This window comes from Cololabis saira, chromosome 11 (assembly GCF_033807715.1).
Source record: "Cololabis saira isolate AMF1-May2022 chromosome 11, fColSai1.1, whole genome shotgun sequence".
In the NCBI taxonomy this organism is placed as follows: Eukaryota; Metazoa; Chordata; class Actinopteri; order Beloniformes; family Belonidae; genus Cololabis; species Cololabis saira.
In genome coordinates this window covers 15,871,718-16,015,896 of record NC_084597.1, presented here as the reverse complement: position 1 = coordinate 16,015,896, position 144,179 = coordinate 15,871,718, and the positions used below count along the sequence as shown (strand labels likewise).

Below are 144,179 nucleotides of genomic sequence, written 5' to 3'. Positions count from 1 at the left end.
CATGGTGGAATCCAAAATGCTCGCTTCCAGGTTTGTTGGTCCATTCCCCATCACTAAAGGCATCAACCCTGTTCCATGTCAGCCACGTCAAGCCTGTCAGAACCAGTCGGTAAGTCCCTCCAGCTAAACACCCACCACCCGCCCGGTTCGTGGATGGCGGGCCGGTATTTAGTAGTAGTACTACTAAATATTCATGGTACGGAAGCTCCTGGCTGCTCGTCGACGGGGTCGGGGGATTCAGTACCTAGTCGACTGGGAAGGTTATGGGCCTGAAGGGCGCAAATGGATCCCAGCAAGATTTATCTCTCTGCCAGTTCGTTGTTATTCACAGTTCACTTACCAGGATTCTCATAGTCTCATAGTCATAGCCTTTTGGAGTTTTGGAATTTCGATTCTTGCTTGTTTTTATCTTGCCTCTTGCCTCATATTTTTGGATACTTTTGCTATTTTGCATGCTTACCCATGTACCGACCCTTGCCTGATTAAACCTTGTTTTATGGTTACAACTGAGTCACGTCGTGCATTTGAGTCCTACCGTCTTGTGCTATGTTCATGACACATTCAGTTGTTAAAATATGATCAAGTTTTGAAACTAAGCTTAAAAGTAAAACTGCAGATTTGGAACTTTATTCAAATGCACCTGAGAACGGGTGAGTCTTCAACCTAGAGTCAGCTGATCTGAGGCTTGAGAGTTTGTTCCAGACGTGTGGAACATAGAAGCTGAATGCCTCACGTGATCTTTATCGGTTCTCTGGTTGCCCGTGTTCTTACATACAGCAGCTTTAACAACAGTTAACGAGTTCACGCTTCGTTTCTCGCTGTGATTTATTACAAAGTCAGAGAGTTATATTAATTCCTAACGTTTTTTATTATCATTGCACAGCACTACCAAGCCAGAAAAAAAGTTACTGTACTTGTACGACAAAAAACAAAACAGAAACACCTCCCATAACCAACCCACCCCCCAATTTATTTTTACAAGGAGCACCACCTGCCCCATAACTTGGCAGGCCAGCGGGGCATGGACTCTCTCAGAACTCCCAAATCATTAGTGCAACAACAAATAACAACAAACTTGCATATAATAAAAGTAAAGATTCAGTCTAGGTTTCAGGATAACCCCTTCCGACCCTCAGGGAGATCACTTATTTTCCAGCATCCCCCCCACCCTGCAGCTGGCATGTGCTGCATCTCTTTAACTTCACTTCTCACCAGAAATCTCTGATTAGCATATCCTGCCGGGTCTTAATTATTACAGCCTGTCTGTCATGTTTAATTTATGACATCAGCTATCCAAAGAGCCCCAAAAACTAAATAAATAAATGAATAAAATAACAGAATGGGACTGAGAAAAGCAAGACACACATGAGCCAAGATCAGGGGCTGCATGCCACATGTGAAATCACGGTTGTGCATCTGAATGAATGCCTGCCTGCAAAGTTGAGCGTACAGTCAGCCCACGGGCAAGGAGTGATGCAAGGTGTTTCTCAGCTGTTGAAAGAGTCAATGGGGTCATTCAGTAACATGAAAAAAGTACCTCCAAGGCACGGTTATAACTACAGGTGGTGGCAGGACAGGTGATGTTAATTCTATTAATTTGATCGACTTTAGTAATGGGAGCATGTCCTTTTAATTTGCTTTTATTCATTACAGTGCAGTTTAAATAAGAGTCCACCCCATGTTGATTACACGTGTAGCATTGATCAAACACAGAATGTCATATAACGAAGGTAATTGGACTTCTTCCTTCCACAAAACTCAATGAAGAAAAGCTTAACTTGAAGGCACTTGTTGCTTTTTTATTTTTTATTCCAGCACTAGCTTCTCCACTGTGGGGTAACTCTTTCTGGCATTGATGGGTGAGTTCAAAGATGCTGTGGGTTTTTTTTTTCAGATCAGCAGCGTGTCTGTTTTCAACATTACTTGGGAATGCAACCTGGGAACCGTTACGTTCTTTGGATTTTCTGCTCCCACTCCTGAGGTGTTGGTCCTGGCAGCTGATATTGGCTTTTTCTCAGCTCTGACAAAAAACTGTGGAGTGACTTGCAACAGTTAACGCCGCTATGGGCAGACCAAAAAAGAGTTCATCAACTTACCCAGCAATCTTATAGTAGCAGCTGGAGATGTGCTCTGATAGGATTGTAAATAGGATGAATTACATACTACTGAGCAGTCAGGAGGGCAAATCAGACAGATAACTCTCTGATCTTGCCAGTAATTAGTCAACACTTGCAAGGGCTTCTTGGACAGTGAATCCCTTCTCATCCTTATCAGCCATCAGAAATGTTCTGTCTCTCCCCTGCTTCCTGTTATTGTGATGTGAGCCAGGCTACCTTATGTCAAAACCTTGGAACCAATAGCACTTTCCAGCCTGGGAGACATTTGGGTTAAAGGACTCATGCTTTTGTACTTGTTTGATAATATGGAGATGTTACGTCATGTCTTTAAAACCCTTTAAAACCCAGTCATAAATGTGATCTTTGACTGTGCCTTAGCTCGTCAAATGAGAGGCCAAGGACTTAATGAAACACACGTCTGGCCAGTCCGACAATCTGGAGCTTCTCAGCGATGAGGAGGGCATGGGGCTTATTTGGGAAATCATCAGCAGATATAAATATTGTGACTTGCGACCAAAAGAACGTGTACACATGAGCCACCTACCCGCCCATGAACCTGAAGATCAGGGGTTCGACCTCTAGTTCCTCCTGTGTCCACCAAAGTGTCCTTGGCAAGACACTGAATCTCCAGTTGCTCCCGGTTGTCAGGCATTGTATGGCAGCTCCGCCGACAACCGATGTGTGAATGTGTGTGAGGGTGAATGTCTACAGCTTAAAGCGCTTTGAGGCTGTAGGAGTAGGCTACATACCATTTACATACCTTTAGGGTTGATGCACAGAATCATGTATTTAGTAATGCGGTAACATTTTTTCCATCCTACAGAATTGTTTAAAAGTTTTACGTACTGCAGATCTTACCACAAAGGACTACGCTCACACTCGGGGGAGAGGTATATCTCGGGACGCTGCCAGCTGGTGAGTTCACAACAACGTGTCAGGTTTGTATGTGTGTGTTTGTGATTTTAAAGAATTTGTGAGACGGAAGTTATGCGCGCATTCATGCTTTTATGGTGTAATCTGTTGTATTGCTTTCTTGTGGGCTGAACACCCGCACATGTGCACAAGTATTAAGAGTCTTATGCACTCACGATTATATTCACATGAGCTCAGTTACAACTACACCCCATGAAAACTTTCTGTTGTAAATTCATCCCACTGTGATCAGAATAAACACTAAAAGAAAACAGTGTAACAGGTGTTTATTTTTGTTTTTTGTGCCTTTAAGCAACCTTGAAGACATTATGTGTAAAAACAACAAAATTAATATATTTTGTAAATACATTTACCCTCTTAAAGTTTTAAAATAGTAAATAATATTGTACGATGTACTAGCATCAGGCAGAATCAATTAAAAAAGGAATAAATATGTGGAAAAAGTCCCAGATCTGTTTCAATATTAACTGGCTTGTGAATGATGAGAGGCATTTCCTCGGATAACCACAAACGCAGTGAACACAAAGGGCCAAATGCATGTCGGTTAGCACGTGGTCTGCTTAGCTGTGCTTTTACACGACACAAACAAAAGTGCAACATTTTGAACATTTCTAACTTTTTTAGCAGCTGCCAAATTGGGGCCCTTGGCAAAATTTTATTTGGAGTTTGACTGTATGAGTCAAATAAAATAAAAAAAACTTCAACCTGAAATAAATAAATATTAAATACAAAACCTCAAACTGAAAGAAATTAAAAAAACTCAAACTGAAGAAAAAATAAATAAACAAATCTGAGTCACAAAACCAGTGAACAGAATCAAATGTTAATACAAGCTTTATTATATCATGCACATTATTTTCTGGCCGGAGGTGCACTTTTTTCAAACCACAGAGGTAGGAGAGAAAATGCACATGGATTGTTTCTTACTTTAATATTTTAACTCAGCAAATACCTAAGATCACTAAAACTTTGAGAAAAACAGGATCGAACGCATCTGTTTTAAAACATCTGTTTCTCTTCATTGTCTTCACTTAAAGACGAACTCAGCTAAACAGTCTAGTCCTACAAACCAGGATGTCATCCTGCGTTGAGAGTGAAACCACCAGTGTAGAATCTTATAGAAAACCCCCTCATACCTTTGACAATTTCATAAAATCCTAACAAAGTGAAGCACGAGTTTCATGTGTTTTGCCTTTTTTTTCTTGCACGCTCCTGATTCATGAAGTCTTTTGGACGACATGTTGAAATTTCACCTTATGTAGCTCTGCAAGAGATAGTTTTCACAGGTGATGTTCTGGTTGCTGGTGCACCATGAGTGAGATGAGTGGAGCAGCTAAAGATAACCCTCTGTGTTGTTGTTTTTTCATTTGTTAATAAAGTTTGACTTGTAGAATTTAAATAAAGTTTTGAGTTGAAGCAGTCAGCAACTGTTTCAACTCAGTCTCAGCTTTAAACAAGGACAGAAGAGTTTACAGTTTCATGAATATTACATAGAAAGAAAATATGTATTATATGTTGTTCATAGGCCAGGATATTCAGACTAAGCGTGATGTGACATGCTTTGTGAAATGGCCTTGTTATATCTGCCTGCAAAGGCAACACTCCATCCTCACTACTTGTGTGACAGTGGTGACTAGTTATTAAAGTTCAAAGCAGTAGGTTTGTATTATCCACCCCCCCAAAAAATGCCTTTTTTTTGGATCTATCAGGGTTGGACAGATTCAGCTCCTGTCCCAGAGCCCCTCCTCAGAAAATCGAAGGGTGATGTCACAGAGGGCTTGTGTTATTATTTCCATACCATGTATGAGTGTGCCTCTTTTGAAACTGCTGTAGATTTGTGCCACCCACTGCAGAGGTAGAGCAAATGCAGCATGAGGTGAAACTACGTGGAGATAAAGATGGGGAAGCTGGCTAAGTCTATTCTGATCTCATGTCTGATGTCACAGAAACTCACAGATCCCAATGAGAAATTTCATGACCAGTGAAAGAGTGCTGGGAATTAGTCACGACTTCAGAATACACAATAAATAGCCTTAACAGATTCTTTTATTTGTAACAATGTGTTTTATTGAAAAAAATATGTTTTTAGCTTTTATTGAGTGACTGTTTCACTATAAAGTGTCCGTCAAAAATACATTACACAAAAATGTCCTTTAAATCAGTCAGGGTTGTGCAACTTGAAGAAGGTTACAGTATTGTGGTCCAATACGATGTCGTAAGTCAACATGTAGACAGCAAGTACATTTGTTTTCAGATATTACGGCTGCACTGAGCTCTGACACAAGGCTGCGGTGAGTCACACATAGCGTCTCATTTTGGGTGGAAAAAAGGTCTGAATAAAAGAAATAAAAACTACTCCGCATTTTTCCAAATCTCTTGGGTCAGCTCTGGGCTCCTCGAGCAGAGCTATGCTTATTTCCACTTTAAATGTGACCACACAGTTTCAGTTTTCCCACAGAGCTTTTCTGCAGATCGTAAAGAATGTGAGTAAAGAGGATTTGTTCCACCAGGTAAATAATCTTTCTCCATCATTTTTAAAATTAAAGTTTTGAAAATTTTCAACATTTCTAACTTTTTTAGCAGCTGCTCTCAAAGTTGAGTATAAGTGAGCACTGGTTCAGTTAATCTGTAGTTAAAGCAACACTGTATAAATTTTCACCAATCGACTGTGAAAATGTACCTCCTCCTTGAATAGAACCGGACAAGCTATAACTCTGAAAGCAAAGCATAGTATAGAATAGAATAGAATAGACTTTATTGATCTCCCAGAGGAGAAATTCAATTGTGCAGCAGCAAAACACACACACGCTCAACGGTTTATACAGTTTTGTTTTGTACAGTTACCATATAATCCACCTGGATGATAGCATGGAGTCATAACTGTCAGCGCAGTGTCACTCCTCACTGGGGACGATCCGCCCTAAGCCGTTAGAGAGCAACATAACAAATAGGTCATGTTAAAAGAAGCTAGTATATGGCCTTCCATAATCAAAGTCACCACTACAAACAGCCGGCAGGGCGGAGCTGGGCTTGTGGGGGCGGGAAAGGAGACATGCTTCGTTTATTTTTTTTATAAAAACAGGCGACAACCTCTGTAGTTTTATTTTCCCTGCTTTGTTTGGGAGATTTTATATAAAAGTCAGGTTTTAGTCTCCATAGTACAATGAATCCAAATAATCTGAGCAGACGTTGTCTTGCAGTTATTTTTTAAAGAGATGCAGCAGCCCATAAGACTAAAACAGCTTCACCTCCATAATTTAAAGCTATTAGGTGAAATGACCCTTTTTACATTGTTTTAACGTGAATAATTTAGTCAGTGAAGAGACTATACACACCATAGTGTAACCTTCACGTCGATTGACAGCTTCAAGTAATACATGTAAATCAAACCAATTACAAAGTGACCAAGAGCTGGTAACACACCTCAGGGAGGAAAAAAAAAACACAAAAAACCCCATTAATATTTGACAGCTTCAATCATACAATCATGGTCCTAATGTACACAATTAGGACTTAATACCTCGTGTTGCTGAAGAGTTTCAATTTTACTTTCAATGCTAAAAAAAACAGCGTGTCCTGGGTCTTCCCCGGGGGTTTCCTCTGGGTGGGACATGTCTGGAACACCTCTCTAGGGAGGCGTCCAGGAGGCATACGATACAGATGCCCAAGCTACCTCAGCTGACTCCTCTTAATGTGAAGGAGCAGCGGCTCGACTCCGAGCTCCTCCCGAGAACTAAGGGAGCATCCAGCCACCCCGTGGAGGAAAATCATCTCGGCCGCTTGTATCCGCGATCTTGTCCTTTCGGTCATTACCCAAATTTTATGACCATAGGTGAGGGTGGGCGCGTAGATTGACTGGTAAAGCGAGAGCTTCGCCTTTTGACTCGAGCACCCTGCAGAGGGTATAGAGCTGGTCCAGTGTTCCACGACCGGGACAAAAACCGCATTGTTCCTCCTGAATCCGAGGTTCAACTATCGGCTGTATTCTCCTCTCCAGTACCCTGGCGTAGACTTTCCCGGGGAGGCTGAGAAGTGTGATCCCCCTTGTGGCAGGGTGGAGGAGCTGCAGCCACTCAGGTTGATTGGGGCACAGGTGGCCCCAATCAACCTCTCTACCCTGCCAGCCTTGATAAGGCATGACTGCACAGCAGAAAGGGTCTCGTCTCGCTGGGTCTGCTGTGAAGGAGCTGAAGCACGTTTGTCTTGGGTGAAGGGAGAAAATAAAAGGTTCCTGCACTAAACCTGTGTCCTCTGTCCTGTCGGTCGGCCCCCGTAGCACTAGCCCTGCTACACTTACTGAAATACACAGAGAGTGATTAGACACACCTGTGTACCGTCAGCTGTTCCAGCCGCGTCACCTGTGCGCCACTCCCCCGCACTCCCTCTCTCCCCTGCAGACCACGCCCCAATCCTGCACCCTGCCACACCCCTATAGTTGGAACACACTCTCAGGTCCCCCTTTTTGAAAAGAAGGACCACCACCCCGGTTTGCCACTCCAGCAGTACTGTCCCCTTCCTCCTTTCAATGTTGCAGAGGCGTGTCAACCAAGACAGCTCTATGACATCCAGAGACTTGAGGTACTCAGGGCAAATCTCATCCACCCCTGGTCCCCTGCCACTGAGGAGCTTATGAACCACCTCAGTGACCTCGGCTTGGGTGATGGACCAGCACATCCCAGAGTCCCCACCCTCTGCTTCCTCAATGGATGGCATGTCAGTCGGATTGAGGAGATCCTCGAAGTATTCCTTCCACCGTCTGATGTTGTCCCCAGTCGAGGTCAACAGCTCCCCACCTGTACTGTAAACGGTGTTGGCAAAGTACTGCTCCCCCTTTCTGAGGCGCCAAACGGTTTGCCAGAATTTCCTCGGGCCGACCAAAAGTCTTCTCCCATGGCCTCACCGAACTCCTCCCAGACCCGAGTTTTTGCCTCCAGGACTGCCCAAGCTGCAGCTTGCTTGGCCTGCCGGTACCTATCTACTGCGTCAGGAGTCCCACAGGCTAACATAGCCCGGTAGGACTCCTTCTTCAGTCTGACGCCATCCCTTACTTCTGGTGTCCACCACCGGGTTCTGGGGTTGCCGCCATGACAGGCACCAGAGACTTTGCGTCCACAACTTTGAGCCGCTGACTCACACACACGCAGACACACACACACAACAGATCAGTTTTGACACTGTTGGTTCTCCAGGAGCCACTTCTTAACACTACTTTTGAATGAGTAGTAGGATGGGGACTCTCTAATTGATTGTGGCACTGAATTCCACTGACGGGATGCTTTGACTGCCTGGCTAAATGCACTGATTCTAAATGAGCATGTGCAGTCACCCCTAGCTACACCTCTAGTAACCCTGGTTGAGGTAGATTTGAGTTCGATAAAGCCAGATAGAGGAGGAGGAGCTAACCCGTGCATGATTTTAAAAACCAAGCAGAGATTTTTGTATTTAATAAGATTTCCCCAGCTAAACAGATTATACTTTTTTTTAAATATGGCAGTGATGATAAGTGAATGGCTTCTTATATAGGGTTTTGAGTGCTTGTTTATATAGTGACTCCAGGGGTTTTAAATCAGTAAGTGTGTGCATTTGACCAACTTATCAGGCAGTGAGTAATGTGGGAAAGAACCATTGAATGAAGGTAAAGCTTTGCTGCTTCAGTTGAAAGAAGGTCTCGGGTAAAGCTGAAATTTGATAAACTAAGCTTTACCTTATTGCAGACTTTTTTGATGTGGGTTTTGAATTTGAGATTAGCATCAATGTGTACTCCTAAATACTTGTACTCTGAGACAACCTGCAGTCTCTCTCCAAAGATGAGAACATTCTGTTCTACAACATGACTATGAACCTTGGAGACAAACTGTCTTAGAAACATTCAGTTGTAAACAACAGTTGTTAAGCCAAGATGTAACATTTACCATCACATCGGTTAGTTTAGTTGCAACCTCTTCTGCAGTTTTGCCATGTGTAAAAACAACTGTATCATTGGCATACATTAATACATCACATTGTCCACACACAGAGGGCAGATCATTAATGTACATGCTGAACAGGATTGGACCCAATACAGAGCCCTGTGGAACACCCGTGGAATGACAGAGAGCAGTAGATTTGCAACTTTCTATTCTGACAAGTTGGGAATGGAGTGAGAGGTAGGATTTGAAGAGGTGTAAGAACTCTGAAGATAAATTAAAGTTGAGCAACTTTTGCAGTAAGATGTTATGATTAACGGTGTCAACAGCTTTCCGTAAATCAAGGAACACAGCTCCCACAACCCCACCCTTATCCATCGATGCCTTGACTTTCTCTATGAAGAAGCATGTCGCCATTTCTGTCGAATGATTAGCCCTGAATCCAAATTGCATTTGATGTAGTGGGAGGAGCTATTGTTGAGATGGTCGATGATTTGCTTAGCAATCAGTGTAGCAGGGCGAGTGCTACGGGGGCCCGACCGACAGGATGGAGAGGACACGGATTTTAGTGCAGAACCCTTTTATTAGCAATCGCTTCCCAAACACCGCCACACGTGCACAAGCACAGCTCCAGCAGCTTCAGTCTGAACCACCCGTCTCAGCAGCAGCTTCTCCTCTTATAAGGCTGGCAGGGTGGAGAGGCTGACGGGCCACACCTGTGTCCCGTCAGCCTGAGTGGCTGCAGCCCCTCCACTCTGCCACACACCCCCAACGCCAAACTCGCGCCGGGGTCCGTCCGGCCGAGCCTACTCCCCCCCCCGCCCCCTCAGAGCGGGAGAGGAACCACAGAACCGCCGTCTGCGCCCCCGGGCCTTCCTGGTTCAGACGGCCGCCGAGCCCCGTCGGGAGGTCGCCCTCGGCGTCGGGCCGACCAGCGGGAACGGTCGGGCGGCCGTCCTCGGCAACGGGCCGACGGCCGAGAACGCCGCTCTCGGTACCGGGCCCATGGTGGCCTCGGGTCAGACGGTGCGTGCAGGACCACCCCCTCCTCCGTGACGCGGACCCGCGTCGGCCGCTTGTCCGCCTCCAGGACCGCCTCCTCCACGGCGCAGGCCTGGTCTGGAGCTGGTGTGTCCAGGACCGCCTCCTCCGTCACGCCGCCCTGCTGGTCCGCCTCCACCTCTGCAGCCGACTCCGCCTCCGTCATCGCAGCCGACTCCGCCGCCGACTCCGCCTCCGACTCCGACTCCGACTCCGCCTCCGACTCCGACTCCGCCTCCATCCCAGGAGCCATCGCCTGGTGGCCTGCAGCGACTGCCTCACGGCCGGTCTCGTTGGCCGGCACGCTTGTTGCTAGGCAACAGGTTATTGTAAAGACATCGTACAAATATTTCCTGACTCGACCCGCTGTGGACTTCCACATATTCAAATTTCATGAAGCTGTGATTTAAAGAAATTTTAAGTCAAAATCCAGGCCAAATGGCCCGATTCATTCAGATGGGGATTTTTACCATGGTGAAAAAAAACCTATCCGTTAATGTAGCCTGAATCGGAACGTGCACCCACACATAGCATACATCGTTAGATGCGTTTCCATCGTGCCTCGATGGGCATTACTTTTCTCAGTCAAAAGTGTTACCGTGGCAATGCTAGATGCCAAAAAGCAAAAAAAAATGGCGAAAATTGTGGCGCTTATAGCTCGGCCGAACTTTATCGTAGAGACATCGTTCAAGTTTTCAAACACTCAGCCCGATTGGCACTAAAGGACTGTTCAATCTCATTATGTCAATTATTACAGTTTTTGCGATATTAAACTTTCAATTTAAAAAAAAATTCCATTTGACTTTGGACGCTTGTTGCTAGGCAACAGGTTATCGTAGGGACATGATTCAAATGTTTCAAAACTCGCCTCGCCGCGCACTACAACATATTCAAATTTCATGAAGCTGTGATTTACGTAAATCTTAAGTCAAAATGCCTGCCTAATGGCCCCATCCCCAAAGGTTTATTAAGTACCTGTAATGGTTTATTAACAACCCTTAACTACTTCTTGGCCATTAATAATCACCGTAAATCACACAACCCCAAAGCAGGGGGTGTGCTCCCCCTGCGGGGAGCACAGGAATGAATGCAATTCAACCATAAACACCTCAAACTGACATAGAACCACCCCGAACACAACCACTACAGCCCCAAACCAAAGCAGCAAGAGGGGACGAATGGGCAGTAGGGCATGCCCATATCAAAATTTCCTGAACTTTTCTAGTTGTAGATTGTAATTTTTCCATAAAGTTTTGACTAATTTCTAAACCATTTTCAAGTAGTAGATCATCCCAGTTTAAGTTTTATATGGCTGATCTGAAGTCATCTTGCTTATTTCTTGGAATGCCAAAGACTTCTCTATTCCCAGCATAATAGTGAACCGCCTGCCAGTTAGTATCTTGATACGAGCCTTTTATTATGGTCTGATAGCCCTGTTATCATATTGTATGATTTTGTAATCCTTTCAGGTCTATTAGTGAATATTACGTCAATCTGGGTACTGGTGCTTTTTGTCACTCGAGTTGGGCCTTTAACTATTTGAGTCAGATTAAAACTATTAGTAATTTGTTTGAGCTTCTTCCTGGATGACTTGTCTTCCCAATTTAAGTTGAAGTCACCCATTACAAGGATCTCCTTCTTGAAATCACATTAGCCTAGGACCTTCTTAAATTTATCATAAAAGCTGATGTTTGAAGAAGGTGGTCGATAAATGACTATCAGTGTAAAAGACATCTGGGGTGACAGGATCATGTTCAGGCCCACACATTCTAAATCATTTGGGTCTTTCCAATGTATCTCATTGCAACAGATGGTGTCTCTTGCAAAAATTAAAACGCCACCCCCTTTAGTATCAGTTCGATTCCTTCTGTATATATTATACCCTTGAATTTGAACAGCAGCAAATGGAGAATTACCATTAAGCCAAGTTTCTGATAAACAGAGAAAATTACACTCTATTAACATATGATTTATCTGATCACTTTTTGATTTTAAGCTTCATATATATTTAGGTGTCCACCTAATATACCCTTTGGTTTTGCTTTTGGATACCAAACAATTTTCGAGTTGTTTACAGTTTGGAAAACTTTCCACTTACGGTTCTTTAGAATTGCTTTGTTTACCTCATACTCGTTTTTGTTGACCACTGTAGCAATCTCGTGCTACCGGGCTCGACCGACAGGACAGAGGACACAGGGTTTAGTGGAGAAATTGTGGTTTTATTATCACAGACGAGTACCAGCACTCAGTAGCTCCATGTCTTCCCTCAAGCAGAGCCCTTTGCTGGTGTGCAGCCGCTGTTTAAATAGCCAAGCAGGGTGGAGAGATTGAAGAGCTGAACCAGGCGCCACCTGTGTGCTGCTCCCCGCAGACCATGCCCAATAGTCCACCCTGCCACAAACACATGTGTACATGAAGTTTTAGAGTCATTGTCATTGTGTGGAATTACACACAAATTCTGCAGTGATGATATGTCCGCGGATATTGACTCCATTGGTGACATCTTGTGCCCGAACGTGGGTTCATCTAGTAGCACATCAACCCTTCTGGACTGCCTCGTAGAGGAAGTAGAGTTACATGTGAAACTGTCGGTGAGGATGGTTTCATTTGTTGCTGCATTTGGACCAGGACACTGGTGAATATCCCCAGACAGAAGCAGACAGATGGCTATGATCACAGCCTCATTGCTGCGTTGTCTGCATGATGTTTTTGCCGTATTCTTCTGCATGATGTTTTTGCCGTATTCTTCCTTGGGTTGTACCCGTGTGGCATTAAGAAGGTAACAGCCAGGGTGTACTCCCCGTACCTAAACACATGGATCATGCTTGTTCGTTTGTACTGATAAGTCCCATAAACCACTGGATTATTACCGTTATCAATCACATTCAAGCAATTATTGCAAGATTGTTGAAGTTAACATTTACTGGTTGTGCAATTTTCAAAAGCAGTGTGTAAAGAAAGAGCAATTACTACACCTGACTGACCTGCTGACATTGTTCCCCAGCTGGATTAACGCAGCTAGTAGCCTGACTTGATACTTCTGGTAGCCTGGCTTGATGCAGCTGGTAGCCTAGGCTGGTGCTAGCATAGGCTATCGCTGGTGGTAAATGGCAGCCTGACCTGCTTCCGGGCCTAGTGGTGGATGGCTACCTCCTGCCGGGCCCAGGGAGTATTGTTCAGGCCTGGTGACCCAGGAGAATGTAGAAGGCTCCAGGAGGATGTAGCAGGCTCAGGCCAGTTGGCTCCAGGTGGATGTAGAAGGCTCCAGGTGGATGTTGTAGGCTCCAGGTGGATGTAGCAGGCTCCAGGTGTATGATTAGCTTGTGAACCGCTCTTAGTCTGGCCCGTCACCCAGGACCTGTTTGTCATGGGTGACCCTACCAGGGGCATAATGCTCCAGACAACATAGCTCCTAGGATCATTCGGGCAACACAAACCCCTCCACCACAATAAGGTGGAGGTTTAAGGAGGGGGTAGATGCACCTATTGATCCTATATAAAGTGGACATAAATTGCATGTTTTCTGAAATCTTAATTTTAATATCTGGTATCTGTAAAAGCTACAGCCAGCCTTTGTCCAAAAGTGGGTAATTATTTCACAACAACATAGAGAAGCAACAGAGTGCTCTTCCTGAATGCAAGCAGCAGTTTTGGTTCAAATGTTTTCTGATTGGTCTAATTCCTGGAGGCTAGCTAGTCGGCAAAAACTATGGTTCGCGAATGCTGACAACTTGTGTTTCTGGTCAAAAATAAACATTTTCAGCAAATGAATACATTATCAACACTATGGTTTCAGCATTTCCTGTAAATGGCCTCAATATCTCAAGTCCTTCCAAACTTATTCGAGTCACAGACAGAGTGAGAATATGGAAGTGGCGCGCACAACAAACTACAACATTTAAGATATCTGTTTAGCAAATTGAATGGCTTTTCAGATTTATTTCTGCCAAAAATAGATGTTTGAATTAACTCGCATGGGACAAAATGCAGAATGGGTCGGAAAACATCTGCAGCCAAGAAGATGCAAAAGAAATTGATTCTGGTGCCAAAATAGTTTCGTCTCCATAGCTACCAACAATTCAGGCAAATCATTTGCCCCTTTCACATTGGCGGATACCCTGAATTTAAAGCACGGATCTAGCATGTTGCCTGTCTTTTTTGCATTGACCAACGCGTGGTGGTGTCTCGAGCTGCCCAGTGAATCACTCGCCTCCGAAGCAAGTCTTAACCGTGGGTCAGGTATAATGTAAACAGAACTAACACAGGGTGGCGGGTCAAGGGAGGGATTTGTTGATTCCGTAACCTGAGTACAGCCCACCATGGGAGTTTTTATTTCATTTCTTTTATTTATTACTATTTTATAAAATAAGGAAACAACTGACGAGAGTAACAAAAGCAGCATGAGGTCACAGGTAGGATCTGTATTTGCAAGATGAATAATTGGGGAGACAAGGAGATCCGCAAGCTACTCAGGCGGAGACAAGGACGCCCTAAACCGGCGTATGTCCAGAACCACGAAAAATGTTCCATGGTTTGAACAAGTGGCCACATAAATGACAAACTAGGCTTTTCAAAAATCAAAACCCAGCCAGAAAACACTCATCCTGATCATCCAGCCTCATCTTGAAAATTACACCTGTCTGAAAGCATATAAATCTCCCCTCAATAACACATCTTGTGTTTATATTACCCAACGCGCATTAAACATGCATTTAACGGGACATGGTGGTGTAGCTGGTAGTGCAGCCGTGGGGGTGACGACATCCACTGCCAATCCAGGAAGCAGGAACACACGGAGACACACGTCAAGCACTGGAAATCTGCAACAAAAAACCACAAACAAAACACAAAACCGACAAAACCGACATGGAGCCGACCAAAACACGAACAGCAATCGCCTGAAAAAATTTTTTTTTTAAAACCTCTAACAGACCATGAATGTAACGCTCCACAAACATGTCCACTGTACTCACATTGTTTGCAATACAGTCACACAAACACCAAGTGTGATAACACAACACAGTTTTATCAGTTAAAAGCAGCACTGCATTTCAGCTTTAGTCCTAAAAAATCCAGTTACCTACCAGACTTTGTTCACCCAACTGTTCTATGTGAAGGTTTTAAATGGACAATCCATTCCCTTCTTTGTTGGTTGAGAAAAATTATCTAGATTCACCAGGCCATCATCAGCCAATTTTCCCTAACAACAAAAAAAACACATTTCTTTCTTCTCATTGGGAAGAAGAGAAAAATACTTAATAAAAAGCAGTAGCAGATCTACCAGGATGGAGAAGATACTAATTTCTTCCTGCACAGTTTTAACCTTATCCTTTATGTAACGGGGATGCTTTTAGGACCCTGGGGAGCCTGGAAAGGGAGAGCAGAAGCAGCGCTCTCTCTCTCTCTTACCTGAACAAGACGCGGAAGTGCAGAAGCGCAGCAGAAGGGACGCCAAACATTTGTCGTGGTAGGTCGTGTTTTTAAGGAAAAGAATACTTTATTCACGATCTACTGCATTACTTTATATAGGATAACATTACTTTTAGATTACATTACTTTATATAGGATATACATTAATTCAGAAAAGCAGCGGCAGCAGTTGGGGCAGATTCAGCGCCGTAAAGGCAATAGACGTTGTGTAACCTCCAGTCATCTGCATGCTGAGCAGGAGAGTGTGGACATTGAGTGAGGTTGACAATTGTAAGTCATGCACTTTATTTAACTGTGAATGTATTGTCAATAGACCAGATGCGCAAAGACCGATCCCCCAGATTTGATGGGATCCCACCTGAATTTTATGCTACATTTTGGAATGAATTAGGACCAATATTATCTGATATGTTTCAATATGCCATTAAAAAGGGAGCCTTTTCCAGAGATGTTAATTTAGCTATTATCTCCTTATTATTGAAAAAGAATAAAGATCCTACAGAGTGTTCAAATTACAGACCGCTTTCCCTGCTTAATTCTGACCTTAAAATTAACTTAAAATATTTGCCAAGGTACTTGCACGCCGTTTACAAGGTCATATGATTAAGTTAGTACAATGTGACCAAACAGGTTTCATTGGGACAAGATTGGCCTCTGATAATGTCAGGAGATTACTGCACATTATTGACAAGGCCTCCACCATAGGCTCACCTGCCGCTGTGTTGTCACTGGATGCAATGAAGGCATTTGATCGCCTTGAATGGCCTTATTTATGGTCAGTGCTGGAAAAGATGGGGTTTGGTACCACATTCATTAATTATGTGTTATAATTAAGTGTTATACTCTAATCCAACAGCAATGGTGTTGACGGGAAAGAGTTGTTCATCACCATTTAAGGTTTGTAGGTCTTCCCGACAAGGCTGCCCTCTGAGCCCACTATTGTTTGCGCTCTCACTTGAACCATTGGCTGAGATGGTCCGTCAATCTTCCAACATAACTCCAATCTCGATTAATGGTACTAATCACCATATTTCATTGTATGCTGATGATATTTTGTTGTTCATAAATCAGGCACCCCAATCAATCTCTCATATCTTACATATTTTCAATCAATTTGGTGACATTTGAGGTTATAAAATAAATGATACAGCAAGATCTGCCACTCTTCCACCCATAATCTCAGTGGTCAGCCAATTTAAATACCTAGGTATTGATATATTTTCATCAATTCAGACTATTGTGAAGAACAATTATGGTGATACATTGAACAACATTTCTCTTGATTTAGATAGATGGTCGTCATTGCCTAACTCTTTACAAGCTAGAATATCAATTATAAAGATGAATATTCTACCTCGTGTTAATTTTATTAGCTCCATGCTCCCGTTAGCAGCACCACCACAGCTCTGGACAAAACTTAATTCGGCAGTATCCAAATTTCTATGGCACGGGAAACGCCCCCGAATCAAATTTTCATTATTACAACGAGCTAGGGCTGATGGTGGCCTATCGTTACCTAATTTTAAATTGTATTATCGGGCTTTCACCCTTCGCCCTCTTTTGAAATGGTTTGACCCGACCCTTATGGTGTCATAAGAGCGAGAGCTTGAAGAGAGTTTGGTTCACCCCTTTGAGCTGAGAGATCTTTTATTTTCTAACATCACTATTAGTCAATGTAAAGCACAGTTTGGGCCAATTGTTGGTTGGTATGGAGATCTATAGAAAAGATGTGTAAGATTGATGGAAAATGGAATATGTTTTCCCCGATATTTAATAATCTCGGTCTTCTAATAGATGGATGTCCCATCAGTGGAAGATAAGAGGTGTTCATGCATTGGGGGATGTGTTTGACGAAAACGGACTGTGCTCGTTTCAGAAACTTTGTGAAATTTTTAAGTTACCTGGTACTTGTTTTTTTTTCTATTTACAACTGAGATCATCTATGAAAGCCTACGGGGTTCCGTGGCAGTCTGCCCTTACAATACACCCTATACATAAGCGCATCTGCAAAGCAAGTAGATTTAAATGTCTGGTTTCTTTGTTATATGAATTTGTTTTAAAATCCGGCTATATGCCCCTAACTGTGGACGCTCGGTGGAGGAACGATATTCCAGACTTGGATTTAGATTTTAATTGGAATAACATCTGGTCAAATATCTTACTCACCTCTAGGAACCCAAACCATCAATTAATTCATTTCAATTGTGTACATATAACTTATCTAACTTCTCAAAGGTTATGTGCGATGAAATTGTTAAATACTCCATACTGTACTCTGTGTACCTCCAATGAAATTGGTAATTTTTTTCATATGATTTGGGAATGCCAAGGAGTTTTTGAGTTTTGGAGGATGGTTGCTTCTAAACTCTCATTACTTTTTACTATTAACATTACACCATCTCCAACCATATTTTTATTGAATGATATATACCAGTTGCATTTGAAATATACACAAGAACCCATCTTTCTTGCGGGATTAACAGCAGCAAAGAAAATTGTGGCTATGAAATGGAAAACTCCTCATACTTTAACATTCCAACAACGGGCTTTCACTTTTTTAGATATTGTGTATATGGAACTCTCGACGGCCCGGCTACATGGTGCGAGAGAGAATAACATTAATACATGGTCTCAATTCGCAGAGGTGCTCCAAAACATGTTTTAAAATTGTACTTGACCTTGGTGTTCTTCTTCAGCTTGGTGTATTGATGTGTTTTTATATGTGGTATATTTGCGTAAATATATAGGTACTTTGTCTGCGTATATATTGACACAAGGCAAATGTGATACAAAATAATTATGCATTACGTAATTTGGTTGGTCCGAGGGGAGGAGGGAGGGAGGGAGGGTGGGGGTGATGATTGATTTGTATTTTATTTTGTTTTTCTGTGTCATACAAAAATATTATGTATGGAAAAAGAATATTATGGTTATCGGTTTTCAACTATTAAATGTCACATACATAAATAAAATAATTAATAACAAAAAAAACTGTGAATGTATTGAATTTTGTGGTGTTGAAACGTGTTTTGTGTTTTTTTTAGTATCTGTCTGACAAAAAAGTAACTGCTGGGCTAAATGCAAATTTCTCCCAGTCGCCAGACAGCGCCTTAGTGGCCACCGGTTTGGGGGAAGCTATCGCACTAACATTTAGTGACCCCTTTTGTTTTGTGTGCTTATATTTTGGTTGTAGTGCAAACCCAACATTGAGACCGTGCGAGTGATTCCATAGAGTGCAGTGGCGTTATTACTCTACTGGTTTGGGTTCCCTTTTGAGTGTAATGGGTCCTGAATGCGTGAGCTGATTCTATTTATCCCCTTAACGTCACTTGGATGATGTGTGCTTTTGCCTAATGTATGTTACACCTGCATAATAGCTACTGTGTAGTGAAAAGTCCAAGTATAGCCCTTTTTATATGTTATTTTTGTAATAAACTATTTTCGTGATTTATCTGCCTCCTGTCCTGGTTATTCTGGACATTACCTGGCTGCATAGTGAACTAAATTGGGACGTCTTAAGTACCTTAGTTGTGGAAGCTAGTTCTATCACTACATTTAGAACAACCACTCAAGCCCTCATATGCACACATTTGAGAATGTGACCATATAAGCGAATTCCACCCTCTATGACGTCAGAGAGCTGGTGTTGGAAAAAAACTCTAAAGAGGAAAGCATTATCAGCTCCCTGAGACTGCTGACTTCTGTGCATAGGAATAGTACGGCCAATATTTACCTCATTTTTGACCTGCCAGTAATGTCTAAGGTAAGGTAAGTCATCATAATAACACTTTAGGGAAATCAGAAAACATGGAAAAAACTAAAGAGTAAAGGCTGAGTTCCTGCGTCAAAACGACGCCGTGCCTACGCCGTGTGGTACGCATCGACGGCTCGACGCGTACCACACGCCGTCACTGATGCCGTCACTGATGCGTACCTCCCAAAAATTTTAACTATGCCTCGAGGTTCGACACAGACGAAACGCAGACGGAGAGGGCTGTGATTGGTTCGCTTGGAAGCAACACATTTCCAGTTTCCGGTTTGAAGCAGTCGTGAACTTTCAGCGCTCTTTTTTTCGTGTATGTGTGATTTTTTTGTTTTTGTTTTTTTGCACAATAGTTTGCACAATAGTGTTTATCTCTTTGATTCACTGTGACCGTAAAAAGTCGGATAAACCATTCAGAATAGAATGTCTTTATTGTCATTTGTACAGGTACAACGAAATTAGATGCTATCTTCTTTAAGGTGCACGGTTTAAAAAATAGATATATTAAAACAACAACAACTATAAAAATAAATAATCTCTAAAAGGACACAAACAGGAAGACAACATACAGTATTCACATTTGGCAGGTATTGCACGGTTCGGTCAGTATTGCACATGGAAAAAGTCAGTTTGAGTATTTAGCAGTATTGAGTGTAGTTATGGCTCTGGCATAGAAACTGTTCTTGAGTCTGTTTGTTCGTGATTTCAGTGTCCTGAAACGTCTGCCTGATGGCAACAGTTCAAAGAGTGGGTGTCCGGGGTGAGATGGGTCCTTGATGATTTTCCTGGCTTTCCTGAGACACCAGGTGTTGTACAGCTCCTCCAGGGAGAGGAGAATAGAGCCGATTATTTTTTGGGCCGTTGTGACGATTGTGGAGGACTTCAGGCAGGGTGGGACGGCTGCTCGAGACAGGGAATGGTTGAAGATCTTGGTGAAGACACCGACCAGCTGATCTGCACAGTCTCTCAGCACCTCTCCCGAGACGCCGTCGGGTCCCGCAGCTTTCCTCGGGTTCACAGCCCTCAGCGTGCGCCGTACCTCGTACTTCTCCACAGCGAGGGTGACGCTGCTGTGGGCTGGTGGGTGTGGTGTAGCTGCCTCTGGTGACTTAAACTCAAAATGGGCAAAGAAATGATTCAGCTGCTCCGCCAGCGGAGCATCACCGTCGACAGCAGTGAGTTTGCTGGATCTGTAGTTAGTGATGTGCCGTACTCCCAGCCACACCTGTCTGGAGTCGCTGCTCTGAAAGCAGTCCTCAATCCTCCCTCTGTAGGCAGCTTTGCCATCCCTGATGCCTCTCTTTAGCTCGCCTCTGGCAGCACTGTACATTCAGGAAAAGATCGCGAATTAGCAGTCACGGGGGGTACTGCACCGCGGCGAAATGGAGTGACGGAGAAGTCCGAAGGGTTCACGACGGCGTCACGTTTTGACGCAAAACCATAACTCAAGCTTAAGAGTGAATATTCAAATAATTTTTTGGCCTCCAATGTTCATCTAAAAGGTGAAGGATAACAGATAATTTTTCTGCAATTTGTCTGTTTTGAATAGCTAAATAAATGTTCATGTTTTGTATAATACTTAAAAGCACACAAGAAAAAAAAATAAAGATCAAAGGCTCTCCAACAGCTGAGCCCTGCAGCATCTTGCCAAAATATTTAGCTAGAGCCACAGATTTTATGTGCTATTGAATGGTTTGTTCCGCTGATGTGTTTGAAGATGTTGGTAGATCAATGTAATGCAGCTACTGAAAATAAATGAACAAGACACCATACACAGTGAAATAAACATTGGGTGATAGCACAGATCACCAGACTTACACTTTTGAAGAGTTGAAGGAGATGATGTGGATTTCTTCAGCAACACATGTTGGATCAGCCTCTGCATTTCTAACACAGCCCTGCTGAACTCATAAATTGTGTAAATGACATGAGTTTGCCACATGGCAGATGAACTTAACAGTTGGTTCTCTCTGACAAAAATCATGTTTGTTCCATAGGAACCCATTTTGAGGATCAGGGCAGAAGTTCAGCCCTGATTGCATCCGTTTCTGCATCTACCTGCTTTACACTTACTGGCACGTTTATGCAAGTCATATAAGGCCGTGCATCCATCAGCGTCTTGTTATGTTTAATTTAGTTTAAGCCCTCTGATTGATTTATTCTTGGCATCAACGGTTTTGGCTGCCCTCTTTTACAAGAGGAAATATGTGCTAGCACATTTTTTCCAATACAGTGCATCGAAGGAGATTAGCAGCAGCTGGAAGCAGATAGGTGAGAGTGACTCATTAAACACCAGCATTTTTCCCCTCTGCAGGCAGACATCGTTTTGTCACATCACCAAGTGTTTATGTAAGCTGTTTCTCTCTGCTTGACTTACAACAGATTTCCCCACCGTGGTAAGGTTTGCCATGATAAAATCTGGCAGAAGAAGGAGTCACACATTGGACAATGGAAAATGCGGGTCCTGCCACGGCGCATCATGCCAAATGAGCTTTAACAATGCAGAACAACAACTGTATAGCAGACTTTAAAGAACCTGGTCTCATTATTTTGAAGTTATTCACATGATGCTTCAAGTAAATGTAAACAAAGTCATATCAAAATGTTTTAAAGTAGTATGTTCTGTAAATACCATAACCATCGAGTAAATAACATAGATCTGCATGTTGAAATAATAAAAAAAAAATCTGCAGTTTAATCTCAACCAGTCCATTTGCGTTCCAGATGAAACCAAAAAAAAAAGAAAAAAAAAAAACAGTTTTTGTGCAAACTGTCTATTTTCTTCAAGTAACATCTCACATCGCAGACAAATCAAATATATGATCAAAGCTGTCAGGAAGTGCTCAGAAGCAGGATTTTAAAAGTATATATCACTGTTTGGAGTGCTGCATTCAATTAAAGAAACTGTGCTTCAAGTGAAACCACAGTTTCAACTCCGTTCTGTAATTCGTCTCCATCACAACGCCGGAGAGGCATGTTTTGACGTGGGGTCGGGCAAAAGATTATTGGTTATCTCTGAGATGACTGAAAAGAGCCAAAGTGCAGGTTTGAATATGTGTAATTCAGCTTGTACAAAGTTTACAAGTTCCTTAACAAATGAAATCTTGGTTTATAGAGCGTCTGAGGAGGAAGATCTGCAGGTGCAGGCTTGTTTTCCTTTTCTGCCATTTAGGTGTTTTGTGTGATGCAAACAATTTTTCCATGCAATTATCTAGTTACATAGATCGGAGGAGTCCTTTCACATTTGTATGTCCTTTTTTCCTGTCAGGCATAATCTGAAGAAATGTATGTCTTTACTTCAATCCCAAAAAATAAAGAAAAAAAATACAATTTACCCAACAAAATACTTTTCTTGGTAACCAGCTATTAAAAATTGTGCTCGAGCACCATTTCTGTCTGTATATGCATCCTTACCTTGTTACATTAGGACCGTTTTGTTTACTACAAGCACAGACTCAGAGGATCAGCACAACGGACGACAGTGCTGAAAACGTACTTTTTTTACTATTTTATTTTTAGATTTTCTGGCCCTTTTTACATTTTTGAATTGATTTCTCTAATTTCTGCATTACACCTCTGTGGTGTTAAACGATTTTCACCGGGAACTGTTGTATCATCGTGTTGTTAGGTGCACGCCCTTGTCCATGTACATGTGCAACCATGCCGCGCCCAAGCACACCTCTCCAACTGTGCCAAGGACCTACAAATCATGAACAGACCATGCACGCTCTCGGGATCGGTAATGTTTAGACATACTACAGATTTCTGATTGTCAAACTATATATTCAAATGTGATTAAAGTACTTTGAAATGGTATATGAATGGTTCTGAAGACTCTTTTAGCGGTATAAGTTAATGGGTTAAAGAAGCAAAATAGCCAGCCAAAAGAAAAAAAGTTAATAACCATCCTCTTGTTTATGTTGGCTTCACAATCAGCCTGCTCTTTCTTCAGATGCGTGAAATACTGCAATATAAATAAATCCCTAAAACAGTTGTAATCCTTCTTTGGTGGGAATAAAATCCTTTCAACTGCCACTTTTTTACTAAATCCTTTTTTTTTTACACATTGAAAATGGCATGGGAGGCTTCCCCACAATAATTTCAACACAAATGTTGACCCCTAAATCTATCTAAACATTACCAAACACATGACTATGTCAAATATCTATTAAAAACACACCCGACGGATACAGGAGTGTTTGCTGCGTGCATTTCATATTTTACATTGCTGGCCTGATGTACAGTATGAGTACATTATTCCCATGCAACTCAACACACTGATTTTCTTTCTCTTATTAATTATTTTTCTGGATGTACTTGTCTGTGCTCATGGCTCCGAATAAATAAAAATAAATATTTTAATCCAAAGATAGAAGAACATATCTTGCGTTGTGGTTAGTTTGATCATAGACAATTTAGCAGGGTTGAGTTCAGGCCAGGGAAAAGTAAATATGTCCATGGGAAAGCATACCCAGTCTCTTCTCCCGGGTGTTTAAGTCTTATTTCTGGAGTCAAATCAAGCCACCCTTTTTGAAGAAAATTAGATGCAATTTGAACCAATTAGGTGTTAAGTAAATGACTTTGCCATGACAGCTTGTATTGGTTTCCATGTCAAATTGTGATAAACAACTCATTGGCATGCTGAGAATAAACACTTTTGCACTAAATTATTTATTTTTTTAACCTCCTGATTTACATCATAGTGAGCAGAATTTACACCATCCATTTCCGACTGACTTTATGCTTCTAAAGAGTATAACATTGCTAATGTTAGCTTTTTAAGCTCTTTTCAAGGTAACTGTTTTTATGTATTGAACAATTTCTGCATTTAGTCAGCATTTAGTAACAGGTACCCTTCATTTGTGTCTGTTTGTGTGTCGCAGTAAAGGTTTATTGTTGTACATCTTATTATTGCATTATCTTTCAAATCATAACTGGGAATAACATCCCTGCTTACGTGTTCATGTTTCAGTTGCAAACTTAGAACTTTAAAGCCTAACCTTACCAAACGTTGGACTAGCAGTTGCTGCTGCTAGCTATTGTTAGCGGTGCAAACTCATAATTCAACGCTGTTCCAAGTGCCTAGCACATATGAACAGCGTTGCAGCAAGTCAATGTGTATGTCTGAGTTAACGTGAATAAAATAAGACAGAACTGTGATGAACAGTAAAATATGCTAAATGTTTATTTTCTTGATGCAAGTGGTATAAGGAGTTATTTTTTCCAAACGTTTAGCAGGAGCTTTGCAGTTATTTTGAGATCTACATTTATAAGGGATATTGGGTGGTAGCTGGATGGAAGCGTAAGGTTAATACCGAACACACCACTTGGGATCAAAGTTCCTAATTTCACTGGATTACCAAGTACAATGACAATTAAGGCTTCTTAATTTTTAATGTATGGGTCCTGTGACCTTCTTTAACAGTCATCTTGCAGTGTGTTCAGAATATGTTTCTGGCGAATAATATTGCCGTGATTGGTGTGTCAGAAGATGCCAGGGTCTTTTGAATTGTGGTATTTAACACTCTGGGAATAACGACACGATATACTGGAAGATAAGGATAAAACACAAACAAATCTTCGGCTTTCGTATTCAACACATGAGAAATGGAAACAGAAATACAACCGAGAAGAATCCACTTTTTCTTGTTTCGGAGAGTGACTTTTGTCTTTCTTTCGTGAAAGATGGGTCAAATGCAAATCAAGCATAATCATCACTATTGCAGCTGCAGATAAATCAACGTGTTTTTGGTTCAAGGAAAAATTCACAGAGCAGTTTGAAGGCCTGCAAGGGAGTAAATTGTGAGCTTTGAGAACGCGGTGTAGACATAAACTCATCCTAAATAAAGGGTTTGGGCCAAACCCCTTATTTAGGATGGGTAGTCTAGTCTAGTCTGTTAACATATTTTTTAATGTAATAATATTAATTATTGTGTTTTTGTACAATAAAATATCTTTGATAATGTATGAATCATCACTCACACATAAAAAAATAATTTTATTTATTTTTTAACTCTTGGTCTAGTGGTCACGGGGCCCTAAACAGCAGCTTAGTTTGCTTATGCCTTGGGCCGGCTCTGGGTTTGGCACATAAATTTAACCCTTAAATCTGACTCAAACTATTATATGTCTATGTTGTTTTTTGGTTGTTATTTTGTAAACATTATTCTCCCTTTGGAGCAGAAATCTACTCATTTAATACAGGTCAATTAAAATTGATCTTTGTTTCTAACTCTATGAATCAAAATATTCAAAGAAGTCTAATGATATCCTAATTTTGATTTCAGGTGTGCACTACATGTGTTTTTTTTTTGTATTAATACAAGACTTCACAGATAGCATAGAAAAATAAATATGTGTCCCAAATTTGACTTTAACTGACGGATTCGTCTCAAGGTGCACTTTCCTGCCTAAACTCAGCCACTTATCCACCAGGGATGATTCTTCATATACTGTGGCCCACATCCGGCTCATTCAACACATGCCAAAACCCACATTTGGCTCAGTTCATGGACTTTGGAACACATCTGGCCCACATAGTACTTGCCAGTGCTGTAACTGAGTGATTGGCGCCAAAAGTAGTCCAGATGTGTTTTCTACCTGTATTTCCCAGTCTTCATATTTGTTTTCAAAATTGGTTGGTTGGTTTAAGTCTTCTTGACTTCTGAAACAGTGAACATTAACGTCTTTCAAATAATTTTGACCAACCTTACAATAAATGATGGTTCTTTAAGTGATGTCATATGTCACCACTGGGTCATTGCTGTTTGTTTAATATGTTTAAACTAACCTTTTTGGGCTGTTAATGACACATGACAGTCTATCCCCCTTGGTGGGGGGGCGACAGGAATAGGACATCTTATATAAAGACAGTTGTCAACATTTAGTACTTCTCAGGACAATAGCTGCAGGAGTCTTCAATGTTTCAGTTGGTAGGTTTGTCCATTGAACACGGACCAGAAAAAGCATAGAAGAGCGTTGTGTGAGGAGATCGTAAAGAAAGTTATAGACAAACATGCTCAAGGTAAAGTTACAAGAACACAGATTCAGTCACTTCCCAAGTCAAGGTACATCAGTGTCAGATTGGGTCAAATGTCACTTTTTGGTCAAAAGTGGACTCAATGGAAGACAGCCAAGGAGGACTCCACCGTTGAAAGCAAATCGTAAAAAAAGCCAGACTGGAATTTAGGCAAATCACATCAGTTCTGTGTGAAACGTGGAGGAGGCTCAGATATGTTCTGGAGCTGCATCAGGTACAGGATGTCTTGAATCTGTGCAGGAAACCATGAAATCTCTGAATGAATTCTGGAGGGAAATGTGCTGCCCCAGTGGTCTCACTTGCAGGTCATGGGTTCTCCAACGGGATAATGACCAAAAACACACAACTACAAACAGCCAAGAATGAAACATGTAGCCTGGAGATGAAACCCTTCAAACCTGAGACAGCTGAGGCAGTTTAAAAGCACCTGTGCACAGGTGCAGAAGTCTCACTGACAGTCACATAAATTACTTAACTGCAGAGTTCACCTCAAAACATTGTACAACAAACTATATGAAGTTCAGGATACCGTCATTTTTATTCAGGCCGGTTTCTTCAGTTTCTTTCTTTTTTTAAATGATTTTTTTGGAACCACAATTCAACGGCATTGTCTGATTTTCTTTTTTTATCTATTAGAAAAAAAAATGTATCTATTAAAAATGTATTATCTATTATTTCTTTTGTCCTTTCCAACTTATGTCAGTGACGATTGTGGGTTTTCCTTTCTTTAACACAAGGGTACCGACAGAGGTGGACAGAGTACTCGACCCCAGTACTTGAGTAAGAGTACAAATACTACTGGTCAAAATTTACTCCGTTACAAGTAAAAGTAGCTCAGTCAAAATATTACTCGAATAAGAGTAGAAAAGTACTTGCTTTTAAAGGTACTTAAGTATCCAAAAGTAAATGCTTTTAAATTTACTTTAAGTAAAAGTAAGAGTAAGAGTAAGAGTAAATTTCTTATTTTCCACATCAGTAAATTACTATATTTTTTCTAAATTAATTTAAGTGATAAAGTTTAAGTTGTAAATGTCTGTGGTTTGTCTGTGCCCTCGTTTTTTACTCGGTCGAACTCAAACATTGAGTTAAGATACGGCCAAGGATTTTGTGAAAGTCCCTGCTCCGAGTCCGGCTCATTATCAGACTCTCTTCTCCTTTCGCAGGCGTAGCCATTGTTGCGGCTCTGTCTTGACTCTGTCTTGACAAACGCAGGCTACTTTGGCGGTATCGTTTTGAGGAGGCTTGACGTATTTCCGCTTTACGTACATCCCAGTGGAGAGCGTGCACTGTGATAGGTCTCCTCCTTTGACAAAAACAGCTTGTGTCCAATAGGATTTTAGGGAAGAAGAAAAAAGAGCAGACCTGAAAGTAACGAGTACTTTTCAGCCTTCCTAGAAATTTACTCGAGTAAAAGTAAAAATATTTGTCTTGGAAATGTATTCAAGTAAGAGTAATAAGTACCAAAGACATCTAATACTCAAGTAAAGTACAAATCCTCTGGATATGTACTTAAGTACAGTACTCAAGTAAATTTACTCCGTTACTGTCCACTACTGGGTACCGACATATTTGTACACGTGTGTATATCTCCCAATTTACATGCAGTATTCAGGGAAAATCAGAAGTCCATTTTGGACCCTACCAGTTTCAGATGTTGGACCCTACCAGTTTCAGATGTTGGACCCTACCAGTTTCAGATGTTCTACCATCCTTGATCATCACACCCTGCTGTGAGAATCACAGACATCAAGTATAATAAATACCACACATTTCTAAACAATTTATCTCAAATTTATCTTCCTATGTGTTTATTTTTTCCGCTCTTTTGCCCCTCTCCTCTGGAGGAAAAAAAACATAAAAGAAAAGGGAAAAAAAAGAGAGACTCCATGTAAAGGAATTCACGTCCCAAGAATTGTAGGCGTGAAACTTTCCCCTCAACTTTTCCTCCCTCCCCCGGCCGGTGACGGGGCTGGCTCTACTGTGCGGACTCCGCTGATTTGCCGGAGACTCATGTCCGCCGAGTAACTGACAGCCTCGGGGAAGACTTTTTTCCTGCGTGTTGGCCCCTGTTGACTTGGCTGGGCTCTGCGTGACGACTGAGAGGAGTGAGGGGGGGACATTTGAGCTCGGAGGCGCAGCGGTGCGGGATAGTTGAGAAGAGCAGAGAGCAGGGGAGAGAGGTGCGGGAGAGACGGAGCGCACCCGTCAACCAGCTGGAGGAACCCACACCAACCAACCCTTATGGCTGTTTAAGAAATAATACACCCCCTCCCCCGTTTTCTCTTTCCCTGGGACTTCTGACTTTTTTTTTTTTTTAGTTTTCTCCTCAGCAGAAGTTGTTGCAATCCTAATTAATTGCTCTTACCAAAAATAGAGAAGTGAATCCACTTGCCGTGGACGGCACAGGCGGTCATGGATACCCATATAAGATGGAAAGTTAAAAGGAGGATAAGGGACGCCCAACTCACTATAGCGGTGATTCTGCTTTTTGTCACGTCGCGTGCAAGTTCAGGTAAGATGCAGCAGCTGTGTGATGCATGAATTCACTAGACAAGTTCGCCCGAAAGTTATTTTCTTCTTCTTTTCCCCCCCCTGGTTGCAGTGGGCCACGGATGCCTGCCCCTCCTCCTTTATTGGAGCCTAATGTATTCAGCCTTTTTTGCTCTAAACCATGGGACTTGTCCAGGCATCAAAAGTCTGCTTTTGTGAAGTCTTGAGTGTTTCTTTTGAGAAAGACACTCCCCTGTTATCTGTTCACGGGGAACGGCTCTGCAGTGAAATTGTGCCCAAATTTTCGCACAGCCATAAGTTGCTCATAATTAACTAGGTCTTGTATTTATAAACCTTATCAGGACATTTATTGTGTAACGGATGATTAAAAGTGCAAAGCGTCACTTGCTTTTAGAAGATAATTGCAGGCTTATTAATGTGTTGCAGGATAAATTACTTTCTTGAACTCTGAGTTCTTTTATAAGTTTTCTTTTTTCCCCCATCCGATGAGAAGGATGAGCAGGGTTTTCAGAAACAGGGAGGGGCTGTAGCTGTCTGAAGTGGTAGGGTGGAGCCGCCTCAAGGACTTTTGCATCAAGGGATACTGTGCCTGAGCCACAGCTCTATCAGACGTCTGAGCTGTTGCATTCGGAAAAGTCTGATCATGCATCTCAGAGACAGTTCTGTAATACAAAGTCTGAAAACAGGGATGCAAAAGTCCAGATCTTCCCTTGAATGTCAGTCAGGGATCAGGTCATTCGTAATTTTGATGAAAAAGTGAATGCAATCAACAATCTTGTGCCACAGAGGCATTCGGGGTCAGGCGTTGAGGCTTGGGTCTGGTTTATATGTATAATTAATGACTCAAGACCGCCTGGCATGGCTGGTGGTCTTTTTCTTTTCTCTTTTTTTTTTTTTTTAGCTGAGAGGCTCTGACAGAGACCTTTGAGGTGAACAGGTGGCTTCTTCTGTCTGCTCTGGATGGTTGTGAAAGCAGCCAGGATTGTGCTGATAGTGTGAATTTGCTGTAGTGATTTGCAGAGCCCAAAAAAGGTTAACCTCACTGCAGACAGCAGGACAACATTTTATCATCAAAGCAAATACAGTTTTATGGGTTGTTAACCAAACACCAGCCTAGGATAAAGCAGATAATGTTTGAATATGGGTCAATTTTGAGGGCAGAAGGGTTGGCGTTTAGCTTTGGCGGGATGTTCACCGCTTAAAAGTCTTTTTGATGCTGCAGGCTGGATTTAATCATCTCTTAAAACTGACAGAGAGGAACCAGACTCATGTAAGATATCCTCCAGGGTACTGGTTCACTTCCTGAAACCCGAAACCTGACGCAGGCCAAAAGGGAAATACTTGATGATTAAGTGCTTGCTACATGCCAAAAACATGCAGGATGTGTGTAAACTACTTATCTTGTTCATCAAATTGAATATTTTTACTCAGCTCTTTTGTTCATTGGCTTTCAGGTAGGCGTGGAATGCGATATTGGATCACAATCCAATACTGAACTGTAATCCAAAAAGTTTGAAAAAAGCCAAACTAATTTCTCTTCCCTGTTTTTTTTTTACAACACAATCACAGTAGATGAACAGCAATTACATGCAATTAGTCAGCTGTAAAAGACCCATCTTCATCTAAATGTGATGACTTCATAGCCTCAGGGGGGGAAGTTAGTGCAGACTTTCATTTCACAGATGGTTACCTGTGACATGTTAACTCCAGCAGGATCCTCACGTGAAGATTCAGCTCATGAAATAGAATAATAATATTTTCTATTAAAAAAAATCTGAGAGAGATGAAGGATTTGCAGTCATATGCACTAAATATTAAATATAGCCTATGATATATTACTTATATTATTTCATTAAATTGGTGAAACATTTTCTAAAATCATTAGGGAGATTTTTCTTAAATCCTTTAAAAATTATCTTGTCTTGTATATTTGAGATTGTTTTATTGACATGAAATGTAAAATAAGAATAAAACATTCATTTTTGTTTCATAAGTGCACCCTCTCAAGTTTATCGAACATCTTTAGCATTCATTTGAAGCTCGTGTGAAGTGACTCATGTAATTCATTTTTCACCAAACCTTTTTTCCGTTTTGAGACTTGTTCATATTTAAATAAGATTGACGTCATTATTCCACTGTAAATGGTGGACAGTCCACACCCCCACCTCGACAACACCATTTGGATAATTTTCAGTTAAATTTCATAAACAAGAAAAACGTCAAGATATAGTTGCCAGTAGCCTATGTGAGGCCTACAATATAAAATATTTTTTCTTCAAAAGGGCAGAACTGTCAGATCACCACACATTCGTTCATGAACGTGCGTCATCATAGTCCATTTTTTGGTTAATATAGTTTTTGTTAGACTTTAAATCTTGAGGAAGCTCTCATCTTGTCATTATTATTTTATTTTTTTATAGTTTTTGGTGTGAACAAACCTTTTATGCTACGGACATAGCTGCTTTGGTTCATGTTGGGCAGTTAGCATATCTGTCTTCCTGAGCTTCTGTTGTTGAGACAAAAGTGAAAAAAATGCATCTAATAAGTTGAAAGGTTCAGTGACACTTAAAATAACTTTCTGTTTCTTTAAATCAAATCAGTTTGTCTAAATGTGCTAAAATGCTCACTAGCTTGGCTTCCTGAAATTGAATGCAATCGCTAAGCTACTCTGGCTCACATTTAGCTTCAGTTCAAATAGATCACAGAAGAATTTCTTTGTTTGTACACAGATGCAAATTAGATTAGTTTTTAGATTATAATGGGTTTGTTGAGGTTTGTTGTAAACCTCAAAAGATAAGCAGTCTGAAGCAGCTTTAGAAGCTTGTTCACCTGTCATGATTATAGCTATTTAGCCATAAATTGCTATCATGGAATAATAGATTATGCAATATATAAATAAAAAGGTATTTACAGACCTATTTCAAATCATAAAAAGGAATAAATATGTCTGCAAGAGTGCAACATGTATTATTTAAGTATGTTTATTTAGAAATGATTAACATGCCGCACACATTTCAGGCTTTTTCTCCCAGAGGGTGTACAAAGTGAAAGGTAGTTGAGGTGATAATAAAGCTGAGATCATGTTGGGATGGAAAGATGGAAATTATGAGGAACATGGTAATAACAGGACATGTAGGGCATAAAAGTCAAGAATGAGAAGAAAAGTCAGGATTTTGAGTTTGTCCTGTCATATTTACAGTTTCGATATTGTCCTTAAAGGAGGCTTTTATTCTTTTACTGTATTTCTTTATTTTTTTTAACCTCTGCTCTCCGTTTACTGTATACAGTAAATGGTACTGTTTTGCAGAATTCAGAGTGAGACTGATTCCAGCAGTAGAGGTGTTTAGTTTATCCAGTTTGTAGTTAGCTTGCTGTAGAACTAATGTATTTCATGCTTGGGGATATTTTCTTTGCTTTTCTACTGTGTTGCTTTCTTACTTGGTGTTATCATTTAATGGTTTTTCTTCACAACTCTTGGGAAAATATATATTTTTACAGAAGCTTGTGAAGCCTTTTTTTGTGATATTCTTTGTTCTTAACAGGAATTTAAACAGGATCAGGACCCACTTTTAAAGAGGGTTCTTAGTCATCAGAAATACTGAAATAACATTCTTTGAATAGCTCACACAAATGAAAACAAGGAAGGATTTTTGCATTATTCGCTGTGGGCGGTATGGGACAGCACTAAAATGAACAATTGCCATGCCAAGACATCAGAACTGTATTCCTGATTAACAAATGATACTATGAGCTGATATTTGTTTAATCTTTGTGTAAGTTTTAAAGGGATAAAGAGACGAACGTTGCTGTTTTGCTGAAGGCCCTCCCATCTGGATTTGATAAGTTCCATTGTGCTGTCTGCTTAGCCCTCCAAAAAGCCAGAAAAATCTCTTCCAGATGTTTTCTTCCAATTCTTGGTGGAAAAGCACTGTGGAAAAAAAAGTACTGTTGCACTTCTTTTTTTTCAAGCAAAAACACACCATTTTCTGTTGGTTTAAAAAAAAAACTTCCACTCAAATAACATTTGCAGACATATAGAATCGTGTATAAGTACAATAGCAACAGGCTTTCTATTTCGACAGGGCTCACGCCACATTCAGGGTCATTAAAAGGTTTCTTTTTGTTCACTTAGGCCAAGAGTGCAGCTTTCCCACAGCTGCTTTTCATCTACAGTGTGAAATTTATATCTAGATCGCTCTTTTTCAAAACTAATTTTATGGATCAGTCTATTCTCATTTTTGTTGCTTTGTTTTGAAATGTTCACAGTCCAGTTAGAAAAGGTCATAAATTGGACAAATCCAGACCCTACGGACCACATTGTGTACCATTCTGTATATTTTATTTTAATTTTGTTGGTTTCCCTGTAGTGTTCATTATCGTCCGTTATGTGACAGATGTATTTCAGTTTCTTTAAGAAATCAATGTGACTTGTTGGATATTAGAAGCAGATTTGGACAGTCATTGATCATTTTATAATTATTTGTGATCATTTTTCAGCGTGACACACAAATGTCTTTTTATTTTCATCAGGGTATTTAAGGAGGTTGTTTCATATTCACCTTCAAGAAATATTCCCAGTGTCATTTCCAACTCAATCAGATAGGTCGCACTACGGAAAGAAGGTGGCTTCTTGTTTGTGGGTATTGCTGTGGGACGGAGAAAGGAATCTGGGCTGTGGAGAGAAGCAGTGACCCTGCAACTGCATGTGCCACTTCAGCCTGTAAATGCACGCTTTGTGGAAAGGACGCTGTAAATCAGCTCTAATGCCTGATAATAACGTAGCAGATAAAACAAAATATGCAGGACAAGCTTCTGACCTGGTGTCAGAGCTGAAGAGATGCTTTGTGCAGCACTCATAATGCATTATTTCACAATTCCTGGACACTGTATTCTTTATTCCTTTCCAGACTAAATTCAAGCCAAATAATAGTATTGAACTGCTCAATGGTGCTCTGTATTCAAGACATAAGGAGCTTGATCTGAAGCTTTTAGAAGTTTTACCTTAAGGTGTTTCGTGCACAAACCAGCTAAAACCATGATTTCAAATCAAGCCAAAGAGATGACACCTACTTTAGTCTCCAAGTAGAACTGAAAATTGAATGGACACAGTGGTGCTAAAAAATAAAAACAGTGATATAAAATATATAAATATAAAATTTGTTGCCCTCATTGTTTAAGATCCTTACTTCTGTATTTGGCTTTTGTCAGTATGCTTTGTTGAAGGATGTGGTGCATGGCAGAATGAGAAGTTAAGTCTGGTCCAGGCTTACGAGCCGAGCGTTCATTTAAGCTGGGAAACAGTGCTTTTCTCTGTAATGGGTTATTATAATCACTGAGCATGGAAAGCAATGTATGACTCATCCTTTCCAACCCCATTCTCCGGCCCGAGCTTCGCCACAGCCTTGGTTGCTGAAATTCTGAGTGTAAGCATTTTTTCCCCCCTTTGAGGGAAAACACAATGGTTTTTGGTCAGTCAAGAAATTTTGACTGTAGTCGTATGTATTCTATTTTTAATTTATTAGTTGATGAATTTAGTAAGAGTTGGAATGGACAGGCATAATTAAAGACACATCTTTGCCTACACAGCGGTTCGGAGTATTACGCCAGAGGCTTAATTAATATGGTTTTGTTGCAACAAGGGCCATAACTGGAGTTTTACCACAAGACACTTGTATGACACTGAACTGAGCATAAAAGATTTGTTAGGCAGAAGAAATTGCTCACTCAATTGGTGTAGCTGTGGTAGGGATCCATCCATCCATCCATCCATCCATCCATCCATCCATCCATCCATCCATCCATCCATCCATCCATCCATCCATCCATCCATCCATCCATCCATCCATCCATCCATCCATCCATCCATCCATCCATCCATCCAACCAACCATTGGGGCATATTGGCAATATATGAATATTATTGTCTTAGTATAGAAATGCTGTTGTGGATAATGTTGTAGTGTTTGGCCTTCTCTTTACAACAATGTCAAACTTAATTGAGGCCAGAGTGCCCATGTTTATAAGCAGCTGCCTTAAGTACCTGCCACAGCATTTCACTTCGTTTAGGTCCGGACTTCGACTGGGTCGCAAAATATGTATCTGCTAGTTTTTCCTTCTGCAGTGATTCCAAGGTTTGGCTGTCAGATAACAAAGGGCCTCACGTTTGACTTAAGAATAGTTGGGTACACAGATGGTTCGATGATTGACTCAATGACTGCAGTGTGTGCAGAGACGGGCCGAATCATCACTTCTCCACCATCGTGGTTTACAGTGGGTATGAAGTGTGGAAGTGGTGATATATTATGAAGCTTTAAAAAAATAAAAAAAATGGTACTGCGTATTACGGCCCCGTATCCCCACTTTGGTCTCACTGTCTAAGATGCCTTGTGCTTTGTCTTGATTCAATTCAATTCAATTCAATTCTATTCAATTCAATTCAATTCAATTGTATTTATATATCATATTTGATGAAATTTTGCATGGCAACGTTTATAAACAAGCCATGTTTCCAGTCATTTTATATCTCTGCTGTAACAAACTTTAAGAAACACGTTAACAGACCTGTAGATACTGTGATGTAACTCTTACAGGAGCTGTAGCCACAGGGCTCAGTATCTTCTCTGATCACTGGATGTTCGGACCCAGGGTTGAACTTGCTCAGATATCCACTGGGAAGACTGGCAGCTGTCTTGAATGTTTTTAACTTGTGGCTGATCTGGTGGTGGTAGGGTGTTGATGGCAATGTCTGTCTGTCTGCTCAGCACAATGGGTTGCCTTGTTCATCATTCATAGTCCGGCAACTGGAATCAGTTGTTCAGCTGAATGAGAGATCCAAAAATAGTGTAGCGACTTAACGAGTTCAGTAAGCATTTCACTGTTCACTTATTTATACTTATACTTGGCAGTATATGTGTGACACTAACTCATCATCTTAACATTTATGTAGGAAATTGCAGTGGACTCGAGTCTGTAGTGTAGTTTGATCCGATACTGAGTTGCTAAGTGATATCAATCCTGACATAAATTAGCATTTCTTGTGAAATGTTGGTAAATTTGCCAACATTAGTTGGGGGTTTAGCGATCTGGCCAAAATATCATCATATGTAAGTCCTTTTGTTAGTTTCTCAACAGACTTATCATGCTTTACAAAGCATCCACCACCACGTGAATACAAGGATAGTTGTGCATATGCGCATGGTTCCCTGGTTTTATAAAGGGACACCTCTTACATGTCTTCGGTGTGTTTGGCTTTGATTTTAGCCCTAATGTTGGGGGTGATTCAGCTCTTTGCTGACTTTTTTTTTCATAAAGTTTGCACACGTCCTGCTTCTTTATCTTTAATGCTGTTGCATGCTTCCAAAACAAGTTACATCCCCAAGACAAAACTTTTAAGTACATTGAGGGATTGATTTCCTGGATCTTATACAACCAATCTGACTTTTGCTAGGTTGTGCGGTGGGAATGTTTGGTGTGCTTCAGTATTTATGGGGGAAAAAAAACAACAAAGATCCTATTCAACTTGTCTAGAAGTTGATCGCTTAATTTGAGTAGCTCAGCTGATTTATAGTAGGTGATTGAGGCAAAGTAGCTGGCTCTCATTCTCATAGTTAATTTGAACATTAACTTCTGTTCTCCCCCGTTGTTGATGTTTCTCAAGTACGACACTCCTTAACATGCCAGTAGAAGATGGATTTATGGTTGATTTTGGCTTTCGCAATTTGGAAGCGAATGAAATGGGAAGCCTTTTCCCAGGATTCAATTGCTGTGTGTCATGATAACAACAGTCAGACGCATCATGAATATCGGCCCCTTTTTGTCACACCTCATTCATTTTCTTTTTCTTATCCTAATTTAGTTCCTTTCCGTTTCATTTCAACAGCATTCCAAGTATTGACTTATGCAAACATTTAGAAACCTGCAACCACAAAGATATGGTCTTGGAGGCAGCATATGTTGCTTCCATATCCCGCTGTACTTTTGTCTATTAATGCTGCCATTACAGAAGCGTAACTGACCTTTACCCCAGATGCCTCCGAGCTCAGAGATGTCAATGCCATCTCAAAAAAAATGTTCATACAAACTTCTCTTTTGCATTGTTTTTAGTGCCATTTGTGAGTTTAGTTCCCCTGTATTGTACTCCTTGACAAAGGTATCCCGATGGAGCAACGTTTGAGGGGGTCTGAGATGACAAATTTCCAGTTTATCTTTGCACCCTTGGCACCCTCAAATTACTCCAGATTATTTAAAGGATACACACTGTAAAGGTATAAATACACAAATCCTTTGCCCATATTTGCTCCTTAAAGACCTTTTTCACCAATTTCTTTGGACAATCACATGTTGGCATCACTTATTTCAAATTATATATTACTATCTTTCCTAAACTGTCACTGTTACAACTCACAACTATACTGAAATGTGCTTCAGGCCTGAATTGTTGCAAAGAATGTTCTGTAAATAGACTGATGAAATTGAAAAGGGAATTTTGTCATTTGTTTTTAGTTATGTGCTTGGTTACATGGTTACTTGGTTTCATATGCACTACTTTTTTTTTGTCTTTTCTGTTTTTTGTTGACAGATAAGAGCATGTTTTGGCGAATTATTATGGTTCATTAAGTTCCCTAATGATGATGAAACTGTTTTGTGAGAAAGCATTTCATATTTGGATCGATTCCCGTCATTAGCCAGGAAGTAGAGCACCTTAATGAAGTGCCGGGAAATGTGATGGGCCTTACTTACCTGCGCCGGATAGTCCTAAACAAAGAGAAAAGCCTCATTATTGTCCAAGATTTGGTACATACCAGACTCTTTTTCATTCTTTCGTGTCAGTGAGTTGGTGTTGGAATAATGTGGGAAGCTGGCTGACTGGGTAATGGGTCTGTAATGTCAGTGCTGCAGGGCCCCCTTCATGGTCCTTTTTTCAACACTTACCCATTAAAACCATATCAACTGCGGGAGAGGGACAGATTTCAAAGAAAATCTTAAAACAAAAAACAAAACAAAGGAAGAGGTAAGGTAAAATAAAATCGAGGGGAGAGCGAGAAATGGTGATGACAAAAAAGTAGAAGGACAACGCATATCATTTGTACGTGCCTCAGAATGACTATTCTGTACTTTCTTGTTGTAAAGTGAGCATTCAGAGGTGCACCATGGAATCTTGACTCAGTTTTTCCATCTTAGTCTGTGGTGGGCGGCAGACTGTGATTTATCTCCACTGCTGTGAACTGCAGCATAGAGACAGTGAAGTAAACCATCTGGTATTCCTACTGTTAAAGCAATAAGAGGCAGTTTAAAGCTCTGAGCCTCAGACTGCACAAGAGACGGTCTGGTCCACAAAAAACTCTGTCCTCTGGATCATTTTTTAAAAGGGAGCATATTCTCAAAAATAAAACTTATTTTTTCTGTGCTTGAGAACAGATACATGGGGGTTAAAAGTGGACTACCAACCAAAGCACTGACATAATAAAACCCTTTGAAAATATGCCCGATTCAGACATACAGGGACTGTGACATCACAAACCTTTATCAAGGCCTTTTTCACATTTGTCTTCAGTTAACTTCACATCCTGCTGCAGCATATGCCTCCTTTAAGACATGTGTGTGAATCTGTAGTTATAAGAGCGTGTGGCTCAATATTTAAAACAGTTGATTTTGCTTTTATTCTTTGGAGTTACGAACATTAACCCTTTGTTAAGTAAGGTTTGAAATGTTTTACAGTGTTATTGTCAAAAGCTGTTGAGTAAAACCAGCTAGATGAAGGCATTTGACGCACACGCATAAAGATCACGCTCGTCTAATTCCTTTCACTGCTTTTTGTGTTTGGGCCAAAGTTGCTGGGTCAGTGTCTCGAACTGTCTAGACTGAAGCTGGGCAATAAAACGAAACTAAACCGGTACTAGCATGTGAAGTAACTTACAGACTCACATTTGCTCTTGCCAGTGGAAACACTGCAGTCTCTTGCTTTTGAGAGCCGACACCTAAGAAAACACTTTGTCATGATCTGTTCATGTGCCTTTAGCCTCCCTGCATTTGTAATCTTTATTAAAAAGACAGCAGCTGGCAGTGTGGGGACTGCTGATTCTAAAAATACTACGCAATTAGACTGACTGGCAAAGACAAGAGTTTTTAACTTAATGAACAAGACTCAGTTATGTCCACAGAGCTCCAAACAGCAGCTGCTATTTGATTAGCATTAATCTAATTAAGGCTACTGTTCAAGGCAGCATCTCTAAAATGTAGAGTGGATGTCTTCTTTTTTTACGATTTTGGATGTATTTAGTTACGTATACATCTTTTGAAGACTGCATCTTCAGGCATTCCTGTATGCGTTGAGCTTTTATTGTCACTTTATCCTGTCAAACAAAAATATATTATTTCTTTAAGATGTTATGGTTGGTTTTTGGTCTCGTCCCAGAGTTGGTGGAATTTTCCAACTGTTTAATGTAATACAACATTCAAAGTTTTTCCAGGCCCAGACTTGGCTTTTTGCGGGTGATTATGACCATCAGTAAGCATGACAGGCAGCCTACAGTCGACAGCTGGGGTTTCCATCCAAATGTTTCATAAGCTATGTGTTACGACCGACTTGGGGAAAAGGGAAGTAACATAAATACTCAATGGTATTGGTAGTTAAAAGTTTTTTATTAAACAAAAGTAAAGTTATAACAATAAGGCAACTAAGAACCAAACAAGTACTGCTTAACCATAACAACAACAGCTACAGTACAATGTCCAGCAAGCACGGAGGAGGGCAGGTTTCTGAACGCTCCTCTGCCCCCTGAGTTCTGGTCTTCTGGCTCATATCAGCCAGAACTGCCTCCTCCTCATTGGTGGATTTGCCGATGACTCCTCCCAGCAGTAATCATCCATTATCCAGCTCAGGTCCAGCTGCAGGGCAACCTGCAAGCTGTCACCCACACATGCATACCATACACAGACACACTCAAGGGGGTGCCAAATCCACAGGACACGGCAACAGCCGTAACACTATGTCATATTTTATGAAACTCTAATGAGGGTCTACTATAAAATGCAGATGTATGCACATTTTCATGTACTTTTTAAAGACTGGTTCCTCAATAAAGGTGAGAGTTGCCGCTAATTCTCCAAACAGAACTTCTACATTAAGAAGAGGGGCTATAAGATTAAATTATTGAAAAAAATGAATTAATACAATTAAATCATTCATTTAATTCATTATAAGGAGAACAGAGAAAACCCTGACATTTACGAATAGTAACTTTAGCGTGTCATGGTCACATTGGGAACCCATTCTAGCTGTAATTTCATCTACTGTAATGCAGATTTTTGAAAAGATTAAGATTGTGATACACTTTCACAACTGAAAACTATAAGCAAGAGTTTTAAATTGATGTCAGTAAACGTGATAATCACTATTATTGAATAGTGATTATTATGACATTGTTTCCATGAGACTGAAGACTGAAGACTTGAGATAATATCAAACATGTTTGATTTTGTAATAAGGCAGCATGGTGGTTTGGTGGTTAGCATTGTTAAATCACATTGTTTTAACCCTGGTAGTGGCCTTTCTTTGTGGAGTTTGCGTATTCCCATCATACTTGCATGGGTTTTCTTCTCCCACAGCCCTAAAACATGTATTTCAGGTGAATTGGTATTTCTAAATAGCCCTTAGGAGTGTGATTGTTGTCTATGTGGACTGGTGACCTGTCCAGTGTGTACCTCTGCCTTTCACCTGCAGAGATGTGAGATCGGTTCCAGCACATCCCTCTGACCCCGAATAGATAATGGATGGATTTTGTCATAAGCCCAAAACTGTATTTAAGACTGGCTTGGACTTTTTCTAATTGCCACCTTACACTTACTAACTAAGATCATGTGGGTTTGCCCCAACTCAACCCATTGATTTTGTTCCAGGAGAGGACATATTCTGGAACCTGGATATTACCTGTAAAATCAAAGTCTGAACCTTTTAGAAAGCTCCTAAACCATGTGGTGGTGCTTCTGGTGGGACGTCTCTGTCACTGGAAAGGCTGCAAATCATAGCTACTGGGGTGGCACTGCCATTTCCCGGCACTTCTGCACTTTATGGAGCCGAGACTTAAGGTCATGATTAGTGACTACAATGCACTGGGAAATAGCAGATATTGGTGAGTTTCATGAAGACATTTGCTTTATCAAAGCAAATGTTAAGGGATACAGATGAAAGTTTACGTAAAGTCTAAGAGAAAAAGTGTCCAAAACCTTGCAATACTTACTAATATGGCTAACACTGGATGGCCTAAGCACCTAATTAGCTGGATAATGTTAGTGAATTAGCCATTGGGTCATCATAGAGCAGGATAATTAAAATACCTCTAAGTGCTTGAATTTTATTGGTTGAGATCCACTTCCAGAATGAACACCTCAAGTTTTTCTTTTAAAGGTTGCATAGTCTTGATATATTAGCAAGTAATTAAAGCAACGGCCATAATTGTAACCTGCTGTACTCAAAGCAAGGCTCCAGGTTCACAGCAGTGGGCTTCAGGTTTTATAACAGAAATCAGGTGAAATTAAAAGAAAGAAAAAAATACAACGCTTACACCCTTCCTGTCTGTGATGTGCTCTAGGTGGTGGAAGTCTTTCATTGGGCATTCTTGCATTCAGCTGTGCTGGTTTCCAAGAGAGGCTAGGTCCTCTTTATGACTGCTAATTACTCGTTGTCCTCAGTGCCAGGTCAAGCATGTGCCTGGAGAGTTAGGCCTCACTTCAGGAAGGGCTAGAGTAGGAGGACAGGGGTCAGGGAAAGAGGGAAGAATGTTAATCCCTCCTCCCCATGAAAAAGGTCCTAATTCACTAGTCCGGCACCCCTCCTCCTGTCAGAAGAAATGGTGCCGTCTGGAGTCACTGAGAGTTGTTGCAGAGACTGTGTGTATATGTGTGCATTTGTGAACGTAGAGACTGGATGAGTACTTAGAGGAATGGGATCCACCACAGTCTTGGCACTGAGCCCTTGTACGATTATGAATCTGGCAAGTTCACATACAGGGAGAAAAAAAAAAAAACATGGGAAGAAGTCAAGTAGGGAGGGAACGATATTTATAAATGCACATCATATCTCATCTCATATCTCATATCTATAAGCTTTTAAATGACTTCACATTACATAATATCTTTACTATGGTGTAAATTCCTCCAACCCAAGTTTAAAAGAGCATGAGGCAGGATTGAGGCAGGATTTATGAAAAAAATTCGTATACGTTTTAAGTTTTCTAGTAATAATGTCAGATGAAGCGTTCCAAACCAAAACAAATGAGCCCTCTAGTGTATCTCTCCATTGCCTTGAACAGGCTGTGTGCTGCAAAATGTGCTGCAATTCGGACTCCGAATTTCCCGCGCTGGGCAGCGGGTGTGACGTCACATGACGCTGCATGCACGTTCTCCCCGTTCTCCCGTGCCGGCTTCACTGTTGGCTGCAGTACCCCCGACGGCCGTCGTGGCGAAGGGTGGCGCTAGAGAGTCTCATTTCTTAAAAGGAGCCTCATGCTCCTTTAACATTCTAACAATCTGTCAAAAGGCTGAAGATAAGATCAATGCTCTTCTTTCATCTTTCATATTCAGTTACACTGAATATGTTTCGTTTCGAAGAGCCAGCTACAGGAATAGCAGGATAATTTTAAGTTAAAAGCGAAACTTTGAAATAAAACAGAACCAGTGTCATACCACCCATTATTCTTTTTTGAGATTTTGGTCTGGACCAATGCAAAACATGAAAGTCAGGTTGAGTAGTAGAAAGTCCTGGTTCCTTTGCTTTTTACATTGGCCTTGCAGCATTGGAAGGACCAAAAGACACAAGAGAAGAAATGCTGATAAAACCTTACAACCTGTTTGGAGAAATGGTTTGGTTCATTTGGAAGCGGACCAAGACGTACCAATTCAAAGGGTCTCATGTCTTGCTTGAGGAACTAAGGTTTGGGTGTTAGCATTCACACATGTTCAAATGAACCACAACAACAGGGAAGCCACTCCAGAGTTTGCTCTCATCGAACCAAACATGCCAAATGGCAACAGACCCTATACACTCTCTAAGAGCATGGGATTTCCTTGGTTGTACTGCCGTGCAACTGTGCAATAAGTGCACTGACTTGTGTAAAGCAGGCTGTTTGACACATCACATACTTCTGGAATACTACTGCAGGGTATTGATAGCAGAAATGCGTAGATAACGTGGGAGGAAAAGAAACTATTAATGCTCGTAAAGGTTTCCTTGCAGAGTTGAATCTTAAAGGTTGCCTTGTATTTGTGTCAAACTGCCTTAGATGGCACCTGGCAGAGAGCAAATGTACACAAGCCCGTGTCATGTAAACAGTTTTTGTGTATTTGTGGTGGACCAGCCTCTTGGATTTTAGGAGCTGTGGTCAAAAGTATTTTTAGCCTCCAGGGCCAGAGGTGTTGATTTCTCAAGGGACTTGCCGTGCTAAATGTAAATATCCTAGTTTAACAAGGTGGGATTGAAACCCACTCCGGTGGCTTAGGATGTGGTCAGGACAGCATCCGCGGTCAGGCCGACTGCTGGTGACAGAAGTTCATGAATGAAGATGTGTGAGAATATGGAAATGAGGATGGGAGGTTGAGGACTTTGTTTTAGCACTCAGGGAGATGCTTCTTGTCGTCATTTGCTGCTTCTCTGGTGTGTTCCACTGTCTAATTTCCATAGCACAGCTTTCTTTTATTTATATGCTTATGAAATCCTTGAAGTCATCAGAGGTTTTTAGATTCCTGTATATCTGATTGTGACCTGAAGTCTTGTGGGAAGGGCTTTTAAAATACACTATCAAAAAAGCTAAAATAAAACGTAAACTCCAAATAAACAGGTGGTTGTGAAGGTTATTCAACAAGTATGAAATAACTGCAATCCTCATGGAAGTTGGTTCCTCTCCAAAAAGCTCCTGATCTTTGCTGGGATTGGATTGTGTCAGTGTGGATTAGCAACAGCAACACACACATGCACACACCACAGCAGGGGTCATGACACAGTTAACGTCGACTGGATGCTCCCCCCTTTGTTCCTCCGCTGTGGTGCTGAGCTGGAGGTTATTAGGTTTCTTTTATTGCTGCTTTGACAGAGACATTGCTGTGTTGCATTTGTTGAATTGTTTGTCCGTATTTGTCAGTTTTTGTGGATTAGGCTATTCCTTTAAACAAATAAACCAATAATATGGGTGTTACATGCTTCCAATAGGGCTGCAATTGTTAATGCATTAATGCAAGCAATTCATTCATCCATCCCTTATCTATACCAGTTTATTCTTTTTCCGGGTCATGGGGATGTGCTCGCTCAGGGTTAAAAGGCAGGGGTTCACCCTGGACAGGTCATCAGTCCATCATAGGACTGCATGTTTTTAGGGTGAACATTTTTAACTCCCCATGCCCTCTCAACTTTTCATGCTCTCAATTTTCTAGTGTTTCTTATTTTGCTATTGCTCAGGGGATTTCATATTTCAGGTCAAATATTATATTCAGAATACTCTGAATAGTATTCTTAATTTTTCACCATTCTTTGAACTCGAGTGCTCATCTCTACTATCAGCAATTAGTGGATAAATCAACGTTCCAATCCTGTCCCGATTGTTTCTGGCGATGATTTGAGATTTGCTCCATGTCACAACAACAATTAAACCAGCTCATGGAGTTACAGTAAACACCGGGGCAGATGCAACGAAAAGACTGAATAAAGTGATAATGGAAGAAAGGATGATAGCGGCACAAGAACACTAAACACACGTTACAGCAGTGTAAAGTCCAGGACACACCAACCCAACGGCCAACCGTCGTCACATGGCAGTCGGGCTGAAAGTTGTCTCGTCTCCCCGAGTCGGCCAAAAAAATACTCCAGAATACACCGACCCGCTAGTCAAGGGCTAGCACTCCACCAATCAGATTGGTCATAATGGCCGACGGATAGTGGCCGATTCTACATGTTGAATCGGCCAAAATGAGTGCTGATGCCGACGGACAACAGCGCGGGACACACCAACCCGACTTGAGGCACCGCCCTTGCCCCGATGGCCTTCAATCTAATTGATGTTATCACTTAATGGGTCTGTAGGCCATTTAACATAATATTGAGCAAATAAGTAGATTTACCTTTCCGGAAGGTGTAACAGCACAGATCAACAACAGAAAACTTTCAAATTGTCATTTTGAAACTACTGTGATAACAGTCACATTTTTGTCGAGATTTTCTAAATTTTGAATGGCCAAAAAAAGACCACAAACTCTCCCTTCACCTTAATCATTGCTAGATTTGAATGATTAAGACATTAATACAACTAAACATCTAATTTAATCGATTGACACAGCTGATATGTTTAATGGTTTTATCAGAATGTACCAAAAAAAATGTAACAGCACAAGAGGAACATTTCCAGATAAAACATCATGACAGCTGATGTGAAACTGCATTGATTTGGATGAGTTGGGAGTGCAGCAACCTTGTTTACCTGTCATCTGCAGAGTCTCCAGCTGTGGGTCACTGCAAACTGCGTCCAAATAAGGAACTATAAACAACTGTGTTGGGAAGAAGAGATGGCACTGACGATGCATAAGGAGGAAGAGAAAGGGAGCCTGTAGCACTCAGACTGTAATGGAGCTCGGCATTAATCTGACCACGGTTAGGTCCTTTTATTTAGACACTGGTCACGGTGTTATCCGTTTAAATACTCGCTTCCATGCCTTATACGGGCAGGTTTTGTGCAACAGTTAGTGATCAATTGATCTATTTCCAAAGGGATTATTCCTTCCCGGACGCTGGCAGGTTAGAGCGAGTTACAGTCATGTCAAAGCAGGCTATGGTGACCTTTGAAGCTGGTCTTCAGTTAATACTGTCTTCTTTCATTTTTAGATTGATTGTTTTTGAGTTTGTGTGTAATTTTCTTTATCCCAGCTTAAAGCAGCACAATGTAACTTTCAGCTTTTGTTGAGTTTGGCGGGTCCTTTGGACAAAAGCGGTAGTGCTTTACCAGTAGTGTGGAAGGGTTCCTACCATGCACCTCGAAGTTACATAGTGCCAGTGAAAGCGATACAGACCCCCTCAGTCCATGACGGAGGTGTCATTAAACCTGTTGTAAATTGATGTACCATCACAATGACTCTGGAAATATTATATTAAGGTGGAAAAGTTACATTGTGCTGCTTTAAAGCAGCACAACATAACTTTCAGGTTTTGTTGAGTTTGGCGGCATCTTTTGGACAAAAGCGGTAGTGCTTTACCAGAAAGAACACTACGTTTCCCATGAGCACCAGCGCGTACTGCCGGAAAACTCCTGTCCCGTCGCTTGCAGTTGTGTTGATAGCGAATGAAGACGTGACGGACTTTCAAAACTACTTTTCTGTTTCACCAAGTGAACAGATGGAACGCAAAAAAGATGTTAAACTGCTGTAAAGGAACTGGAATTTACCGGGATACCTTAAACAAGGGAGCCAGGGAGCGGTATATGGAGAAAATAATGATTATTAACGGGTTGGGTCCATATGAAATCCCCTATCAAAGAGTGGAGCTCCGATGAGGATTTACTGCTGCAGTTCTGCACAACCGACATCTTAGGCTACCTTGTTTAGGAGTGTTTGGCAGCTGCTTTGGTAAATGTTTGTGTTTCAATAAATTAGTATAATAGTACAACATACAGTAGGCCTACATGTTTTGTATCACTCTTACTTCTCTTTTCTTTTTCTTTTTTTTTGACTGCTATATTATGCGGAACAGGCTCCGAGGCGTGAGCAATATTTTTGTTTTCCTCTTGAGATTATTTTTTTCCTCTGCAGCTAAAAATAAGAGTTAATATTTTTTCCTCAACAAACTAGTTTTATTTACAGATTGGGGTAAATCTCACTGACGAAGTGGTGAATAAAACCTGATCTGACCCCGGTCTGTGTGTTGTGTTTGTTTGTGGTTTAATAAACCCGTGTTTTGATCCGACCCGTCTGTGTGCGTATTTGTTTGTGATCATGTGTGGAAGGTTGTTTGGTCGTTACAGCCGTGATCCAACAGAGCCGACGACTCTTTCACTCTTTTACTCTGTTATCTCTGATACTCAGTCTCCGTGGTTCTGCCTCCGAGCAGGAAAGCGGTGAAAAGTTAAACCATTAGCGATCTTCTCCCCACGTCTGTTGTGTGGAGCTGCTGCAGCCACAACACAGCAACGGGTTACCAGCTTCTGCGGAGCTCTGCACTCCACGCCCCGCCCATTTTCGTCTCGACTACGAATCGGGAAGGAGGGGGAAGTGACGTATGCCGTAAAGCAGTCAAAAACGTAAAGATTTGTAGTTTTTTAGTGTGGCAGGGTTCCTACCATGCTCCTCAAAGTTACATAGTGCCAGTGAAGGCGATACAGACCCCTCAGACCATGACAGAGGTTCATTAAACCTGTTGTAAGTTGATGTACCCTCACAATGACTCTGGAAATATTACATTAAGGTGGAAAAGTTACATAGTGCTGGTTTAGCATTTTTCTGTGTTTGTAGATTTGGACATCTTATCTACTTAGATTAAACAGATTTTATAGCAAATGCAACAGTCATCAACTGACTGACCTGTCAACCTGCAATAAAGAGTCCAGAAAAAATACATTTTCATCAATCATTTTCATCATTTATTTATTTTTTTTTGGTTTTTGAGTGTCACATCTTTCTCCATAATCATTGTCCAGGAAGTCAGTGTCCTGGTTTCCTGCTCTTCTGAACTGTCAGTTATCGATCGATAAGTGAAACAGCTGTTAAGCATATTTCAGAGGTTGATTAATGGCAGATGAAATGAGAACGCCAGTGTGACGTGCTCTTGTATGACCCTTCAGCCTCATTAACCTAAGCCCTGTCCTGGTGGTGACTGATAGACTTGTTCTAGCTCGTGCGTTGTTTTTCTCCTTCTTCTGTCTCTTCATTGTGAGCTGATGACATATGAGTCTGTCTTTCACCTATTCAGCTATTCTGTCATCTTGTTGGATGTGGTGTGGCTGGTAGATATCTCCCTGGCATGCTCAAAGGTTGGAAGTTTTGCAGCGAACGGGGTGTTGTGATCGGCATGATAGATTTTTAGATGCGCTGCCAACTCAAAGTCTGTGTTTGGTGTGAACACATTGAAGCAGGAAACTGATTTGATGCAAAAATATACAGTTTTTTTCATGTTATTTCATTTTTTTAACTTTATTACGGTATTAAATACTCTCATCCCTCTATTCAAGTGTTTGTGATAAGGCAGGAAGCGTGCAATCAGACTTGAGGAGATGAAGAGGAAACTGTTTTCTATTTCTGCTTCACAGCTGTGGAGGAACACGTGCAGCCAAAGTGTTCTTAAAAGAAAAAAAACCTCTGTTTAAGAACTTTTTTTTTTAATTGATTAGTGGTACACGTGAGTCTTGCATAATGACTTCCAGCTGGGGGTCGTGGCAGGGCAATGGTACTTGCGGCTCATACACTGGCTTCAATGTGCTCCTTAATGTTTTTCACTCTTTAGCAAACCCTCTGCTCTTAATTGGATGACGCTATTAAAATGGTCTGCTTTAAGGTGTGTGGTCCTTTTCACCTGTGGTCGTCTGGAGTTGTCCTTGCAGGTTCATATTCATCTATACCATATTCTCGTTATATCATATTTGTTTTACTCAGATCTCGGTGTTGTGGAAGTCTCTGCAACTCGGTTCCCTCAGTCGAGGATTGCCCTCGAAGTGCCCCTCTCTTGTCCGCACCCTCGCTCGGGCAAGGCTTTGAACAAGCATCGTGCAGCTTGTTATGTGTGCGCTTGGCTGCACAAGCATCTGTTTGTCCTGGGTGGTTTTGACATGTGACGTTGCGGTCTGGGGTCAAGCTCCATGTCACATTGTTCAGACCCAATGCGCATCTGCGGTGGCCTGGTTACAGCCGAGACGACCGGCTCGAGAGTGTGCTAATTGCATGGTTGTGGTCTAGGAGAGGCAGTGGTGGACTCACCAATGCTGTGTGATGGCTGGACGGACGGGTTTTTGTGCAGCTGTAACCCATGATCATGGTGATCTATAAATGGGCACATCTTAAATGGACAACATAAATCTCCTCTGAACCCCAGCTGTGAGGAGTCTTGCTACGTAACAAGTACTGCTGAGTCAGCAGAGTACTTAAAATAGAGAAAGAATTTGCTATAATTATTTCTAAACTTGTCTTGCATAACGGACATTTCAAAACTGACTGTAAATTTCGTAACCTTCGTAAATCTAACATCCTTTTTCTCTTTGTGTCTCTTTCTGTCTTTGCAGCGGAACCAGCTGACCTCTTGAAGATTTTAGATTTTCACAGTTTACCTGATGGTGTTACAAAATCAACGGGATTCTGCTCACATAGGAGGTCAACACAAGGACCTGATGAAGCCTACAGAGTATCCAAAGACGCCCAGCTCAGTGCGCCCACCAAACAGCTGTACCCAGGTGAGTGTCCAACTCCTTCTGCCACATTTTCCTACATTTAAGAAACAATCTCCCGGCAACAAAACAAGATCAAAGCCTTTTGAATTAAAGCCAATTTCCCAACCACCACCCCGCCCCCACCCAAATTGGATTCAAACCTAGGTTTGATGCATCTCAATCTAAAAAGGGGTCTAACTGTCTTTTCTGGCGTCCGTCAAAAGCATCAGTAATATGCAGAGGTGGGTAGAGTAACCAAAAATTGTACTCAAGTAAAAGTACTGTTACTTCAGAATAATATGACTCAAGTAGAAGTAAAAAGTAGTCATCCAAATAATTACTTGAGTAAAAGTAAAAGAGTACTTGGTGAAAAAACTACTCAAGTACTGAGTAACTGTTGAGTAACATCTGATTTATTTTTTTAACACAACCATTCAAACAGACAAAAGTACAAAATAATCATCTTCAGGCAAATTAAATCAATAAAATAAATTAAAATGAATAAAAAATAAAAAAATAGCTTAAATTAAAATAATCTTAAAGTAAATTCAAGTACTTTAATAAATAATAAAATAAATAAAATAACAGAATAAAAAAATAAATTAAGCACAAGTAGCACAAAATTTCAAGCCTTTGTACTTATCTTTTTTAACCAGGCAGAACTTGAACAAACCCATGAACTCATAGAAACTCTGTGTGTGTGTTTGAGTCTGTGTAAATGTGACAAAACATGCAAAAACAAACATTTTTCCCAAAGAATCACTCAGTGATGTCATGAGATTGACGCTTACGCGGATAAAAGGATAAAAGAAAAGTAACAGCTCAACGTAGCCTAATGTAGCGGAGTAAGAGTCTTCACAAATCTACTCAAGTAAAAGTAAAAAGTATAGTGATTCAAAACTACTCCTAAAAGTTTCCCAAAACTTACTCAAGTAAATGTAACGGAGTAAATGTAACTCGTTACTACCCACCTCTGGTAATATGTCATATAAACAGTCATTCAGAAGCACTGTATTCTGATTGGATATGCTTGGAAATGGACTTGGGCTGGCAGCATCCAAGTAACCTCTTTCTAACTTAAGCTAACTCTACTGAGTTACTTTTGGTGCTTCGTCTCAGACGTTTGGATCTTGTAGAATTAAAAGTGAAGCCTGTCGCTCAAAGCACTCTTCAGTTATATGGGGTCTCGGTCTGTAATATTGCCGCTCCAGCACGTAAAAGCAGTGAAAACAGGGTGACGGATGAGAGGGAAGTTCGGGGTTCCACTTCAGCTGTGTCGTCTCGTGCTGACGTGGCTCTGAGCTGCTGCGCAGCAATATTACTTTCCTCTCTCTCCAGCAGTCTTTCCTCCCTTTTTCTTTTATCCCCCGAAGCATCATAATGTTTCTCCTCTATCATCTCTCCGAGGCGGGCTTTTGTTCCCTGATGTTTGATCGAGCTCCTGCCCAGTGAGACACACTGACCTTTCATCCTGAAAAAGGCTGTTGCTGTCTAGATATGGAAAAAAGAAACAACAAAAAAAACCAAAACAAAAACCCCGTCCTGTTATCCAAACTGCCACAAAGCTTAGATTGGATGACTTTCCCATCCACAGTCCTCTGAGATGCTTCGCTGGCCTTTGTGGACCTTTGATCCGTGGCATGGCACTTCCTCTGGGCTTAAAGTTGAGCCACAAGGCTTTTGTGGCCTGCATGCCCTTACATGCTCGCCAATCAAACAAATGCTGCTCACTTTGATGCTCTATGACACAGTCCAATGTGGGTCTTTGTTTAGACTCATATGCTATAATTACACACAAGCCACTCTGGATCTTCCAAAATAACAGTCTACATAAAACAAAGCAACTGCAGGGGTTCATAAACGGCACCAGATAGTCTTAAGGTGCTAGCAGCCTAACTAGCCGTCTGTGGCATGAAGGCTTTAAAAGCCAGTCTAGTGTTTGTGATGTGGCCTTTCTCTGTTTTCTGTTACGAGAATGTGCATCTAATATATTCCAGAAGGCAGCTGCACTCGTGAGATCATTTTCTCCATCCCAGCTCCTCCCGCCCCCTTAAACTAAGTTTGCTACTGAGTTATGACTTTGGTTCGAAGCCACATCAACACAGAATCCTGATTAAAAAAAAAGTAAGAAATAAAGTTGCATAGAGGGTTCTGTAAAACGGATCAAAGGTATGCAAACATGCTACTTCTGTTATGATTGTAATGCTGCTGTTAAAAAAAAATGAAACAAAACACGGTGACTGTGATTGAGAACAAGCTGGCCCATGACCCCGCAACCACAGACGGTCTGTGATGATGTGTTGGAAAGGAGCAAGTTCAGACATGCAATCATTAGGCAAACACGTGGAAGGGATGATTCATTTAAAAACTGGGGAGGCATTGAAAACAGAGGAAACCTTTCTTACCCTGATTATGTGAATGAGAAGCGAGGATGAAGGAAAAACCATCTGTTCTCTTTCATTTTAATGTCACAAAAGAAAAACTGCCAGCGTTTTCCTCTGGACGCCCGATAAATCTATGACAAAAAAAAAAATTGATAATTCTTGCCCTCTCTGAATATATGAAACCCTAATGTGTCTAGAATACGCTGCTTGTACATGCATATACAAGCAAAGGTGGATCTGAAGCTGGCTGACACGCCTCTGTCTCTGAACAGGTCCCCCTACCCCGTGAATGAATGAGGTGACCCTCTGGAGCCAGATCAGGCAGACATCTCAAGTCGTGTTTGTGCTTCCTTTCAGCTCCCTGCCTGCTTAATTACAATCACTCCATTTAATTCATGGGTTGATACAAGAATCAAGAGATACTCATCTCTCAGATGCCTTCAGGCACTAACAAGTTGGCTAATATTTATCAAGTGATTACATTTTATGAGTCTTTCCTCATCAATCACATTGTTGAAGTTGCAGACCTTTAGTCGCAAGATGATTAAAGATACCTCATCTCATGAAATGATTCATCATCTATCAGTTTGTGGCTTTATAATAGATGATAAAAAGTTGCTGACCTTTAGTCGCAACTAGTGATGCACCGATTGTTCGGTAACCAAAATTGTTCGGCCGAAAATGGCAAAAAAACACTTTCGGTGTTCGGTGGAATAAGTGGGGAAAAAAAACGAACAATTAATAACGGCATTGTAAAATAAGGAAATAGACTGGCCGCTCCGTCCCGTATCGTTGCGCACTACATAAATCGTTGGCCAACCAAAAACTAACCCCGTAAGAATTTTACCTAATAGACTAGCCCCTCCCATAATAAATCGTTGGCCAACCAAAAACTAACCCCATCAAAATTGAACCAAACATTCACCAGGAGGTGGAACCAAAACAACATAATGCTTCATTTTTTTATGTTCAATAAATATTTTCTACCTTTATTGTTTATTATTATTTTCGGTTTCGGTTTCGGCCACAAATTTTCATTTCGGTGCATCACTAGTCGCAACGATATAAAAGGGGTTTCTTTTAGGTTGAAGCAGCGCTTCAGACGTCAAGGGTTATCATTGGATGCCTGCCTTCATACTAGACTGCTTTTGGGCCCTTTTGACAATGATTATCGGGAAGACACCATCAGCTCCATGGACTTCTGGCACCAGGGCTTTCCCATTACCTCCTTGTCAACACATAAAGACAAAGCTCAGCCCCACACCAAACGAACAGTGAGGTATCTATCATCTAGAGGCCTCCAGCAAAGAGCTTGGAGACACATTCCTGAGAAACTGGAGCTTCTCCAAACGACCCCCCCACCCCCGACCAAACTAATTGAATCTCTGAGGGTCCTGAGGACAAAGCTACCTCATTTAATCAACTGTTTTCAGTTGTTGTTTTTTTTTTACTTTCTTCTTTCCTTGTTCTCACCACTTAATTTTGATTGAGTTTATCTTCAGACATCAGATTCTTGGTGGGGCAGATGGGGCAGGCTGTGCTGGTTCGTCTAGAGTAGCTCTTCACCTGGGGAGGGTTCTGAGTTGTAAGACAACACCTAATGAGTGCGCAAGCCCAAACGAGTGTGGTTCACACGCATGATATTGAACAAGTAAGGTGTATACAACCAAGCGAGAGGGGTGTGTGACATCACACCCAAAGTGAGTGAAAAACAGATGTGGAAAGTAATCTATATGCCAGTGGAAAAAAGGTAATCTTTTCCAAGAATAAAGGCAATTAAAAAGTTAACCTATCAACGTGTCATCCCCCAGTTAAAGGTGTACCACAGAGAAGCTAATGTTGCTGATCAGTCTTTCGAACATCCCACGTTTGAACAATGCTGACTTTCAGCCTCAGTGTGCACCCTAGGGATGGGCGGTATGGACAAAAAAATGTATCACGATAATTTCTGGCATTTATCCCGATAACGATAAAAATTACGGTAAAAAAATACCAATTCAACTCCACCTTTTCAACTATAAATCTATCTCGCTCTCAGATCCGCCATGTTTGTTACACAAAAACATCATCAATGGGAATTTATCCTTCTTTCTTTCTTTCTTTTTCTTTGTTTCTTTGTTTCTTTGTTTCTTTGTTTGTTTGTTTGTTTGTTTGTTTGTTTGTTTGTTTGTTTGTTTGTTTGTTTGTTTGTTTGTTTGTTTGTTTCTTTCTTTCTTTCTTTCTTTCTTTCTTTCTTTCTTTCTTTCTTTCTTTCTTTCTTTCTTTCTTTCTTTCTTTCTGACTCCTTTCTTTCTTTCTGGCTCCTTTCTTTCTTTCTTTCTTTCTGGCTCATTCCTTCCTTCCTTCCTTCCTTCCTTCCTTCCTTCCTTCCTTCCTTCCTTCCTTCCTTCACGTACGTAACGCAGAACCATAAATTCGACTTTACACAAAAACGTCATCAACGGGAATTTATCCTTCTTTCTTTCTTTCTTTCTTTCTTTCTTTCTTTCTTTCTTTCTTTCTTTCTTTCTTTCTTTCTTTCTTTCTTTCTTTCTTTCTGGCTCATTTCTTTCTTTCTTTCTGGCTCCTTCCTTCCTTCCTTCCTTCCTTTCTTCCTTCCTTCCTTCCTTCCTTCCTTCCTTCCTTCCTTCCTTCCTTCCTTCCTTCCTTCCTTCCTTCCTTCCTTCCTTCCTTCCTTCCTTCCTTCCTTCCTTCCTTCCTTCACGTACGTAACGCAGAACCATAAATTCGACTTTACACAAAAACATCATCAACGGGAATTTATCGTTTTTACCGTGAGATGACAAATTCTTACCGTTTGACGGTTTATCGTGAACGGTAAAATATCGCCCATTCCTAGTGCACCCGCTACAATTTCATAAAGGACTGATGTAAGAAAATAATTTTCAACAAGGGAGCATTTTCAGCACCATGGAATTGAAGAATTCTGATCATTATAATACAGCTGTTCATTCTTACCCCATTTGTTTGAGCCACTCGTCATGTCTTAGATGATATGTCACAGTAATAACTTTAGCTTAGTCAGAAATATGACCTTTCACCCCTCGGCTGACCCTTCACCTCCGCTCAAACACCCCATACTGTGCCAAAAGATTCTCTGACAGATGTGGCTTATAGGCAGACAGAGCTTTTCTTCCCGTTTTTTATTGTAGCATTTCCATTTCATGTATCAAACCATCCATTTTTTTTAAGTCTGTCTTACCAAACCCGCTCCCATATGAGATTCTTAAAAGGTCCTTGTCCTCCTTCTGCTGATGTGCTGCCACTCTTGCCGTAGAGAAGCCTCTGTCAATTAAAGCAATGCTTCTCATATGATACCAAGCAGAATTCCTGAAGGAGCACCCTGCCAAAACATGTGCTGTCCGCATGATGTGATGTGATGCCTGGCATCAATGAAGGAATGGTAGACGAAGAGCCAGAGAGACAAGACACAAAGGCAAACAGACTTTGAGGATCTGACGCGATGATCGATAAGGAAAAGAATAAAGAGTAAAGCAAAAAGTGTCACATTAGCAAAATCACTCTTTTCTCCTCTCAGCTCATGATTGGCTATCATTTTCCACAGTTTTCCAACCCATTATATTGCAAATGAAGGGCGACTTGGGGTTTCATAGCTGTACAATACCACTTTAACCTCAAACCCTACCTCGCTTCTCCGTTCCTCTGGAAACTTCTCCTCTGCACACATTAAACAGCAACAGAAAGCTACTGAATTTCATGTGGTTTCTTTGCTAATGGTAACTATAATCCGAATTGATGGTTTCTCATCATGATAATGACCTTAACATATATTGATCGCCTGTTTCTTGAGAAACTGAAAGATCAGAGAACTCGAGTGAAGCTCGAACCCGACTTTGCAAGCATTCTTCTCCTCGGATAGTTGGAAAGCCGGCCTTTTTTTTTAATGGGGACCTGAATACATCCCTTGCAGGGAAGTCGTCCGACAGATGTGTTCCATACTCTGGCAAAATGAAGGAAATAGCTGCACAAAGAAACCATGCAGATGGAGACTAACACATATCTTTCATGTGCTAGCATAGCAATGTATTGTTGGTATTTCCATTTCCAAATAAATGTGGCTTTAATTATTTTTCCTGCAAAAAAAAAATCTTTTTTTTTTGTTCCTCTCCAACCCGCCATTGCAGCTTCTCGATGTCTGTTAGAGGCATCAGCTGTGGGAGAGGAGGGAAGAGGAGAGGGAAGTTTGACAAAGTCTCCCAGGATCACATGTTTTTGTCATTAATGCTTCTCATCCTGTGGTGTGCTGGAAATGAACCACTCTGTTCTTATTTGAGCTTTTTTTTCCTCGTCTCTCTGGCTTCCAGCCTGCTGGCGTCCCCCGTCAGAAGAATCCTATCCTGTTACATTTTGGGCCCCGCGCTCTTGATTCTTGGTTCTTTTTGGTGCTCAAACCCTGCCATACCAAGTCCTCAACCTTAATTGATTTCTGTCTTAACAATAAAATATTATGCTCCATCTTAACACTAAGAATCACAGTATGTCTCCAGAGATAATAAAAATAATACAATTACAACATTCTGAACAGAAACCAAGTATTTCCTTCATCTTATGATGATGAAAGTCGATCAGCTGATCCTCACGCTACAAGATGTCTCTCTCTCTCTCTGTCCAATCCAGGCGATGCCTTCCCTGAGGATTTTTCCATCATGGCCACGGTGAAGCCTAAGAAGGGCAGCCAGTCCTTCTTGCTTTCTGTGTACAACGAACAGGGCATCCAGCAGCTCGGACTGGAAGTGGGCCGCTCCCCCGTGTTCCTGTACGAGGACCACACAGGCAAACCCAGCCCCGAGGATTACCCCTTGTTCAGAGGAGTCAACCTAGCTGACGGAAAGTAAGTTCATGCTTATGGGTCAAAGACGTGACGCTTACTTTTTCTGTCCGATGGAACTTTTTACCTAATAATAAACATAAAAATGAATAAAAAATATAACATGTATGTCTGATACGTTCCTTCTACATGTGCCCACTCTTATTTTATTTAAACATGTTGGTTATTGGTCATTTTCTGCCATCTGAAGTGTGAAAACATCATGTGGGGTGACCACCTGTCATGTGGGGTAACCAACAAATGGCAATTCTGTATCAAATTCAAAATTTAATGTCTATCAGTTTTGGTTCAAATATAAATTATTGGTATAGCATGCATAAGTCATGCATAAGTGGATACACCTTGTACACATTTTAAATCAGTTTTATGAATTTTAGAGTAAGTAAGAGGGTGACACTGCCATTATGGATAGAATGTATTTAAAAATGGTTTTCAAAAAATGAAAGGAAAAATGTGTCTATCTTTCTTGAACAGTTAATTTAATTACTGATACTTATTAAAATATAAATTTTGTTATGGAAATCTATTAATTTGAGATAAATGGTCGCCCCAAATGACGGTTTAAAGGTTTAAAAACACTAAAATACCTTTGTTTGAAGTTTTCACGTGTACACTACATTTCAAATGTTTGGAAAATGGCCAAAAATATCTTTATTTTAAGTATTTTAAAAATGGGCTACTCAAAGGCCTTATACGTCTTTGACCCATGCCATTTCCCCCTCTAATCAGCCTCCAGGTGAACGAGCCAGGCTTTGATATTGGCTTGTATTTTTTGTTGTGATCTTGCAGCACCTGAGCCGGGTTACTTTGCCTCTGTGTTCAGCCCCAATCGGTGTCATTGCGCTTGTAACCCTCAGTGTCTTCTGTAATGTAGCTTGTGCCTGGAGTCGGTGTGGGTTTCCCACTCCTCATTAGCTAAAGCTTTTAGAAAACGGCGTTGCAAATATTTGAATTTGAACTGACGAACACAAAAAGAGGCCCTAAGCCTCTTTGTAATTGGGCTGCATGTAACCCAGTAAGTGTGTGAATTAACTTTACCTCCCCATTCCAGGTGGCATCGAGTGGCTATCAGTGTTCACAAACAGACCATCACCCTCATTCTGGACTGTAAAAAGAAGACCACCCAGAAGCTGCTCCGAAGCCCCCGACCCATCGTTGATACTAAAGGAATTATAGTGTTTGGAACTAGAATACTTGATGAGGAAGTCTTTGAGGTAGGCCTTACTCCCTGAGTCCTAATCTGAATGTTTTAAATGGTGTAACTCTACTGTAGTGAAATGGATCATTTAAAGTTCTTCTGTGATTGCATGCTTCAATACCTTTCCAGTCATCTTTGTACATTTTTAACCTCCGAATTGGCCAGACAAGGGTTTTCTTCTGTCTTTTCTTACAGATTACACATCCATTTCAATCAGCTTGGCTTTCATTATGCATTTTTGATCCCTTTTCCTATGAACGAGGCTCCGCAACAGAGTAATTTGACCTCAATCGTGACTCAGAAAACTCCGGGTTCATTTGGTTGTACCTCTTAAATCCTCTATTTCCTGTGTGAGCACCCTGTTTAGCATCCTCCCCCTTTGCCACTGCTCCCCGTTCATTCTGCTATGATTGGATATTTTCCTACACAAATCAAACTGTCAATCATTTAGCACAGCAACAGGCACAATTAGAAATGTTTCTGTTTAGGTGACTCCACGTGGGCGGGGTTGATGCACCTGCAGTTTAGTGTACTAGTAGATGTTATATGCTATTTTAGGGACAAAAATAACAACCAAAAACCCTTTAATTTACTGCTTAATCAATCATGCACCTATTCAAATTACAGATATATGGCCTGGAAACTGGGTATATGACAGTTTTAGATCATTTTCAACCTGTGAAAGTAAAAAAAAAGCATAATATGGACCCTGTTACAACCAAAAACGTAATAACTGCCAATAATGTAATAATTTTGGCCATTTCAAATGTAATAAAGCCGATAGTGTAATAATGTGCCAATAATGTAATAAAACTTTTGAGTCAATAATGTAATAACTTTTTGCCGATAATGTAATAATTTTGTAATAATTTTTTAATACCAGGCCAATAACGTAATAACCAGCCAATAATGTAATGCCTTATTACATTATCGGCAAAAAGTTATTACGTTATTGGCTCAAAGGTTTTATTACATTATTGGCACATTATTACACTATTGGCCTTATTACATTTGAAATGGCCAAAATTATTACGTTATCGGCAGTTATTACGTTATTGGCCATTATTACGTTTTTGGTTGTAACAGACCCTTTTAAAGTCCTATAGACATGAGATAAAAGCAAAGCAGAACTGTAACTGTACTCTCTGTGCAGACACACGTGGCTGTGGTGTACATGTTGGTCATCTCTCAGTGCCCACTCTGCTTCAAAATGAGTGTCTTTGGTGTTGGCCACATCCTCTTTAGATGTAAGGATTTGGCTTGTGGAGTCCCTCAAACATGTAATCCAGCGACCTCTGCCATTCACGCTCACGGTTTCAAATCGGCCTTAATTTTAGCTGCCCTGTATTCCACATTGTCCGCAAACAAACTCATATCCCGTGGCGAAGCTGTTTGCAGCTCATCGCGGCCAGTTTTGTCTCTGGTTTAGCGCTCCGCTCGCAGTGTGGCTGACAGTGGTTAAAGCTATAAGTCAAACTGTGATATTTCTGCTGGTGGCTTCATGTCAGGATTCTTTGTCTGAACAGGCTGCAGCATTTTTTGTCCACGGAGCTTTTTAACAAGCAGTTGCATGTTTTTCATCATTAGAATTAGAGCATTTATGCCTATAAGATTCTTAAGGTAGGATCTGTTTTATTACAGTGGGACCGTGATAGGAAGCCTTTTAGTGTCCAGAATACAGGGGGAGACACCTGATATGGCTCATTGTATGAATTTATACTTGTCGAGCTTGTGTGTGGTTCCTATAGTAGGCTTTTGTGTGAATATTTGTGGCTCTTAAACATGACTGCTGTGAGACACATGCGCTCACACCTAAAAACAGCGATAACAAGGCACAAGAATAGTGTCGCCTTTGTCCACTCACAGTTGTGCTTGTTTAAAGGAGGATTACGGTATGAGGCAGAGGCACTCAATAATAATTAGTAACAGAGACCGACTGATGTGACTGATGCTGAGCCCGCTCACCTTTCACCTCCCCCCTGAACAGCGAGAACAGACAGAAAGAAATATGACATCACTCCCCCTCTCTGCAAACCCTAAAGTTAACCTCCCCAGCTCCGGCAGAGACAGATATATGAAAGTATGGAAATCAAAAAGGAAAACGCCTCTTTTTTTTTTTTTTTTTTTAAGAATCGTGACCTAATGATAACCCTGCAACTAAAACCAGGTTTTTATGGTGACCTGTGCAGGGTCCTGAAGACACCTAGAGCAGGGTCCGCACTAATTTTGAGAGAACCAATTGTACATTGAGACACTCTCTTATTGTAATTTAGACATTTTTATGGTAGATTATCACATTTCCTCTCTGTGTTTAACATGTTCAACCGTTTTACGGCACGGTGCAACATTGACAAAACAACCATCTGATGTTGAGTTAAAAGTATCAAGCTAAATGTTAGACTGGATTAGGGATGGGCGGTATGGACTAAAAAATGTATCACGATAATTTCTGGCATTGTTCACGATAACGATAAAAATTACGATAAAAAAAATACCAATTCAACTCCACCTTTGTAACTATAAATCTATCTCGCTCTCAGGTCCGCCATGTTTGTTACACAAAAACGTCATCAATGGGAATTTATCCTTTTTTCTTTCTTTCTTTCTTTCTTTCTTTCTTTCTTTCTTTCTTTCTTTCTTTCTTTCTTTCTTTCTTTCTTTCTTTCTTTCTTTCTTTCTTTCTTTCTTTCTTTCTTTCTTTCTTTCTTTCTTTCTTTCTTTCTTTCTTTCTTTCTTTCTTTCTTTCAGGCTCATTTCTTTCTTTTTTTCTTTCTTTCCTTCTTTCTTTCTTTCTTTCTTTCTTTCTTTCTTTCTTTCTTTCTTTCTTTCTTTCTTTCTTTCTTTCTTTCTTTCTTTCTTTCTTTCTTTCTTTCTTTCTTTCTTTCTTTCTTCAGGCTCATTTCTTTCTTTCTTTCTTTCTTTCTTTCTTTCTTTCTGGCTCCTTTCTTTCTTTCTGGCTCATTTCTTTCTTTCTTTCTTTCTTTCTGGCTCCTTTCTTTCTTTCTTTCTGGCTCCTTTCTTTCTTTCTTTCTTTCTTTCTTTCTGGCTCATTCCTTCCTTCCTTCCTTCCTTCCTTCCTTCCTTCCTTCCTTCCTTCCTTCCTTCCTTCCTTCCTTCCTTCCTTCCTTCCTTCCTTCCTTCCTTCCTTCCTTCCTTCCTTCCTTCCTTCCTTCACGTATGTAACACAGAACCATAAATTCGACTTTACACAAAAACGTCATCAACGGGAATTTATCGTTTTTACCGTGAGATGACAAATTCTTACCGTTTGACGGTTTATCGTGAACGGTAAAATATCACCCATTCGTAGACTGGATGTTGATATCCATCTAGAAAAAGGACTTGACAAACCCACCGTGAGGTTTTCATGGAGAATCAGTTTTAAGCCCGGGTTTCAGGACTCCGGACAACACCATCTTGGCAAGAGCTGACTCCACCCATCTATAATCTATAAATTGAAAAATGGGCAAAGCAAACAAGTCTGCCAGTTGTTCGGAACCACCTTACCTCAGTTTGATTCAGATTGCCACTGCCAAAAACATCAAAAATGAGTACCACGGGAGACGAAACAAGATTTTGAAATGAGCGACCGCAAGCACCGTCAGGTACAACTGTACCCAACTTCTTCAGCTTTGTAAACTGAATTAGTTAAATTATTATGTTGTAGATAAAAATTATATTTTGATCTTAGTAATAAATGTGAAATTAACTTAAGTGGCAGAGAAAGTTGTTTACTAAATCCTTTAAGAGAGAATTATGAGTTGCTGACGTACGCTGGAGCAACTTTCTTGCGAACTGCCTGGGCAAGACATCAGCAACGATTCAGAGTCGAAATGCCTTGTTTTTCTTGTTGACACCTCAGAAAGCTTTTTTAAAATAATTTTTAATCCAAATACAAAGCACTGAAGTGTGTTGATACAAAATACGATGCATTTTTAATGCTCAAATAGAAATACAAATGACAAAAAAAAACGTTTGTGTTTGTAATACGTATTTTATATTTATCGTTAATACTACCATCTCCGTTTGTGAGATTGCTTCGTCATGGGAAACTGGAGTCTCCGGTGAAACAGGAAGTGCAAGGCTGTTCACATTTTGAGTGAAACTGTGGAATGAACTTTTAATGAGGCATACATGCAGAAGTATTTGTTCCACTTGTGTTTATGTTTATGTTATGTTATTTCTTCTAATGACTTTCCCTCCAGTTGCCAACAGGATGACTTCATTTATCCAGTTGCATTCATGATCTAACTTTTATTCTTTGCCAACAGTGACATATCAAAAACAAAATTCTGGCAATAGGATTGAAATCCAGCTATCAGAGCTGCAGTAATGGCCCGGTGGTTGCCGTGGGAGTGCACTGATAGTTTGTTAGAGATATTTGAAGCCCTCCTGCTGTGCGTCTGCCGGCCAGGAGACAGGATAGGCTCCAGTGCGCGCAGAAAATGGAAAATATGCCACATAGTTTCCAAATTATACTCAGGCTGAGCTGCTCTGTTCCCCTTACTCCCTTTGCCTCTTTGTAGTTCAGTCTGATCCTGTGTTGACTTTTGCCAGAGTCAGTTACCACCGAGAGGTGGTCAGCATGAAAACACACACACAATTTTACTGGCAGTGACATTACAATTGACTGAAAGGCTTAAAAAGTCTTCATAAGAAAAAAACCTTCTTCCACAGTTTGACTTTTTTTTTATTTTATTTTATTAGCCTGACTACATTTCCAAAGGTGTGTCGGTGTTGTGTTTTAAAAATTATTTTTATGATTCGGTGTATTTTTGCTATGTGCTGCATTCAGAGGATAAGTAGTACTTATACGCTGAGGTGATTTGTGGTTTTGTGTCTAACAAGGTTATGGTGGCAACAGTGAGACTGTCGACACTCTATAAGTACCATATTGTCCTGCTTTAGCAGGATAACAGTACTCTGTTTGCATTAGTGCTAGAGAAAAGCGATTTAAATTATGTTTAGGTATTTATGTAAACTGGGAGGTGTTATACCTTGTAATTAATGCTCATCTGTTGCAAGTGATTTTGTACAGGCATGTGCAAAAGTTAGTCCCCTCTCATATGGTTTTGTGTTTGTTAAAAAGATAATGAATGTTCATCTGATTTTAGTGGGTTTTAGTTTAAGGTGCCTGAAACAGCAATGGCATATAACCTCCTATTGCTAATATTTATTTAAGAATATTAAACTAGAAGGGGAAAATCTGGGCAATACTAAGTACCCCCTTACTGCTTTCATGGGATTAAAAAAAGGATAAATTGCAGCCGGGTGCTGATAATCATGATGGGTAAATCATCAGCAGATGTGGAAACCAGAGATTTGGGTAGTTTGCGATTTTGAACCATTCAGGTGGGTAAGTGTTACCACAATGCCAAGAGGGAAAGACATCATCAATGGTCTTATAAAATAGGGGATTGGTTTTACAACCATTTCTGTAGAGTTGAAAGTGGAAAGCTTGCAGGACTGCTGCCAGTTTTCCCTGGAATGGCCGCCTAAGCATATTTATCCCAAAATCAGATAGAAATATATTAAAATAAAACAGAAAAGAATCTGAATAAAGAACATGAGCAATATCTCAGGTAGACCTCATTGAGCGTGTCATATGTCCAAGTCCAAGAAAGCTCAATCAGAAGAAGCCTGAAAAAATATGCTTTGCCTTCTGTTTGAAAAGAACATATAAGCATGACTGAGATTGATAAAACTGGACCTGACCAAACCACAGGCATTCTGGGAAAATATCTTATGAGCAGCTTTTTAGGTCTTAACACAAAAACTAAACACAGCAGAGACATCTCAGGGGGGAGGAGTGATGATTTGGGATTATTTTGGGGTTATAATAATGTTGGTGGAAATTAAGACTTTAAGAAAATTTGTGCATAAGCAAATTCCCACAAACTTCAGTAAAGTGAAGCAGGAATTGACAAAAATTCCTCCAGAACAATGTGAGAGACTATCTCTCACATTGAATCATGGGGCTATTGAAGCTATTGAAGCTATTGAATCATGGGGGTACTTAGTATTGCCCACAGGGTTTTATTTTTGGGGGGGTGCAGTGAAAATAGTTAAAAGTTCCTGTTTTTCTGAGGTTGTATTTGTCTAACACTAAGATGCACTATGATCAAAGCGTTTTTGTGTTTTAACGGACAAAAAAAACTAAACATTGGATTAAAAGTGGGTCCCAACTTCTTCACATAACTGTAAGCCCATATAAATGTCAGTCATTAAGTGTCATTACCTTCAAGAAACTCCAGATTTTGACCTTTGGAAGTGTTTGTTTTCGTCCTGACGGCTCCCTGAATGTCGAGGCCTTCGTGAATTTTTGTATTTTTCAAAAACTAAAGTCCCGTCCACAGACTGTCCCTCCAGATCTCCCTGCTCACTGCTGTTCCAAGAAAAAACAGATATTTTAATGCCCGTCCTCTGGGTATTGGAAGTAGGGATGGGCGGTATGGACTAAAAAATGTATCACGATAATTTCTGGCATTTATCCCGATAATGATAAAAATGACGATAAAAAAAATACCAATTCAACTCCACCTTTTTAACTATGAATCTATCTCGCTCTCAGATCCGCCATGTTTGTTACACAATAACGTCATCAACGGGAATTTATCTTCCTTTCTTTCTTTCTTTCTTTCTTTCTTTCTTTCTTTCTTTCTTTCTTTCTTTCTTTCTTTCTTTCTTTCTTTCTTTCTTTCTTTCTTTCTTTCTTTCTTTCTTTCTTTCTTTCTTTCTTTCTTTCTTTCTTTCTTTCTTTCTTTCTTTCTTTCTTTCTTTCTTTCTTCCTTCCTTCCTTCCTTCCTTCCTTCCTTCCTTCCTTCCTTCCTTCTTTCCTCCTGCTCTCCTTCCTTCCTCCTTTCCTTGTTTTCTCCCTTCCTTCCTTCCTTCCTTCCTTCCTTCCTTCCTTTTTTCCTTCCTTCTTTTTTCCTTCCTTCTTTCCTCCTGCTCTCTCCTTCCTTCTTCCCTTCCTCTTCTCCCCCTCCCTCCTTCCTTCCTTCTTTCCTTGTTTTCTCCCTTCCTTCCTTCCTTCCTTCCTTCCTTCCTTCCTTCCTTCCTTCCTTCCTTCCTTCCTTCCTTCCTTCCTTCCTTCCTTCCTTCCTTCACATACATTGTGCGTGGATTTAACACAGAACCATAAATCAGCTTTACACAAAAACGTCATCAACGGGAATGTATCGTTTTTACCGCGAGATGACAAATTCTTACCGTGGGGAATTTTTTTGACGGTTTATCGTGGACGGTAAAATATCGCCCATTCCTAATTGGAAGCATTCAGTAAAAAAAAAACAACCTCTGTTAGTCTGAGGGAACCTAAATTGGACACGTGGAAAGCTTGGCCTCACTCAGAGGTAATCTGCGGTGGACGGCGAGCAAATTAAAGCAGTCGAGGTGGAGCCTTGCAAACGCAGCAGTTCTTTCCTGGCCTCCCTTATCTTGGCCAAAGCAGAGCAAAAGCACCCTCGCCCTGTATCGTGGAAGATGATACATCGTAGTCATTTGGATTTCATGAAAACGCCAGTTTGTCTTATCAGGAAGGTTAAAGGGAGTTTTAGTGTTGAGAAAACGAGAAACAATGTTCAGGAAGTAGGAGCAGTAGGTGTGCTTAGAGGAGCCAAAAATCTTGGGTCATACTCTGGAAAGAGTGAGGAGATCTCCCCCCCACCCGACCCGTCTCTGATGTCAGTGTTGGAACAGCAGCCATACCACATGACATCATCCAGAGGTTTCCTTGGTATCCGCTGATAGGCTCTCCTGGTCTGATGGTGAGAAGGGGGGGGGTGAATAGAAGAGGTGTGGAAGTCCATGTGCAGGAGCGATGGGGATGAGAAGATGAGGTTCAGATGATTATAGGTTAGACTGTGATAGCCCCCCTCAGTGCAACCAGAGCCAGGAAAAAGTAGTAAAACGTGCAACAATGAGTTTGATGCTCGTAATGATCTTTTATATTGTAACGGCCTGATGGGCTTCACTCATCCTGTTTACTCATCTTCACCTTGGGACATTTTTGGATTTATTCTGCCTATTCTGGGATTTAACAAAATGTGTTGCACGCTGGAGAAGACTTTGCAAATTTACAGGATGATTGATTTAAGCTAATTTATGTTCAGTTTTCAAGGATTTTAGTTGTACGTTTAAAAAAATATTGAAAAGTAAAATAATTAAGGATTACAATGCTAAATGATTGGAGTATAATTTGGTTAAGCAGAACAATTTAAAGGGAAATTTCTCTTTTTGTTTCTTTTCATATTGCAGATAATCTGGGTTTTCTGTTGGAAAGTACAGGGTAGGCAAATATAAGCTTTGGCTTCAGCCTATTCCTTTTTCGGTTACAGAGTTTATTATTATTTTTTGTGTGAAACTGATGAACTTGTATGAAAGTGTTTTGTCATTTACACACACACACACACAGTTTGAATTGCAAATAATGTAATGTAACCGAAATAAACAATTCATTCAAATTCAAAATACTTTTTGGCTCCAAATAGTTGCACCTTTTTTTTTTTTTTTTAAAGTAGGCCCAAAGTTTTTGTGATTTAAAAACCCTGCTCGGGTCTAAAAATCTAAAACGGTTAACTCGCTGTGTAGTGCACAGATAATGGTTTCTCTGCTGGTGCCCAGGAAATTTGATGCCCTGCTCCAGCATTCATGGTTGCTCGCGTGCAAGATTATGAGGAGACATTAAGCCCTTTTTTCCAATGAAAAAAAAAAACCCAAAAAGAGACCCATCTAACATAGCTTGGTACTTTAGATCTGCTTTCAAGTGGACAATATGAGTGGTATACGCGGTCTGCTTTACTTTAAATTCACTGCGAGTAAACAAAGCAATAAAGCCTGGCAATAAACAGAAACTATTGTTTATTGTGGGCCTCATCTTAAATACAATTTTGCAGCTTAATGCGACTTTGTGCACATCTGTTAAGGGATAGTGCAGCGGATCATGGAACTGTAAATAGAAAGGAAAAACTGGGAGGAGAAATGTATATTGTTTGGTTAGCTCATCCATCTGCTCTGCTTTTATGCTTTAAACTCAGCAGCTGTTTTCCACTTTGCCAGTATCACCCACCATCACTTTATTGCTTCTGACTGGTTGGTTTAGCTTCAGGTTGTCTTCAAGCGACCTCAGAATGACCCAGTGGTTAGTCGTGGTGCAAACTAAGACCATTGTTGTGGGTTAATGAGCAAATAAACCCGGATGACGCCGTACAGCAGGAGGAGTCCACCTCACGGAGTCAGAATCGACATAGATCCTGGTCTCGTCGAGGTTCTAAGGTTCAAAAGTTGTTAAAGTGGACACAAAGAACTTTTTACCGATGATATCTCCAGCCCAGCCGATAAGTAAACAGCGTTATAGCCACAGTAGGTGTTGGGTAGGTGTGTATTTGATCGTGAATCGTGCATTATCAGGAGTTGTCATGGTTGAAAAGGTGCATCATAGCTTGTTTTGGAGTTCTACGCTCCGTTCCTGGTCGGCAGCGCAGCCCCTCACAGAAAGCTTTCAGAAATTTGACCAATAGAATTATATATTTAAGATTTAAGGCGATATCTTTCTTGCATTTGTTTCCGTTTCAAAATCCATGTCAATCACTGCAATCCCATCGGCTCCCATCGGTGTCAAGGCTTCACAGGGTGATTTGTGAATAAATCTTATTTTAAACTCCAAATCTCAACATTTCTTTGCAAAATTTCTTGCAAAATGTCAATGTTTTCCAGCTGAAATGGGTCAATTTGACTACTTACAGTAAATAAAAAAGTCCGTTTTTTTTATTGTGTCATTTCAAAATTGATGTCATGCTTCTTAGATACCTCAAGTGGTTTCAAAAATCACTTAGCAAAGCTAATGTAGACATTAAAAGCGGGATATAAACAGCTTGAAATGGCCATCTGATGTACAGTATGCTTTAATGGTGAAGGCAGGGATTATAAATGTGGCTTGAAATTAATCAACCTTTAAATAAAGAAAAACTTCCCCATCTTGCTTTGACCTGATGAGTGCAGCGTTTTCTTGTCATATCAGCGGGAAAGTGACATGTTTGAGCTCAGTTTCGGAGGCATCCTAACTGTGTGTGAAGTGAAATCTTTCTCGACTGGATGCAGACTTACTGTCATCCAGATGTTTCTGCGACCAAGCCTCTTTGAAACCAATAACAGAAGGTGACCAGACCCGTTTAAGCTTCAAGCGCCGAACCCACCGCTCTTTCTTTTGCAGTGTAACAACTGAAATCATCTTCTGCTTAGTTTTGTACTAAGCTGTTGTACGCGCTTTGACTTGCACCGGTGTTTACTTCTACATGCATGTTTGAATTGTTATAATCAGTATATGCCACGCATGAGCGACAGAGCACACTAGTTTTGCACATTTACAGCAGACTTCGGGCAGCTCCAGAACAGACGGAGTTTCCACCGGGGATAATTGAGAGAATTTCCATAACTCATGTCAGATGTTTGTCTTTCACCCCCTTATTCTCCCTGTTCCTCCGTTACTGTGTCAGCAACCCCTAAAGTGTGCCTTCAGCACTATATTTCTGCAAATGGTCCAAGCCAAACACTCCGAATCGACGTCTGCGAGGTGAAGGGGACCCGCTCTGGTTTCCACTTTCCCAAAAGAACAGGAAATGGGAGCATGACTGCCTGCAGTCCTAAGAGACGTGGGATTAAAATCTAACACAGTGGGGGGGGGGCTGAGGGTTTGGATGGTAGAGAATAGCCAATGGCGGCAAGGTTAAGGTGGAGAAGCGGGGTGCCAGACAGAACTGTTGCTGTTGGCTGTGGCTCTGGGCCCTGAGATTTCACTGCCGTCTGGAGGGGAAAGTCGATGTTGTGAAGGTTTAAATCTGTCCGATTTGGAATATATATCTGCTTGAAACCCGTGTGGCTCTGCATGTGTGCGCTTGCACAGGTTTGCGGGGAGCGTACATCAAGATTGTTTGTGTGTCTGCATTGATTTATAGCCCCTCTGCAGTGTAGTGGTATGTGTGTGTGTTTTTTCGGTGAGGCTGGAGAATGCCCAGGTGCTGGGACTGTGCCTCTGTGGGCTGGCGGTGTGACAGAGGCGTGGCTCAGAGCTGGCGAGCGTCTGCGCGGAGCTCAGACCTCCCAGAGCCTCACGACCCACTCCCACTCACTCGTTCCTGTTCGCTGACATCTGAACAGAAGAATTAAGGACACAAGCCCGAGATGTCTCCTAGTTGGCGTCTCTGTCTTCTGTGAGGTGTGAAAGGTAAACAGAGTCAGAATGAGCCGTTCCCCGGGATATGAAAACATTATGAGCATTGATTTGTGCTTTTTATTTCATCAGAAGCTGCTCCATTCTCAATAAACGTAATGGAGCTCTGAGGTGAACTGTTGCGCCTGTTATCACTCCAACACATTGCTCATATAAAGAAGGGTGGGAAAAAAAAGCCTATGCATTAACCAACATTTTCACCCCATGGCAACTTATTTGCTCCCTTTTATTGAGCCGTGCTGATTTTAAAATCAGTGTTGTTCCTGTCTTTTATTCTGAAGAGGGAACACAATGAACCCAGTCTCCCTTTTCACGATTGTGGGTCAGTTTCAGACGAGGACACATTTTTGGCTCATGTTCACCAGAGCACTCTCCTGCCCCCGTCTGGACGCTCCCTGACAGTCCAGCAGGTATCAACATGTGAACATGGGCGAGGCTGTGGAATGGAAAGTCGAACTTATGTCGTCATATTTTATTTGGTACAACGGATAAGGGATCTATTTTAGATGAGCATTATGATGCCTGTTTTTGAAGTAGCGTCTGCCGTCCACCTGTGGATTTATGTGTCTTCGAAAGTTTCTTTGACGTGAAACGTGTCAAGTGAGGTCAGCTGTCGCTCCCAGCCACAGGCAGCAGCTTTTCCAGCAGAGCCGAATGCTGGCAGAGGGTTGGCCGGGAGAGGAGTCGTGTTTCCAGCGGAGCGCGGGGGGCTCAGGGGGTGGGGGGGTGTGGTTCTCACAATACCAGCTCTGTTATTGTCTAAAAAAAAATGATAATAATAAAATCTGCCTGAGGCAGTGCTCTGATCAGATGCATTGTGCTCTAGATTAAATGAAAATGTCACTTTCCCTTCTCTAACAGGAAAACCAGTTGCATGTGTTTTGCGTCGCTCACAGTTTTGGATGCAATGCTTTAATTCCTGCGGGGTTTTCATTTCATTTCCACTTGTGGTGTGTTCATTTTCGCCGCAAGCTCAGATCAACATATGCGCCTGCAGTAGCAGGTAATGCCAGATATTTGTTATGTGGCATAGTTTAGTCTCCCGCTGGGTCTCATGTCAGCTCAGTTTTATAACTTTTCAACCGTTATCTCCAGTTTTTAGTGTTCTGTTTTAATAATTGGGTTTAAAATAAAAAGAATCATCCTAATTAACATACCAAATCCCTGACTCTGCACATGCTTCTGTTTAAGGTAATGGAGTAAATATTTCATGATCTAATGCTCGCCTAATAAAGTTGACAACTCAGCAACAGAATATTAAATGAGGGAGTTAGCACTTGCACACAGCTGGGGTCCCGTATAAGAACATTTACTGCTTCTGTGCATCTGTAAAAACAGCAGCTTATACAACATCACGCTCCAGAGTCGAGCTGGAGTCGTGGTGGTAAAATCTACAGCGGTAACTCAGAGAAAGGACATCAGAGCCGACGTTAGGGGCTGTTAATGTCGTACAAGGCTTTGAGAGCAGTTTTATCGTCAGTCTCATATGGGTTCTGTGATTTCCCCTCATTGTCTATATGTGACAAAAGTGTTTGTATCAGTTTAATTTTACATTTCTGCTTGCCAAAAACCGAGAGCAGCCGGCTGATTCACTGTGGACTGCAGTTAGTGGTCCAGTTAGTCAGGGTGGAAGGGTCCTGAAATGATGTGAGGCGAAGGTGTCTAGACCAGAGGACCCATCTCCTGTGGGAACTTTGCTTTGCTGCTTTGTTATCATGGCTCTAAAGTATAGCTATGCAGACTAGTCACCACAACCTTTTTTTTTAGAAAAAAAAAAAAGCAGGCTGTAAATGTTAATTTAATCTGGTGGTCAGGAGACATCTACTCATTTTTGGAGCCACCCCCCAGTGGCCATTTCTGGAACTGCGGCTCTCTTCACTACTGCGTTTGCGTCGACTCAAGGAGGCAGATGTGGCTCCTTGAGTGACGCCAGCGCCCCTACATGATGACATTTAGTGTCTCCAGATGTTCCGATTACATCCGTGTCCAACATCTTGACAGGCGTTACACACTTTTGCCATCGCTGATTTGGACTCCGACTCTCAAGGCACAGAGCTTTTCTGCTTTCTTCTTTGCTCTGAATTGGAAAGTTATAGGTCGGAGTTAGAAACACATAGTTAGGGCTTAGAATTAGTAAATACATGGGTGGTTTTAGAAATATATATATGGTGAGTTTACGTGGTTAGCAAAATATATCTGTTTCATGGCTTGTGGCTTGTGGCTACCACCTAAAGATATGTTCTCATGTCACAAGTTGACACCACAGCTTGGTACACAACTAGGCTTTGGAAATGTGGACAAACCACACCTTTTACACCTTTTCTTTGCAGAATTGACTGTCCAATGTGATTAAGTGAATGCCAGTTCTGGGCCACAGATCTCTCTACAGTCTCACATTGCCTTGGTTATGGAGTTGGTACCATCAGTAGCAGCCATCCTCTTCTTTGGCTTCAGCAAGGCTCTGCTAACAGTACTTTTCTATAGTAGGCAATAGGCATAGAAGCCCACTTTTTCTTTCTCTGTGTACACGTCACACACCATTAACCACATTGTCCCATGATGCTCTCAGGGTGCTCTCATTAATTCTCAGGTATATGATTAATTATCTCATTTTGCCGAATCTAGTATCCTGCCACTTGCTGGTGTAATCGTCTCTGACATTCCTGTGGCTGCTGTGGGAGATGGAGATAAAGAAAGCAGTGAGTGAGAGAGACAGAGAGAGAGAAAAGAAGGAAAACCGCAAGAATGGAATTTGAATAGAAAAGCAGTTGCAGTGCCTCAGACAGCGGGGCTGTTTTGTTGTGCAGGGGGTTTATTTCTTCTTTATTGTGACCTCATTTCAAGCGCTGAACACCCGTCATCCCCTTTCTTTGCAGCTTTGACACACAGCTTTAGTAGACACAGCATTAAACTGATACAGAGTCTTGCCGCCTTATGGATCAGGGGACTTCATGCAAACAGCTCAAATCGTACCTGTTTCAAGTAGAAGGGATTGATTTGTCTACATCCACCATAAACTACACCGATAAGCCAAGAACCATGCAGGAAACATCATCTTGTGAGGGCTCTGTGAGGGTTATTACAGGGTCTGATGGAGAGTATAGTGTGGAGTGTTTGGTGCATCTCAGTCGACCGTGACTGGTTAAACCACCGATACAATCCACTTCAGAGAAGACAGCGATACCATGGAGAGTTTCAGCTGGAAGGACATGTTGAGGAAACTTTTGGCAGTTGGACATAATTAGAAACACTTCATCCTCTGTTGCAGTCTGCTCCCAAAGTTGTGTCGCTGATTCTTCTGCCCGCCGAAAACACACTCACTTTCAGCTATGTTGACTCCGCATTTGATTGATGTGGGATGACATCACCGGGTTTGGAAGAGTGATCAGGACGTGTTTGGATGAATTCAGTACAGTGTTTAGCGCCATATGCATTCTTTTGAGAAACATGTGGCCAGCACACCCTGCTCCCTATGTAGCCTGGGGATCCTTCTGAGCCACTGCTTTTCTCTCTTGCGCTCTCCCACTTGTTTTTTATCAATTTCTCCTGCTCTCTCTCTCTCTCTCTCTGTTTCTCTCTCTGTTTCTCTCTTTCTCACTCTCTCTCTCTCTCTGCTTCTCTCTCTCTCTATGTTTCTCTCTCTCTCTCTGTCTTGCAAGTTTTTATCTTTCCTGAATCTCCTTTCTCGAGCTTCCCCTTCAGCTCACCACATATTGATTAAGGATATACTCCTCTTAAAGTCAAATGGTGCAGGTCCCCTCTTTATCTGCAGGTCTTCCTTCCATTTCCTGCACACAAATCCAGTTGCAGAGAAATCCAGTTGCAGAAAATGCAAAGCTGCTTCTCTCATTTTACACAATCTTTCATATTTCAAACGCAGATCAGCACGCAGCTCAAGCGTTACGTTTGAAATCATTCATTTTATGAAAAGCACATGTCTTGTGTGTTTTCTTTTGATTTTTATTGACTCTTAAGTTCACAGTGCTTATTGCATCATTTGTTTTTCTACATTATGTTGCTCAATTCCGATGAGGATCACAGGAGACCTTGTTTGCTTGTTCGTGCACATGCATGACCTTGCACTGTTTCCAGTGAGTCTCATTGCTTCCTCTTTCTGCTGGTTTCCAGGGAGACATCCAGCAGCTAATGATTGTAGCAGACCATCGCGCTGCCTATGACTACTGTGAGCACTATAGCCCTGACTGTGAGGTGCCAATGCCAGACCAACCACAGAACCAGGACCCCAATACGGATGATTTAGTGAGTATTATTTATTTTCTCTTCACTGTCTATCACACAAATATTTTATTCAAAGATATTACAGTTCTGTTTTATAAATATATGGATATCTATTCCACCTATTAGAGGTATGCATATTAAAGAACACACATTCTGCCCCCTTTTTTCCAAAATGACACCTTAAGGAGGTCCATGACATCTTTCACTCAAGAAACTGTAAGGATACAGCTTTAAATACGCTTTTCAACCACGTCTTACCAGCGCTGTTCTTAGCTGCTGGTTTAAGGGGGTGGAGTGAGCATCTAAACCCTGCTCCACCCTCCTCTCAGACTTTGCCCAACCAGGTTTAATCCAGAAATGGGGAGATGGGTGGAAGAAGCAAACCTGGATGCCAGTTTAGGACTACCAATGAATCCATCCTCATTTCTGGTCTTTCCATTGAAATTACATTTGAAACGAGGAATGGAGTTGAAATGAGAACAGGCAGAACTCCAACTCTGTAAGACCGTTTGGCAAGCCCACGCACAGCCCTCCAGTCCTTTAGGGCTTTATCACAGCTGGCTTCACCAGAGCCAACCCCCAGGTTGATTGTGCCCTTTCAGATTGACTAATTGACCCGGACCACCAGGAGACAGCTGTGACAGAGCCACAGAAACTGCAAGGTTTTGGTCATGTGGCTAATGCCCAGGGCACCTGCTGCTGAGCTACGCTTCGTCCTACAAACCTTAAAAAGTCCCACTCACAGTCAGATGTGACGGTCTGTAAAGTTTAAAACGCAATAAAACATATTGTCTGTATAATGAAAATGAGTCTGCTACTTTTTATGTTTTTACTTAATGAAGTTACAGAAAAAGAATTACTAGCCACTAGCGGTCAGTAGGGTTGCAAAGGGGTGGAAAATTTCCGGTAAATTTCCGGAAACTTTCCGGAAACTTTCCATGGGAAGTTAAGCTGGGGAATTTTGGAAATATTCCAAATTGGAAACTTTCCATGGGAATTATGGGAATTATGGGAATTATTGGGAATTTATGGGAATTTATGGGAATTAACTGGAAATTGGGGGTAATTTAAACAAACTGTATCATATCCAAACATAAATGTAAATATTTATTTGGTCATAAGCAGATATCTATGCAAGATAATACAAAAACATGACATTTCAACTGATTTATTTGAGTAGAACTTTAGTTTTTATTCTTGTATGAACAATTATTTTAATGAACAACAAAAACATGAATGTTGAGCTCAAATGTGTGGCCTCCAGGCTTCAAGAAATCACCTGTGCATGTGATGGAGGGATGCACAGTGCATGTAGGGGGTGTGGCCTCAATAGCCCTGCAGTAAGCAATGTGCTGTGTGCATGTGATGGAGGAGTGTACTTGCATTAAATCTGGTTGTTTTAGCCAAGACTATGCTTCAATATATTTCCCCCAACTATATTTAAGTTCCCTGTTAAGGGCCAACCTTCAATTCTGTAAATTTCTTATTTATTCCCGTTAATTCCCGTTAATTCCCATATATTCCCATTAATTCCCATATATTCCCGTTAATTCCCATGTAAAGTTTCCAACTTTGAAAATTCCCGGAATTTTGCAACCCTAGCGGTCAGTGTGGGAACTGCAGTCGTTCATTTCCGCATACGCTTCAGGCGAGCTGGATGTATCCCCTAAACCTCGTTGGAAATCAGTGGTACAACCTCTGAAGTTCAGCAAATGCAGCAAAATATTCAAAACCGTGCAGAGATAAAGATAGGAAAGCTCAATAGAACCAGAACAGCTCACCGAATTACACACATTTTCAGTCTTAGCACAAAGTGATGGGGTTGTGGAGTCTTAAAGTGTTTGAGTTGGGAGTCACTTCAAACACCCATATGCCTGCGTTTAAGTACCAAACTACATACACTTTTTAAAAATATGTCCCCTTTATTTAATAGTGGATTCTGTGGATCTCCGTAACCAGTTAGTGGTTCCCTGGCTGACCACACATATGTTAACTGTCTCCAGCGCTCAAACCAGATCTTTCAGCCCCTTGGCTCCTGAAAAAGAAGTGCAGTGTGCCAGAGGAAAATGCTGAGCGAGAAGATCAGAGTTATCAGGCTGTGCAGTTAGTCAATAAAGCTCAGGAATGATGAGCTGCCTGCTGAAGCCTGCTCTTTTTCAGTGTATTAGTGAATTCCATTACAGTGCATGCATACTGATTAAGGGTTAACTGAAGATGTGTTGCATGACCAACTGGAAGATGTCCCTCATAATCCAGTGCTATTCCCAGTGCGGAGAGGTACATGACATTAGATATTTTCCCCCCTGTTCTTGGAAACTAAATTATTTCTCATTAAGAAAACCGAGGAACTAATTAGTCATTCAGTGGTAGCAAGTTTCAACAGAGAGATAAAGGGCGTTCCCGTGATTCTGGTCGATTGCCAGTGTGCTGCATATACACCAGCCACGCAGAGATAACAGAGCAGTAGATATTGATAAATATTGCGGTTAATCACTGATTGTTATTTTCCATTTCTCAATCCCATTATTTCTGCCTCATCCCTGTGATGTTTGCTCTTCCAGACTCCAGAAGAGGACAACTACTATTATGAATACCCTTATTACGATGATGTGGACTCCAAGACTGATCTTGAGACAACTGTAAAAGAAATTGAGGTAGTCTGCCACTAAACGTTGAGCACATGAGGTTAAACTCCATCCCAAAATGTATCTCGCTATCCCAAAGACACCAACGTGACCAGCAGTGATGTCTGTTCGTTCCAGGTTACGGGTGGAGACAGGAGTGGTGGAGTGGTGACCACAGTAGATAAGGTTGTGACCAGGGGTTCCGGTTCTACCGGTTCTACCGGCTCCATCTCCTCCAGCTCATCCTCCGGAGCATCCTCCAGTTCATCAAGCGGCTCTTCACGCTCTGCCACCGGAGAGGATGATGCCTACGCAGGGCAGACGAACCCTGGCTATGATGGCTATGATGGCTACGATGGCTACGATAGCTACTACACAGACTACAGTGAGGGAACGGCAGCACCTGACGGCGATGCCACCCGACGTATCACCATCAGTGGCACAGACTTGGGAGCTGGAGCAAAGATTGACCTGGCATCGGGCACTGGAGCCGAGAGGAGGGTGGTCACCAGTGGCGGAGGAGGCTCAGTGACGGTCACCACCAATAAAACATCGGTAGGCTCATATTGCTTCAATATCATTTTTGTTGTTGTATTGATAAGCTGACATGTTATCTTATACTTTTTTTTTAATCTATTTTGAATTCTGCACTGCAACTCCATCGATTTGATGGAGAACTATGGATTAGGCTTAAGTGACATTCACGTCTGTGTGTGTGACTGCTGAATGTTGTATCTCAAAAAGATAAATAAATAATTAAATCAAAATCTCCACAAACACATCCATATATCTGGGTGGTCAGGTCTAGGAATGGGCGATATTTTACCGTTCACGATATACCGTCAAAAAAATTCCTCACGATAAGAATTTGTCATCTCACGGTAAAAATGATAAATTCCTGTTGATGACGTTTTTGTGTAAAGCTGATTTTTGGAAGGAAGGAAGGAAGGAAGGAAGGAAGGAAGGAAGGAAGGAAGGAAGGAAGGAAGGAAGGAAGGAAGGAAGGAAGGAAGGAAGGAAGGAAGGAAGGAAGGAAGGAAGGAAGGAAGGAAGGAAGGAAAGAAAGGGAAGAAGGGAGGGAGAAAACAAGGAAAGAAGGAAGGAAGGGACAAAAGAGGAAGGGAGAAAACAAGGAAAGAAGGAAGGAAGGAAGGGAGAAAACAAGGAAAGAAGGAAGGAAGGGAAACAAGAAGGAAGGAAGGAAGGAAGGAAGGAAGGAAAGAAAGGGGAGAAGGAAGGGAGAAAACAAGGAAAGGAGGAAGGATGGGAGAAAAGAGGAAGGGAAGAAGGAAGGAAGGGAAAAAAGAAGGAATAAGAAAGAAAGAAAGAAAGAAAGAAAGAAAGAAAGAAAGAAAGAAAGAAAGAAAGAAAGAAAGAAGGATAAATTCCCATTGATGACGTTTTTATGTAACAAACATGGCGGATCCGAAAGCGAGATAGATTTATAGTTAAAAAGGTGGAGTTGAATTGGTATTTTTTTTATCGTCATTTTTATCGTTATCGGGATAAATGCCAGAAATTATCGTGATACATTTTTTAGTCCATACCGCCCATCCCTAGTCAGTCCTAGCTTATACTCTTTGCTCTGTAATTACACCAGCAAACAAAAGATGACACTGTGGGGTTGTTCACTTCCTTCATGTAGCTCAGACGGCAACTAAGTAAAAACGGAGTAAATAAAGCACATCTTGAAATAGTTGCAGCAGGTAAATGTTGAGCAATAGTAACCTTTTGTAACTTTAAACCAACCTCCATTTCTTCCCAGCTTTAAAATGGTAAAGAAAGAGTAGAAGCAAGAATTATGTGGAAGGAAATATGATGCTACCAAGGGGATCAATCAAGTTGTTGTGGGGTTACATTTAGGGCTGGGGATCGATTCAAATATCAAGAATCGATTCGATTCCGATTCTTAAGATTCAGAATCGATTATCACGATCCGATTCGATTCGATCCGATATTGATTTGGGTTACTGTTAATAAAACTGTTTTTTCAGCTGTTGCATGAATTATATGACTGTCTATATGAATGCAACATATTACTACTAGTATTATATTGAGATTCAACAGCAAGTATTGGCAGCTAATGATGCTGTAAGGACCAATCAGCTCCCACAATGCTGATAGAACTGCTTTCAGAAACATTGTGTGGGTCAGAATTATCAAACAGATCCAGGGAGGAAACAGAGGACGAAAGAAATCACTTTTATTTTTTCCCCATTTATGAGAATTTGGTTTTTAACATTTATGCAAATGTAACCCCAAGACAGTATATAAAGCAAATTAATATAGACAATGTATGCAATTATAACTGAAAACTTTAATGTTTTCATACCTTTAAACATATTTAAAGGCAAAAACATGGCACCAGTTATTCTCCTGTCCAACAAAATATTCATTTTTTGGGCATAAACAAAAAAGTACCAAAAGTTGTAATGTAGTGATGAAAAAAAAAAAAAAAAAAAATGAAATCGATCTTTAGACATATGAATCGACTTTTAGGAATTAATATAAGAATCGATTTAAAATCGGAGAATCGATTTTTTTCAACACAAGACCAGTTACATTTCTTTACCTCTGCTCAAGTTATGGCAGAGAGTCCTCAGAAACGACAAGGAACGACAAAAAAAAAAAAAAAGAAACGACAAGGGGGACCCTCTGAACTAAAAATTGCGAAAGTTGCTTTGAGCTGCTTCAAAGAGGGTTCATGCTTGTGTAAAAATATTTTGTGCACCTATTTTGGGAGTTTACTCCATCTCCTGTGTCTCCATAGGCGGGGGCTGCCTATGACGATGATGGCTATGGCTATGATGACGACAACTACTACACCACCGGGGGCGGAGGAGGCGGTAGCAGAAACAGTGTGCTGGTCAGCGGTGGCGGCGGCGGCAGCAGCAGCAGTGTGCTAGTCAGCGGTGGAGGCGGCGGCAGCAGCAGCAGTGTGCTCGTCAGTGGCGGTGGCGGTGGCTCCAGCAGCAGCAGTTCCAGTTCCGGCAGTGGTGGCTCTGTTTCTGTAGGTGGAGGCTCTGTATCTGCGGGAGGATCTTCCACCTCTGCAGGCGGATCAGCCGTTGCCGGCACCGGCACTGGTGGGTCCGTCGGCACTGAACTTGACTTGAACGTAGATGACTACTTGGAGAAATTCAAGGAAGAAGACCTCAACTACACAGGTGTAGTCGACTACTACAGCAATTACGAAGATCCTTACGACGACCCTTACAATGGCATTATCAAAGGGCTGCCTGCTGAGACCGATCCCTATCAGGTGAAAACTAATGGAAAGACAAACTTCAATAGGAATGATCTTAAAGGTATTGTGACATCATTTTTAACATGCTTTTAACACTATTAAAAGTCTTGGCCAACATCCCTCAAATGTGTCTAAAAGAGTGTAACAAGAAAAACTTCACTCTAGTACTCCATTCCTGGCTTTTTATTACAGTGTTTTTTTGCGCCGTGTAAAACGCTTCCTTTTTCCCCTTTCCTGTCAATCATTGCGCCGCTCCTCCTCCAACTCAACCATACGCTCACAGCGGCGTCAGAGAGTTAAGCCGGGAGCGACAGGCGAAGCATGCACGGAAAAGCAGCAGGGCGAACCACAGCAAACAATCATAAAAATAAAGGCATGCAAGCAGCAGTCCCCTTATCTTAAGTCCAGTCAGTGGCCGCAGGTCTTCTTAGCAGTTTTCCTCCGGTGATGGAAACAAAAGAGGCTCTAAACAGCTCCGTGTTAAGCCTGATTTATGGTTCCGCGTTAAATCGACGCAGAGCCTACGCCGTAGGGTTCAGCGTACGGTGCGCGTCGTCGCGTAACCCTACGCCGTAGGCTCTGCGTCGGTGTAACGCGGAACCATAAATCAGCCTTTATGGTGCGCTGGAGAGGAGAGGAGGCAGGGATCTGGGTGGAGGGGCGGTGATTTAGCGGCCCTTTACGTAACGGTCCGCCACCAAACCAGATGAGCCGTTTTTGCACAGTTATGCGGAAAATCCCAGAAAGCACACAATACACTGAATGTTAAAAGTTCGTTGTTTTTTGGGTGTAATTGATGTCAAGACACCCAACAAAACACAAAAAATCAAGAAAAATTTGTTTTTCATGTCACAATACCTTTAAGGATGGGGAGGCCAGACTAAGACAGATAAATTGGTACTAACATTGCTTGTGTGTTTTATACTTAGATTGACGCAGTTCGTGGAGAGAAGGGACAGAAGGGAGAGCCTGCTGTTATTGAGCCTGTAAGTATCACCGTCCAAGCGACACACTTGATGACCAGATGCTGCATGTGCGCACATTTTGAAGTTACAATGTGGAACATATGTGTGTTCCACATGTAAACACAGTCCATTCCTCACTTCCAAATGACAACGGCGACAGCAAACTCCCTCATTAGGGCTCACTACATCTTCCTTGCAGTATCCCTGCGCAAGGCCTCGCTCTTGGCTGTTTATCAACACGACAGCATAAACATTTGGAGAAAGGCCATGTCAGTGATGTCCAAACACTGAGAGGGTAGTGTTTAAATACAGGGGGAGAATGGGGAAGGTGGGAGGGAAAGAACGCAAAGAAGAACAAAAGGGAGATTGAGAGACTTTTCCTGCTTCTCGGGCTCCCCAAAAATGAATAATTTAATAACAAACGGGTGGAATACAGTCAACCCTGATCCTAATACAAAGAGAGCATGACTCATTCTGTATGTTTTGAAAGGTATATCAAGTAGAATTAACATTTGTAACACAACTGCAGCTGTTTCACGTCAAACAAATGCCATGGAGTTCCACTATGTATACACCTTTCGTCTGCATGACTTTCTTTGTTTAGACATGGACATTTCCCGATTTTACTTCCTTGATGAGTCTCTGCGTGCACAACACCACCCAGGGTGCTTTCAAAAAGTTTTATAAAACACTCCAAGAGACAACATATGTTATCACAGATGAGCACCAGCTACGTAGGGAAGCTTGGTCTTTTGTTAGCGTTCATTGAGCACATCTGAAGTGACGGACAGGAATGCTTGCCGACTCTGCAAGGAAACATCCTTGATAGGCAGGTGTGTCGGGGCATGTTTTCGTGTCTATTTAGCCATTTAAACCGGAGCTGTGCAGGCGCTTGCGAGATCACAATGTCACTGTGTTGTTGCACACTGACATGTGCTTATAAATGAAGGCATGAGTCCTGCAACGTGTGACCCGTTATGTGACTGTGTGTTTCAGGGAATGCTGGTGGAGGGTCCGCCTGGGCCTGAGGGGCCAACGGTAAGCCATCCATTTCAGTTACTGTCTCTTTAAATCTTCCATTTTTCTTTGTTTCTTTCCCGTCAACAACAAAAAGACAATGGTTTATGTCCTTTGGTTTTATTTGCCGTGCTGCAGAAATGATCAGCTCCTGATTGAAAATGCAGAAGTGGCAGAGAAGAGATTTGCACTTGGCACAAATGCCGGAAAATGATAATTGATCATTTGGAGAGTGTTTTTATATTTACGAAATGGTTGCAAATGCACACCCTGGAGGATGGAGTCCTCCAGAGGCTGGCCTTTTACATCACAAACTTTAGTTTCAGCTAATACAGAGAACTAAGCAACAGCTTGCAGCTCAACAAGTGGGACATGCATGTTACTTTCTCCTCTGTCCGGCCACTTTGCAACAAAGGCAAAGGCTTTGCGGTTCATTATGTACAAGTGGAAGTTAAATATTATCTTCTTTTTAAAACAGGGTCTCCCTGGACCCCCAGGTTCTTCTGGCTCACCAGGCAGTCCTGGAGATCCTGGAGAAAGGGTAAGCAGATATATAGAAATATACAAGAACCATGTGTGTGTCGATGCTGACGCGTGTGTTGTTTTCCATGACAGGGTCTTCCGGGTCGTTCTGGTCTTCCTGGTGCTGATGGTCTGCCAGGACCCCCTGGAACTGTCCTAATGCTGCCTGTAAGTAAATAGCAGTTGTCAAAACAAAGGAATTAAAAGCATCATGACAGGGAAAGTTGTCTTTTTTTTTTTCAAATAAAATGGTATTTCTGTCTGTTACTTTGCGGTGTAAATGTGAGACAGCCCGCCTGGTCTCCAAATACCAAATTTTTGTCTGTCTCTACCTTTATATTTACCCGACATTCTTTACCTAAAATTGAGGCTCTCGGGTGTCCTTCCAGGAGGTCGTCTGGGTTTAGACAAGAAGCAAAGCAGCTGAGTCGATTCTCACTGTAGCCTCACTTCCATCCAGTGATCCAACTGCAACTTTTACATGACCATCTTTATGACTTCCTATGCCGTCTACCTTCTCTACTCTCCTTTACTTGTACTTGGAAGACGCTCATGGGCCTGATTAGTTGCGCAGATGTCAAGTTGCAGTTTCAGTGGTCCACAGAGCTGTCTGGCTGAGCAATGTGGCAAGCTGTGTCTGGACGGTGACTCAAGTTGCTCTGGTGTGTCCACTGGCAGAGAGCACGATTTCAAATCTGCTCCAGGAGCTCCAAGTCTAATGAGAAACATGTATGTTTGTTTCACCCTTGTTTCAGCTCAGGGCTTTTTGACTCCTTGGGATGAAATTACTGATTCAAAAAGCCAGCAATGAAGTCTTCCATTGATGATGAGGGTTCCTATAAATAGAAAAATATCAATGTAGAAATCAATACCAGGGAAGGAATGTCAACAAACAGGGAGAGAAGTGTATAGGCAGGTCAGAAAATGATGTGTGGATGACAAAGGAAGCGGTCATTATTCATATTCGATAGTCCAACTGAGCAGAAAATGTGATGATCAGGACATTTGCACAACAGTGTTTAGCTGAGGAGAAATTGTATTTATTGTGGGTGGGCTGCAGGAGATCTGACTCAGCTCCGTTCTGATTCAGCTGTTTGTATTTTGCTTCTTAGTAACAGTGACTTTGAAATAATGTGTTTCGCTGTTTTGTTGCTGTGCATCTGCGGCCAAGTCATCAGCGAGCCTCCAGAGAGCTGAAAATGACTGAGGGAGAAAAAAAATAAAAATTCTGTGGTTGACGTGACTTCATTTTTTACCCATAGTGTAATACTGGCTTCTGACCACCAGATGGCAGTAGAACAGTCACTGATGGTTCTGGTTTATTAGTTGGAAAAATAAACTGATCACATTGTTAGGAATAGAAGGGAAATATTTGTTTTGCTGGATTTCTTTTGTGTTTTTGGGCATTCATTTTATTTCATCTTTTCTGCTCATCCGTCCACAGTTCAGAATGAGCTCCGGAGGGGACTCTGGACAGAAGGGACCACAAGTGTCAGCGCAGGAGGCCCAGATGCAAGCCATCATGCAGCAGGCCAGGGTAACGCTTCACAAATAATCAGCAAATACTCTGTTTTATCTTTTTTTTTCTCCAGTCAGCACACTTTCTGGTATTGTTCTTATTCTTTTTAAAATTCTCTTCTTTGAAAAAAAAAAAGAACCATGTTTCATCTATAAAAAAAAAATATCAGAATTGTGCTGTACAAACATAACACTAAATTATAAAAGATTTACAGTGTACTGTGAATACTATTCATTTAAATGATAAGTATAGGGAAGAAGACAGAGAAAATAAGAAAATGAGTATAATTATAAAATATGGAAGGTCAAAGGTTTTTCTACAATTCTCTTTACATTCATTGTAAATAATATACATTTTTAATGCTGCATTTATCATTATAAATCCTATATTTCATTAATATCTCTGTTTTATGAATGCAAGCGTGTATAATTTAAGCACAGAGTGTAAATAATTTATTTGAGAATAGATGTTTAATGTGTCAGCTAGTAATATTTTCACGTTATTTCAAGTTTTTATTTTCTATTTTCAGCTTGCTATGCGTGGCCCTACCGGTCCAATGGGATTGACTGGAAGACCCGGCCCTCTGGTATGTTTCCAGCTCATCTCACAGCTGAAACTTTAAAAAATCAATAAAATATTTAAAAAGTCCATTGTTCAGCACAACAACTGAATACATAAAATAAATATAGATGTGGTGAAAAACACATGTGTCCGTGGTGCCTGTCAAGCCTTAGTCATTGCCTTTGTTTCCAGGGTCCTACTGGTGTATCAGGACTGAAGGGAGAGCTTGGAGAGGCGGGACCTCAGGTACCAGATGGTTTTCTTTAAAACCAGTTCATGTAGGAGTACCACTTCTTACCAGAAAAGGAGGCAAACACATCTTGCCTGGCCTGCCAGACCGAATTATTTTATTTTAAGCAACTCATGTTAAATACATTTCATATCACTTTATCCCTTTCAGATTAGCAGAAAAATGTGAACTGTTTCTCTGTTTAACATAACTGTATTCCTCCAGGGACCACGTGGACCCTTGGGATCTGGTGGACCAACTGGAAAGCCTGGAAGAAGAGTAAGTTGTTAGTGGATTTGTCAGCAGCAAGTACAGGAAGTAATGTAATACGATGGATAGTCTATTTATTCTTCATGTTTGGGGAAATGCCTGTAAAACATATATTCAATCAATTTTCATTCTGCAAAAAAGAGCCATAAGGATAATTAGTAGAAAACGATATAGAGATCCAACAAATCCATTATTCCTTCAGTTAAATTTGTTGAAATTTCATGAACTAGTAGACCATAGTATTCTGCAAATTATGTTTAAAGCTCATAAAAAAACTTTACCAATCAACATTCAGAAAAGATTTGAAAAAAGAAAAAGCAAGTATAACTTAAAAGGAACAGAGATTTTTTAAAAACCAAGATGCAGGACAAAATTGATGGAATGTTGTGTTTCTGTGAAAGGAATCAATTTATGGAACAATCTGAACAAAGAAAACAAAGAATCCAAATCAAACATTACATTCAAAAGAACAATTAAAGCCTGTATGTTAAGGAAATATAAAGAAAAAGGTTGAGTTTGATTGACATACCCGTAGGCGGTGGTAATTTTATTTAATGTTATTTTAATTTTATTTTAGTTGTTTTTATTCACTTAGTTTTTTTTTTGTTTTTTTTAATTATTATTAATTTATGTTATTTGTGAAAGGGGCAGATCAGATAAGATTCTTCTTCTTTCTGCTCCCTTTTCATTCATAAGTTGGGAACATTTGTATTTGTGTTTATGTTGAATTGTTTTGTTTTTTGAATGAAATAAAGAATAAAATGAAATGAAAATGAAATCATGTCTACATTCATGTATGGAAAAAAGGGAGCACTTCCTGTTCCAGACAGTATTCTCTAAATGACACCTTTAAAACTCTTCTGGGCCACGTTGCACTAACTGCTTTTGTTTTTTATTTTCAGGGTCGTTCTGGTGCCGACGGTGCCAGAGGGATGCCGGGACAGACCGGACCCAAGGTATCAGTGCAGGGATTCATTTCAGTGAACAACAACCTGACCGGTTAAAGTAGGTCTTTGACGCCCGTGCAAGGTTAACGCTCTTGTTTTTCGCTTGTCAGGGAGACAGAGGGTTCGACGGTCTGGCTGGACTCCCTGGTGAAAAAGGACACAGAGTAAGTCGTTTTGTGGGTTTATGGGAATTGGATTCAACATGAGCAGTGGATAAACTTAACGATGCTTGTTTTTCGCAGGGCGAGTCTGGTCCCACTGGACCCCCTGGTTCACCTGGAGAAGATGGAGAGAGGGTAAAAAAAAAAGCACACTTGGCACCTCATTTTGCTCTATCAGCCTTAAAGATATCCATCTTATGTATCCCATCTTTCCCGTATTTGTTTTTATGTTGCTGCGCAAAAACAGGTGTTTTTTTTCTGTCTCATCAATTAATTTCTTGCTTGATACACGTGTGTATACATTTTCATCTCAGCACACTGTTATCGGGTTGTAATCCATCTTTCCTTCCTTATTACCCACAGCTCATGCAACCCGAGCTCATCTCCACCAAATTTTGCTTTCCGCCTCCCCATTATCGCTCGATCTCTATGAGCTGCGCATCCTCACTTTGCGCTCCATTATCTTTCACTGTCTGGCCCCGAGTCTGACCCGCTCTCTGTTTCTTTCCCAGGGAGATGACGGAGAGATCGGACCCAGGGGACTTCCTGGTGAACCAGTGAGTGATCTTATATGTTACTGTTCACTGTTCCTCTGAGAGCTTGTATGATAGGAAAGAGAGAGCCCGGAGCCTGCTGACATCGTAATTGTGTTAGCCAACAATCAAATGATCTCTCATGTTTCATCTGAAGGCTGCACATTGAGAGTTTCAGCTTTACACTACTGCAGGACAATGTCCATCAATCCGGCTCTGCTTGTGCACCATTTCAATCTGGAGTTAGAAAATGCAGCAGCTCAGGGAGGATATTCACTACGGAGAAGAAGAAGAGATTCAGAAAGTACTTGACGCCTCCTGTTGTGACTGGTGTTGTCCACCAGGGGGTGCTGTATCGGTTTGGATTCTCACCACCAGCGCAGTGCATTTGGTTAGGCAGCTGGCTGTGAGGCATAACACAAAAATGCGAAGCATTGTTTGACAGAATATAAGGTTTCCCCTCAGAGTCAGACTCTGCAGAACATCCTCAAAGACAACCAGGAGGGAAATAGTGTATTTCTGTGACTTGATTCAACTAAACACCTCGTTTTCCTTTCTTTTTCTCCTAAAGGGACCCCGTGGTTTGTTGGGACCAAAAGGGCCTCAGGGACCTCCTGGACCTCCTGTGAGTCCCCCCTACACCACCCTCTCATCTTATTTATATAAATATATATATATATCATATATACTTCAGGCAATAAGAACAGAGGACATTGCAGGCAGCACCTTCAGGGAAATAAAAACTAAATGCCTCTCAGACAAAATCTAGACTCATAATGCAGTTTATTTCAGTTTTTTAGAAAAATGTCTGCTGCAGAAAAAACGCCAGAACCTAATGTTTATAAATGTTAAGCAAATATCATGATTTTTGTTGTTGCATTGACAAAAAAGCATTTTAATCACTTTGACATGGACACGTTTCCTTTGTTGCTTGAGTTTCCTCTGTTTGACTGATTCGGACTGACTGTTTGCACAAGATTCCTCTTAATCCAGTCTCTTGTTTACATTTTGTCACACTGAGTCTTTCAGTCGGAATAAGTTCCTGACATGTAGACATCAGGTTGTATACATTTCTAATCCTGCCAAAAATAGAGATTTGTTACTATTTAAATTTAACGTACTGTAGTTTGGTATTTGGTGGATTTTAATGAGCTGATAGCACATGTGGACTCTCCGTTTACGGGTCAAACTAGGATTAACCTGCGGTCTTCTGTGTGGTGACTACAAGAAGAAAGTTGCAGATGCCACCACTTGGAATGAGTTTCCTCTGCAGGGTGGCTGGACTCCCCCTGAGAGATGGGGCGAGAGGCTCCACCGTTCAGGGGGAGATTCAGAGTAGAGAAGCAGTGCTTTAAGAGTTAGTTGAGGTAGTTCAGGCATCTTAATAAGACGCCTCCCTGAAGAGGTGACATTCGGCCCGGATTAAGTTCATGGACGGATGGGTGGATGACCAGCGCCTTCTACAGTCCAGTTAGATTTCAACATCCCCATTTTCTATATTGATATATACAGTATAGGGCTGTTCGATTAATCGATTTTAAATCGTAATCGCGATTATGTAATTAGAACGATGTTAAAACGTGAAAATCGTAAAATCGATTTTTCACTTTTTTTTTTTTTTTACTTTGTCTGCACACATATTAATGATTGATACCATATTAATGATTGATGGAAATACCTCTCAATACCTGCGACAAGTGCCCCATCGGAGAGGCTCTTTAGTGTAGGAGGGGGCGTTGTAACATGCCACCGGGCATCCCTCAAGCCAGATGCGGTAGACCGGCTCGTGTTCCTTGCAAAAAACTTGCAAATGTGAACAGCAAATGTAATGACTGACATTACACACCTCTACCTCCTTCATGGGTTGCATTGTTATTTAGCATGCAAACACCCAGTTTAGTTTAATTAGAAAATGTCTTGTTTTATTTAATTGGAAATATAACTTACTGTATGTTTGCAAGTGCTGATTTGCTGATTTTTTTTTTCAGAGATAAAACTTTATATTTTATTATATTTTTTAAAACTTTTTTTCAACTTATTTTACAGAGTTTTGCACTTTATTCATTAATTTTTGGTTTAATAAGAGCAAAGTTTGCACTTAAAGCCCAATGGGGCAAATGTTCAATAAAAAAACAGCATATTTGAAATCATTTATTTGCCTTTTGTCAATTCACAAAGTAATCGTAATCGTAATCGAAAATCGGATTTTGAGAGAAAATAATCAAGATTTTATTTTTGGGCAAAATCGAACAGCCCTAATACAGTATATATGTCACTTATTTGTCATTCAGGAAATCATTTGACAAAGCAACATCTTTCAACTTAACCTCTTGTGGAATAAATACACAGATCAATGTGCATGTTGATTTGTGCAGGGCTGTTAAATGTCCTTCCTGACACAATCCTCCCCATTTATCTGGGCTTGGAGCCTCTTAGAAACCTCTGACTGGGTTTCTTAGATGGTTGAGTGTCCAGTCTGAGGCCAGTAGAGCAGCCGGCTCTACTCAAGTTAGCACTTCTATTTAACGGTTAAAAAGCAACTGCGTCCCCATCCGTTCTAGTGAATTGCACATTTGTCTCCCTCTCTTCTCTTCGTTTGTGCTCATTATTCTGTTTCTCCCTTCCGCAACAGGGTGTTACTGGAATGGATGGTCATCCTGGACCCAAAGGAAATATAGTAAGTAAAGGGTCATCTGACCAAATATGCATTACACAACGATGACAGAGTCTCTTTAGTTCTCATTTAACCCGTCAAACCCACAAAAAGGCCTTGCACAATACCAGCTCGAGTCCTGCTCGCGTCAGGCCATAATGAGAGAATATCTAACCGGAGCAGCTCCGTTGCTCTTTTGGGATTCTTCCAACAAGGTAGAGATGAGAGATCAACAACTTTCCCAGACTCTCGGATTGAGGCAGTGTAATTGATTGCCAGTTATCCCGGAGGGAATGTGTTTTGTGTTTGCGGTTCAGCACTTTCTTTCATTAGGAAAGGAGGTGTGAAAATGTGCACTGTGTGTGTGTGTGTGTGTGTGTGTGTGTGTGTGTGTGTGTGTGTGTGTGTGTGTGTGTGTGTGTATGTGTGTGTGTGTGTGTGTGTGTGTGTGTGTGTTTTACCTTCAGGGAGAGCAAGATATTGAGCTCTGCCCACAAATTATGGTCTATTTGGTTGAAAAGATGAAAAAACAAACGAAACAAAAAAAGAAAAAAGTGATGATACATCTTCTAATTTATAACGGTTCTGTGCAATGTTTGGAGTCAATAAATTATTTTTACATTCACATAGATTGTTTTTTCCATCAGGTAAATTACTTTATCTGTTTTTCTTTATAATGAGATTTCTAACATTTTTTTTAGGGCCCTCAAGGAGAGCCAGGCCCTCCCGGACAGCAAGGCAACCCTGGTGCCCAGGTTGGCGCTGAACAGCATGTTTGACTCTAGATTTTTCTGTTATCCATAAAAGAAAAAGTTCTGAACATTTTGCCCCCAACCTACAGGGACTCCCAGGCCCCCAAGGAGCCATCGGAGGTCCAGGAGAGAAGGTAAACAAATAATCTTACATTTATAGGAATTTGTCTCAATCATTTGCACGAGCAAGAAGCCAAGTTCCCGTCTCATCTTGTTCCAAATGCTTGCCACATTTATGTAAATGAATCCTCACTGCAGGACACAATACTGACATAATCCTGATCCATTTAACCCAGTTTCAGCTAAATCACATTCACCATCAGATTTACAAGATATTCTTGTGTGCTATCAAATGAAAACTGAACACGATTGATGTAGGTTTTATGATTCTGCTGGTTCTAAAACAATTAGACCATCATATTTGATTAAAACATCCGTAGAAATAAATAAGAGTTAAATTCTCCATCATTTATTTAAAACCGTTGGTTGTAAGGATTCGTTCAGGGTATAAATGAAACCAGTCCTGCAGTCATGGAGTCAATACATCAGTACATTTCCCCTGGCCATGACAGTTGATGCCTCTTTTATTACAAGAAAAACATGTAGATTAGGAGCTGTCACTGCCAGTCTCCTGGTCACTTTATTCCACCTAAAATGGACGGACACATTTTTTTTCAGAGACATTCATGACCAGCAGAGGATGAATTAAATACAGATTGGGGAAAAACTGCATGAATCCTGAATTCTGATGTTTTATGGATCCATTTTGAATAAAACGTAGTCTGATGGTCATCTAAGTTACCAAAAACACACAAACACAACGTGCTTCAGGAGATAGCATGCAAAAGTCCTGGAAAAAAAAACGTTAGTGGCAGCAATGTCTTCAAGCATGGGATCAGTAGATCCAACCTGTACAACATTCAGGTGGAATTTTTGACTGCGAAAGGCTCTCTTGAGGACATTCCCCAACATCTCTGTGAGGTTAAGCTCTGGGCTCTGACCACACCCAAAGGTCCGGCCTGTGATGGATTTACTTAAGTGCTTAGGGTCATTGTCCCGCAGCATCACCAAACTTCTACTAAGCTTCAGCTGGTGGTCCGCCAGCCCGATGTAACTTGAAAATTCATTTTCCCCTCGAAGAAAGAAAGTGCTTGAGGCTTTGAGATACCGAAGCAAGTGAAGCAAGCCCATATCATGATGCTCCTTCACCATACTAAACCATTAATGGTGTCTTTAAGACTATTGCTTACCCTTCCTTGTGGGTTCTTCTTTAACTTATTGAGTAGTGTATTTAATGCGAATTTCCCCGCTGTGGGACTAATAAAGGAAATATCTTATCTTATCTTATCTTATCTTATTTGGACTCATCTTGACATCCACATCTAGGAAGGGAAGCCATGGTACTACATTTTCTCTATTCATTGTCTCCAGTTAGTTTCTCTGTGGACCGATGGATGCTTAAACGCTCGGACGCTTGTTTTCAGAGATCCCTGTTTTATGAGACAGTGTTCACCTCAGCAGATGCTTCTTATTAACAGCAAATGTAAAATGTATTCAGTGTCTTTATTAAACCCCACCTCCAAACTCACTCTATCAGTTGGACTTCGTTTGCAAACGACTCCTTGTAGCTTTAATTGAAGTAAAAAGTCTTTGCGTTCACTTACCTTTTCCTCCAGCGCTGTTATTTGTTTAGCAGGTGAATTCAATTAAGAACAAATTATAATTGTGTTTTTTTAAATATTGATTACCAGATAACGTTTTATGGCACATTTGTGTATACAAAGAAAGAGCACTTTTTATTTGGCGCTATTGAACGGTTGTAACCTGTGTATTTGCAGAACAGACGTTTGCATCTGTGCTTTGTGTCAACTAAAAATGATCGCTTTGGTGTGGCATTGACTGAGCTTTTGTTGTTTGCAGGGTCCAACTGGAAAGCCGGGCTTGCCAGGAATGCCAGGAGCTGATGGTCCACCGGTGAGCTTATGCAAAAATCACTGCAGGCTGAAACTATTTGTTACTATAACAGCGAAGCAACATTTCCTCATCAGTTCACCATATTTTAATGTTTAAAATCCACTGAGCATATACAGTGCACACATTGAGACAATTATGGTGATGATGCAACACTTAAACACAGCTGTGTAGGAGTCTCGTAACTTTCCCACTCACTCTGCTTTATTATTTGAAAGCACTCATTTGGAGCCACGCACAAACACCTGCACTGATGACAGATGTTGGTTTTTTTTTGGTAGATGGGAGGTGGGAGAGGCTGTGAGAGTTTAAAAACTGCAAAAAGAGAGAAAAAAAAACAAAACAAGATCAGATATGATACAGCTGATGAAAGACGAGTTCTCCCCCATTTACACACTTATTTTTTTCTGTGGTTCATGGATTTGTTGCACATCAATTCAACAACATTCTCTCTCCTGCTCGTTCGTGTCGTTGCTCATATGTATCCATCTCCTCCACACTAAAAACCCATCAGAGCAAAGCTCCTGCGCCTCGTGAGAATGCAATCAATTTCCTTTCACTCCTCTTTACTGGATGTCCGTTTGTGTAGTGTAAGTGTGTCGTGTGACATCTGCGTTGTGTGTTTGTTCGTATCCATGCGCGGCATACCATTGTGAAGTCCCACAACAGCAACAGTCTTGGCTTTTAGAGCCCAGTAATAGCTGGTGCTTCTGTAATGCTGTCCATTAAGGATGAAAAAAATCCCAAATGAGATTGAACTCAAAAGGCCTTTTTCCAATTTTCTAGTTAGATTCATCCTCTAGCAGTTTTATGGCCGAATCCCTCGGTTATAGGGGTGTTGTAGTATTTATGGCAGTAATTATCCTGAAATGCTATGCAATAATATTACTGTTAATAATTTACAGGGTCACCCTGGAAAGGAGGGTCCTCCTGGGGAGAAAGGACACATGGTGAGGTTTATTTCCTTCCCTATTTCCCCTGCTGTAGCTTGCGTTTGTTTTTCTTTTAATTTATTTCAGCTTTTCTAAGTTTGTTTTCCCTGTCAGTGCCGCAGTTCAGAAACATTTGCATAAAGTCTTTCACATTAATGTAGAAACATTAGCACTGCAGTGTGTGCGTGCTTGTACTTTATGTGTATGCTCCAAGCTCTTATCAAACATTTGTCTTTTTAGGGACCTGCCGGCCCTCAAGGACCCATCGGTTATCCTGGGCCCCGAGGTGTAAAGGTGAGTTGACAACATGTCCATACTAAAGCGCTCTTTCTAATAGATGGGCTGATGCACTTATAATATGTTGTTGTAGGAGAAAAATTTGAATTATTATTCCTGGATTTTTTTTGTCCATTAATGAGTCCCACATCGTGTAAAAAAATGTATTTATCAGCAAAAACTTGCAGAAAGTTCAGGGCTGAGTTTACCAGGGTGGAAGAAACTAAATGTTTTTTAAAAAAAAGAAAAGGTTTACTTTGATGTGGAGTTTTTACTCAACAGGCTTCAAATTTTCATAAAAAATTTAGTCAAATTTTTCTTCCCTCTCACAATGTAATTCTCTAATTCTTCCTATTTTTCCTTGAGTAGAAACGTCATACTGCCTTGTTGTCCTCGTGGTGGCTCAGAGATTCCATTTGGAGTTTCAGTTTCTCGTTAAATAGCAGCCCTTTGAGTCAAAGAGTGAGATTTTTACCTCACTGTAAAATCTCAACCACCAATGAGAAGCTGTTTAGCAGCTTCTTTCTCATGTGGTCTCACTCTGACTTTCATGTATCTCAGACAGTAGGACAGCAAGCAGCAACACCAGGGATCGACAGTCGCAGCAATCCCACTGCAATTTCACCAGAAATTGCTCCGTCTAGTTTATCCTTATATTCTTATAGCACCTTGAAAATTGAGTTGTATGAGCCAATTGATTTCTACCAGTATATTTTATTATTGTTGGTAGTATTTTAACTGTTTGCCCCGTGGTGCAAAAAAATGAAGACTTACAGCCATCTTTTCAGATCTTACCGTACCGACGTACGACCAGTAACAGGAGCTGATAGCTGCTGGAGTCACGTAGCACTTCTCTTGTGTGGTGTCATTAATCGCTTACAGAGAGCGAGGCAAAAGAAATCCCATCAAATAATTCATGGTAAGAGGGTGTGACTGATCTAATCCTAACAGCTTCCACTAAGAGAGGGAATCGCACAAATGGCTTGACTAAAAGCCCAACAATCCCCCTGTTACATGGCTGAATCCTGACAGTCCGGCTAAATCAGACGATTATTGAGGATTAAGAGCCTTGTTTTAGAAAGATCTGCAGTCGCCGTTGGATGTGTGAAAATATTCACCTGCAGTTCAGCCCGCGTCGTTAGCCGAAGATACCCCTGATTGACCAGAAACTTGTGTCTGCTCTTGCATCACAGGGAGCTGATGGTGTGCGTGGCCTCAAGGGACACAAGGGTGAGAAGGTAAGAAGATACAAGCAGGAAATGATGGATCTATATGCATCATACTGAACATTTACAGGGAGGAGATGATTGTGATCATAGTGATGACCCCTTCACGGTTCTCTTACACGTATCATAATGCCAATTAAATTCTACAAAAACACACAAGAATTGTGCTAGCAAGGGAGAAGGAAAGGAGGAAAAAAAAGGTACCAATAGTTACCATGGCAACAGAAGCCATTGCCAAGACTGTATTTATGTGTTAGGGTGTGTGCTTGTTTTTCACTGCAAATTCTGCATGAAATAAAGAAGCTCAGCATCAGAAATGTTGATGCCATCCTCAGTGTTATGTTTCCTTGATTTTCGTGACAGGGAGAAGATGGCTTCCCCGGCTTCAAGGGAGATATGGGTATCAAAGGCGACAGGGTAAGGCTTCTTGTTTATCTTTCACTCCGCTGTGACTGTCAGTCTCACCTTCAGCGTTTGAATTCCTGCCATCTGATTTCTTTTGAGCTTTGTGTTGTCTGATGTGACCTTTACCTGCAGCACTTCTTACTTTCCCCAAGTACTGCCTGAGCCTTTCTGACTGTTATTGTTCCCCTTGCCAGCTGCTGTGAATTTTAATATGCACAGTTTTGGGATTTCTTTCATGCCTCTCGCCAGTCAAGTCCTGACCTCTTCAACTGCTGTAGAAAAGTATCTCTAGTTTGACATGTGTACTCGGCAACTGTGTCTCTCTCTCTCTGAAGCGTATTATGGATTTACGCCGTCATGTTGTGGGGAGAAAAAAAAAAACGTCTTCTACAGTGCGAAGCACAACTCACACAAGCAAGAAACTTCAAACACCACATCCTATCCCTTAGCTGTATCAAGCAGAGCTCAGAAAAGAGCAAGAAATCGATGGCACTTTTAGGCTCCTTCAAACCGACGAGGGACCTGGGGGTTCAGCCATGTTTTCCTCTGGAGATGCTACGGATCCAGATGAAAGCAGCGATTTGAGAAGGCCTTCTGCTGCACACATAAGACTAGACTTTCAATGAGTCATTTTTTCAGCAAGGCCAAACAAAACTGTGTGTGCGTGCAAAAGAGTGCTCAAATTAATGCGTCCTCTTTGAGCCTGCAAGCGTGAGTCAAGTACAGTTTACTTGACGCTGTTTCATGTGTGCTTGAGTGTTACGTGTGCGTGCACTCTCTCGCTTTGCAGCACAGCTCAGTCCTTTAACTAGATACCTTTTGCACACCAGTGGGCCTCCACGGCACTGCCTGCTTGTCAAAGCGAGTTTGTACCCTGTCATCTACTGGGTGTCCTGCGAGAACCAGAGTGCATTTAGAGGGAGAGGCAATAATCGGATCGCTAACTGGCTGGGGGCAAGGGGTGCATTGCCTCTAAGAGAAGAACTGTTCTTCTTTAAACAACTTTAGACTTATAGCATTTCTGAGGAGGCAACCTCAAACAACGTGCTTGCCGCAGTCTTGTTGATTTAATCTTTAAGCAATGTGTCACGTGGTTCCTGGGCTGTTTCTAGCTTTTTGGGAGCCCTGTTAGGGCTGGGCGATATGGACCAAAAGTCATATCTCGATATTTTCTAGCTAAATGGCGATATATATCGATATTTTTTCTGTGCCATAATTGGGGTTTCCCCCAAAGCATTATAGCATAGCATCTCTGTTAGCTTCATTTTTTTCTGAGGCAAACCCTTAAAAAAACAGTCAGTTTTAATACAATGTCTCGTGCCAAATGTCACACAGGTACCTTTATTAACAGAGGTCTGCACAATATCAAAATGTATAAAACAAATGAAATAAAAATAAACTGCCTGCACATATAGAATAAAAATGCTTCTTGAATAAAATAAAACAAATATCCCTTTCCTGCATAACAATTAAATTCACATACACTTTGCAATTGACACACGATACAATGTAGACAGTAACAGGCAGACTTTGACAGTTGTGCAAGTAACAAAACATTTGTGCAAATCTCAAATAAAACATTCAAGTCAATTTGTCACAAAATAAGCTATATCAAAATCATAAAAAAAAGAAAATAAATAATTTTTTATTTTTTACTTTTTTTTTAAAAATAGATATAAACAATATTGTCTCGTACCATATCGCGTTTGAAACTATATCCATATATATTAAAATCTCGATATATCGCCCAGCCCTAAGCCCTGTGCAAGATTCTGTTTAGGTATCGTGTCATAATGTATTTTTTAAAACTGCTGTGGAATAGGGGAATTGAAACCCTTAGATATGTGAACAGTTCATGTTCAAGTTGAGCTTGAAAATAAACCTAAGAAACAGCCGAGGAAGCTAGCTCAGGTGAGCGTATCACCGTCTCTGAACGGCATTGAGGTGGGGATTCCATGCGTTGCAGAGGGAGCATCACTTCCATCAACAGTTGAGGAATTTTCAGCTTTTGACGCTTCAACGTGATGATCAGTTGGTAAAATTGCAGATACTCAGCTACTTGGGGGCAGGACAGTTTCAAAGCATGTGCCTTATTTTTGTATGGAGCAAAAAAAATTGGTTGTCTATAGCATGATGGGGGCTCGTCAGAAGCACAATTTGTGGGGCATTAACATGTCACTGCTGTGGGAGCGTACAGTTAGGGCCTTTAATAAAACCCCCAAAAAACCCAGGATTTCGGATTTTATAAACGCAAAGACTTGAGCATATAAAGACAACAAAAAAAACAACACTTTTGGATCACAACACAGGTGGTGCAAAAATTAAAGTATTTTACAGTGAAGCACCTAAATGTGCTTTTTTAGAGGGTTACAAATGAAAACGTGTCATTTTATTTTTACCCAAATAGGTTGACCTTGCAGCTTGGGACCCCTGCTGGCTACGGAGCCCCAGTATAGTACAGTCTGCACACCGCTAGAAACAGCTCTGTGTAGGACTTCCTTATTTCAGCATAGACGTTCATTTTTAGTGACGAAAGAGTGACAAATGAAACTAGAAAATTTCTGGAAATTTTGATATGGGCATGCCCTACTGCCCATTCGACCCCTGTTGCTGCTTTGGTTTGGGGCTGTAGTGGTTGTGTTCGGGGTGGTTCTATGTCAGTTTGAGGAGTTTTTACGCTTGCATTTCATTCATTCCTGTGCTCCCAATAGTTATTAATGTGGCGCGCGAAATTAGAATATTCGTCGACCAAGGAGCGGCACAACAACAGCAACTCACAGTTGAAGGGCTTCAACGACAAACAAAACAAATGAATGTCAGAACGAAAAGCTGATTTGAGTCCCTTAAAATATGAAATTTAACATCAGAAAATGTTGTCGCAAATGATGCAAAGCGAATTTCATGATGACTGAAGGAAAGAGTTTGTTTCTAATGAGACTGTAACTGTAAAAATGTGATTATAATTTGATGGATGAAAATTGATGGAATCAGATCAAGTAAGGATAATTTTTTGTTAAACTTTCAAGATATAAGCAAAAATAACACGACTAAATGTCATGTTCTTGCATGAATGAATAGGGGGTGGGGTAAGACTTGAAGAAATAGGAATGCAAAGACAAAAACTGGAATTTTTTCGGATAATCAAGGATAAGAACTGAATCTAATCACGGAATAACCGTTATGAAAAAGATCAGCCCCTTACGTTAAACTTTGCTGTCAAGTGAAGTCTCTGCTTTGTGTGTTTCTGTGTCCCCCAGGGAGAACTTGGACCAGCAGGGCCCAGAGGAGAGGACGGTCCCGAAGGGCCAAAAGGTCGCTCAGGGCTGCCAGGAGATCCTGGTCCAATTGGGCCTTCCGGTGAGAAGGTGAGATGCTGTCACAATTTGTTTTATTTTTCCTTCTGCATGCAATTTAAACCAACAGGTAGATAAGTAAGAGTTATAAAAACCACAGCTATGACCATGTTGAGTTATGTTTGATGTAAGAAAACGGCACAACAAGCTTCTAAAATGAAAATAGCTTTTGCGGTCACTCCGAAGTGAACAGCAGCTAATTATTGATGGATGTTTCTCTTCAAGCAGCTCAGAACATTAATAGAATCAAATGTGGAATCATCTGAACTATTATCATCCTTTAGCCAGTGACAGGACCAGTTTCTCAATGACTTTTCACTAAAGGATGAAGAATTTAGCCTGAACACATGTTCATGATACTGCACTCACCCCTCACACACTGATTTGGCAAAGTATTAATATCTTTGCTCCCCTTTTTCACTTTTTCTTTGGGTATTAATAAAGTATTATGTCTGTTTAACTTAAAATGAGGCGCTCCTCCTGAATCTTTTTTTTTATTGTGACTCAGTTCATCTGTCTAGTGCGGAAATGTGGAATTCAAGCTTGATGAGATCGGTGTGGTGTAAATATTCAGGAGATAGTTTTAGGGTCTTGTTTGGACCTTTGGAGCATCAATGAGCAAATCTGCCATTTTCAAATCATTCAGATGCAACATACCACAGGGAAGAAAAGTCTAGATGAAGTCAAATATAAATTGGAGGGTGTGGTGATTGAATCGGTTCCACGGCTGTGAAGCTCTGCCAGGCACAGGAAGACTACAACAGTTTCAAAACAAATATCCTGCAGCTGTCAGGATAATGCATTGCAGTAAGACATAAATGCAATATAATAGGATTGATTTTTACTCAATTTGTACAGTCGTGATGAAAAAAATTCATGCTATAAAACAATGAACAAAATGCAAAATGTACTCACAGTCCAGCAATCTGAGGTTTACCGAAGAACATCATACACCCTAATTGATATCATTTTTACGCAGGTTTCATTAATCAATTCACAACCTGATTATTGAACCAGAATCCTATTATTATGAGTTCTTTTTTATTATTACCGTAGATAGCAAGCCATTATCAGTGAGGACTGTTTATATTTGTATTTTGTACATTTGTGTCATGTACTTTATAGTTTGTGTTTTGGTTGGTGTTGCCACTTGGGAACAATAAAACTTTTCAGATAAATGTAAAACAAATATTTGTCTTTTGCAGGGTAAACTTGGAGTTCCTGGTTTGCCAGGATATCCAGGAAGACAAGGACCAAAGGCAAGTATGCGCATGCTGCTGAACAACTCACTGTAGGAGAAGTCAGCCTCCGACATACACTATCCACTAGGCACCGTGCAATAAGTTACGCCAAGCCAGTTTATTTTCAAAGTAACGGAAACATACAGATGCTTTGGTCACAGCCCTGGGTTCTGCTTCCCAAGCTCCCAGCTGTACCCAATGGGAAAAGGAGATGTTGTATTAAGATGACTGGATGTAGCTGGTTCAGTCCTGCAGATCTCTCTCCAAGTGAGCCCGAACCACATTTACACTCAGTGATATCTGCCAGACCCGTGGTCGCCTGGGATCAGCCTGCTCTTCTGCGGGACCCAGTGGAGCTCTGCTAGCCTCTGTTTCAGCTCCAACAGCCCTCGTGTCACATTTTGTTTCGGCAGCTGAAATGAGGGAGTTTACACAGATTTGATCAGAATGACATCAGAGGTCACATTAATGGACATTAAAGGTTCGGATTGAGCTAAGTCAGGCAGGCTCAATTACCCACCAGAACTAAATAAAAGGGTTTATTCTGTCTATTTCCCCATTTCTAGATCAGCTGTGAATAATCTGGTTCCTGCCAATAAAGCACCGCAAATTGAAATCCAAAAGAGGCTCTTCAGAAAACTTTTTTTTTTCTAGTTCTCTTCATACAGCCTGTGCAATAAGAATAAAGGATACAGTTTAGATGGCAAAAGTGTAACTACATTTGCATTTGAATTTAAAAGAGAATGAAAAATGCTCTTGTGTGCTGCGCTGGCAGCTTTGCTGAAGTTTGGATCCTTTAGCCGCTCAGTCTGACAACTGGACATGCTTGAAGCTTCCTGATCAAAGAGCTAGGGATTTGAATATGCTATTTGCTGTCAGCCCTCAGCTGCTGCCACGATAACAATACACTGCCACCCCCATTTGCATATAATAAGCTGGGGGTATCACATGAAATAGAACAAACAGGGGATGACTGTTTAAGTTTTGCCTCTCAGATGAATAAATGACTCTCCTTCTCTCACGCACACAGGGATCTCAAGGTTTCCAAGGCTTTCCTGGTGCCAATGGAGAGAAAGGAACTCGGGTATGTCAGCTCTTTTTTATTTGTAACAAGAAACAGGTAACTTTGAGATCTTAGCGCTAATTCCCCGGCTCTGCTGAGATTGTGCTGCGTTATATTACTGTCTTCTGGTGTTCGGTTAAGATTTCTTCTTAACGATGTGAGCTGCATCCCTTTGATCGCTGTGTGTGTGTTCTTGGTGTCCGCAGGGAACAGGAGGAAAGCCAGGCCCACGTGGACAGAGAGGACCAACGGTTAGTCTTACTCAGCAGTCTCAAGCTTATCTGCAGATGGTGAACTTGGCACCTGGGTGGGAGTGGAGGCTCCACTTGGGTAATCTTGAGGGAAATCCAAGCCAAGACGATAATTAATCGTAGCATTTTCAGGTCACGAATATCTCTCAGGAGCCCATCTCTGATTGTAACTCTCTGTCCTTCAGGGGCCTCGAGGAGAGAGAGGACCGAGAGGACCAACGGGAAAAGCTGGACCAAAAGTGCGTAAACGGTTCCACTGCCACCATCTTATACTTTAAATATACTTGTGATTTACTTGTTTGTTTGTCTCGTCAGGGCAACTCAGGAAACGATGGCCCACCAGGACCTCCCGGTGAGAGGGTACGTACAGACACTCTGCCACCAAGAGTCCATTTACCGTATTTTCTGGACTATAAGCCGCTACTTTTTCCATAGGTTTTGAACCATGCGGCTTATACAAAGGTGCGGCTATTCTGTGGATTTTTCTTCCACCGCTCGGGGCGCTCTAACCGGAATTAGAATCAAAACTAAGACAAAATAAATGCAAAGAAGAATACGCTACTTCTTCTTTAGCAGATAGAAGTAGGTAGAAGCAGATTTCAAACAGATAAATAGATAAATAAATACCGGTTATTTTCTCTTGGTTCTGTCCCGTTTTAATCAGCAAAGTTGCTGCCGTGTTAAAAGACACTGTTAGGAAAGATCTATTTAGGTACAAACATGTACATCATTTACAGTTCAGAATCCTTATGTACATGTAGTAAATATCTAATCTAACAACATAAATATCTGCGACTTGCAAATTTTTTTTTTTTTTAAATAGAGCAGATGCAGCTTATATGCAGGTGAATGAATGAATGAATGAATGAATGAATGAATGAATTGTTTATTTCGGTTACATTACATTATTTGCAATTCAAACTGTGTGTGTATGTGTGTGTGTGTGTGTAAATGACAAAACACTTTCATACAAGTTTACACTCATCAGTTTCACACAAAAAATAATAATAAATAATAATAAACTCTGTAACCGAAAAAGGAATAGGCTGAAGCCAAAGCTTATATTTGCCTACCCTGTACTTTCCAACAGAAAACCCAGATTATCTGCAATATGAAAAGAAACAAAAAGAGAAATTTCCCTTTAAATTGTTCTGCTTAACCAAATTATACTCCAATCATTTAGCATTGTAATCCTTAATTATTTTACTTTTCAATATTTTTTTAAAATTCAACAGAGATTTACACAGTTTCACTTCATCACTAAGTTGATTCCATAATTTGACTCCCAAAAATGAAACACATCTATATTTAACATTAGTCCTCACACGACATCTTTCAAAGACCCACAGCCTTCTTAAATTATAATTTGTTTCTCTTAATTTAAAGAAATGCTGAAAACAAGCAGGAAGGCTATTATTCTTAACTCGAAACAAAATTTCTAATGTTTTTAAATATACAGGTGCGGCTTGTATATCTTTTTTTTATTATTTTTATAAAAATAGAGCAGATGCGGCTTATATACAGGTGCGGCTTATAGTCCAGAAAATACGGTATTCTCTTTTTTTGTTTTTTTTTGTTCTTTTCCCAGAAATCATTGATTATGAGAAATCTTGTGTCTGCTTTAGGGCTTGCCCGGGCCTCAGGGACCAACAGGCTTCCCAGGACCAAAGGGCCCTCCTGTGAGTTTTAACCCCTTCCAGAAACCCAACATGCTTTTTTCTTTGTTAGTTCTGAGACTTTCTTGAGATTCATGGATTTTTGTCAACTTGCCAGGGACCTTCAGGGAAAGACGGACTGCCCGGACATCCTGGACAGAGAGGGGAGACTGTGAGTTTGGGTTTGACAAAACACTCAGCTTTTCTGTTTTCCACCAACTGGATTGCATCATGTTGTTGTTACTGTGTTTTTCCTTTTACTTTTAGGGATTCCAAGGCAAGACGGGACCTCCTGGTCCTCCGGGTGTGGTCGGACCTCAGGTGAGTCTCACTTGTTACCATTCGGCTGTATTTGAGAGTGATAATTGAATATTTTTTAGTTTTACTTTGGTTGAACAGCTCAGATCAGTTTTGTTCCCATTTTTTGTTCTGACCCTGCAAGGTACACGCTGATAATCCATTTGCTTGCAGGGTTGTGCAGTGAGAAAATGAATAAACAAGCATGAGAAATACCTGAAAGTGACGGTTCAGAGCACTTTTTCTCTTTTTTATTTTCTTATCCAACAACAGTGGATCCATTGTCTTGCGTATATTGTAAGAGTCATGACTCGGGTGTTGTTTTTCCCTCTTTCATATTTGCATTTTGCTCTTCATCCATTATGCATGAATGTTTAACAGACTTTCCCTTCAAGCAGCTGCAGCAACTGCCAGCCGAGAACCTTCATGGTTACAGAGCTGTGTAGGGTTTTAATGACTTTACGGCCTCCCACTCAGCAAAAGCTCAGCTTTTACTTATTGTATTTTGTAGGAATTTAAGAAATTGTGAATTTTTTTTACATTTAAATGATTGATTGTTGCTCTCATTGTCCTCTCTGCTTTCAGCTTAGATCCTTCTGTGTATTTCACACCTCTTCTGCTTCCTTTTTAAAAAAAATCTTAGGGGCCAACAGGTGAAACTGGACCAATGGGAGACCGGGGCCATCCTGGACCCCCAGGCCCGCCTGGTGAGCAGGGTCTACCTGGAGCTGCAGGGAAAGAAGGAGCTAAGGTGAAGCTCTGACCTATCTCCTCTGCCTTATATCCATAATACTGTATATTTATATACCGGTATATATATACATATAAATAATTAAACTGTTAACACCCATTTCTCAGTCTGTCTCCAGTTTTTCTCCATATTAATTCAGTTCCTTCATGCTTTTGCCTGCAGGGTGACCCGGGTCCTGCTGGACCAGCTGGAAAAGATGGACCTCCTGGGCAGAGAGGCTTCCCTGGAGAGAGAGGCTTGCCCGGCCCTGTGGTTAGTACAGTATCTGCTCAGTCTTGTATAATACCTTCTGACAAAATCAATATCTCTCCCAGCTTGGTTATTGCATAATAGTTATGGGCTATTTAAGTGCTTTAAGAATCTGTTGAACATCAAGAATTAGATTCCCGGTTGTGTTTCGGAAAAGGAGTACGTTGTTTATTTGTTCATATTTTACTGAAATATTCCAAATTAATGTCCTTGGTGGGTTTTCTTTTAAAATCCAGCAAGAAATCATTCGTAGAAGCATTTTTTTCCCCTCTTCTCACAACGTGAACAATCACAAGTTATGTGTTGTACCAGTTTCTCTATAACCTGAGGCTAGTTTGCTGCTAGATTGGTAAATTACTATTTCTCCCATCTTATCCCCATCGTTTGGGTGACTACAGGAGGTTTTCCACCTCAAGCTGAGCCAGTTTGAAGATAGGGAGTCAGGCAGGATGTGTGCTACCCCAACAGATGTTTTTGTTTTCTGAAGATTTCGTTTTACTTTTCTCTGCAGGGGGCTCATGGCCTGAAAGGGAACGAGGGTCCTCCTGGCCCATCAGGCCCTGCTGTGAGTAAAATTTACCGCAACCATATCCTCGTTTTCACCTTCTCTCCATCTCTGGGAATTGCTTTCATAGCAGCATTTCCATCCTCAGGCTCTTACATAATATAATGATATGCACTGTTTGCTACTTGCAGAAGTGAGATTTGACCCATTTGTTAAGGTAGATGTGCCTCATGCTGTGATTTAGTTTTGTTAAATATGACTTCTCTTTTTTTTTTTTGCTTCTCTGTTGTGATAAGTAACATTTATATTGTTGCTGGTGTAGGGTTCTCCCGGTGAGCGAGGTCCTGCTGGACCAGCTGGACCTACCGGTCTTCCTGGACGCTCTGGCCCTCAAGGACCACCAGGCCCTGCTGGAGAGAAAGGCGGACCGGTAATAACACACCACTACAGAAAATATATGACATGCAAAATGCAATGTTTGCAGGCTGAAACTTTATGTTGTAATGTCCCAAACAAACAAAACAGGGAGAGAAAGGGCCTCAAGGACCAGCTGGAAGAGATGGCATTCAGGGACCTGTGGGTCTTCCAGGACCTGGAGGACCTCCTGGACCACCAGGAGAGGACGGAGACAAGGTTAGTTACTTTGCATGGCTTTTTTGGGTGTCCAAATGAACAGTGTGAAGTCATTAAGTAAAGCTTCTGCCAAGTTTTTCTTGAAGCAGTGGTAGACCATTTTATTGGTTAGCCAATTATTGGGGACGATTATTGGCTAAATTCTGTCTCCAGGCATTGCATCAGCCAAGGCATGAAAATGTCCAGCCAAAAAACAGGCAGGCACATCTGCAGGAAGCTCTGTGTTGTAAAAGCGCCACAAAGGAAACGTAGACCACGTTTGGCTCAGTTGTATAACACCGTCCAACATCTCGATCAGTCTCATGCTCGCTCACCATCTCATTTTCTCCTCTTTCTGTCACATCCCCTGAAGCTGTGAAGTGTTTTGAGTAGATGAAGCATCCTAAAAATAATCAATTATTCCCTCAAATAAATTATCTCCATCCATACATCCGTCCATTCATTTTCCTTACCAGGTTCTTCCTGTTCAGGGTCACAGGGCGTCTGCTGGAACCTGTCTTACCTGTCTTCAGACATAGCCTGGACAGGTTATCATATAAAAAAAGTCTGTACTAAAACAAGACCAGACTCGGTTCCAGTGGCGCCACCAGGGGGGGGCCAGGGGTGGCCATGGCCCCCCCTACAAATTTGCTGGCCACCCCACTTACCTCAATAAAGAAAACAAAAAAACATTTGCCGGTCACAGATTCTATCGTCAGTTATGCGTTTCATCCCAAATCATTTGGGCCAAATGCATATCAGTTGGCGTTTCTTTAAGTATTTCTGAGCCTAATAATAAAAAAAATGTAAAAAATATTTGAAAAAATAAATAAAAAATAAAAATATATAAGAAATAATTATAATATATATATATATAAATAAAATAAATATATATGATATATTAAAATATATATTATATATATTATATATTAAAAATGTATATATATATATATGCCTTAGGTTTTTACCAACGTGGTATTAACCATTTATATATGTGCAGACGAGTTAGAAAGTAAAAAAAAAAAAAAAAAATCTGAGCCTGTATACTACAACAGTATAATAAAATCCTGTAATGATGGCTTTTAGTTTTGGTGTCCACCCCAAGAATTTTAGTGGCCCCATCTGGCCCCCCCTAGGAAACACTTTTGGAGGCGCCCCTGCTCGGTTCTCATATGGTCTTTCTCCACCAGATGAGTCTTCAAGAGAAGGTTCATCTGAAAAAAAAAAAAACTGAACAAAAGATGTGAACAAAAGTAAATCTCTAACCTTTTCATAAAAGCAGCTTAACCTTCACCCCTGTAGGGGGAGATAAATATTGAAAATGTTTCTTTTTGTGGCTTTTGCACCCCACACAGAGTCAGTCTGTTTTACTTAATAAATGTCATAAAAACCCAGCTTGGTCAACCTCCACCGACATTTCTCTTCACAGTAGCCATTAACACTGAGATCTCAGCCGTATAACCTTTGGTCTCTTTCCCTCTGACCTTAAAAGCTCAGTAAGACATTTTTATCCAAGAGTTTGCATCAATTTGCAAATCATTAAGAGACTAGCCGGTTGTGTTGTTGCTTTGTGCTTGTTTACAAAGAGACACCGAGGAGAGGGTAGATTGGTTGAGGCACCCGCAGAACGTGTCAAAGTGACACTTTAGTATTCAGAAGTACGAGAACCTCTTTATCCCCGCCAAAAACATTTGCAGGAAGATCAGCAGCAGAGATTCTCAGAGGATAATCCCTCATCCTTTGAAGAAGTTCTTAACTGGCCTTACGGTGGTCCCCACGGTGCAGACGGACACAGAGAATGCCGCGGGTATTTTGCCATGCAGATAAAAAGAATCTTACAAGCTGATGTTTACACACCCAGACACTTGCTCGTTATAAGTCCCGTCCAGGGGGAATGGACAACTCTCAGGCCTTTATCTGAGAGACAAAGACCATTGTCTGACTGAAACCCAAAAGTAAATTCCTTCAGCACTGATAGTTGTTTGTATTATTTCTCCAAACACCCACTGAATGCAGCGGCTTTGAATAAGAAGGTGCAAAGGTCTTAATTTTTATGCAGTTTTCTGTGAACAGGTTCAGATGGGATTAATTATCTTTCCTGTTTTAGCTAAGGCTGGTGACTCACAGGGCCCCTTGTGACATAAAACATATTTATCAGAGAAGAGACTTGCATAAAATATCTACAGGCTGGTCAGGAAAATGTCTATTTAAAAGGGGGATATAATTGATGGCAGGTTTTAATGTGCTCCAATATGTCATGTTCTATATTGGGAAATGTTTGATGATACTCTAACATTATTCACTGTCAAATTCTGTTTTTTCTTTGTGCATCACTACCTTCTTTTGCTTCACACTTTGAATTATTTCATAGGGAGAGCTTGGTGAACCAGGACAGAAAGGAAGTAAAGGTGACAAAGGAGAACATGTAAGTTTATCTAGTGTTTTGTAAACATATTGATTTTATATAGTGAAAAAAAAAATACACTCATGTTGATGTGCTCCTGCGCAGGGTCCACCTGGTCCTACCGGCCCTCAAGGACCCGTGGGAGCACCAGGTCCTGCTGTAAGTAACCAGTCTGTGTCCTTTTTGTTGAGGGGCTCACATTTAATGAATATCCCTGTGCATTAGGGATGGGCGGTATGGACTAAAAAATGTATCACGATAATTTCTGGCATTTATCCCGATAACGATAAAAATGACGATAAAAAAAATACCAATTCAACTCCACCTTTGTAACTATAAATCTATCTCGCTCTCAGATCTGCCATGTTTGTTACACAAAAACATCATCAACGGGAATTTATCTTCCTTCCTTCTTTCCTTCTTTCCTTCTTTCTTTCTTTCTTTCTTTCTTTCTTTCTTTCTTTCTTTCTTTCTTTCTTTCTTTCTTTCTTTCTTTCTTTCTTTCTTTCTTTCTTTCTTTCTTTCTTTCTTTCTTTCTTTTTTCCCTTCCTTCCTTCTTTCCTCCTGCTCTCTCCTTCCTTCTTCCCTTCCTCTTTTCTCCCTTCATTCCTCCTTTCCTTGTTTTATCCCTCCCTTCCTTCCTTCCTTCCTTCCTTCCTTCCTTCCTTCCTTCCTTCCTTCCTTCCTTCCTTCCTTCCTTCCTTCCTTCCTTCCTTCCTTCCTTCCTTCCTTCTTTTTTCCCTTCCTTCCTTCTTTCCTCCTGCTCTCTCCTTCCTTCTTCCCTTCCTCTTTTCTCCCTTCATTCCTCCTTTCCTTGTTTTATTCCTTCCTTCCTTCCTTCCTTCCTTCCTTCCTTCCTTCCTTCCTTCCTTCCTTCCTTCCTTCCTTCCTTCCTTCCTTCTTTTTTCCCTTCCTTCCTTCTTTCCTCCTGCTCTCTCCTTCCTTCTTCCCTTCCTCCTTTCTCCTTCCCTTCCTCCTTTCTCCTTTCCTTCCTCCTTTCCTTGTTTTCTCCCTTCCTTCCTTCCTTCCTTCCTTCCTTCCTTCCTTCCTTCCTTCCTTCCTTCCTTCCTTCCTTCCTTCCTTCCTTCCTTCCTTCCTTCCTTCCTTCCTTCCTTCCTTCCTTCCTTCACCTATGTTGTGTGTGGATTTAACGCAGAACCATAAATCAGATTTACACAAAAACGTCATCAACGGGAATTTATTGTTTTTACCGCCAGATGATAAATTCTTATCATGAGGAATTTTTTTGATGGTTTATCGTGAACGGTAAAATATCGCCCATTCCTACTGTGCATCATGTCAGCTTCTGTTATTTTGCGCAGGGTGCGGATGGAGAACCAGGTCCTAGAGGTCAGCAGGGTATGTTTGGCCAGAAGGGAGATGAAGGATCAAGAGGCTTCCCTGGACCTCCGGGCCCGGTTGGGCTGCAGGTGCGGATGGCGATGACCACTAGAAACTATGACACTGGTCCAACATTTGGAGCAATGTAATCAAATCCTCTGCCAACCTTTCAGGGCTTGCCTGGTCCACCTGGTGAGAAAGGGGAAACCGGAGATGTTGGTCAAATGGTAAGATGCTAAGACCACACCAATATTCAGCAAATTACATTAAAAGAAATATGAAGATCATATGAATCTTGTTCATAGGGACCACCTGGCCCTCCTGGTCCTAGAGGTCCCTCAGGACCCCCAGGAGCCGACGGCCCTCAGGGTCCCCCTGGAGGTGTTGGAAACCCCGGTTCTGTTGGAGAAAAGGTGAGTCTCATTTCAGTTTCATAAGTGTTGGGTCTGCCTGTGTGGAGGTGGGTACATTGATGCATATTCAGCCAAATATCCATGGCTATTAAAAAAGAAGTGTGCACATGATAAAACCTTTTCATTGTTTTTCTATCTTCTAAATGTCGTACTTTTGGGCACACCCTCGCAAGGGAAGCCTTGCAATGCTTTAGAGGAGGCAGAATCAGTGTGATTGGATTTTGTTTGTATGTTTCCTTGGTAAGGGTTATGAATGTTGCCTCCTGCAGGGCTTTTGCATCCATTAACATTTCACATATCTATTTTTAGAATGCCCATTTTAACGGGCTATGACTGTTTTCACCACCTCAGAATGACAGATGCACACCAATTCTTCTCTAAGGCTGCTATCCCAAAGAGCATCGCTGGGTGTCGATAGCATGAATAAGTAGAAACACCACTGATGAAGAAGATTAATGCATTATTCAAAAGATGTCATTCATAAAAATCAGCCTCAGCTCTTATTAGTTGCTGCTGTTTCATCATAAAAACGCTTTGACAGTGCTGCTGGAATGCAGTGCGATGCACTTTCTCATCACTTTCCATCACAAGTGATGGTGTGATTTGTTCTATCTGGTTCCATCAATACAATCCCCTTTTGCTCTTTTATAATCTCCCCGAGTACAGATCACTCCACCCCCCACCCCCCACACCCCCTCTGCCCACCTCGTGCAAACACGCATAGCCTCTTTGGGCTAATCACCCTTTAGCTGATCTGGCATTTTAATGGCCAACCCAGGGAGCTGGCAAGCAACAGAACTCAGGCGTTTTCTGTAAACACTTCCCTCATGTATCCATGATGAGCAAGTGTCTTTTCACGAGTTCTTCTGTTCTCAGCAGATTTTTATAAACAGCCCTTTGACGGACATAACCAGGTTGTTGGGAGTTTGGAGGTAAGGACTGTAAAGTCCCAGATGCAACACTGCATAAAAACCAGCGCGTGTTGCTAAAACATGAGGATCAGTCATGGGTTTTAAGAAACCATCCCAACTGTTGCTTGTGAATTTTTTGACAGCAGCGAGAGACGTTTGGGCAAACAGCCCAAACTCTAATTCAGAGTCTCCACTGAAATTCAAGAGTACAGGGCTGTTCATGCTTGAGGTGCTATGGAGATACTTATCATAACACATCACAGCACAGCTTGTCTCTGGCTCTCCGGAACCACACCATCGATTTGCTCCTCCAAACATGACACGGGTTAGTATTTTTCTGCGAAACAGGTTCGCCAGACTGCATTAAACCCCCAGCAGAGAGGACAGGAGGCTTATGTGACAGTGAATAACGATTGTGCCTGACCTACATAGGTGAGTCAACAGGGCATCTCTTCAATGAGGCAGGAGCAAGAGGACAAGATAAATGGGCAGGGTCCGTCGAGAACAGTGAGGTCAACGTACGCTTTGCTGTAGCCACCCAATCTGGCTGAACGTGATGGATTGAAATTTCTGGTGTCATCTCTTTCTATTCCCATTTGGGTGACAAGGGCAAAGGGACAACATGGGTTGCTGCCAATGATGGGATTTGTAGAGGCACACTAGATCAACAAATCCCCTTTTAACTAGTGATGCACCAATTGTTCGGCCGAAAATGGTAAAAAAAACACTTTCGGTGTTCGGTGGAATAAGTGGGGAAAAAAACCGAACAATAACGGCGTTGTAAAATAAGGAAATAGACTGGCCGCTCCGTCCCGTAACGTTGCGCACTACATAAATCGTTTGCCAACCAAAAACTAACCCCATAAGAATTTGACCTAACATTCACCAGGAGGTGGAACCAAAACAACATAATGCTGGGAAATTTAAAAAATGTCATTTTTTTATGTTCAATAAATATTTTCTACCTTGTCATTTTGTAAAAGATTTTTTTCTTTGAAAAGCATGCCTAAATCAAATTTATTTGATTTATGCAATGATGAAAAAATTGGCAAAATAAATGAAAAACTGCGAAGAACCATGTTCGGTATTGTTCGGTAGTGTTTATTATTATTTTCGGTTTCGGTTTCGGCCACAAATTTTCATTTCGGTGCATCACTACTTTTTACTGATAATGTTGCCATCTTTCTCACCCACCATTACCCCTCCCCATTCTCTTCTCTTAGGGAGATGCTGGTGAAACAGGAGAGCCAGGACTTCAAGGAGAACTTGGCCCACCAGTAAGTTATCTGTTTCTTATTTGTTTAATCTCATAAGGGTACTAATAGAATAAAAGGCAAAGGGAGTGCATCATGGGTAATTTCACAGCAAGTTAAAGACTGAACTATTACATTTATCTCCAGCAGCCATTACAAAACAAGCTAATTTTGTGACTCTTTGCATATTAATTTAGGGCTCAAGAGGAGAACGTGGAGAAAAGGGAGAAAGTGGTCCAGCTGGTGCTGCTGGACCTCCTGGCCCTAAAGGCCCCCCTGGAGATGACGGCCCCAAAGGAAGTCCAGTAAGTTATAATATTTTTGTATAAAATGCTTTTTACATATTTTATGCATATAAGAGTAAAGCATGTTTTGTGAAATTCTAGGGCCCAAGTGGTTTCCCCGGTGACCCAGGCCCACCCGGAGAGACCGGTCCAGCTGTAAGTTTGTTACAAGTCATCATCTGTTCTGTGAACAAACTGAGAGACTTGATGCCGCTTTCGATGCCAAGGTTCATGACTCAGGTTCGATGTTTATACAGGGTTTAGATGGTCCATCTGGTGACAAGGGAGATGATGGAGAGGCCGGTCAGGCTGTAAGTGTTTTATGCAACTTTTCTCAGTATTTTGGTATTGTTGAAGAACTGTTTTGTAAAATGGTGTGTTTTTATTTAAATCCAGGGTTCACCTGGACCCACTGGAGAGTCTGGTCCCTCTGGACCTCCAGGAAAGAGAGTAAGTACTGTCCTGAGCTATTTTTGTCTTATCAGTGTCAAAATGCTCTGCACTTGTATTTCACATTAATCTTTATCAAATATTATTTTACAGGGGCCCCCTGGAGCATCAGGACCTGAGGGAAGACAAGGAGAGAAGGGAGCTAAGGTATTTCACCGAATAGAAATTAAGGATTTTCTGTTGTTCCTTATTCAATTTGTGAGCTAATGAAATTAAAATAATTATTGAATGATCAAGAATAATATATTTTGAATGAATCCTGTTTGTGTGACAGGGTGAATCTGGCTTAGAAGGCCCGCAAGGAAAGACAGGCCCTGTTGGCCCTCAAGGATCTCCTGGCAAGCCTGGTTCTGAAGGCCTGAGGGGTATCCCTGGCGCAGTTGTAAGTCATGTATTGATGCATGTAGTTTCTAGACGCCAGATGGGCATACATACACTTGATAATTGGTAGGGGTGTAACAATATATCGTGCCACGAAATTCGCGACACAAAAACGTCACAATACGTGTCGTGGAGGTGACAACCTGTATCGCGATATTGGGTTATTAATATTAATCTATTGTGTTGACTAGAAACGCGCATCCGACCGCGACCGCGCGGACCAAAATCTTACTCCGCTCAGAAGAAAGTAGTCCCGTTTTGCGGTCCTGTTTTGAGCTCTGAACCTTTACTTATTTAAGTCTGGTGTAGAGTTAAGCCTTACCTTATTAAATTAAACCTTTTTGGGGTCGTGAGTAGGATAAACACGGGACAACTTCTGCGTGAGTTTGCGTGTACTTCAATGTCCGCTCAACAGCGTAGGATTTCAGAACATCAACACAACACCTAGTGCTGTATCACTCCGCCCAATCTAAAACATACTAACAACTGATATACTGACTAGTGTCATTATAGTCCCTGATTTACAGAATATAAAGAATATATTTATAAAATAATGAACCCTGAATTACCAAAATAACCTTCTTAAACAAAATAAATCGCCTCTTACACTTATAAGGTGAGCATGAATCAATCTTTTTTATGATGTAAAATTGTATGTATTTATTTACTTGTATTTATTTATTCAATTTCAGTTGTTAAATTTCTGGAAAAGAAAAAAGTCAAATCATACATGAGAGAAACTATTCAGTTTGTGGCAAAATATTTGTACTTGTATGAAACTGAAGATGCATAATGCAAACCTGACATTGACTTTTAGTTCAGTTTGTGGAAAATGGTTGGCCTGGCTTTCTCTTTAAAACTTAAACAGTTATAAAGAATTACAAACTGTAACAATAGGGTGAACACACAGTATTGTTTTGTATTTTGTGTCTTTCAAATAAAAGACAATTTTTTCCAGTCATATATTCCTCTATCAAGGTTGTTAAAAAATACTGCTATAATATCGTATCGTTATCGTGACCTCAATATCGTGTATCGTACCGTATCGTGAGATTAGTGTATCGTTACACCCCTAATAATTGGTAACTCTTTACAGGGAGAGCAAGGACTCCCTGGTGCTCCAGGCCCAGACGGACCCCCTGGACCTATGGTGAGTAGAAGGGACTCCCTTGGATTTTATCTTATGGTTCATTTTCATTTTTGAGAAGAAACTCACTGTGGTGATTCTCCTTTCACAGGGCCCTGCTGGTTTACCTGGTTTGAAAGGAGACTCTGGTGTTAAAGGAGAAAAGGTGAGTTCATCCAACACACACCAAAGTGGCTCAAATAATGCCGAGCATTACCTTTAAATCTAAAACCTACACATTTGTAGAGTGAGTGATGAGGTTTATTTTAATCAGGCCACTAGCCTAATGACCAGAGGGTGTGCCTGGTTTGTATATTATTGCTATGTTGGCACATTATTGACTGCCATATTGATAACATGTGCTCATATGTTGCTATTTGACTTCAGGGTCATCCAGGTCTCATCGGTCTTATTGGACCTCCAGGTGAACAGGGAGAAAAGGGTGACAGAGGCCTTCCAGGTCCCCCAGGAACATCTGGTCCAAAAGGAGACAACGTAAGCACACAAACACACGCAACAAAGCCACGAGAAATGTATTTATTCGTTTCGTGCAGGGTGGTCAATCTACACACCATGATCGAAAAGGAGCAGGATGAAGACAAGTCTTATGTTACCTGCCCCTTATTAAATACCAAAACAAAAAGAACAGTCAATGTAACCAATATATACACTTAAATAGAACCAACCACAGATATTAATAATACTGCTTAATTCCCAGTCTATTCATGAATATATAACTTAAATATTTTATCTCTATACATTTTTTTGAACCTAAGTGAATTTGTGCATTCCTTTAAATCATTCTGAAGAGAGTTCCACAGTTTTACTCCCACAACCGATGTACACATCTGCTTAAGAGTGGTCCTTGCATGCTGATGTTTGAAATTATATTTCCTTCTATGATCTATAACTTCTGGATTTGAAAAAACAAACAACTGCTGTAGATTACTTTTGTAATAATTTTCTTTTTGCCCTATGCATAACTAATAACGTCTGTAACTCAACTATTTCTTTAAATTTAATAAGTCCTGAATTAATAAATAATCTGTTGGTGTGTTCTCTGTAATTTGTTTTATGAATTGCTCTTGTGTGCAGAGGTGCTGCACTGTATGTACAATAAGTTTGTTCACTTTGTTCATTGGTGTAGAGCAGCTACCGCTGTTAAATAAATAATGCTTCTTTTGTCGACACAACATTTATAGATTTGCACTCTTTGTCCTTCAGGGTATTGCTGGTCCTACAGGTCCTCTTGGTCCCGTCGGTCCTCCCGGATTACCTGTAAGCCAACGCTCACTCTAAGATCTCGCATTACAGCTGGCATGTAATGTCTAAATCAATTTTAATTCGTTGATTTCTTTATGTCTTTAGGGTCCTCCAGGTCCCAAAGGAGCCAAAGGCTCATCTGTAAGTTGGTTACCGAGATTTGCACTTCCCAAGAAACACGTATGTTTAATGTAAACCATAAAAATGTGGTGAATCATGGATCTAAACTGTCCTGCTCAGGGTCAAACTGGACCAAAAGGAGAGACTGGTGTACCTGGATCTCCTGGCCCCCCTGTAAGTATGCACTCTGATGACATCTTATCTGGTTCTGTCCTCTTAGTTCAAGAACTTCAGTATCTTTTAACTATTTATTTCCTTCCATCCATCCATAACAGGGCCCTCCTGGTGATGTCATCCACCCACTTCCCATCCACGCTCCCACTAAAGGTAGATCGCGTAGGAATATCGACGCCAGCCAGCTGATGGACGATGCGGATGCCAACTACAAGGACTACGACGACGGCATGGAGGAGATCTTTGGCTCCCTCAACTCGCTTAAGCTGGAGATCGAGCAAATGAAGCACCCACTGGGCACGCAGAGCAACCCTGCACGAACCTGCAAGGACCTGCAGCTCTGCCACCCTGATTTCCCTGATGGTTTGTATCACCTCAAATTTCTTAAGTTGCAGCTACGAGATGGAAATGATAAAAAAAAGAAGACGGTATAATGTGTGTGGGTGTTAATTAAAGCTTTACTCAAAGTCCAAAACCCACATCTCATGTTCGCGATGGCCACGGTGACGTGAAAGTGGGAGACTTGATGCATCAATTCATAGTGTTTTGTGGTTTGACCTATTGATGATAGAACATGCTGAGTTGTTGAGATATCCGGTAAATACTCATCACTAAATTAAAAAGGTCCAACCTAAATAGTGCAACTTTGCAAAATCCAACTGTGGGCATCAGGTTTAGCTGTCGACCAAATACTTGAAAGCTGCGGATGTCTCATAGATACTACAGAGACTTAAATCCATGTATGATTTAAACTTCTTCTCAACCTGAATGCGCAGAGTGTCGCCACTGAATAATGCATGCCGCTCTGTAATCGTAGCCTTTCCTCCCTGAAATTTCTGCCTCTCTTCAACTTTTTTAGGCGAGTACTGGATTGATCCCAACCAGGGCTGCTCGCGGGACTCCTTCAAGGTTTACTGCAACTTCACAGCAGGTGGAGAAAGCTGCATCTTCCCAGATAAGAAGTCTGAAGGGGTACGTCTGGCAAAATCTGCACAAGTGCTATCATTCATACACATGTAAAAAAAAAAGATGTAAGGCTGAGACTACAGTATGCATAGAAACATTCCAGTAAAGAAAATAATTGTAATTTATCTTCACATTTGGGAGTAGCCTCTGTGCATACTGTCAACATCGCAAGTTTGGCAACAGTTACTCTGTTGTACCTGCTCATGTACTGATATAATTAGCTATAATATAATCACCTGGAGTGTTGTTGATAAGAAGTTGCGAGAGATGATTCACCAGCAACTCCCTTATTCACACCATAAACACACAGATTCACTCTAAAAATGATCTGCACTGTTGTTTCTGTGCCATTTTTAGACTGAATATTAAGAAATCGTCCACATAGAAGCCCTTGGCAGATGACGGGCGCATTGAGAAGAGTGTAGAAGAAAGCAGCGTTGGGGAGAGTGGAGACATTGTCTCTGACAAACCCGAGGGTTGTGTAATACCACAGTGCTACAGCCATCTTAATGATCCTTCTCACTGAGCCTCAGAGGAGCTGGGGTCGGTTTAAGCTGGGAATAATGAAGCAGCCTTTTTATAGCGCGCCGGCGATCGGCTGCTCTCATTTGTGTCACCGAGTGGAAAGAATAGGCCATGCTGTCATTTCTTGGCATAGACACTTCAAAAACCCGCCCACATTTCTTTGAGAGTGGTGCTAGTATTATAAGAGCACATAATTACACTGTCCACAGGTTGGACAGAAACTCACGTCTGAAATCCAAGATGGTGCTGTGGAGTGAAGAGAAGGACAGAGTCATAAGTTGTATAAACCCCATCCCCAAAACAGTTAGGACGGTGTAGAGAATGTCTTTAAAAGTTGGAAAATGGCCAAAAAATGAAAGAAAAAGTAGATGGTGCTAAAAATAAACACCTGTATTGGTTAATTGTCACCAGGTCAGCGACATGGCTGGAAAAACTCTCCCCATCTTTATATCTCGGACCCTGCATATATCAATCAATCAATCAAATTTTATTTATATAGCACCTTTCATTCAGGTACATGAAATACAAGGTGCTTTGACATTTTGATTGAAAAATAAGCATAATAAACAAATAAATAAAAACTGGGAGACCAATGCACCCTGACATACAATATAGAATATATAAAATTTATAAAAAGATAAAAGTTCAAGGATTAAGGCTAAAAAATAATCAGTCCACAACAATAAAAAATGATAAAAAACATTATAAGAGATAGATAAATAAATAAAACAGATACCTTTAAAAAATGTTAAACAGAATAAAACTATAAAATGTGATGCTACATAAAAGCCAGACCAAAGAGATTAGTTTTTAGTCTACGTTTAAAAATGTCCACATTTCCAGCTCCTCTCAGATCCTCCGGCAGGCTGTTCCGATAAGATGCATAGAATCTTCTGAAAAGGTGCATGTATAGATTTTGGAGCAATGCTTCTATCCAGACAGGGAAGACCTTGCAACTTCCAGAAAGACAATCCCAATTTACATACTGCATTACTTACAAAAGCCTGGCTTAGTAGAAGAGTCCAGACACCAAACTGGGCTGCCTGCAGGCCAGACCATCCATCCATGCATTCTTCATGGTCATGGGGTCTGCTGGAGCCTTGCCACGCTTTCTTTAGGTGAAAGACATCTTGCTCGTCCATTCAGGGTTATACAGATAACCAGACAGTCCATAAGTAGAACAAAACCTCCTGGATCATGAAACAATTAAATAAAAAAATTAATTAAAAAACCCAGGACTGTTGAGCAGCTTGGATTCTTTATCCTCTGCCAAAAACATTCCTCCGAAAACTTCAGAAAGTGGTTTTCTCAGTTCCCTAGAGGTACCTGGATAGTTGGAAGAAAAGGGCAAGGCTACTCGGTGGTGAACGTCGTCCCGGATCAACTTTTCTGAGAGACATTGCTGCCATCAAATAAATTAATGAAAAGAATCAGTTCATATTTCACAAGACTGTAAAATGTCTCACTTTCAACTTTTGATACCTTTTTCATATTCTGTTGCAGTGTCCTAACTTGTTTGGAATTGAGGTTGTATAAAGTTCCTCCTTTGCTCTGTCCTCCGTGGTAAAAACAAACGAAGGTCATCTTCATGCCAGCGTGAGTTTAATGAATGGCACCTCCTGCCATAAAGCCATCTCCGGCCCATCCTTCATTAAAACATTAAGCTATTGATGACAGCTCCACATCAACGCCTGCTCTCCTGCTATTGAGGAATTCATCATAGTGATAGCTGAGGCCATTAGAACTACACAGTGTCCTCTTGGTGAAATCATAGCTTTTAATGGCGTAACAAAGTTCAGACGACCCGGCTGCACAGCACTAACACGGAGCTGCAGGGACAAAAAAAGAAACCCTTGCAGGCAGCCGATCACTTCTTAATTAATCACTGTGTTCTCATGCATTTTTCAGCAGATATTAGCTGTCAGCTACAGTTTGCGCTGCACAAAAAGGTATAACGAAAGTCTCCTGGTCCAGCAGGTCTGCTTGTCCTCAGTGAATACTATTTCAGGTCTGGAGAGTTCGACACGAGGGACAAGAAAAAGAAGAATCTGACAGGGGGTGGGGGGATTTCTGTCAAATCTGTTTCCTTTCTTTAATGCTGCTCTTTTCCCCTTCCTCCTCCTCCTCTACCTTTTTTTTTCCCTTGTCAATCACTGCCCTCAGGCTAGGCTCACTTCCTGGTTAAAGGAGAATCCCGGTTCCTGGTTCAGTGAATTCAAACGTGGTAAACTGGTAAGCCACACTCCCGAGACCCCAGTCCCTTTCCCCCATCCCTGAATGCCTCTCGTATTTTACAGAGCAAAATGGCAAAATGGCCCAAAGACTCGCCAGGCACATGGTATAGTCGCTACAAGAGAGGTTCCCTGGTAAGTGGCCCTGCATGCGGTTCCGGAGACCCGATCCAGATCGGGACTCTGTGTGCCTCAGGCTCTGCATGGTTCTGGTTCCGCAGTATGACGTATGTATCGAGCCTGGCTCTACGCTTGTTGGTTATTAAGTGATTAGGGGGCATGAGTCGAGCTGTGCCCACCTTCAGTCCAGCAACAGCAACGGGGCGATGCTCTCACAAGCCAATGGAGGAGAGGTTTGTGTACCGAAAAGGCGAGAAATTAACGCAAGGAAGCAAAACATTTGGGCATGTAATGGAGTACAACAAATTCCAGGCTCTATTATTTACTTTCTACACCTCTTCTGCATTAGGAGAGCATCTCTTAAGAGTGACAGAGTGCCTTGACAGTCCCATGACTCAAGAAGCTTAAGTGTAATGAATCATGTAATCATCATTTAATCAAACAGACCAGAGATTTCAGAGTTAATTCATCAAATTTACCCATTAAGTTCTTCGGAAGGCCATCTGCCGCAGACTCCAAGTAGCTCTGAGTCAAGCAAGTCGGGCACTCAGTCGCCACCCAAAAGGCTTCTGGGTTCTCAGTCACTGTTTACTTGCAACTGTGATGATAAGGAGGTAATGTTTCTCTGGAGATGTGGGGCTGCATCCACACACTGTTCAGGGATAAATAGGAACGAAGCATGAGGTGGCCCGGCCGCCTCTGAAGAAGAACCACGGTGCTGACACTCAAGACACAAGTCATGGAACAATTTCAATTTGTAAAAAAGTTTAGCCAGGTGAATCAGTCCCTGGTACCCCCTCACAAAAAAGAGGATTATTTCAGCTTTGAGTGTCAGAACGGAGGTTTTTTTTTCTTTTGTTTCATATGCATGTGCTTGCAAATGTTGGCTTCCCTGCAAAGAACGAGTCGAGGACGAACACATCCACGGTTTGCTGCTATGGCTGCATGGCAATGTCTGCATGCGGTCTATTCTCAGTAAGTCCTGCTTGTCTGAAAGACAACGTGAACATGTGGATCTGTTGGATTCCGGATGGTTGGTATGCAAACTGTCATTTACAGACATTAAAATAACCTGGGACTTGTTCCAGATCTATCTATTCAGTCAGGATTACAGTGTAATCAGCTCAATAAGATAAAGCTCGTTGTTCTATAATATGAGCGGGAAAAGCGATTCTAGGTTAATTACAAGGCAATTAACACATCATTACTGCCACATTTTCCCTATTTTGAATTTCTATCTTACACAATTTCTCAATTAGGATTAAAATTGGGTGGTTAGTTCTGCTTTCTTGTACGATAGTCGTTCCACATTAAGTCTTGATCATCTTCATACTGTAGCTTCCAGGCATTAAGCCTCAGGTATTCTACATCAGTCCTTTTATTCATTAACTTTTAAATATATTTCATATCTACTTCAAATTGAGACTTGTTTCATTTTATTCTCATTTTATTGCCTAAAAGAATTAAAGAACCAGTAAGTATCTTGTGTCTGAAGACAAATAACAACCTGGTATAGTTTGTTTTTTTGTAATCTGTTAGGAATCCACTGCTAAAAATAGTCCCATTTATCTCTTTGGTAACATTTAGGAATTACATTTTCTCATCTGTACTGAGATTATTTTCTTCTTTTACCATCAAAGTAGGAATGAAATGGCTTTCTGGGGATAATGCGGTCATCATTTTTAGTTTTAGTTTCCGTTTAACTGTCATATAAATACTCATGATTAAGGATTTTATTGTCTTTTCTTGTTGATCTAATTCCAGTGTCAATAGAAGCTGAGAAATAGTTTAATAATGCAGCTTATGAAAAACGTATTTTATTGACAGTAAACCTTTGGAAGTCCATTCACATCTGTCTTTATAGGCTTCGTAACCAAAATTACACAGCAGATTTACCCTGAAAAATCACGTTAATGCTTCCGTGACAGAAAATAATTTGTTGTAAATCCAGGAAATGACCAATACATCTTGAGCTCAGTTTGTGTATTTATGTGCAAAGTCAGCACAATCTACTCAAATGAATAAAGTAGTAATAAAAGCACAATAAAGGAATAACGTCAGTGACATTGTTTAAGCTCCTCTACTGTATGTAGCAATACCAATTCTAACCACATGGTGCAGCATATTACAAGAACGTTTGTGTGTCAGCCTGTGATGTACACCACAGGAACAAAGTGCCGGACCATCCTCACTCATTAACACAAGTTTGTCGATGGCTGTTTTTCATCAATGCAGCTCCCATGTGGCCAGATGTGGCTTTGCTACATAACGTAGCTTTAAAAGAGTTCCCTGTTTCATGTGCGTTTGCTCAAACCTGATCCAAGTAAGTTTTGACAAGTCAGTTCTTTTACACAAGGACACGTGGATTTTACCCAAAACACTAATTTTGTTAATATATTCCCTCATTCAAGTTCATGGAGTATAAAAAAAATCTGTTGAAATGTTGCGTACTTAGTAGTAGTAGTAACTTCAATGAAAATAATTAGTTGTTTTCTTTAGATGTGATTTGGATTTCCAGGGCTAGTAAGGGTGTAGTAAGTCTGGCCCATTCCGTACCAGCAGAAATGGCTGTAAATGAACGGGTTAACAGACCCATTTCACAAGAGAGAAATCTTTTCCCAGCAGAGGTAGACAAATGCCAGTGAATCAGAAGCTAACTTCAGTTCAAAACAAATAATGTACTTTGAGCTCAGCTGCAGGTTGAAATAGTGCAGTGTAAATGAAATTGTTTTGAATAACAGCTAACTTAGCCACATCCTAACCGACATGGCCGTTGGGCCACGGTGATTTAGTCAGCATGTTGTGTTTTATTCTTCTCAAAGGAAGTTGAATGAATTTGGTTGGGCCTGCTGCAGAGGATGGTAATATATTTACTCACATCTTACAGTCGCTGTTGTCAATAACAAACACGTCCTGTAAATCCCCATGTGGCAGTAAAACAAGAATACAAATTACAAGTCATAAATTGATTCCTGACTGACAAAACAACCCTGCAGAGTACAGACATGATTACGGCGAGTCGGTAAATCTGCCGCGTCTGCAGGATATTGTTTGCCTTGTTCACCTCATTATTTACACTCCTCTAGTGGTGTTAAAATTTTTCTTTCTCAACACCTTTTGTGTTGCCCCCCCACTAGCTTTCCTACGTGGATGCAGAGGGCAACCCCATCGGCGTGGTCCAGATGACGTTTATGCGACTGCTGAGCGCAGCTGCCCGGCAGAACATGACGTACAACTGCTACCAGTCGGTGGCCTGGCACGACCAGGACCCGGACAACTACGACAAGGCCATCCGCTTCCTGGGCTCCAACGATGAGGAGATGTCTTATGATAACAACCCCTACATCCGCTCCCTGGTCGATGGCTGCGCGGTAAGACACGTGAAATGCTTGTGTGTGTTTTAAGCAGTACTCGAGTTGTAAAAAAAAATCAGGGGGGATGGTGGATTTTGCATATGGGGACAGATAATTTGTGCTGATTACAAATAATATAATATATTACAAATAATAGCAGTGACCAAAACACCTGCAGAAATACTGCAGGAATGACATAGCAGTAGTTCTGAACTTCAATCAATATGCCTCTGTCCTTCACAGGATAAGTCAAATTTAGTTTCTAGTTAAAATGTCTCATTTTAGTAAAAAAAAATCTAATTTCACTTAAAACAAGACTCATCACTGGAAAAAAACAACAATTTTCACCTGTTTCAAGTAGATTTTCACTTAAAATAAGTAGAAAAATCTGCCAGTGGAACAAGATTTTTTTTGCTTGTAATGAGAAGATAAATCTTGTTCCACTGGCAGATTTTTCTACTTATTTCAAGTGAAAATTTACTTGAAACAGGTGAAAATTGTCAAATAAGTTGTTTTTCTGGTGATGACTCTAAATGTTGAAATAGCAAAACCACATTCATTGATGAAATGACATAAGGGATGGAAAGGGGGGGTGGCAGTTTTACAGGGGGGGGGATTTGGACCGTTTTTATTTCAGGGGGGGATGCCATCCCCCCTCATCCCCCCTCAACTCGAGTACTGGTTTTAAGAGTTCATGAGGGGTTCCTTTGACGAACACTTCCAGATAATTATGTTTCTGTTGTCTTTGAAGAGTCTCAGTATAAAAAAGGAACCCACCAAATTTTTTCCATCCTAATTTTCCCTATCGCTCTGTCTCCTTTCTTTGGCAGTTGAAAAAGGGCTATGAAAAGACAGTACTTGAGATCAACACACCAAAGGTGGAACAGGTGCCTTTTGTGGACATCATGTTCAACGATTTTGGCGGCCCCACGCAGAAGTTCGGATTTGAAGTGGGCCCCGTCTGTTTCATCGGCTAAGACTTTTCACTGAGCAAACGGAGAAAGAAAAAAGAAAACAATTGAAAAGAAAAAGAATAAGACAGTTTCTATTTGTAAAAAGTAACTTTTTTTTTTCCATAAAGCAACAAGTATGAATAAAATGAAATCATGTCAAGAACACAAGTGAAATTCCATAGGAATAGAGGAAATAACCTTGAAACCTCAGTGTGCCTTCTCCATCACATGCAAGTTTTGAAACTGGATGTCAGGTCCTTCCTCCTGCACGACACACTCGCAAACACATTCATACACAAACTTTCCCCATATCACACTTCATTTTGACAACAAAGGCGACGCTGAGAGCTGCAGCCGTTTCCAGACGGCCGTGGCGTTTCCCACGGACTCCAACCGATCTGGCTATCTTTAGTTTTGGTCACATGTTTCCCTTCTATTCTGTGCCTTTGTGTCACTTGTCTCTTGTTAGTTTGTTTGCTCATTCACTACAGGAGCTTCGTTTGTGCATTCTGTATATTTTTCCTGGCTGTATATTTTACTCCTGGCTTCAAAACATGCATGTGACTTTTTTTTTTTTAAAACCATGAGGTAGGAGACCATCCCAGATAACAAAGAATGTTTGGCCCAGTCCTGGCCCACATCTGCAGCTTGCGTCTGGCCCACATTTGGCTTTGACTGACAGCAATGACTTGGCCATGTTTACACCAGATTTGGCCCAATTCTTCTGATTTTTTGGACATTAGGGCTTCACGACACTTCCGATATCCCGCGTCAATGCCAGTTTAGGAAATCTGCGCCACAGCTGGCTGTTTTTAAATGCATCCCAAAACTGAAGTTTGGCCAGATTCACGACCTTTCACAAACATCTGGCCCTCATAGCACTTGCCAGGGCCGTAACTGAGCCATAAAGTGCCAAAAGCAGCCCAGATTAGGCCTAAATATGTGTCTGCTATCTGGGATGGAGCATCTAAACTGTGGAAACATATCAAAAGTGAGGACATTTGACTTGTAAGATGAAAGATGAAAAAAAAAAAGAGGAAAAAAAATTTGGTCAGAACCTGTCTTTGTGAAGTAAACTTTGTTGTAATTTAAGAACAGAATGGAAATAAAAGACAAAAACATGCTCTGTGATATTATGTGACACTTTCAAAACAAACAAAAAATAAGAGAACATTCCTCCTTTTGTGCCCTCTGAACTAAAATCACTTTGGTGGCAATATTGTTAACTTAATAAAGCTTTTTGTGTTTTTTCCTGAAATATTCATCTGTCTGACTATGCAGTGGGGGGTGTTGTCACGTGTTGACGAAAATACAAAGAAAAATCAAAACCATAGGTGCTATTTTCTCTTTTCTGTGGTGCTATGTATTTTCTTTCAAGTTTGTGTTTTTGAATGAAAGGAAAAAAAAATGATGGTGATGAAACTTAATTCCCAGCAGCCCGTTGAGTCGCTTCGCCATCACTTCCGACACACGTGGCCCTTTGCTGCATCCAATCTGGGTATTTTCTTTTTTTTGTGTTTTTATTTTTTTTTTTTTGTGGTTTTTGCATGTCACTTCTTTTACATATCTGCTTACGTTATCTCCTGCTTCAGCGGACCGCACGGATAACAAACATGTCTGATGCCTGTCTGTACCAAATGTTGGAATGACGAAGCTGAGGAAACTAAGAGGGCGCCTTTGGCTTTGTATATCATTGCTTGGAAAGCTGCATATTTTGTTCGTTTTTGCCCAAGTTTTTGGGAAGCGGTCTCGATGTTCCGTCTTATTGTCGGAGTTCCTGCGTGGACGTGATGTGGGCGCATCAGACCCCCGAAACCATCCACCAAAGGTTTTCACACACACGTACTTAGCTTTAAGGGGTTTGTCATCGTGTTTGTAAAAAAAGGAAACCAAATTAGCCAGATGGAAAAGTTTGTCCGCTTCATTTGCCTTTAATGTAATAAGGATCTTTGTACAAACTATGCACTCTATGCTTTTGACCACTAGTATCCACCACAGCGCTTCATACGTTGGGTCCCCTCCCCTTCTTTTTTAAATCTTCAAATATGTGACTTGAACCTTCTCTTAAGATAGCTCAATATGCTTTTAGATTTTTGGCTTTATTCCTCATTTTGTTGCAGTACACCCACATTTTTACTTTGCTCTCATTAAAAATTGACTTTTTTTTTTTTTGTAAATTTCCAGAACCAGCAGTGATGCTGTCATTGTTTTGTTTTATTTTGTAGATTTTCCATTTTGTACGTCTGTTTTGTTGGTTTTTCCACAGTTTTGTCAAACCTGTGTAATGATAAGAGAATAGAAGATTATATTGGTTTTTATGTCAATAAATTCAAGTTTACTGTGGCCATCCACTCTTGTATGTCTTTTGAAGCATTAAAACCTATCTGTATGCATGAAATTGTAAAGTTTTTTCTCTTGTTATGAGTTTGAAGAGCCACGTGATCTCCAGTCTGCTCTTCAGTCATCAGGATACTTCTTTTTTTTTTTTTTTTCAAATGCTACGGATGAAAAGAAAGATCATGTCCGCATTTGTGAAGTGGAGAGAAAAATTATGAACTTGTAACTCTACCAAAGCCAATGTCCATTTGTAGTATATTTATTGTATTATTTAAAATAAAATAATAAATGATAAATGATACCATAGTGTAAGTGTAAGACGCCGCATCTTTACATGACATTACACAGGGAAACATTTTAAGTTTGCACATGCTATTTCACACGATCTAAGTGTTGGAAATGAGTATCTTTAAATGGGCTAAAATCTGTAAAACAGACCTGGTTTCTCTTGTTATCTGCTCATGTGTGAGAGTTGATTTTGTCTGTTTAGCTCCTTGTGCTGCTGTCCTTTGTGCTTCAGCATGTGCCAGAGGCTCAAGTGTTTTATCGTTCCACAGAGGGAAGATCTTGGGTCTCGGCTCTTCTAATGACTCTACAATTCTCCAACAGCAGTTCCCTCCTGATGCTTCCAACAAACTCTGTCTCCCTGGGTTTATTTGTGGACCAACAATGTATGTACTTCTGTTACCTGGAGCTCATTTTTCTGCAGTGCCTCTAGTTTATACATTAAGCAGAACAAATGTGAACTGAGTCATCCACTGTGTGCATTTCCTGGACGCCTTCCTCAGCAATAATTATAATAAAAGATGTGCTTTAACCCTGCCACGCACCACTAATTTTAATAATGTGCTTTGATCCGATCTCTGCTGGAGAAGATGACTTGCAGCACTTCAAGTCTCATTTGGAAGAAAGCTTGCGCAGCGTGCATTAAGCCCAGCAGAGTGAATGGATAAACAAATAAATAAATAAAAAGTTGTTCTGCATGATAGCGTGATCAATATTTAATGCAGTGTTTACAGGATGGATTCAGGATGATCAGAGTGCATGAGGCAGCATCCTGGGAATGCGAGGGAGAAATCAAACTCCCTCGCAGTGGGATTGAGAGACGCTGCGTGAGGGCAAATTCAGGACATGCAAACAATCATTTTAGGACATTATGGAGCCGCTCAACAATATTTTGAAAGTGACTGCAGTACCAGTTTTGGCCATTTCTTACAGACGGCTCCTTTAAGTCAGGCAGGAATAACATGACAAAACCCACTCACACAAGTTTATACACACACATCAGTTATTTTATGGGTTAACAACAACGTGGGAGACTGATCAATTCAGGCAAGAAAAACAATTAGCCTACTGCTACCAAACAAAGATCTAAAGATATTAAATCATGAGTGTACTTAGTATTGCCCACATATTTCTTTTTTCCTTTTCTTGTTAAATTTATGGTACGCACAATTAACTGTCCAAAAGACTGGGTGCTAACTTTAACCGCTGACTATGATATGTACGATACAGTATGATACAAAAGCACTCTAGAAACATCAACTTTTAAAGAATCAGACGCTTAAGAAACCAAAAACCACCACTGTCACTGCAGGACAATTTGGGACTTGATACTTAAAGCAGCACAATGTAACTTTCAGGTTTTGTTGAGTTTGGCGGCATCTTTTGTACAAAAGCGGTAGTGCTTTACCAGAAAGAACAATACGTTTCCCATGAGCACCAGCGCGTACTGCCGGAAAACTCCTGTCCCGTCGCTTGCAGTTGTGTTGATAGCGAATGAAGACGGGACAGACTTTCAAAACTACTTTTCTGTTTCACCAAGTGAACAGATGGAACGAAAAAAAAGATGTTAAACTGCTGTAAAGGAACTGGAATTTACCGGGATACCTTAAACAAGGAAACCAGGGAGCGGTATATGGAGAAAATAATGATTATTAACGGGTTGGGTCCATATGAAATCCCCTATCAAAGAGTGGAGCTCCTCGTTGGAGCGCCACTCTTTAGTAAGGATTTACTGCCGCAGTTCTGCAGAACCCACGTCTTACAGTAGGCTACCTTGTTTAGGAGTGTTTGGCAGCTGCTTTGGTAAATGTTTGACTCGCCATGTGTTTCAATAAATTAGTATAATAGTACAACATACAGTACATGTTTTGTATCACTCTTACTTCTCTTTTCTTTTTCTTTTTTTTGACTGCTACAGTATATTATGCTGAAGAGGCTCCGAGGCGTGAGCAATATTTTTGTTTCCCTCGTGAGATTATTTTTTTACTCTACAGCTAAAAATAAGAGTTAATATTTTTTCCTCAACAAACTAGTTTTATCTGAAGATTGGGGTTAATCGCAGCGCAACTGCGTTTAGCTGGCGAAGTGGGGAATAAAACCTGATCCGACCCCGGTCTGTGTGTTGTGTTTGTTTGTGGTTTAATATACCCGTGTTTTCATCCGACCCGTCTGTGTGTGTGTTTGTTTGTGATCATGTGTGGAAGGTTGTTTGGTCGTTACAGCCGCGATCCAAGCGAGCCGACGACTCTTTCACTCTTTTACTCTGTTATATCAGATACTTGGCCTGCGTGGTTCTGCCTCCGAGCAGGAAAGCGGTGAAAAGTTAAACCATTAGCGATCTTTTCCCCATGTCTGTTATGTGGAGCTGCTGCAGCCACAACACAGCAACAGGTTCCCAGCTTCTGCTGAGCTCTGCGCTCCAAGCCCCACCCATTTTCGTCTCGATTGCGAATCGGGAAGGAGGGGGAAGTGACGTATGCCGTAAAGCAGTCAAACCCGTAAAAATGTGTAGTTTTTTAGTGTGGCAGGGTTCCTACCATGCTCCTCAAAGTTACATAGTGCCAGTGAAGGCGATACAGACCCCTCAGACCATGACAGAGGTGTCATTAAACCTGTTGGAAGTTGATGTACCATCACAATGATTCTGGAAATATTACATTAAGGTGGAAAAGTTACATAGTGCTGGTTTAATTACAACTTCAAGTCAATGAATCGGCCTCCAATATGTCAAAATTTGCTTAAATTAATTTAGTGAGCCTAGCTCCTTGGGACTCAGGCAATCTTGTGGCTGATTGCAAGCAGAGGGGGCAGCGTATTTTAATGCTTTTTTATTTTTGGAGCATGAGGAGATGAAATTTTATTGAGATACTGTTTTGTGATTGCTGCCATAGTGTCTTGTTTTTAGATTACCTAGCTCTTTTTATAATGCCCTGTCAGGATTTGACATTTCTCCCAGTTTCACTTCTGTCTTGACCCTCCTGTTTCCCATCTGCCCTGATTGTCGGCCCAGAGGACGACCCCCCGAACAGTCTTGCCGGTCGGCCCGGCCCCGAGGGCGACCCCCCGAACTGTCTCACCGGTCGGCCCGGCCCCGAGGGCGACCCCCCGAACTGTCTTGCCGGTTGGCCCGGCCCCGAGGACGGCCCCCGGAACTTTGACCATGTGTTGGCCTGGTTTTTTGATCCTGCTCAGCAGCGTTTTTGGTTTGGTTTTGCTGAATAAATCCTGCTTTTGGTGAACTCCTGCCTCCCGCTCTCCTGCGTTTGGGTCCTCAACAAACTACCCCGTGACAGAACAGACCAGCCTGTATGGACCCAGCGGGAAAGTACCTCACCCTCTTTGAGTTCTTCTGCCGGGAGGCGAAGAAGAACCTGCGCCAGGTCGAGGAGGAGGAGTCCGCCTTCCGGGGAACACGCCTGGCTCGAGGGGGGCACCAGCCCCAGTTTGTTCCTGTTCCGGCGGTGGTCCCGGGCACATCGTCTCCTGTTCCGGCGGTGGTCCTGGACGCATCAGTGTGAACTAAGCACTTCTGTCATTTTACGTTTTATTTTTATGCTGTTATTTTGAAGAGCACCGTTCTTCCTCTGTTACTTCAGTTATTGATGAAGCTTAACTTCCTGTTCCCGTCCGAGTGTAGCAGCATGCTAATGCTGCTCCAGAGTTGTCTCGTGAAAGGAATGTCACTACGAGGTGTATGTCGAGGATAGCTGCTAGCAGGCTGAGCTCAAATTTAGCGCCTTTGGAAAGCAGAAGGAGGTACGGAGAGACTTGTGGTGAATCATTGTAAAAACGAGTGAATAATTTTATTTAAAACAAACGGGAAAACTGTAATTATTTTTATTTAAGTAAAAACTGTAATTCATAATGGTTTAAAAGGTTTAATTCATGTAAAAAAATGTTTTGGGAGTTTACTAAATATTCTTTATGTGAAGTTAAAAATGTGAACATAATTCCTCTTCATTATTCGTGGAAATAATATGTATTGTGGGATTTGTATTATTTTGTCCATGTACATATAGTTTTCACGGTGCCAAGTGCCAAAGAATGCCAGGCGAAAGGAGGAGAGAACAAAGTTGCACCAGTCGAAGCTCTCTGCATCTTGTGTGATTAATTCAACTGGCCCGCTACAGTGAAAACTCCTTGCGACGGCTGCAGTGGACAACTACCCGGCTGCAACAGACCTACCATCCCTGCAGAGAAGCTGACGCCATCTCATCTGAGATCCAGCTACGAACCTGTTACCAGCCAGCTGACTTCACTCACACACATGTCCTGCACAGGCAAGATTAAAGGGACAACACACTAAAGGTACAACTAAGGACACCGAAAAAGACATTGAGTACCAAGAAGCAATAAAACTGTTTACACAAACATACAAGCTCACAGTTGAACTGAAGTGTCTTAAATGCTTATATAACATTTTGAGGTCAAAATGAATTTTGTGAACTGGTTTTCAACACGTGACAATTCTGAAAATGGCACACGTGTCTAAAGAAAAGTAATTAACGATATGTCTGTTTACGAAAGAGTTTAAAGGGTGAAGCTCTTAAGCTATCAATGTTTAAAGTGCTCATTAAGGACATGTTTTTGTGGTTACTGCTAAAAATCCTTTTGAACGTCCATAACATGTTAATGCTTGAAATTAAGAATTACTCTGTGGTAAAAGATAACTACAGCTTACAAGTGTGAATTCAGGCATAGGACAATCAAAAGCCACGTCAGAGTTAAAGCAGTTGCGCAAACAAACAAAATGTCAACCCCAACAAAAGAAACAGACAATCCCACAGACAGTGCCATAGACGTGGCACTCAGATCCAGCTCACGTGAGAGAAAGCAAACAGAAAAAGGCCAAGAGATGATAGACCAAAACATCAAAAAACGTGAGAAAGCGTTCAAGAAAACTTATGATGCTTGGAAGCTAGTAGCAAGAGCAACAAGGACAAAATTAAAAACCCTCTGCTCGTTAGAAGACCTCAATAAACTACATGAAGACATTGAGGCAAAGTGTGATGCTGTAAGACAACAGTACGAAACCATTCTACATAACAGTAAAATCACACCAGACATCGTCAAAAAGATGGATGCTTGTGGTATACTAACAAAGGAAATTCATGATCTCATAAGCAATCGTATAGAGATTATTGATGAAGAGTTTAATGATCAACTCACAAAAGAAAGAGTAAGAGCAACGTTAAACAAAGATGAACATGGATCTGTGTTTGGCCTAACTGTAACTGAAACTGAACGTTCATCTGAGGCGTCTGGATCACTCATTAGTACGCACAGCAACAGAGTAAATGCAGAAGCAGAACTTGCTGCTAAGCTGGAGCAATCAAAGGCTGTGGAAGAAATTCAAGCACAGAAAGCACATCTTCACAAATTAGAGAGTGAGTGGAAACTTAAAGAGGAAAAAATTTTGTCAGAAATGAAACAAAGAGAGGTGGAAATGCAACAACAATTGGAAAAAGAGAAAGCAAAACTGGATCAGTTACAAGCCGAAAAAGAGGTCGCCATAGCAGCAGCTCGTGTAAAAGCATATGACAGTTTTGAAGGGTTTGAGAACCACAATGAAGAAATTCATAATAAAACTAACTCTGCTTGCTATAAAACAGAAACAGAACCTCAACTGAATCCAAACGCTGCTTCATTCCAACCTCATCAGTCAACTCCTGAAATGACAACAACCCAAGAGTCAGTCAGCTTAGCTCAAGCAATCGCTAGCTCATTAAGTATGAATCGCTTGCCAGTCCCTGAACCCACCATGTTCAGTGGTGATCCTTTAAGGTTTACAGATGGGAAGATGTCATTTATGACTCTAATTGACAGAAAACCGCTCCCAGCAGGTGAAAAAATGTTTTACCTCAAAAATGATCTCGCTGGCGAAGCATGCAAAGCCGTAGAAGGTTTCTTTTACCGAGATTCAGAGAATGCATACAATGGAGCATGGAAAGTGTTACAGGACAGATATGGAAACCCATTCATCATACAGAAAGCTTTCCGTGATAAGCTCATGAAATGACCAAAAATCAACGCAAACGACCCACTAGCATTACGAGAGTTCTCTGACTTCCTCCAAAGCTGCTCTGAAGCAATCCCACACGTCAAAGGACTAGCTATCCTTAACGATTGTGAGGAAAACCACAAGTTACTCAAAAAACTTCCAGAATGGATCGTTCGAAAGTGGAGTCGAAATGTTGTTGATGAATTTGATACATGTGGCAGCTATCCAGATCTCACATGCTTCACAGAGTTCCTCAGCAAAGAAGCTAGGATAGCCTGTAACCCTATTGCTTCGCCAGTATTGATAATTTCAAACATGCAGATGACTGACTACCAAAGAGAGCCAAAGCCTTCAACACAAACACAAAACAAAAGAGTTTTGCTCAAGAGAAACTAGAAACAAACAGCAGCAAACTAAAAGCACCTTGTTCCGTCTGTAATAGCGAAGCTCGAAGCATCACAAAGTGTCCCACTTTCACAGCAAAAAGTGTTGAAGATAAAAAGGCATTTATCCAAGAAAATAGGCTCTGCTTTGGCTGCTTAAGAATGGGTCACATGGCCAAAGACTGTAAGAGACGACACACGTGCAGCACATGTAACCGTCGTCACCCAACCTGCTTGCACGAAGACAGAAAACAAAATCCTGTGGAAGCAACAACGAACAGCGCCACTCCCACAGAAGAGCATGCAAGCCAGGAAACACACAAAGTCATGTCCCACACATCAACACGACACACTTCTGCTACTTCAAGTATCGTGCCAGTTTTTGTGTCTGCAGTACAAGAACCACATAGAGAAATTCTCACATACTCAATCCTTCAAGAGCTTTGTCACAGAGGTGTCGGATGGGATGACCCACTCCCAGAAGATATCAAGCCACGGTGGGAGGAATGGATAAATGGTCTTCTCAAGTTAAAAGAGGTTTCAATTCCATCTTTGGTTCTTTTATTGTGTAAGTTATTAAAGATAACTTCAAGGCACAGTTAAAAAAATAAATAAATAAAAACACTACACAAACAGACATGATTCATGTTCATTCTGTAGCCGAGGAGGGGAGGGAGGAGATAGCTCCCTATGTTTTGTTTCTCATATCAGACATGATGTCATCTAGGAATAGCGTTTCCTGGTTCAAGTTCTTCACCTAGCCGCATCCCTGGTATAACTGCGTTTGTTAAATCTGAACTCGTTTTGTACAAAGACAGCAGACTGTTCAGGTATCAGAAAGAATCACCATCATGATAGCAACAGGGTTTTAGTAATAAAATGCCTGTTTGAGACCAACCGCTCTTCGTCTTGCTAACGTAGAAGCTGCATTAATATTGCGCATTTCCATATATATTTTTTAAATGGTTTGGCCAGAAGTCATCTCGTGAACTGGTTTTGTACAAAAACAGCAGACTGTTAGTGTATCAGATAGGATCACCATCCTGACTTTGTTTTGGTTGTGTTGGTCGGTCCATTCATGAACATCTGTTTATTTGAATTCTGGGACAGCAGCCTAACCAGAGTATTCTGAAGGTGCTGTCTCCCCAGCCAACTCCTCTAGCTCTAGCTATAGTGGTCGAGGAACACAATCTCTCTAGCATCTCCTGGGGTCCCCTGCCACCTTGGAGTGTTCAGAAAGCATCTCAGAATTGTATTATTACAAGATTACGACTCGATAAAGACAAGAGGACCACATCATCCGCAGAAAAGCAGAACCAACATACTAAAGTCACCAAACTTGATCCCTCCAGCTCCTGGCTGCACCCAGAAATTCTGTCTATAAAGGTTATGGACGGAATCAGGGATGTAGGGGAACCCTGGCAGAGCCGCAGTCCCGGTGGAAACCAATCTGACTCACTGCATTTGCCATGTTGTCTGAAGTATTAGCTTTATTTCATGTTTTATTTACCTATTTGTGCAGTCTACCTCCCTCCTGGTCTGCTTCCTAGCCGTCTCCTGCTACTGATTGTCAGACCTGCTTCAGGTTTGTCATTACTCTTCCCAGTACGAACAGAGCGCATCAGAGCCAGACGCTACCATTGCCATGTCCACGCCTGTCAGGTACATATTTACCGCTCCGCTTCAATAGTAAATACTGCCCATGACAATTTAATGCCTAAACAGGCTTTGTGACAGACGTGCAGCGATAGTAAATCTGTCTCCATGTCTGAAGTATAGCTGCAGTGTAAATCTGTTTGGTTAGGGTGCATCATCATTCAGTTTTGCTAAATGTCATCTGCTCAGTTAAGAGGTGATTAGAAGCCTCGAACTGCAAGGGTGTACTGATGTGGAGCTGTATTTTAAGGATGTGTGTTGCTTGGGTGGCTCGCTCTAATCACATTAGAAGGACCGGAGCCACTCCTGGATCTTAACATTGTTTAGAACGGGAAAGCCTGGTATTAATATTCCAATATGTCAGTGCCTGTGCTCTAACACCATCTCCTTCTCTGCTATCTGATTCATATGCAAGTAGGTCAGTGTTGCCGGGGACTGGCGATGAATGGTTCTCTGTTAGCTCAAAGTCCACAGGCTCAAAGCAATTATGCCTTAACACAGGGGCTCCGTCCCAAATTTCAATTTAAACGTCAAGCAATTTACTCAGCTCACGGCCATCCAAGACTCCATGGGGCCATAAGCAAAATTAGATTTTGGGGCCCTCTATTTCAGCCAATAATGATTATTGATAATTCACACACCCACAACGAACTCAATGCAGCTCTGGAAGTGTTGTTTACATCCTATTTACTTTTTTTTTTTTTTTTTTATTAACATACAGTACAAACGATGACAAAAGACAGCATCAGTATGTGTGTGTGTGTGTGCGTGCCGTGTTTGAGTGTAAATAAGGTGATGAAAATAGATACATAAATTGAGAATATTGATTCGAGAGTGAACAAATAAATAATTATCATATAGAGTGGTGTAGCATGATATCATACAAATATAGCATAATAAATATAGTAATATCCTTATATAACATAATTTGTATAAAATATTATAACATATAACCAAATTATATCACCATACTATTATATATAACAATATAATACTATAGTTTAACATCCCAAGAGATTTCATAACTTAATATAATAATATGAGACAATATATCATGATAAGGCCAGAAATAATTATTAGAGTTAGAATTGGTCATTTATGTTTTGCAATGAGAGGTGAGGTCAGACCGGGGCGTCAGGGAAGTGCGCAGGAGGCCCCCACCAGACTCCAGTTGCCCGACCGGGAACCCCAGCAGGAGGCAAGTAGGACGGGAGTGAAAGGAAACCCCCCCTCCCTTTTTTTTCTTTAAGTATATATATATATATATATATATATATATATATATATATATATGTATTTTTTTTTTTTTTTTTTTTTAATAATTTTTTTTTATTAATTAATTAATTTATTTATTTATTTTTCTTCTTCTTTACGTCCTATTTACAACATGTCTCAGGTGCCCCACTTATCACCTCATGTATGTGTTCCACGTTGAAATGATGCTGTTGCTGTACCTCCAAAAGGTATAATAATCGGAAACACAAGTTATACTAATACAATAATAAAACAAATTAAAGCTGCAAGCAGCGATGAACGGGCCCTTGCACCCTTGTGCACGTTCAGGCGTGCTGCAGCGGAAGCGCTTGTATGACTTGGATGTAGATGTCTTCAGGCCTGGACATTTAGCGGATGACACCAGCCACGACTCTCTATATTAAACCATTTAAAAGTTATGGCAGAAAGTAGAAACTATCAGGTATCGACCAATCAGAAGAAGGGGCGGGGCTAATGTCAAGCAATTATGTTCAAGGACTCAAAACTGAGTCCAATGACACCACCCACGAGTCTTTATGTCAAACCATCCATCCATCCATCCATCCATCCATCCATCCATCCATCCATCCATCCATCCATCCATCCATCCATCCATCCATCCATCCATTCATCCATCCATCCATCCATCAATCCATCCATCCATCCATCCATCGTCCACCGCTTATCCGTTCCCGGGTCGCGGGGGCAGCAGCCTCAGCAGAGATGCCCAGACTTCCTTCACCCCAGACACTTCCTCCAGCTCTTCCGAGGGGAGTCCGAGGCGTTCCCAGGCCAGCCGAGAAACATAGTCTCTCCAGCGTGTCCTGGGTCTTCCCCAGGGTCTCCTCCCGGTGGGACATGCCTGGAACACCTCCCTAGGGAGGCGTCCAGGAGGCATCCGGTACAGATGTCCAAGCCACCTCAGCTGACTCCTCTCAATGTGAAGGAGTAGCGGATCGACTCCGAGCTCCTCGCGGGTGACCGAACTCTATCTCCCCTATCTCTAAGGGAGCGTCCAGCCACCCTGCGGAGGAAACTCATCTTGGCCGCTTGTATCCGCGATCTCGTCCTTTCGGTCACTACCCAAAGTTCATGACCATAGGTGAGGGTAGGTGCGTAGATTGAGCGGTAAATCGAGAGCTTCGCCTTTTGACTCAGCTCCTTCTTCACCATGACGGTCCGGTACATCGACCGCATAACTGCCGACGCTGCACTGATCCGTCTGTCAATCTCCCGCTCCAATGTTCCCTCACTCGTGAACAAGACCCCGAGATACTAGAACTCCTCCACCTGAGGCAGGACTTCTCTACCCACCCGGAGAAGGCACGCCACCCTTTCCCGGTGGAGAACCATGGCCTCGGTTTTGGAGGTGCTGATTCTCATCCCTATCGCGTCGCACTCGGCCTCAAACCGCCCCAGCACATGCTGAAGGTCCCGGTCCGATGAAGCCAACAGGACAAGGTCATCTGCAAAAAGCAGAGACGAAATCCTGAGGTTCCCAAACCGGATCCCCTCCGGCCCCTGGCTGCACCTAGAAATCCTGTCCATAAAAATTATGAACAGGACCGGTGACAAAGGGCAGCCCTGCCGGAGTCCAACATGCACCGGGAACAAGTCTGACCTACTGCCGGCAATGCGAACCAGACTCCTGCTCTGATCATATAGAGACCGGACAGCCCTTAATAGAGGGGCCCGGACTCCATACTCACTGAGCACCCCCCACAGAATGGCACGAGGGACACGGTCAAATGCCTTCTCCAGATCCACAAAACACATGTAGACTGGTTGGGCAAATTCCCATGAACCCTCGAGCACCCTGCGGAGGGTGCAGAGCTGGTCCAGTGTTCCGCGACCGGGACGAGACCGCATTGTTCCTCCTGAATCCGAGGTTCAACTATCGGCAGTAATCTCCTCTCCAGTACCCTGTCGTAAACTTTCCCGGGGAGGCTGAGAAGTGTGATCCCCCTATAGTTGGAGCACACTCTCCGGTCCCCCTTTTTAAAGAGAGGGACCTCCACCCCGGTTTGCCACTCCAGCGGTACTGTCCCCTTCCTCCATGCAATGTTGCAAAGGTGTGTCAACCAAGACAGCCCTACGACATCCAGAGACTTGAGGTACTCAGGGCGGATCTCATCCACCCCCGGTGCCCTGCCACTGAGGAGTTTATGTACCACCTCAGTGACCTCGGCTTGGGTGATGGATAAGCACGCCCCAGAGTCCACTCTCTCTGATTCCTCAGTGGAAGGCATCTCAGTCGGGTTGAGGAGATCCTCGAAGTATTCCTTCCACCGTCTGACGATATCCCCAGTCGAGGTCAACAGCTCCCCACCCACACCATAAACGGTGCCAGCAGAGTACTACCGAAAGTCTTCCTCCATGGCCTCCCCAAACTCCTCCCAGACCCGGGTTTTTTGTCTCCAGGACCACCCGAGCCGCGGCTCGCTTGGCCTGCTGGTACCCATCTACTGTGTCAGGAGTCCCACAGATTAACATAGCCTGGTAGGACTCCTTCTTCAGTCTTACGGCATCCTGTACTTCCGGTGTCCACCACCGGGTTCTAGGATTGCTGCCACGACAGGCACCGGAGACCCTGCGACCACAACTTCCAGCCGCCGCGTCGACAATGGAGGCAGAGAACATGGTCCACTCGGACTCAATGTCCTCCGCCTCCCCCGGAATCTGAGAGAAGCTCTCTCGGAGGTGGGAGTTGAAGATGTCCCTGACAGAGGTCTCAGCCAGACGTTCCCAACAGACCCTCACAATCTGTGTTATCAGTTGACAGCTCCGCCCCTCTCTTCACCCGAGTGTCCAAGACATGCGGCCGAAGGTCAGATGAAACGACAACAAAGTCGATCATTGACCTCCGACCTAGGGTGTCCTGGTGCCACGTGCACTGATGAACACCCGTATGTTTGAATATGGTGTTCGTTATGGACAAACCGTGACTAGCACAGAAGTCCAACAACAAAACACCACTCGGGTTCAGATCGGGGAGGCCGTTCCTCCCAATCACGCCTCTCCAGGTATCGCTGTCATTGCCCACTTGAGCGTTGAAGTTCCCCAGTACAACAATGGACTCCCCAGTTGGAGCACTATCCAGTACTCCTCCCAGGGACCCCAAAAAGGCCGGGTACTGTGCACTGCTGTTTGGCCCGTAGACACAAACAACAATGAGAGACCTTTTCCCGACCCAAAGGCGCAGGGAAGCGACCCTCTCGTTCACTGAGGTGAACTCGAACACATGGCGACTGAGCTGGGGGGCTATAAACAAGCCCACACCAGCTCGCCGCCTCTCACCCTGGACAACTCCAGAGTAGTGGAGGGTCCAGCCCCTTTCAAGGAGCTCGGTTCCAGAGCCCAAGTTATGTGTGGAGGTGAGCCCGACTATCTCTAGTCGGTATCTCTCAACCTCACGCACATGCTCCTTCCCCCTCAGTGAGGTGACATTCCATGTCCCCCTGCGAGGGTTTTGGTCCAGGGATTTGGTCGTCGAGACACCCCGCCACGACTGCTACCCAGTCCACAATGCACCAGCCTCTCATGGACCTTCCTGCGGGTGGTGGACCTACGGGAAGGCGGGCCCACGTCGCCATTTCGGGCTGAGCGCGGCCGGGTCCCACGGGCAAAGACCCGGCCACCAGGCGCTGGCCAGCGAGCCCCAACCCCAGGCCTGGCTCCAGGGAGGGGCCCCAGTGACGCCGATCCAGGCGACGTAGCGGTCCTTGTTTTCTTCTTCCTCATGATTGGCTTTTGTGAACCACTCTTAGTCTGGCCCGTCACCTAGGACCTGTTTGGCATGGGAGACCCTACCAGGGGCTTAATACCCCCGAAAACATAGCTGCTAGGATCACTCAGGCACACAAACCCCTCCACCACAGTAAGGTGACGGTTCAAGGAGGGGTTTGTCAAACCATACAAAAGTTAATGCAGAAAAATCGGAACTATCACATATCGAGCAATCAGAAGAAGTGGCGGGGCTTTTTTGCACCAATTAAGGTAAAGGAGTCAAAACCGAGTCCGATGTCACCACCCACAACACTCTATGTCAATGTCAAAAATTATAGCAGAAAATAGGGACTATCAAATATTGACCAATTAGAAGAAGGGGCGGGGCTAATTAAGGCCAATGAAGGTCAAGTACTCAATACCGAGTCCGATGACACCACCCACAACTCTTTATATCAAACCATTGAAAAGTTATGGCAGAAAGTAGGAACTATCAAGTATGGACCAATCAGATGAAGGGGGGGGCGCGCTTTTTGGCATCTATCGTTGCCACGGTAACGCTTTTGAAAGAGAAAAGTAATGCGCGTCGTCGCAGGATGGAGATGCACATTTTGATGTATAACACACCTGGGTGCACATTACGGTTCGGACCGCATTAACTGCCGAAGGAATGGCATAAATTTTACCAAAATTACACGATGAATTCAAAATGGCCGACTTCCTTTTAGGTTTCGGCCATGGCGCCAAGAGACTTTTCTTTAAGTTGCGACATGATATAGGTGTGTACCGATTTTTGTGCATGTACGTTAAACCGTATTGTGGGGCTTGAGACAGGAAGTTTTCTAGGAGGCGCTATTGAGCCATTAGGCCACGCCCATTATGCAAAGCATGAAATATCAAATTTATCACCAGGCCTGGCTTGCGTGCAAAATTTGGTGACTTTTGGGGCACGTTTAGGGGGGCAAAAAGGCCCTCCTTTCGTCGGAAAAATAAAGAAAGAATGAAAAAGAAGAAAGGAAAATTCCTACAGATACAATACAGCCTTCGCACTGTAAGTGCTCGGGGCCTAATTAAAGCTGCAAGCAGCGATGAACGGGCCCTCGCACCCTTGCACACGTTCAGGCATGCTGCAGTGGAAGCGCTTGTATCACTTGCATGTAGATGACTTCAGGTCTGGACATTTAGCGGATGACACCACCCACGACAAAGTCCCTCTAAAAAACGTGACAGGAAAAAGGTGCAGTAGAACAAAACCAGAGCGTATATTGTAATTTGGGGCGCATTATCTCGCTGAAACAGGACAGGGGGGCGGGGGTGACTTCACTAATAAAACCAAGTTCAAATTAGTGATTTTCAACTTCGTGATATTATATTGTTTAGCCAAAAATAGATACATTACCTCTTTGCTATCCATCCTGCAAACGACCGCTGAAAACAGAAAAGTAGTTTTGAAAGTCCGTTCAATATCATCAATATCAAAACAAATGCACGCGACGGGGACAGGAGTTTTCCGGCAGTACGCGCTGGTGCTCATGGGAAATGTAGTGTTCTTTCTGGTAAAGCACTACCGCTTTTGTCCAAAGGAGCCGCCAAACTCAATAAAAGCTGAAAGTTACGTTGTGCTGCTTTAAGTTACTATTAAAAGATACATTTATCTCATTTTTAACTAGATAGCTCATTTGCTTTTAACGGCTTGGCTACACAAATCTGTTTGGTAATCATGAGCCTACCAAGTAAGCCATGATGCAAATATACCTTAAAGGAGACCTGTTATGGCATCTAATACCTATTTTAAACAGGCATTGAATGTCTTAAAAACAAGCTTTTGATTGTTTTTGCTAAATAAATTAGAAATTCAGTCTCTAAACCATGTCTTTATCATCCCAGTCTCTAACCTCATTATCTATGAGGGATTATGAGTGGCGGGCGGCTATGATAATGAGGCACTGTGCTGATTGGCTGCCTGACGCGATGACGCGATACACCGCTTCGCGAGATAAGCGTCTGGATCTCTTATTTAAGAGTGTCTGTTATTTTACTTTTCTTCTCTATTTCTCCTTTCCTCTCCTACTAATCCCAAAACACAGATCCAGATGCTTTTCTCGGTCATAAATTCCCGAGCCATCCTGAGCTACCAACACACACACACACACACACACACACACACACACACACACACACACACACACACACACACACATGCCCACACACACATACCCACACACACACACACACACACACACACACACACACACACACACACACACACACACACACACACACACACACACACACACACACACACACACACACACACACACACATATATATGATTGGAAGATTTGCATTATATGATTTCTTGTCCCTGTTAATGTAGTGAGCCGTCAGAATTTATCCAAAGTGTTGTTTTACCATCTGCTTGACACTGGTGTAAATAAATTCTGATTGAAAGATTGTTTATTTTGCGCACGTTTGCCATTAATGTTGGTTGCCGGAGCCTGTGTTTGGATTTCATCCTTCAATTGTTATTTTGTAGAATAATTAATCTTGAGACTGATTCTGCTGTTAAAGTTATTATTTTCCTGGTAACGACCAGGTGGTGCCCCGTCTCGATTAAGTCATTTTGATCATTCAATTTGATAAATAATATACCTTATTAATCATTAATAATTGTTGAAGGACAATTATTAATAACTCTCTTGATAACTGAAACAGCATCTCCTTCTGGCACAACACAAATAAAGAAGTGAAAGTCGCAACCTTGACCTTCTGTTATTCCAAATAAATTTTGTAAATATTTGCTTCACTTTTGAAAAGAACTGTAGCGGTGGAGGTTAAGGGATAGTTTGAAATAGGTATAAAAACTTTGGCAGTATACTCATCTTAATTACATTTATATGTCCTATAAGGGAGATTGGAATAGATGACCAATTGTTTATGGATTCGGTTACTGTAGAAATCATGGGTTCATAATTACAGGGTACTAAGTCTTTGATGGCTGGGGTAATGGTGATACCAAGATATTTGAATCTGTTCACTGCATTATTGAAGGGGTGATTTATCACTGGATTTAATCGTTCCTGCTTATTCAAAAACATGATAGAGGATTTTGCAGGTCAGTTAACAGCAAAAGAGTGTCATCAGCATACATTACGATACGGTGCTCTGTTTCTGACACTTTAATGCCTGAAATTGAGGGGTGTGATCTTATTGCAAACGATTCCATTGCTAAAACAAGTAACATTGGCGAGAGAGGGCACCCCTGACAGGTACCTCTTGAAAGTCTGAAAGGGGATGATATTAAATAGTTGGTGGCAACCTCTGCCAACGGGTCAGTATAAAGTATCTTAATCCATTTTAGAAAGTAGTCACCAAAACCAAAGCGGAACAGCACCTCAAATAAATAGCTCCACTCCACTCTGTCAAATGCTTTTTCAGCATGTAAAGACAGCAGTGTCAAGGGCCCCCTCCATCGCATGTATTACATTCAACACCCTTCTGGTATTATGGAAAGCCTGACGGTTTTTAACAAAACCATTGTGATCTAGACTGATCACTGATGGGAGCACTGGTTCTAATCTTCTAGCTATCACCTTAGCGATAATCTTGGCATCGGTGTTAAGTAACGAAATAGGTCTATATGATGTGCAGTTGGTAGGTGACTTATTAGGTTTCAATATAAGTGTTATTAGTGCATTTCTCAGGGAGTCTGGGAGACAGCCTTGTTGAAACACCTCTTCATACATTGCTAAGAGAGGTTTGATTAATTTGTCTTTAAATATCTTATAGATATAAACTGGCAGTCCATCGGGACCTGCAGTTTTACCTCCCCTTATATTGGTAATAGCATCATCAATTTCTGAGGCAACTAGTTTCTCATCCATATGTGCTTTCATATCGTCATCTATGGAAGGAATACAGATACCGTTTAGGAACTCAGTCTGTGTTCCCAATCTCCCCGCGGACTCAGATGTATACAATGTTTTTTAATAAGAGGTAAAAATGTCATCAATTTCCTGAGGGTCCATTCATGTTGTTCCGCTTCCTGTTTGAATTGCAATAATTGCCCTGTCTGCACTCAGTTTTTTAATTCGCCAGGCTAACAATCTCCCTGATTTTTCACCCTGATCATAGTAACTCTGTTTAAGCCGAATTATACTATTTTCAACCTTTGATGTGGACAATTCTTCATATTGGGCTTTAAGAGACATTAATTCTTGTTTTATTTTTGTGGAGTCATCCAAAAATGCCTCTCTCTCCAGTTTTCTAATTTTGTGGTCTAACTCCTTCACCCTCAGCTTGAGCTTGTTTGTTTTTGAGCTAGTATATGATATGATCATGCCTCTGATATATGCCTTAAAGGCTTCCCATCTGACGGTGGCAGAGGTCTCATCTGCATTTGTGATCAAAAACGACTCAATTTGCGCCTCTAGGAAGAGCAGGAAATTTGAATTGGACAGCCATCTGGGATGAACCGGGAAATACCTTCCATCCCAGATCAGGTATTTCTGATTCTTTATTTGGCACCTGTTCCAACCGGGGCAAAACGACTATCCCCACCATCTTAACTTCCTCCTATAAATATGCTCTCACTACCCCTTCACAATAAGACCCCACCTTCTGGTGTGAAACGCATACATCTTATTGTCCACCACAATAGACTAATATAATTGAATGCTTGTTAGTATCTCAGGGGACAGGGTGGAGCCCTGTCAAGCCAAATGCTGCATCAGTTAGTTGAACATCGGTCCCTTAAGGGTCTCAGTGGTGCCCGATCGACGGACCAAATTGATTTCCAAGGTGACATCTGAGATACGGACTGATGCCACATTTGATCAGAATGTATGTAGCGTAAGATTTGTTAGCATGCGCTTTCCAGCTGAGCAGAAATAGCTGCCTTGTCGTAACAGTGGTGACTGAGCCGAGGTGGGTGTGACTTCCAGCTTGGTCGAGTTGCCAAATTGCCCAGTTTTGGATTAACCAGGACTCAGGCACCGTCAGACGCTGGGGGGGTGTTTGGTTAAGGCCAGCCCCTAATGGTCATTCAGTGAACTGCAGTTTAGAGCAGCTTCAGCTTTGAAAACCAGATATTGGAAAATCTGCGGATAATGCAGCGTTGCCACCAGGCCTGTGAGCCCCATCATACATGAATGCATGCAATGAATGCAGAGCTTGAATAAATTGTTTATCTAATTGATTGATTGTCATGCAGAGATAAGTATGACTATGGTTGAACAAGAAAAATTGTGAAAATATTGGATGCTCTATAAATAATAAAATTTAAAAAACCTATAAAAACTAATGTTCCATGCAAGATATAAAAAAGATTTTATGTTTTTACTAAATTCTGACAAAGAAAGAAAAAAAACTGCCAATAGTGGTGAGCAGATGTAAAACACTATCTAGACAGACGCACGCACGCACGCACGCGCGCACGCACGCACGTGCACGCACGCACACACACTTGCAAGAGTACAAAACCTGCAGATGTTCAGATGCAGAACAGGAGCCAACACAGTCCCGAAGTGCTCATCTGTCAGAGCTCTAATTTAATTAGAACTGGTAGAAATGCAAATGTGATTATTTATCAAGGTTTAATTTTAAGATGATTATAATTATGAGATTAGTAAGATAATGATCAGATGATCAGACTGTCTGTTGTGATGAGAAACATAGTGACAAACTTTCAAAAAGGAGAAGCAGAGTGTAAAAGGATTAGAGAGGAGGGAAAGCCAGCGATTAAGGCAGATGGGAGAGGATAGCAGAAAAGCTGGAAGATAAGAAAGGAAAGCAGGGATGGGGAATCATGGGATGTGTTTGATGTGTAAATATGCCACATAGCCAGTAATGATTTTCCTTCAGGCACTCAGGTAAATAAATCTTTTGGTTCAGATTCAGAATTATATTCAAATAAGTGTCACCAGATATCATTAGCAGGCAGAGATTCGATAAGACTCGTCGTCCTTTGTTCTTCTCAGTTGTTGTCGTCAGCGATAAGAACATTTGAGACGCAGCTAAATTCAACGTTCAAGAGACAAGGTTCTCAGGGGGAGATGTAGCTCAGATGTTTTCAAAATGAAACCAGATCCCGTATGAAATTAGAAATAAAAAAGCCTCATCATTATGAACAACACACTATCATAGCGTGTGTGAGGACAATTAAAGGTGGCTTTAAGGACGAGTTCTCGGATACCTTGTGTTCACTGCCACAAAGGAACAGCTAACAATCTGACTTTGAGCCATCTCTCAGCAGATAAAGCTTTGTCATACTCATGTAAAACTCAGCACTTGATTTAATTAGATCATTTAGTTTCATGACCAGAAGGACCAGCATATGGTCTTGCGCGCCCCCCCCCCCCCCCTAACTCTCCGTTCACTCGCACGCAGCAGAGTCTTTCTATTTCAGGATCCCAGGGTATCAACTTTGAAGCTGAAGGCTTCTCCTCCACACTTTGGTGC

The 144,179-nt window shown here is 41.5% G+C and overlaps 1 protein-coding gene across 2 annotated transcripts; it reads left to right on the top strand.

The window, feature by feature from the left end:
- Positions 1 to 28,289: 28,289 nt before the first annotated feature.
- On the top strand, positions 28,290 to 124,421 carry col5a1 (procollagen, type V, alpha 1). Of its 2 annotated transcripts, none has more exons than XM_061733793.1 (66): positions 28,290 to 28,741; positions 48,983 to 49,150; positions 56,149 to 56,362; positions 57,411 to 57,573; positions 72,913 to 73,044; positions 75,585 to 75,677; positions 75,786 to 76,202; positions 78,418 to 78,909; positions 79,824 to 79,880; positions 80,856 to 80,897; positions 81,355 to 81,417; positions 81,492 to 81,566; positions 82,843 to 82,935; positions 83,447 to 83,503; positions 83,671 to 83,724; positions 83,933 to 83,986; positions 84,880 to 84,933; positions 85,035 to 85,088; positions 85,167 to 85,220; positions 85,598 to 85,642; positions 86,190 to 86,243; positions 88,251 to 88,295; positions 88,973 to 89,026; positions 89,113 to 89,157; positions 90,944 to 90,997; positions 91,900 to 91,944; positions 92,167 to 92,220; positions 93,396 to 93,440; positions 93,792 to 93,845; positions 97,091 to 97,198; positions 98,392 to 98,445; positions 99,458 to 99,511; positions 99,697 to 99,741; positions 99,927 to 99,980; positions 100,057 to 100,101; positions 101,367 to 101,420; positions 101,515 to 101,568; positions 101,664 to 101,717; positions 102,337 to 102,444; positions 102,607 to 102,696; positions 103,205 to 103,258; positions 103,521 to 103,628; positions 103,724 to 103,831; positions 106,182 to 106,235; positions 106,320 to 106,373; positions 107,537 to 107,644; positions 107,729 to 107,782; positions 107,861 to 107,968; positions 110,103 to 110,156; positions 110,330 to 110,437; positions 110,519 to 110,572; positions 110,674 to 110,727; positions 110,813 to 110,866; positions 110,960 to 111,013; positions 111,141 to 111,248; positions 112,344 to 112,397; positions 112,486 to 112,539; positions 112,761 to 112,868; positions 113,598 to 113,651; positions 113,742 to 113,777; positions 113,877 to 113,930; positions 114,032 to 114,293; positions 114,790 to 114,902; positions 117,719 to 117,787; positions 120,910 to 121,143; positions 121,956 to 124,421. In XM_061733793.1, the coding sequence occupies exons 1-66, from the start codon at positions 28,642 to 28,644 to the stop codon at positions 122,100 to 122,102; spliced, it is 5,970 nt and encodes a 1,989-aa protein (XP_061589777.1). In that variant the 5' UTR covers positions 28,290 to 28,641; the 3' UTR covers positions 122,103 to 124,421. The 2 variants fall into 2 exon arrangements, with proteins under 2 accessions (XP_061589777.1, XP_061589776.1); XM_061733792.1 differs by lacking the exon at positions 117,719 to 117,787 and adding an exon at positions 117,585 to 117,653 and having other exon boundaries at positions 28,292 to 28,741.
- The last annotated feature ends 19,758 nt before the right edge of the window (positions 124,422 to 144,179 follow it).

Bases quoted from the DNA above. Each gene is read 5' to 3' on its own strand.
- col5a1 (XM_061733793.1), top strand. From the start codon at position 28,642: ATGGATACCCATATAAGATGGAAAGTTAAAAGGAGGATAAGGGACGCC. The intron at 84,934-85,034 runs GTATCAGTGCAG...TTCGCTTGTCAG, and splicing joins CGGGACAGACCGGACCCAAG to GGAGACAGAGGGTTCGACGG. The intron at 117,788-120,909 runs GTAAGTGGCCCT...CCCCCCCACTAG, and splicing joins GCTACAAGAGAGGTTCCCTG to CTTTCCTACGTGGATGCAGA.